At 42.6% G+C, this 106,592-nt stretch overlaps 4 protein-coding genes and 1 long non-coding RNA gene across 20 annotated transcripts; 2 read left to right on the top strand and 3 right to left on the bottom strand.

Annotated features, from left to right (window-relative positions):
* The first annotated feature begins 3,409 nt into the window (after window positions 1-3,409).
* On the top strand, window positions 3,410-10,720 carry HEBP2 (heme binding protein 2). 2 transcript variants are annotated; one of them, XM_079314258.1, is made up of 5 exons: window positions 3,410-3,913; window positions 5,690-5,774; window positions 5,873-6,008; window positions 6,118-6,283; window positions 6,820-10,720. In XM_079314258.1, exons 2-5 carry the CDS (start codon window positions 5,700-5,702, stop codon window positions 6,992-6,994), a joined length of 552 nt encoding a protein of 183 aa, XP_079170384.1. In that variant the 5' UTR covers window positions 3,410-3,913; window positions 5,690-5,699; the 3' UTR covers window positions 6,995-10,720. The 2 variants fall into 2 exon arrangements, with proteins under 2 accessions (XP_079170384.1, XP_079170383.1); XM_079314257.1 differs by having other exon boundaries at window positions 3,412-3,909.
* Window positions 7,811-13,730, bottom strand: LOC306805939. Of its 3 annotated transcripts, none has more exons than XR_013775337.1 (10): window positions 13,632-13,730; window positions 12,608-12,654; window positions 11,724-12,092; window positions 11,295-11,327; window positions 10,818-10,910; window positions 9,732-10,238; window positions 8,992-9,037; window positions 8,330-8,359; window positions 8,094-8,136; window positions 7,811-7,929 (listed from the first exon to the last, which is right to left on the bottom strand). It is a non-coding gene; the product is annotated as an uncharacterized lncRNA (long non-coding RNA). The 3 variants fall into 3 exon arrangements; XR_013775338.1 differs by having other exon boundaries at window positions 9,732-9,778; window positions 10,792-10,910; window positions 13,632-13,723; XR_013775339.1 differs by lacking the exon at window positions 13,632-13,730 and adding an exon at window positions 13,367-13,396 and having other exon boundaries at window positions 9,732-9,778; window positions 10,792-10,910; window positions 12,608-13,233.
* A 68-nt stretch (window positions 13,731-13,798) lies between these two features.
* ZBTB37 (zinc finger and BTB domain containing 37) lies at window positions 13,799-29,962 on the top strand. Of its 3 annotated transcripts, none has more exons than XM_079314248.1 (5): window positions 13,799-13,879; window positions 15,563-15,663; window positions 17,712-18,664; window positions 19,982-20,081; window positions 22,227-29,962. In XM_079314248.1, the coding sequence occupies exons 3-5, from the start codon at window positions 17,742-17,744 to the stop codon at window positions 22,713-22,715; spliced, it is 1,512 nt and encodes a 503-aa protein (XP_079170374.1). In that variant the 5' UTR covers window positions 13,799-13,879; window positions 15,563-15,663; window positions 17,712-17,741; the 3' UTR covers window positions 22,716-29,962. The 3 variants fall into 3 exon arrangements, with proteins under 3 accessions (XP_079170374.1, XP_079170376.1, XP_079170375.1); XM_079314250.1 differs by having other exon boundaries at window positions 13,802-13,879; window positions 17,715-18,664; XM_079314249.1 differs by lacking the exon at window positions 13,799-13,879 and adding an exon at window positions 13,903-14,050.
* A 5,948-nt stretch (window positions 29,963-35,910) lies between these two features.
* SERPINC1 (serpin family C member 1) lies at window positions 35,911-44,006 on the bottom strand. Of its 2 annotated transcripts, XM_079314251.1 has the most exons (8): window positions 43,821-44,006; window positions 43,273-43,450; window positions 39,812-40,190; window positions 37,923-38,138; window positions 37,478-37,615; window positions 37,001-37,394; window positions 36,624-36,688; window positions 35,911-36,429 (listed from the first exon to the last, which is right to left on the bottom strand). In XM_079314251.1, the coding sequence occupies exons 3-8, from the start codon at window positions 40,184-40,186 to the stop codon at window positions 36,256-36,258; spliced, it is 1,362 nt and encodes a 453-aa protein (XP_079170377.1). In that variant the 5' UTR covers window positions 40,187-40,190; window positions 43,273-43,450; window positions 43,821-44,006; the 3' UTR covers window positions 35,911-36,255. The 2 variants fall into 2 exon arrangements, with proteins under 2 accessions (XP_079170377.1, XP_079170378.1); XM_079314252.1 differs by lacking the exons at window positions 43,273-43,450; window positions 43,821-44,006 and adding an exon at window positions 42,622-43,022.
* Window positions 44,007-49,893: 5,887 nt separating this feature from the next.
* On the bottom strand, window positions 49,894-105,147 carry RC3H1 (ring finger and CCCH-type domains 1). Of its 10 annotated transcripts, none has more exons than XM_079314246.1 (20): window positions 104,930-105,147; window positions 83,798-84,163; window positions 76,575-76,695; window positions 75,466-75,705; window positions 74,158-74,333; window positions 73,133-73,333; window positions 71,863-71,995; window positions 70,211-70,329; window positions 68,631-68,743; window positions 65,792-66,073; window positions 65,267-65,484; window positions 63,633-64,009; window positions 62,517-62,648; window positions 61,781-61,933; window positions 59,431-59,641; window positions 58,054-58,144; window positions 57,804-57,939; window positions 55,715-55,858; window positions 55,010-55,125; window positions 49,894-54,050 (listed from the first exon to the last, which is right to left on the bottom strand). In XM_079314246.1, the coding sequence occupies exons 2-20, from the start codon at window positions 84,026-84,028 to the stop codon at window positions 53,897-53,899; spliced, it is 3,348 nt and encodes a 1,115-aa protein (XP_079170372.1). In that variant the 5' UTR covers window positions 84,029-84,163; window positions 104,930-105,147; the 3' UTR covers window positions 49,894-53,896. The 10 variants fall into 10 exon arrangements, with proteins under 10 accessions (XP_079170372.1, XP_079170373.1, XP_079170368.1 ...); XM_079314247.1 differs by having other exon boundaries at window positions 49,894-54,047; XM_079314242.1 differs by having other exon boundaries at window positions 55,715-55,885; window positions 61,781-61,951; window positions 71,863-71,989; window positions 104,930-105,139.
* Between the last annotated feature and the right edge of the window lie 1,445 nt (window positions 105,148-106,592).

Raw genomic sequence — 106,592 nt, 5'->3', positions numbered from 1 at the left:
GCTAAAGCAGGTAAAGAAAAAGAGGAGGAAAGGATCACTTTAAAACTCTGGCAAGGGGGATTAAAAAAGAAAATGCAGAGTCCACTGTGATTCTGCCCAGACAGCTGTTGCCTCTTCAGAGCTATGTTTGCAAATAAGGTGTATTCTGACACAGTTTAGGCTTAAGTCTCTTGTAAACAATTTTAAAAAGCAAAACCAGCTATGCAATAAATTTGTGTCAAGACTTTTTTTTCTAGCAAGTACTGTTATCTCTTTCCCTTTATGAGACACTCCTGTCTTGAAGATAAAAATTTATCTTTTTTCATGTTCTTGTTTCTGAGAAGAATCTGTTAATATTAGAATGTGGCAGAATTTGTAGGGGAAAATGAATTAATTTCCTTTCAGCACTCAGAGAGAACTGGAAGTTTCTGTGGATCTAGGTAACTTCTTTCACTGGCTAAAGCTTGCTGAGACAATTGCTTGTGGAAGTTCAGTTTTTAGCTAGATCCCAGAACACATCCATGTTAAAAACAAGCCTTATTGTAGAAATAACCAGTGAATAAAGCAATATATAAAGCTGGGATAGCTTCTCTCTGGGCTCCATGCATAGAAGACAGGAAGGTTTTGGAATGTTTTTCATGGCAGCTGGAAGCAAGGATTCATTTAGGACTAATTCCCCAAACCTGGAAGGGTTTCAGAATGTGAGCTTCAACAGAGAAATTTAGGGAAATACAAGTCAGGAGTGCTCTGGAGTGGTGTTGGATATAGGAAGCTTTTTATTTGGTCAAGAGAAGCCAGTTCCATCCATTCTCTGATGAAGTGAGCACAGAATCACTCATTCAGCAAAATTTAGGTAACACTGAGTAAGCAGGAAGATGCAGTAGTTTCACAAGTCACTTGTAACAAAGTAGCTGGAATCAGGCAAAAGCATGGATAAAGTCCACATACACATTTCCAGAAAGAAATGATTTTTGGCTGAAAGTAAACCTGATGGTAACAAATTCCCCTGCTGATGTAAAATGTGTAGGTCAGAGCATAAGGTCTAAATATCACCTCACTGCAGTTACAACACAGATTTCCCTTCCACAATTTATAAGGATAATAAGGAACCTCCTTGGAATAGTACTACCATATATTCAACTGCTTCTTTAGAAGATGGTGTTCCTGCTTCCTCATTTTCCATGCTGAGAGTGAGAATATAATATCAAATGGAGGCTTTCTTTAGAGCAAGGAGATAAGAGATTTCTTTTGGGAGACAAATTTGCAGTAAACCACAGTTCATCTAACAACACATAAGGACACTTCTGCTGCCCTGGACAGTAACTCCAGTAACATCACATGCCCAACTTCTTTGCTGTGAAGTGAGGTTTCTGCACCATAAGATGAGGGTATGTTTACAAAAGTAAAGGCCATTTATATGTGAAGAAACTCAATTCTTTTAAATTAAAATCACTGTCAAAGATTCTCTGACAGGCTTAGGCAGCAGTGCAAAACTGCCTAGAGCTTTGGGTTGAAGGCACTTTATAAAACATGTGAGTGGCCACACATCCCTGCCTGTCCCTCACACCTCCATTCTCCATATTACACTACAGACTTGCCAGCTACAAGAACGTGACTCAGAGTTATCATTAACCACACTGTAACAACACACTTTTTTCCTGGGTTCCTCCAGTCCTGACACAATTAGGTCAGTGGAAAAGATTCCTGCTTGTGCAAACAGTCTGTGCTTGCCTCTAGGGATAAAGGTAACTTACAACACAACTGCATCAATGTGACAGCAGCAGTTGTAATGCTGCCACAGAGCAGATGGAAGCAGTTTTGCTGTGGAGAACGTTGCTTAAGGTCTAGTTACAGAGAGGAAAAGTGGAAATCACAAGTGATCATATCACAGGTTTGTCCTTATCCAATCAATGCTATTATTTAAGTAACAGGTCATTACAGTGTTCCAGCACAGATGAGAACAGTAAAATTAAGGTATAAACCACAGGCTTTCGTCTGGTTGTGCCCTCATCTCTGCTCATTAAGGCAAGAGAACAGAAAAATATTGCTTTGTTAGTCATTCTAGAAAATACCAGCCAAGTCCTAGATGCATATTTATGACATTACACAGAGGTCAAAAGTCACAGAGTCTTTGAGACTTAATGCTTGCTGTATACTTGGATTTTTCTCCATTTGGAGGTACTATTTGGTGAGACTGTGTGTCAGCTTGCACCATCCACATTCTCTAAGTTTAGGAATGTATATAAACAGAATACATGTCCCCATGCCTGCCCTACTGCCTCATGCAGCTGTTGACATGTTCTCTCAATGTTTATGTGTAAAAACAAGAGTGCTGGAAAACAACCTCTTAGGAAAACACTGTGGATTGTTCTCCAGCCTGGGGGTGCTTCACCAGGAACAGTCAACTCTTTGTCAGGGACATCAGCTGGACATACACAAACTCACTGGGGGTTTGTTCTGGGCCTCTCTGTTTCAGAAACCAAATGAGAACCCACTGTGGGCTGTCTTTATCTAGTTTTTGCCCCTGTTCCAAGGTAATACTTCTCAGTGCTCACCATTGGGGTAAATTTGGGGAGCTTTGCAAAACTATTGTTGCTGATTGTTTTTCATATGGTCTTTTCCACTCTTAAGGTGTTCAAAAGCACTTCCATCCCTGGGGTGACAGGGTAAGGTGACAGCTCACCTTACACGAGCCCATGCCTTTGCATGCCTGTAGCTCCCAAGCAAAGACCAAGTGGCTTCTGCTCCTCCAAACACCCTCCTGATGTACCTGTTTGACCCAAGCACAGCACAGGTGAAACAGAGAAATATTCTACCCCATAAAACAAAAAGCACAAAGCATGCAGAGAACTGGTTACACATTTCAGGCCTCAGCCTGTTCAAATAAACTCCAGTAGCAAATGACTGTACACCACCCTCTTCTGTGGCTCTGGAGAGATTTGTGGCTTTAGAGATAAAGTCACAATTGCTATTTGGCTTGGTTTTACTTCCCTTTTCAGAACAGGAGTGTATCTCATAGCATCCTGATGAAGTTCCCAGCAAGCAAAGTGGGTTTCCTGTTAAAAGTCATTCCCAGCTATTGATGTCAAATGTCCCTGAGAGCTCAGCTGAATTTGGCTGCAAGGAATTTGCACAAACCATGACAAACGGAGAGGTATTCTCAGAATACAAACTGTGGAGTTTAATCTGCTCTATTGTGCTGGTACCAAACTATGTCTGGAGCTGCAGCTGGCTAAATGAAGAGCCCAGCTTCGCTGTGTGTATTATAAGCAGGACAGGATTTCACAATAGCTTTGTATAACCCCTTTGTGCAGATATCCAAGGGCTAAGAGGGCTGATTAACCTCAAATGCCGCTCAGAACAGCCAGCCATCAGAGAACACTGTCTGTCTTTCATAACATGCCAGCAAAAATCTCGTGAGGATGGTCTCAGCAGAGTGTGCAGCCAGATTTCTACCTACCCTTTACCCCTGTGGTAAAAAGGAAAAGCTGGCATTCTGTACAGCACCACTCTCCCGTAATCCAAGGCGGGTGAGGGGAAGAGACACATTATTGATGTGAAATCCTTTCTCCCAAAGCACAAAACCTGCCACTGACCCTGTCATAAGTGGGCACACAGCCATGGCAAACAGGAGAAGTTACACAAGGGTGCAAAACTGTTTATGGAGCCAGATCACACACTAGTCCCAGTGTTGCCTTGTGGGTAGTAGGTGGGGCTTCTGGCATTTGCGTGGGGGCTCTCCAATGAGACCCAGAGCACGACAAGGCTCCAGCCCTCGGCTTTTCATAACAGTAGCCCCCTCCAGTAGGGTTGAGGCATGGGAGGAGCTTGCCCAAACTCAAATAAACACTGACATGCAGCATCTTATGAGGATGTGCAGCCTCCACAGGACACACTGCAACAGCTAGAAGGACAAGAACAGCTGAAACTGTAAGTATGTCTACCTTCTCCACTTCCTTAATAGTACTAGTAGTTTGTGGAGTAGCACGTTCTGGCTGCACTTACTTGTGCTAGCAATGTAACCTACTGCCTATCCCTTTGGCCCATGTATTATCAGCTGCAGAAAAAAACCCCTAAACACCCTATAGAGATACTTACATGATTAGATGGACATTTCAAAGTTCAGCTTTCCTGTACATCTAAGAAAATTCAGCTGTATCTGGAGGATTCTTCTGTTTGTCTCTCCCCTCCCAAAGCATTCTTTCACATAATGAAAAAAAGTATTTCTAACATGCAGTCACTGACAGTAGTGGCTATAAAGTTACAAATTCCAGAGCTATGAGGTCTACCCAGTAGTTAAGGAAAGGTACGTTGGGAAGCAGCTGGAAGTAGCCAGGAAAGAGAAACTAGCTCTGCAGTAGCTAATACAGGTGTTAAGCAGCATCTTTGTCTTTGAAGTGGCAACACATTGTTGTAGGAAGTTTCAGTGTAATTGCTCATATTTGCTTCTAATTATATGGATTCCTGCTTTATGATGCTTTGTTGATTTGCAAACATCATGGATAAAGTCTGTTAACAGAGTACAACTGTGCAGCAGTCCCTGGTGACCATCATTTCAGTCAGGTCTGCAGGAGATGATTCCTTCAAGCTGGGAAAAGGAAGGGAACAGCACCTACCTTTACTACTGGCAGCTGTGTCCAGCTGTTTGATTCTGACCTCCAGTGACAACTAAAGGAGCTACTGGAAAAAGCTCAACATTTAAGTGGCTCCACAAACTACATGTTTTACAGACTCTAAAGGAACCCAGTACCACCAGGGTTGTGGCCTTTTTTTTTTTTTTTTCTTTTTTTGTGTGTTTCAGTAAAAACTTTTCAACCTCAGAGCCGAAGAACTCTTCGTAGCCACCTCTAGGCAGGGAACAGAAAGGGATTAATAGAATTCAACAGTAGTCCAGATATTGCAAGAAGATGGAACAGCCAAGAAATTAGTTAAGTAGTTAAGATTTTACAAAACTCACATTACTACTCAAGAAACAGATAATTAAATTGTAGTCTGAGAAGGCAACATTCTATGACCTAAGAATCCAGATAATTACTGAATGATGTAGTCTTTGCAACATGAAATGTAAAGGACATTGTAATGTAACAGAAGGCAGAGACTGTCAGAATGTGGATCATACACTACAGTCTGCCTGGTTAACAGCAGAAGTCATATATAGACAACACTAAAAATCTCAGCATTTAGCCAGATCTGGTTATTTCAACAGTGATTTTGAGTATTTTCACTTGCTTTGTTTGGGACAGCTTTTTAAAGTTTTCACCCTTTTTTCCTCCCATGCGAAGGCTGCAGAGGAAAATAGTTATTCATTCAGAAATCCAGAAAATCTATTTTATGCACAGGCTAAAGGCCTTTAAAGTCATCAGCTATCATGAGAGACTAAAGTGAAGGGCACAGTCAACACCAGATCATCCACCACACCACTTCTGCTTTTTCATCCAGGAGCAAACAGACTGAAGTCCTATCTACCTACGGATTTCCACAAAACTCCCACATGCAGAATCTCACTTTGCTTGCAGGAAATACATTGGTCATGGAGAAGCAAGGGAGTGTATCCCGAAAAAACACTTCCTCCAGTAGAGGCACTTTCTTGGTCCTGGTGCTCTGTTCCTGCAGGGCTAAATGGCTTTCAGTCTTTTTTTTAGGCCTCCCACCAGTTCAGAGACAACCATACTAATTTAAGAGATGCCAATGAACTGTGCCTTCCTTTCAGCTCTGTCAAGATGATCAAGTCCTTCAAGCAAACATTTCTGTCCCTGGACCTGCAGTCCCCTCGCTGGAGCTCAGTAGAGGCAATGGTAACTGCAACAATACTCATATGCACATTTGGAAAAAGTAGCTACTGATTTCTGTCAACACCCATCTCACGGTTACTGTGACTTTTGCTACCTTTCAGGCAAAGGACTATGAACTGCGTCAGTATGAGACAGCCAAGTGGGTCAGCACAGTGATCAGGGGAGAAACCCAGAAGGAAGCAATGCGCCAGGGCTTCTGGAAACTCTTCCACTACATCCAGGGAAAGAATGAAAAAGGTAGGACATGCTGCTTGCAATGGAAAGAATTAAAAGTAGATAACACAAATAATAATGAACAGAGGAACTGGCAGATGCAGCTTAAGACACCTGGTTTTCTTTCTTCTAGAAGCTAAGATTGATATGACTGTGCCAGTGACCTGCCTGGTAAAATCAGGCTGCACAGACTTCAAGATCTCCTTCTTTGTGCCATTTGAACACCAGGACTGCCCTCCCCAGCCCACTGACTCAGATGTGTTCATTGAGGAACGAAAGGCAGCAGCTCTCTTTGTCCGGTAAGCAAAACCAGCACAGCTGACACCAGAGGAATCCAGGTCTGCCCTAAAGAGTGGGCTACACTTTTGGAAGAGATGATAAAGTATGGATAGACCCTGCTGTTCAGAGCTTTAATTGCTAAAACCCAACCCTTAGGAAATCTAATGTTTGGGTGTCTTACCACTAAGTTAAGTGACCAATTTGTGAAACACTAATATTTTAGAAGACACGTGAAATTTGCACCGTTTCATAGCAGTGCAACCTTGAGAAACAGCTTCTGAAGACCCTTTGTTTTACAGAACATCTAAACCACTCTCCTAGCACCCCTTTTTTATTTGTAGTCCTGAACTGACATAACACACATGGCAGTTTTCACTTGGGTGCTTGCTAGTTTTAAATTGTACCTTTGAAGACAGCATAAATATCCAGGCTGCTTGACTGCTAGTTCTGCATGAGCAGCACAAGTGCTCAAACTTGCTTTGTAAGTCAACAGTTTCTGTCAGTGAAGTAAAACCCAGGGCTTGAACCAAAAGCATCTCCCTCTTATTTTAACCAGGTCCTTTGGTGGATTTGCCTCTCCAGAGAAATATGCTGAGGAAGCTGATGCCTTGGCCAGAACCCTAAGAAACAGAGGCCAACCCTTCCACGAAGACTTCTTTTATACTGCAGGCTATGACAGTCCCTTCAAGCTCTTTAACAGGCATAATGAAGTGTGGTATTTCAAAAAGTAACATGACAGGAGAATATTTAGAGGCTACTAATCAGCTCTGCATGAAAACAGACCTTATTATTGGCTTTTGTTTTAGTGCAGGAAACACAACTTGCATGTGGACACAATGCCTAAATTTATTTTCTCTAGTATGAAGTACTGTTCTAGATAAAAACACTTCAAAAATCACACCAGGTGAAGTGGGCAGGAAACAAACTTACTCCTCTTATTGTAAGGCTCTAAGCAACACCAATAACCTGAAAATAATCCTGCTGAAGCTTAGCTTTACTTCTTAAGAAGTACTATAGCACTAGCTGAAGTGTTAAGGAAAGGGAGTTCTTCATAACTGACTTTCATAAGCTTTTTGTATGACATCACCATTGAGACCAGAGAGGAATTTAAATAAATTTTTCAGAGAAGCAAGTTTCCATTAAGGAGCATTAAAAAGCCATAGTATCTTAGCAGGCCTTAGTGACTTACCAACAGCAACAGGTCACCAAGTCCAAACCATGCACTCGTTCTGAGACCTGCACCTGAACATGTAATACCAGGAGTACTGGTGGAATATTATTTTAGTAGCAAATTTACAAGTAGTAAGCTTAGCTCTCACCTTAAACACTTGAAATACTCCTTAAGTTATTTAGCTTTGTCTAAATATGGTCACCTGCAACCTGCACACCAGCAGTATTTGACATCTCAGTTAAGACACTTGCAGGACTAGCATACCTAACCTAGTTTAGCCCAGGCTCTAAATCAAGCATTTTAAATCTCAAAATAGCAGCTTGGAGGGGTTTTGCATTAATGTGTTTCAGCCAGAAAGGAGGTCACAACACCAGGTAGTTTGCAGATTTTTATTGGCTCCAATCAGCATCAGGCAAACATTACCAGTGAAGTAAAACCACATCAGCTTTTTTTAATGTTGTTCATGCAAGTCAACATTCATCAGCAATCTTCCACCTATTAAGACAGATGTAAGAACCATTATAAGGTACCAAACCAGCACAAGAAGCTTAATGGGAACATATCAGACCTTAGAATTTCATCTCTGTTCAGTGAGAGAGTTCAAGCTAAGGTTTCATCACTTGTTCCACCAAATACATTATTACAGCAGTTACACTCACCTCCTCAAATCTTCATATGCTAGTTTCAGAGTTGCCTCTTCACCTAAATCAAGATAACACAATTAGCATATGCAGCAGTACAACTGCTAAAAAGCTCCACAAGAGCTTTGTAACCTCAGACAGAAATGGAACGGAAATGGTAATATCACAGTAACTCATTTGGCAGAATCGATTTCATCAGTGGCTACAGATATTTCCAAAAGCTTTTAATAAATTTATCTGTTGTGTGGACTTACCCAGTGAGCTGCAGACAGCACAGTCCCTTCCTGAGGAACAAAGAAATACTTTCAGAATAACAGACAGAAGCACTACATGCAAGGTTTATTCATCTATGAATTTCTATTCACCAAGCTTTTACCTAGAAGGAAACTGACTTTTAGCTGGCATCTTATGAGTTCAACTTACAACAGTCAAAGAGGATACACAAGGCTTACAAACCCTGACTTAACTGGAAATATAGAATTACTAATTTTGGAAGAATCAGGGAAAGTAAAAAGCTATTACTTTGCTTTGTGATACTATCTCTCCCAACAGTGTTTTATTTCATGATTTTAAAAATACAAGTCCCATAGGTTTTCAAGATGGCTTCTATCTTTGAAAGTGTTTGTAGTGTTCCAGTTTGAAAACAAGTTTCTACAGCAATTTAAGACTTCAGCTGAATTTGTGTAGAGCCAATATAAAGATTAGTAGTAAAAACTGCTACGTGACAGTCACAGCCCAAGGTTTTTTTATTTTAATTCCAGAGTGAAGTGTTACAGTAGTGCCCACAGATCAGCCAGATACAATAAAGGGAAGACAAATCAGGTGTCTTATAGAACTAATTTTAGGCACCACTATTTAAGCATTCAGCACAAAGACAATACTTCAGGAATTATTAAACCCCATGTATTCTACTTACCTCAAACATATCCATCTTGTTTCTTTAACTCCATGCAAGCTTTACCCTGTAAAAAAAGGGAAATTGTACTAACACACTTTTGGCAGTGGTTTGAGAGTGTGAATGTGGGTACTGTTTCAGCACGAGAGTTCTCCTCAGCCTCTTTCAGAGAGATTCCCATTGCTTAGAATTCATCACAAACAGTACATGCCAAGAGTGGCTTCATGTTTTTTCTAGTTTGTTCTTTAAAGGGGGATCTGACCTTACTCCCAACCACATCCTCATTTACATCACCATAAAAGCTCTGATCTAGCCTTCAAGATAAACCCTTTACCACATAAGCATTCAAGATCAGTGCTACTGCCTGAAAAGAGCCCACTACATTTAAACAGCAGGAAGTTCAACAGCAGGTAATTGTACTGATTACTCAGCCTGAAATGTGTGGCAATCTGTTAGCACAGAGCTTTTCTTATCAAGCAGGAATTCAAGTAGTCCATAGCAGTTATGTATTTTAAATGGCCACCACTATTTCTTTTTAGTCAAAGAAAGCAGTTAATTTCGAGTTTGAGATACAAAGTACATTGAGTGAGTGAATCCTGCAGGCTGCTGGCAAATCTGTGGGGTTTTACATAGAAAAGGTAGTAAAATCTTTAAGAACCCTGCTTAATGCTGCAGCTGCAATATGAAGGCCAGGATCTTGTAACTTCCTCATCTCCTGTATCACACAGTTCTGACCAGTCACACTCATGTTAGCAACTTACTTTTGCTGGCAGCAGTACCAGGTGCATCACTTCCCAGCTCCATCAACCTGGATCAAAGCAGACCATTAGGACAGTGCAGAAACCAGTACAGACAGAAGAAATCCAAGTCAGGTGCCTGCAGTCAGATAGAGCTAATTACAGACCTCCATGATGCAAGTCAAGGCAGTCACATCTCATCACACAGGCAGCCCACACTGTCAGCCCCTGTGCAGCCCTGCTGTAGAGTTAGGCTACTATGGGCAAGAGGGCAAATACCTAGACAGCACCATCAGAACAAATTCTAGAGCTCACAGTGACAAGTTTTAATGCACACCAGCCTGTCAAGACTGGGCTCCAGCCAGCAGTCTTCATTTAAAAACATCCTCTTGTCTTGGCTGAGATGCAAGCCCCTTGTTGCCCTTTTCCCCCTAGTTGACAAGTTGCCTTAACTCATGGGCCTATGTTGAAATTCTAATACCTAGGAAGTTCAAACAAGTACTTACCTCACAATGAGAAACATTTGGAAGCCTGCAAAGAAAAATCTGCTATTAGGCAGGGTCCAGCAGAAAGCTATAGCTTTAAGAACAGTTCAAGTAAAATACTGTATCAGAGGTTCAAGTTTAATCCTCATGGGGATCAGAGACCTGATTCAACATCATTTACAGTATGCTGCAACACTCCCATCTCCTTCTGAAGGCAGGCTATAAAGCCATTTCCCAGCACTCTTCAACACTGAGATGCTCATTCCTCAACTCCAGAGCATGCTGAAATTGCACGAAGGAAAACTTGCAATTGCAGAGTTCACTGATATGAGCTTTGTGTAACCAAGTTGTGCATATTAAGGAAAATTATTCTGGACACTAAATTCAGAGTAATGTGGCATTCACAATTTAGTTGTAACAGAAAAATTCTAGAGACCATTAACACCACAACTATTTCATGCTCTTACTGTGCAGTGCAGGAAGCTAAAGGCATACCTATGGTATGAACCTTTGCCTCACACTTTTAAAGAGCAAAATAAATTTACTAGCATCTCTAAAAGCAAACTCTCACGTGCAGCACAGACAAAAGCAGCATTCACCTAAAAAATAAAAGTTTTTTAATTACCTCTAATTCGGAAGGCCTTGTCTTCACCAACAACAGTAACAGGTGAAATAGTTTCTTACACAAGAGGCATGGGGCTCCTCTGTCCACGGCAGCCTGCAATGCAACAAGACTTTTACAACCTGGAGTAGTAACACCTGATTAACTTTATTCTGCTATATTTTGTGCTTTACTTCACAACCACATTCTATTCTTAATCTTTCTACTCATCTTGCTAATTTTTTTATGTTTAACCCACTTACTAGTCTCCTGAAATATATTTTTAAAACACATTCACAGAGCAACAAAGTTTCACATTCAGCTTCCCACATGATTTGTTTGAAATAGCCTGAGCTACAGGAGGCTGCATCAGATAGGAGGCGAAAGACACTGATTTTGTTCATCACAGGTCATCTGCTGAACTATGCAGTCATCACAGCAGCCTTTCCACAGAGCAGGGATGAAATGAGTTTTTACAGATGTCAGCAATGCAGTACTTACCTTGTAACAGCTTATAGCTTAATCTCCCAGGGCCTGCAACAATAGAAAACAAAATCAGATCCCTTCAGCCTTTGTGCCCAAGCCCATAGCTCCCATTGGGAGTACACAAGAGCCAGATACATCAGATAGGGGCGAAAAACAGAAGTATTCATCAAAGGATATTCTGCTGAACTATGCCATCATCATTGTATCTGTTTAGAATCACTGTACCAAGCAACCACCTCTTGTGACTGCTTTGAAAAGTACATTTTTCCCAAAATAAAAGAAACATTTAAAAGTTTGACTACTAGCAAATGTAAGTTGTTTCTGGTCTTGATGGATATTAATCATAAAACACATCCCATCCTTCTTACTGGAGTGTTGTATTAACAGTTTCATGGAAGAAACCACAAAGCTGACTGCACTGTATGTGAAGTACATATTTCTTACCTTCTTAGGTGATGTTCCTTCTGCATACATCTGAAGTGCAGGATTCAAATCCTAGAAGTAAAGAAACTTGTAAACAGTATATTCAGTAGTCAAAGCATCAAGGGGAATTTAAAGTTGCTGTGCCTCAGAAAACTGTTATGGTGGTATAAGTGCTCATCACTCTCTTGGTCAAGAGTAGCAAATAAGTGTCATCACTGTGGCACCAGAAGGGTAGCTTTGCTCAAGGAATTAAGCTGTTTCTCTGATGATATCATCAGAGCAGAAGACGCTGTCTAAACAAATGCTAAGCACCAGTTTATATTTAATTTTCAAGAATTTTTTTTTACCTCAAGAAGAAGTAGCTTTAAGTCTCCACAGTTGACAGGAAATCTGGAAGAGATAAAAATGTTGAAGATGTTTGCAAAATTAGGGAGCTTCTCTGTAAATCACATTAGAAAGCCTCAGCATTTAGTTTTCAGAAATCACTTCTGACCACTACTCTTATACTGAAACCATCACAGGCTTTGAGATTTACTATTCAACATTAACCCCCATAGTTACCCATTCTATACAACATACTCCAGGCAGTTTTCCCAAAACATTCTTTACTGCTGTGAAAAAAGCAGCAGTAAGGGAGGAAAACAGGAATCTGAGGGTACTCTCTCAGTCTGGTTTAATATGAGCAGTATTTCATAAACAGGAGCCTCATAAACATTCTCCAGGACAAATAAACAGGTGACTTTTCCCAGCAGAGAAGGGAGGCCTGCCCAAGACACTTTCAGGCAAAGCCTGAATTACAATTGCTGATACTGTAACTCCTTGTTACAACAATACCCCAGTCTAGCTGCTATACACAAATCCAACATTTAGTAATTTTAACTCGGCATTCCACAAGCGACATTTACCTGCACTTAAGCCAGAAGAAGGAAGAGTGCAGCTGATACATGTTGAACTGAAAAACAAGAAGGCATATTAGTTTTTCTTCTTCCAAAAAGGAAGCAATGTTCACAAATATTACTCTGCAAAATTCAAGCAACATCCAAAACACTTGAGTCTTAAAATTTTCCCTGATGCAATCCAAATGTAGGCCCCTTGAAGAACTGAGGCCACAAAAAATAATTGCTATTATGTATTTTTAAGCAGGATGTGATCACTAAATTACTTTATTTTTTTTTCTACAACATCGATTCTGTGTATATCACTGGGGCAATCAGGCAGGCACGAACTCTGGCTGCTTAGAAAGGCCCAGTGGTGCTCTCAGCCATCAAAAGTATTCCATGCCCAGCTCAGATATGTTGGCATTCATCACCCTTCTCAGATGTCCCTACCAACATAGTTTTCATCATGTGCAGAGCATAAGGAAGTGAAGTGAGCCATTTCTCTTTAAACGTGCTGAGTTAGAACTTAGAAGAACCACGGCGTCCAACTCTTAGACTTGTACAGAACTATGGCCAAGAGTCACCACACGCCCCTGAGAGCGCTGCCCAAATGTTTCTGACAGCCCAGCGGCCTTGGGGCTGTGGAAACAGCTCTTAACCCTTCTACACATCCCAGCTCTGCGGGGATCCTTCACCCTGCCATTACTGCTTTCTGCACAAAGCTTCCCAGTTAGGTGCAAAGGCCCAGCGCAGCTAAAAAAATCCAAACCTACAAAAACCGGAGACCCATCACTTGCATTTACAGCGGGCCCTCGCCAAAGCACGAGCTATTACCATGTGAGGCCCCACAGGATCCCCCTCACACATCCGCAGGGCCGCCATGAGGCGGAGCCCCGGGCGGTGCAGGCCGCGGGCCAGGCCCGGCCGTGCAATCCACTTCAATCCTCCATCGCCACCTCCCATCGGCGACCGAGCCGCATCCACGCGGCCCCCAGGCCGCCCCCCGGAGCGGCGCCGCCGCACCCCGAGCGCGGAACCGCCCCCCACTCACCAGCGGGGCCGCAATAACAACACAGACCCGCAGCACCGCAGGACGCGAAAAGGCAGAGTGTCCCGCGCCCGCCTATTATATAGCGCAGGTCACGTGGTGCTGGCGTGGCCACGCCCATCGGGGGTGCGGTGCACGGGAGGGGCGGGGCGGGGGCGGCCGGTCCGCACGGCGTTTCCTTCCGGGGCGCGGCCCGCGCTGGCGCGTTTCGGTTCCGGGCCGGCGCTGCGGGCCCTTCCCACCCCCGGCAGGTGAGGCCGGGCCGGGCGGGGCGGGCGGAGCCGCGCGGGGCCCCGGGGCCGCGGGGGGGCGGGGGCGCGGCCGCCGGCCCGCGGGGCGAGGGCGGGAGGGCGGGGGCCGGGGGAGGCTGGCCCCGCCCGCCCCGCGCAGCCCCGGTGCGGGGCCGCGGCGCCGCTGTCACGGTGAGGGCGAGTGCGGGCCCCGGCGGAGGAGGGTCCGGGGCCGTGCGGCCGGAGACACCGGGCTCTGCCCGCCGGGGGCTGCGGGCGGGGCGGGCACGGGCCGGCAGCCACCGCGGCTCCTCTCAGCTCAGAGTTGTGCTGGGTTTTATAGTTGCTGGAGTCCCGCTGGAATGCGCGAGTAGCCGGATAGGTTTATTGGGGAGGAATTGTTTGCTGTGAGGGTGGTGAGGCCCTGGCACAGGCTGCGCCTGGGCCCCTGGCAGGGTCCGAGAGCAGCTTGGACGGGGCTTGCAGCAAACTGGGATAGTGGAAGGTGTCCCTGCCCACGGCTTTAAGCTCCGTTCCAACCCAAACCATTCTGGGATTCTTGGTAGCTCCCTCTGGGACCAGGGACAGGACCCGTGAAATGGCTGGAGTTGTGTCAGGGGAGGTTTAGTCTGGAGATCGGGAGCAGGTTCTGCCCCCAGAGGGTGGTCGAGCACTGCCCAGGCTCCCCAGGGAATGGGCACAGCCCCAAGGCTGCCGAGCTCCAGGAGCGTTTGGACAGTGCTCTCACACACGGGGTGGGATTGTTGGGGTGTCTGTGGAGAGCCAGGAGTTGGACTCAGTGGTCCCTGTGGCTCTTTCCAGCTCAGGATATTCTGTGATTCTGTGGAGTTGGCCAGTCACGGTAAATCTCAGCCCAAAAGTGGAGAGATTTCAGTGCAGCTTCCAGGGTGACATCCTCTGCTGGGTGGTCTGTCTCTGCTTCTTACCTGATGGATCAAGGATTCCACCCGTTCCTGGTAGTTGCCTCACAGGCTGGAAGGCATTTGCTGAGCTAAGTCTGAATCTCAGCTGGTGACACCTCAAATTGCATTAAAAATGGCAGTATCTGTGTGTGCCCTGTGCTGACTCAGTTCAGCTGCAGGTAAAGGTGGATGCAGGTGATGGACTTCCCAGAGAAGAGGGAAATCAGGATGTCATTGCCCTGTGACTGAGGTGCAGAAGCTGATGAGAGGTTTACTTGCTCAGAGGGGCAGAAATCAGTCTCTGACAGGGTAGTTTGAACCAAAAGACAGGTTCTCTCTCACCAGGTGAGCAGAGCTGTGTGTGTTATAGAGAGTAGATTGATTTTCCCTGCCTTTGGAGCAGGAGCTCACAGATAAGTTGTTGGGCTCTCTGGGGGGCAGCTGCCTTCTGACCACAGCCATACCCAGCCATGCTCAGCAGTTAAGGTCTGATAAATTTTTTGTCCCTCCTCTTTCTGCATATCCCAAGCTCAGCCTCTGCCTCCCTCTTGCCTCCCTGGGTGCTCATGGCCTTGGCAAGGGTGTTTCACCCTTGCCTTCTTTGAGAGTGTACTCTGAGACTTATTGCTTTAGGAACAGCTGTTTTGGGAAGATGGTGAGCTAATGCTGCTGCTAGATCCTCCAGCAAAACCAAGAATGACAAAGCTTGATGTTCACAACTGCACTTGGGAGAACCAATTTCCTCTCCGCTTCATTTTTTCTTTATTTTTACCTCCTAAAGGGGAAGGGGGCAGCAAGTTTTCTTGTCATTACATCAGAAGAAAAAAAAAGAAGGCAGCACCCCCATTTCCTTCCCACTGCATGTAACTCACAGCACTCCAGGTAAGATACTGTGTTTTCTATTTCCCTTTGTTCTTTACAGTTAATGTTCTGCTCCCAGTGCTGTGTTGACACAGACATGTGCACTGTGGTTCCTGAATTTTCTGGGTTTTGTTGTTTTCTCCAAAGGATAGGGAAGGACATGGAGTTGTTGGAGCAAGTCTACAGGAGGTACCAAGATGATCAGAGAGATGGAGAAGCTGTGCTGTGAGGAAAGGCTGAGAGAATTGGGGTGGTTTAGCCTGAGAAGAGAAGCTTCAGGGTGATTTAATTGTGGCCTTGCAGTGCCTGAAGGAGCTGACAGGAAAGACAGAGAGAGACTGTTTACAAGGGATAGAGTGACAGGACAAGGGGGAATGGCTTCTCTTTACACTGGATATTGGGAAGAAATTGTTACCTGTGAGGGTAGTGAGGTCCTGGCACAGGGTGCCCAGAGAAGCTGTGGCTGCCCCTGGATCCCTGTCAGTGTCCAAGCCCAGGGCAGTGCTTGGAGCAGCCTAGGCTAGTGGAAGGTGTCCCTGCCCATGGCAGAGGGTGGCACTGGATGGGCTTTAAGGTCCCTTCCAACCCAACCCATTCTGGGATTCTTTGATAGGGGAAGGAGAGAAGAAGCTCTGAGAGCTGGCACTGTTCAGCTGCACCTTGTGAAGCTTTGTGCACTCTGCTCTGACTTCCCCAGGGACACGCAGCCATCAGAAATGCCTTGGCACAACTCCTCAAGATTGACAGGCTGTCCTGCAGCTTCATGTTTAGTAACTGGGTTTGCCAAGTCTGCACAAAGCCTGCTCGGGCACATGGACATGTGCTATGCTGCAATGCTCATAAACTCCAAATAAAAAGCCCTCCAAAGGCAGACATGCTCTTCATATGCCAATCCCTTTGATTTGGAGATTCCTCAGAGTGGGCACTGTGAGCCTTGGTATTCCCAGACTGCTTGAAGTGGTTTTGACATCTGCAGGACTCTGCTCAATCCGCACTTCAGATGCTGTCCAGATTGGAAGCTCTTTATGCCATGAGTGGACTTTAACAAGCTTATTTCCTTTCCTTTTTTAAAATTTTTCTTCTTTTTCTTTTGTATGAGTTTACATCTAACTTTCATTCATTTCAAATTTTTACCATATATGGTCAGGGCTTCTTTTCAAACTTTGCCAGAATGAAATGTGATGATGTGGTGGTGCATCCCCCACCCCCCTCCCTGGCCCTGCTCTGAGCTCTCCTGATAAGCCTTGTTGGACTGGGCTGGGTGGTGAAGGGTGCCCTGACTGCACCAGCTGGGCAGTGAGGTGCTCCCTGAGCCTGCCAGGAGCTCTTGTGTGGTAGAGGTGGAGACAACTAGGAACATCTCAGCCAAGGTGGGAAACAAGGGGTGAGCCATGTGTAGCCTGGATTGCAGCCCAAGCAGAGCAGCACCATTGTGAATTGTAGCCTGAGTTGAACAATCCCATTATTATCTACTTGGGAAAGAGTCCAGGAGTTACTGACTTAGTGATCTTGGTGACGACCGACTTCGTGAAGTCTCTTGGGACCCTACAAAAGTGATCATGAGTGAGGCCCTGTGGGCTCTTCTGGATCACAGCTTCTTTTTTCATTCTCCTGTTATACATTTTCTGGCACATTTCAGAAGTGCCACAAATGATGGCTGTTTCAGGTTAAGAAGGCACTTAGGATGCCTTGAGGTCACATGCTGGCCAACTTTTCAAAAGTCTCTGGAGGATTTAGGTCCCGATGTCTCCTTCCCTGTTCCTGTTTTACAAAGAGGCTTTCCCTATTGCTTTCACTTTTCAAGATCAAGAAGGTACAAGTGGTGAGTATTTTAATCCATTATGCAATCAGGTGCCTATTTTTAATACCTGTGCCATTTTTTTAAGCTCTTTTTAAATGCAGATGTGCTTTTATTGAGGGTGGCAGAGCAAAGTGTTTTGCATGCTAAAGCTGCAGGGAATGGGGGTCTGTTGGGGACTGGTTTAGCAGAACTGTTGTGCAGGGAGATGCACAGCATGGAGGGATCAGAGATGCTCTGCTAATGATGGGCTCTTTCCCCCCTTTTCCAGCAGAGGCGTGCACCGGCAGCTGGGACAGCCATGGAGAAGAGTGGGAACATTCAGCTGGAGATCCCCAACTTCAGTAACTCAGTCCTGAGCCACCTGAACCAGCTGCGCATGCAGGGTCGGCTGTGTGACATCGTGGTCAACGTGCAGGGCCAGGCTTTCCGTGCGCACAAGGTGGTGCTGGCTGCCAGCTCCCCCTACTTCCGTGACCACATGTCCCTGAACGAGATGAGCACCGTCTCCATCTCCGTCATCAAGAACCCGTCTGTTTTCGAGCAGCTCCTCTCCTTCTGCTACACCGGCAGGATATGTCTGCAGCTGGCTGACATCATCAGCTACCTGACAGCTGCCAGTTTCTTGCAGATGCAGCACATCATAGACAAATGCACGCAGATACTCGAGGGGATTCATTTCAAAATTAACGTGGCGGAGGTGGAAGCGGAGTTGAGCCAGACCAGGACGAAGCACCAGGAGAGACCGCCCGAGTCTCACCGGGCAACGCCAAACCTGAACCGTTCCCTGAGCCCACGTCACAACGCAGCCAAGGGCAGCCGCCTGGGCCAGGTCAGCACAGTGCTGGACATCCGGGAGCTGAGCCCGCCCGAGGAGTCCACCAGCCCCCAGATCATCGAGCAGAGCTCCGACGTGGAAGGCAGGGAGCCCATCCTGCGGATCAACAGGGCAGGACAGTGGTACGTGGAGACGGGAATGGCAGAGCGCGGGGCGCAGAACGACGAGGAGGTGCGGGTGCTGGGAGGAGTGCGCATTAAGACGGAGAACCTGGAAGAGTGGCTGGGGGCAGAGCAGCAGCCCTCGGGAGAAGATGGCAGCAGCGCTGAGGAGGTGACGGCCATGGTGATCGACACCACGGGCCACGGATCGCTGGGCCAGGAGGCTTTTGCCTTAGGCTCCTCTGGAGCCAAAGCCGTCAGGCCCACCAGCAGCGAGATCGACAGGTGGGTTTTCTTAAACTGAATTATTCACCTTGGCTGTAAGAGCTTATGCAAGATTCTGACTTGGCTGGGTCAGTCACTTCAGAACATTTCCCCTTTCTATTTCCTTTGGCCATCTTAAGCATAAGAGCAAAAGGTGTTAGGAAGTATATCCAGTTTGGGTAATAATATTTTGGCTGGGTAGTGATCAGACCAGGATCTCTAGGTACAGGCTAGCTTGAGAAGTTATTTACTAGCTCTTAGAGGTTGGGATCTCAGCTGAGTTGGGATCTTTTTAAAAAAATTTTTAGTTCAGCCTCAGTAGATCCTGGGCTCAGCTTTTGGATTAATGAGGTCACATAAAATATGTGTTACATATTTCCATTACACTGGTGCCTTCTGGCTTGAAGATCTGGGGATGATTCTGGCTGAGAAACAAGCCGGATACCAGCTGTAGGTCAGTGACCACCCAGTGGTCCATGACAGCAGTGGGCCCTGGGTTTACATCTTCTGAGGCAGCTGAAATGGGAAACCCAGTGGCCTCCACTATTGTTTTGATTTATATGAGAGAGCAGAAAGCCTTTGAATGAGTGGTGAAATCTGCTGTGTTTGGATTCTCCATCCATCTACTTCCCCTCCACTCCGGCATTTGCTTTCTTGTCCTAGGCTCAGGCCAGAAAATGGATTTGATAAAGGGCAGGTCTGTTTTATTTGGGGAGGTTGTAATTCTAGGGTTTCCCTTCACATTTGCCTCTCTTCTAGCTCAATTCCATGGGGAAACAGCTACCTGGAAGCAGCAGATGTTCTGTCACGTGTTGCTTAATAAATCAATCAGTGGGAACAATCTTGAGCTGGCCCTTGGAGAGAGATGCTTTCCTACTTCCTTAGCCCTTTTTCTTGGATCAGCTAGTCTCTAGCATCTCTTTTTGCACTGCAGTCTGTATGCACTGTTTCCCACCTCTAGTCCATCTCATCCCATATGTTTCACACTGGGAATGGAGGAGGAGGGTGCTGAAGGACAGGTGTCCTCTGAGAAATGGTTTCTGTCCTGCTGTCCAGTTCCTGAATCACCTGACCCAGATTTGTTTATTCATGATAGCAGTCCCTCTCTGTTGCTGAACTGGAAGCCAAATGACTTAGTTTTATTTTTTAGGTGTTTAGTCTGAAGCCAGTATGATTTGGTTTTTCCTTTATACTTGCACTGTTCCACCCCAGTGTGTTAGCTGATGAGGATGAAGAGATGCTATACAGGTTCCTCTGTTGCTCACCCGTTGTTGTAAGAAAGGGTAGTGACCTGATGCCCATTAAAAATTCCATTTGTGCTCTTCCCCCACCCCACAGATTCAGCCCTTCTGGCAGCATGGTTGCTGTGACTGAGCGGTACAGATCAAAAAGCGAGTCTCCCGGGCGGATGGACGAGCCTAAGCAGCCCAGTTCCCAGGTAGGCAGATCAAGATGTTTGCAAGTAAAGTTGGATTGAAGGTGAAGGGGACTTTGTTGTGATGAAGTGTGTCATATTTTATATTTGCAAACAATAATGTGTGTAATACAAGGACCTTTTACTTTGGCAAAAGATCTGCTTGTTCACGGGAGAGCATGTGCTGGCCATGTACGATTTAAAACTGATTCTGGTGTTGTTTGGGATATTGGCCAGATACCTGGAAAACACAAGGAGTTTCTCTTGTTGTTTGAGGGCATAAATACCCACCCTTCTTCTGGGCAAGCCACCAACTCCTGAGGAGAAACCCCATTTGCCTGCAGAGCTGGGTCTGCCCTCAAACACTGGCAGCAAATGCCTGAGCAGAGGGAGGAGGTGTGGCTTGGCTTCTGTGGAAGACGGGAGACAACAGCTGAACCTTTCTATGCCGGTACCAAAACCATTCCCAAAAGCCCTGCAGGACTACACCAATAAACCTTTTGGGATGGACTGTCAAGGGCTGTGGAGTTTTAGAGAGGTCTCTGTCTCTTCTCCAAGTGACTGTGTTGCACAGCAGACTTTGCGTCATAAAGGAGCTCTGAATTCTCTTCTTGCTTGGCACTTTGGGGTAGGAGGGAGAGATGCACAGAAATGGGAGGGCAGTGGACTGTAGAGTGCAGCAAAGTGGGACACAGCAGTAATGCCTGTGCCTAATCATTTTGGTCTAGTTGTATTCAGTTAGTGTCACAATGCCACTGTAGTGCAGGTGTGTCAGCCAGCACAGTGCCTGACAGGTAAGGAATGTGTCAGCGTGTAAGCAAAGGACTTGCCTGGAGGTAGGCAAGGAGATACTAGGCTGCTTTGCCCTTGAGTAAGACCAGGTGAAGCTAGGGTTTGAAAATTGTAATTGCTGTCTGCTGACTTGGTTAGACACTTCCATAAAACAACAGATACCTTTTTCTTCCTGTTTTGCAAAGCTTTGTTTCGTGTCCTCAGAAGACATTGCAAAAATTTCAGGTCAAACCAACCCTCTAGGGGAAATGTGACATATTAAGCAATTTTAGCTCTGCCTACAGAAAAGCTGCTCTTATTTCTTCATTGTGAGACAGCCTCAAACACGAAACCTTAGGCTTTACACACCATGGGGAAGTATCATCAGCTTCCACTCTCCTGGCATTGTGATATCTGTTCTAACATAGACTGCCTGTGATCCCTGCCCAATGGCAGTGGTAGAGTGGAAAGGAAGAGCCAGAGCTTTGTGTATCTCCTTTAGTGCTCAGCAGCTTCCCTGTGCCTATGCAGCTGGATTCAGCAGCACCTGGCACAGGTACACTGCTGCTCATGTAGAGCCCTGGCTTGCAGAGGAGATGCCCTCCTGCTGTTAAACTGGTTGCTGCTCCACATTTGGCACCACTGGGGGAGTAAACAGTGCATCTCCAGCACAGAAGTGTTCTGGAGTCAGTGTGTTTCTGCTCAATTTGAACACTTTGGTCAGAAGGGTCTGTCCTGAGACCAGTCTTGTGGTTCAAGTTGCTCTTGGCTGTTGGTGTGCGTCACTTTCCTTGCTGTGCAAGCTGGGTCAGGCACATCCTTGCCTCCAGTGCCACGGGGCTGGGATGGGTTACACAGCCAGGCAGGCAAATGTGACTCATTATAAAATAAATTCTAAGTGACACCTGAATAAATACCTGTGTAAAATGACACCTGAAGACTTTCAGATATGATTTCTCGTTTGCTCCTTCTTTGTTTCATTGCAAGCTCATCAACTGCCTTCTTGTTTTTGACTTTTAGTAAGGAAATAGATGATACACGCAAGTGTTTTAATAAAACTGGCACACAATTTTTTTAAAAAGTAACAAGTATTGACATGTGGTCCACAACTGAATTGGTGGCCAAGTGCCCTTGTGTCAAGGGCTGTCTTTTCTTCACCAGATCCAGGGAATGGCTTGGCAGAAGGGGCCTCTGCAGTAGTGGTTTCTAATTGATTGCTCATTTGTCTTCAGCCCCAAGGCCCCATCTAAGTACTTAAATGTGTGCTTGAGGTTGCAGACATTAGAGCTGCTGATTTTGAGGTTTGGCACAGGCATTACTGGCTGGAGCTGGGCCTGATCTTCTCTGCAACTTGTTTTAGGCCGCTTGTTATTTCAATCTGTGCCATTTCCTTGGCAGGGGGAGGAATCAGCCATGCTTGGAGTGAGCGGTTACGTGGAGTATCTGCGGGAGCAGGAGGTTTCGGAGCGCTGGTTCCGGTACAACCCACGGCTCACGTGTATTTACTGCGCCAAATCCTTCAACCAGAAGGGCAGCCTGGACCGGCACATGCGGCTCCACATGGGCATCACGCCTTTCGTGTGCCGCATGTGCGGCAAGAAGTACACGCGCAAGGATCAGCTGGAGTACCACATCCGCAAGCACACCGGCAACAAGCCCTTCCACTGCCACGTCTGCGGCAAGAGCTTCCCTTTCCAGGCCATCCTCAACCAGCACTTTCGCAAGAACCACCCCGGCTGCCTGCCCCTGGAAGGGCCCCACAGCATCTCCCCTGAGACCACTGTCACATCCCGGGGGCAGGCAGAGGAGGAATCCCCTCCGCAGGAAGAGGCCGTGGCCGTGGGGGAGACGGCACAGGGATCTGTGTCCACAACGGGGCCGGATTGAAACGTGGAGTCCCAGGAGAAAGGACCGTCTTCCCGTTCCTGGCTCTAAGGAGTCAGCACCCACCCGGCAGGCTGGTACTGTAATTAGTGCAATGCCACCACCGAACAGAAAGAAGCTCCCAAGATGTTGCCAAAATAGAAAAAATTTCTCTCTTTCTCTCTCTTCCTCTCACACACCCACACACACACACCTGATAGAGTGTTAAATGTTTTTCTCCCTTATTCTTCCTCCTCTTGGAGAAAAACAGAACAACTGTGTCAATCAACTTCTTATTCAGGGATCGACAGGATTTTAAATTTTTTTACTGTTCTGTAGTGATCTGGGACAAGCAGTCATTTGTATTTCTGGACAGCTGTGGCGCAGCAGGGCGCCCGCCGGCAGTGCCGGATCCAGCCACAGAGCCATATCCACTGCTCCCGCTCGAGGGGACAGCAGGGGCAAGGGGCCATTGCCTTTCTCCCTTCCCCAGGTAGTTGCCACAACAAAAAAAGCAAAAATACTGTCCTGGTGGAGCCTGCCTTGCCCGAGCGTATTTATCCCTGTCTTATTTTTGGTGTGTTTCTTTACTTTTTTATTTAAACTGTTATTTTAGGGCTTTGGGCTTGCCCGTTCCAGTCATGCAGCCCTGGTGCCCCTTGTTAAAGTGGGCACAGCTACAAAGTGGTATTTCAGAGGTCAGCAAAGTGTGAAGGAAGTACTTCAGCAACTGAGAGTGGAATTTAACAGCTGTGAGGTTTGTATGAGACTCTGATGCATTGGGAGAAGGGCTGGAGGGGTCTTCCAGGGGAGGTTGTCTCTGCTGGTGCTGATCTGAGGAGCTCAGAGCACTCTGAGGTCCTGGTTGGAGAGCTGCCATGCTTCAGGCATTGCCAAGGATTAGGAAGAGATTTTCTGGAGTTGCTGAATCGTGGAGTTAGAGGCTGACTACCAAAGTCCTCTTTCACCCCTGCTCCCCCCTCGACACACACTTGATCTTTTAGAACAGCAATATGGGATATGGGAATACTGCAGTGCTGTTGTCACAGCCGAGCAATCGCAGGTGGTTGCTTTTAAACCTGTTTCTACAAGCTAGTTTGATAACTTTTTTATCAATGAAATGCAAAAAGAAAAGAGAACCCTTCTCTATTTCCTTATAACAGTTCAGGAGATTTAAAAGTGAATGGTTCCTAGAGCAATCACAACTCTGTCCCCTTGCATGGACTGAACATTTTTGTATTCTGAGTAGCTCTGATGTTTAGAGCAAGTTTAGCAAACCTGGAGAGACATGCCTGCGTGTGTATTGTAGGTGTTTGCACGGGCTTATGTGGTTCATAACCAGAAAAGCATGGGACAGGCAGAAAAGTGCAAATATCCTCACACCTTTCTTTAAAAAAATATGCAATATTTTAAGAGTTTTCTCTAGTTCTGATGCCAAGTTGTTCATGATGAAGGGGGGGAATGAGCGACAGGTTGTGCTTATCAGGTTTGGTGAAGGAGTTCTCTTGAGGATGTATAATGTGTATATGATAAGGAAGGGTGAAGTTCTGAACCTTAAGGTGATGGGAGGAACAAGGAGACATTGGGAAAGAAATACACTTCATCTTGCTTCAGCAAGATGAGTGGATGAGTAGTTAGAGTGGGGTCTTAGCTGGCAGGAAACTGACCAAGTGACAATAAGGCTTGAGCTGCTGTCTGACTGCAGTTTTGGGCACGTGGACACATCTCCAGCCCTTGCTTTCCCTGTCTGCAAATTGGTACTCAGGATCATTTTCCTGCCCCTTTGGAGGGAATAATTTGGAGAAGGTTGATGTATTCTTGCCTTGTTTTATAGATTTTTTTATATGTGAGGGGTCTCACTGTTCCTCCCATCTCTCTCTCAAAAAGTGATGTGGCTCTAATGTGTTTGTGTGTGGAAAGGGCTCGGTGCCAGTATCACGTGTAACAGGGATGTGATCCTACAAGAGGAACCTTTGCAGGTGTTCTGAGCTGGGCACCTGCAAAGTACCATTTCATTGACCATTTCAAACAGGAAAACTGATATTTCACCTCTGTTTTCCTTCTGTGCCTTCTTCCTCCTCTCCTGTCAAGGGCACCCATCACACAGGGAGTGATTTGGCCACTCAGACAAGCAGCTCCGTCAGGTTTCCTGGCTGAGGTCAAACATCACGGTACCAAAACAGTGAGGTTGCCAGAGAGCAGTGGCAGAGGATGAGGTGAGAGGATGGCCAAGGTAGGTTTTGTTGCAATCAAGGTGCAGGGAGGAGTGGAGATGTGCTGCTTTAGTCATAGCTTTTGAAGTTACCAAAAATGAAAAAAAAAAAAAAAGTTAAAAACTTTGAAATCCTATCCTGTTCACACTAGAGAGCATAAAAAGTTACTTTTAGTTGCTTAAAAGATTTTTAAGTGTTTTAAAATAGAAAATTTAAAAGAATACTACCAAACTATAAAAACATAAAATTATTTATATACATATATTATATAAAAATATAGTGGGAAAGTTTCCCTGCTAAGCTTGCTGTGAAGAGAAGGGTGAAGGTGCAGTAACTGCTACAAAAGCAACATTTTTCTGAGACAGATGGCAACCTTAGTGAAGAAGGGCTGACATGAAATGGTGAATGCCTTTGTTCCCATGGCATAGCTGTGAGTTTCTTGAGCAGGTTTTATTTTACTGTATCAATACTGTGAACGGAGGAGCGTCCAAACAGTACTGGATGCCAACAGTGCATCCTGATTGCTGATTCACTACTTCAAGTGGCCTGGTGAAAACCATGAAATTAGTCCTTCATACCTTACTAGGCTGAAAACAAAGCTTGTGAAAGGTTTTTATTTTTTCCTCCTTTATGTTTGCTTTTTTTTTTGGGTTTTTTTTTTTGTTGTTTTTTTTTGTTTTGTTTTGTTTTGTTTTGTTTTGTTTTGTTTTGTTCATGCAGAGGTTGCCACTGTATAAATGATCATTTCTGATTGCATGCAAAAGAGCCAATATTCTTGCCCAGGCCTCGCTGAGGTGAAGTTTATAGCTTGTAGCTAGAGTCAATATAAGGTATGGTAGTGGGAATCATTTTGATATTATTTCTGTACATTTAATGGATGTGTATGTATGTGTGGGAATCATGATGTCTAATATTTCTTGAACAGTGCTGAAACCAGTTCAGGCTTATCTGCACTAGACAGTGGAACCAGTTTGGAAGGAATTGTTATTGAACATTTCTTTCAATGGTTGACTTGCTGAGTGCAGATGAGACCAAGGTTTGAGAAAAAAGGGGTTGAAGGTCTTACACGGTATGGAAAAACCTCATGTGAATTTTCTGGCAGTGGTGTAGCTACTTTGAGGTGCTTTCCCTAACAGAATGACACTGTGTCCTGTTGCCTCTGCGTTGGTGTGGCTCTTCACGGCTGCACCGAAGCTGTGGAGAATCAGATGCCAACTTGCCAAGTGCGAATGCTTCTGTGATGGCTTGAGGCACAGCTTTGCATTCCCACGTCTGGCTGCATCTTGTTCTGCCAAAACTGTGATTTCAACTGTGATTTAAGGAGGATGTGAAGAGAACTCTCTGTTTTAATACCTCTACGTAACATTTTTGTCTGCTTTAGAGTTAGGGCTTACTAACCCATTTATTTTCTTGCCTCAGGCAACACGGAGAACACACTCTGCTTTTACAGTTTGCTTTCTTGGAGGTGGACATATTTCTTAGTTCTTTGCTGTCAAAGAGCTCACCTCCCAAATGTGAAGAGCTGTGGTTATCTCCTTAAGCCTGCAGCAAGCCCTGGTGCCAAGTGTCAGCCAAGTGACATGATGGTTGCCGCAGCTGTTCCCTGCTGCTGCCACGTTCCCTGTGAATAGCTGTGAAAATAGCAAGAATTGTGTTAATACTGTGTTGCTGCTTTGGAGAAAAGCTAAACCTCTTTGTCTCAGGAGGATGACCGATGTGAAGCTGGGAAAAAGAGAAGGATGCAATGAAAACAAATTGTGCTTTGTATTTCCAGCAGCTAGAGAGGGATGAATGAGAGGCTTTATGAAATGTGAATTTGTTACAGGAGGCTGAGAACATGCTTAGAGCTAACTTAGTAAGATCCTGGGATAGCCTGGTGAGAGCCAGAGCAGCTGGTGCAAATGGGCAGTCCCTCCTTGTCCTCTCAGTGTTATCCACCATCAGGTTCAGTCTTTGGACTTTCCTGCATCTTCTCTACAATATTCTCAAGCTGTGATCTGTGTAGTTGAACTTTAGTTTGAGTGCTGGGAAGAACAGAAAGCATGTTGTGTCTCTGCTGCTGTTTTAAACCCAGAGAGGTCAGCAGCAACTGACCCCGTTCCCATGTGACAGCTATCCAGAGCTGGAATAGCACTGGGAATGAGCTGTAGCCCTGCTGAAAAGCATTGGGGGGCTGGCTCAGCACAGAGGGCATGGAGCCAGGATTTCAGCCCTCTGTGAGCTCAAGGTTGAAAAACATGGACAGGACAGCTCTCCCTGCTTGTCCTGCTCTCATTTTGGGAGAGCTCCGTGGCTGTGTTTCCATCCCACACCTCTGCAGTAGGAATGTCACTGAACTGTGAGATGCCCATTTCAGGAAGTGATTCCAAGCAGTCTGGTTTTGGAGTAGAGTCCTTGGCACTTTTGGGTGATTCAGCCCTAACAAGGCCTTTGCAAGAGCAGAGTTGTAGCTTTTATTTCTGCTGACTTCATCTCTCCTGCAGAATCCAACATATAAATAAGAAGACAGCTGCAAAGGTGCCATTGATTTGGGTGGAAGGTGGCCTGGGAGGTAGATAGCATTGTGCATCTTGAAAACCAACAAAAACCAGCACTTAAAATTATTTACCAAACTCTCCTCTTTGATCCGTGACATGCCTGCCAATTTAGCCATGCCAGCATCCAAGTGTTTCTGCAGCTTAGTGACATCAAATGCTGTTCATGCTCTGCTGCAAATATTTTAGGGATGGGAAAAGTCCCTGCTCATGGCAGGACAGTTGGACTAGATGACCTCTAAAAGTCCCTTCCAACCCATATAAGTCAAGAAGCTATAATTCAAAGAGACTTTTTGCCAAGGTCTGGGCTCTGAGTTTTCCTGGGAGCTGAGCCTGTGGCCAGGACTGCAGTTGGAAAGTCAGGGATCCAATGCCATAGCAAAATAAGTGTGAGCATTGCTCCTGTCACAAGGTGAGAGCCACACACAGAGTTTTGATATCTGCAGTTAAAAGGCCCAAAGAAGAGCTCAGAATCCTTATTTTAATCACTGTCATTCAAAGGATTTTTTAACAAAAAATACATATATACCTGTGTATGTATATATATATGTGTATGTATGTATGCATGTATATATATATTTGTAACCAAGTAGAATTTAGAACTATGCAAACCATACTGGCTGCTTCTTGAAACTAAAGTCTACCAGAACATTTTGGAATTGAGTAGATTCGGAGTAGACTTGCTGTAGGGTTTTTGTTTTGTTTTGTTTTATAACCAATAAAATTCAGCAGACCAAAGTTTTGCTGCAGTTAGTCTTAATAGAAATTTAGGTTATTGCTAACCTGGAACCCACTTAAGTGGGTTATAAAACTATCTGAAGAGTCCTACCATCTCTAAAATATTTCCATCTGCTGAAAGGCTTTGGCTTGGCAAACATAGAAGAACACAGAGACTGGGAATTAGGAGAGATTGAATGTGATGTTTGGGCTGATGGAATCAAGGAAAGACTGGGAGCATGTTTATTTGTATGTAGGATTGAGTTGGTTTCAAGGAATCTCCCTACTTGGGCAAATGTTCATTACTGAGATGGAGGCAGTGATCAGAGCATCCCTGGGATGAACTCTGGTTTTGATGAGGTATTGGAAAGCTTCCTGCTGAATCTGATGGTACCAGATTTTAGGCTGCTGGGAGAAATTCCACATGGTTTCTGCCATTTCTTTGTGTGTCAGACCTGATCTTTGCTTTTAGGATTAACTGCAGTATATCTGTAACTTTCAGTGACCTTTGGCTTTTTATTCCTAGAACTGTAGACAATTCAGGTTTCCCATAACATTATCCTCATCCCAACTGTGAACAAGTTACTACTGCTTCTTATAATTTATTGTCTTTCTGTTCCTGAATGTCTGTGTGATCCAGCTGGTTGCCAGCACCACCTTCCAGTGCTTCATTAGCTTTTATGCACAGGGAATTGTTGCAATGGATAAGTTGACCATGCTAGTTGGAAGAGTAGAAGCCTTTGGAGAATGACTTTTCCTCTAGCTGTCATTAGGGAGTGCACACACACATACCTGTATATACATATATAGAAACAAATATAATGTGTTTCAATATAAACTCATTTAGCATTTTCTTATTTAATTTATATTTTAATCTAGTTGTAAACCAAAGTATTACAGTTTGTGATGTCTCTTGGAAATAGGAGGAACCTCTTTCAGGTGGGAATTTTGAAAGGTCTTTAGTGACAAAAACATGGATATGAGTAAGACTTAAGAATTTGTGCTGCTGGGGAGTTGCAGCCTTGAAAGGATTTGAAACTTGCTGGGTAAAGTTGGGTGGTGGGGCCTTCTGAAGGTGTTCTTTACAGTCCTTAACAGTTTTGTTGTAAAACAAGGATGTTCTGGCGAAGCTAGAAATAGAAGGGGAGAAAACAGAAAATCAGGCTGTGATCTGACACAGCTGGGAGCTGGGGAGGAAGCCACAAAACCAGCCACTGATGTATTTAGTGTCTAATTTAAAGTTTTAGGAAACGAGCATTGCTATTTAGTGATGTCTAGAAGTGGCTGGGGTTTGTTAATAACTTCTGTGGAGGTGTGTTCTGCTGTCACCAGTGGGAAGGAGTAATGGGTGCAGAGATAAGATCTTGCTGATTTTTCTGTGCCAGGGAGTAATTACCTTTCTGAGGAATTAGCAAGTTCTAAGAATAAATTCACCTCTAGCATGTCCCACAGGCTTAGCAGTGGCTCTGTTTCCTCTAGAGAGGAGGAAGACAGCTGAAATAAGAAGAGAGCTTATCTGTTTTCAGCCCTGGCTGGTGCTGGTGGCACTGGAGCCACACAGGGGGATGTGCAGAAAGGTGGAACAGCAGCAAAGCATCATTGGGAATAGGTAGTGCATGTGTCTGGCATGCCATGGATGCTGTGGGCAGGGAAATGCTGGGTTTAGAACCTGCACAGGGGCAGGAGCATGCAGGAAATGCTGCTGCCTTGTGAGACAGGTGTCCAAAGATGCCTATCCTGGCACATGACAGCTGAGCAGCACCAGGGTTTTCCTTGCTGGAGCTGTGAATAGTAAAGAAGGAAAAGGGGTCAGATTTGCTGTGAGCATTTCAAAAACTTCATTGGAAGGAACTGAAGGGTGAGAAGTGAACGGTGGAAAGGGCAGTACCAGACTTCAAAGTGCCATTTTCTGGGTTTTCTAGCAAGTGTTGAAGACTGAAGTTTGTTTTTGTTTCAGTGCTTTCTCCTTTACCTATATAATTTTTCCTATTTAAACTCCACAGCTCAGGGGAGGGTGCAGAGAAGATGGAGGAAGACCCTTCCTAGAGGCACACGGTGGCAGGAGGAGCAGCAGTAGGCAGCAGTTTATTCAAGGGAAAATCAGGTTAGGTGTGATAAGACATTTCCTCACCATGAGTACAGTCAAACAGCATTGGCTCAGGTTGTCCAGAGAGGCTGGGAAATCTCCAGCATGGGAGAGTTCAACCTCCAAGTTCCTGTTTCCATTAGACTGTGCCAAGCTGTATTTTTGTTACCTTTTATTTTTTTTTTTTTGTTTTATCATGTAAAATGGGCAGCTTTACTGGCCTTCGTAGTTCATATCAGTTAAGCTTTTGAAACAGTTCAGGTATTTTTAAATACTGCTGTGTAAGTTCCTTGTTTAATCTGACATATTCTGATTTATTATTTTACTGCAGTTACCTAAGGCAGTACTTTAAAAAATCAGTGCATTCTGTTTTTTTACAGACTTTCAACTTAGTTTTTGATAGTGTGCCTAACACCCTTCCCCTCAGATCTATGGTGAAATGGCTGCATTATTTTCATACTGCAGTGAAGTTTATTTATTTAAACCTTCCTCTTACCTTTGCAGTCAGACCCAATACCATTGGCTATGAAACTGTGAAACTAATGAGAAATGAAAGATGAAGTTGGATTGACTAATTTACTGCTGGTTATAAAATACAGAAAGTGGCAGTATAAAAAGATAAAATACAGTTGAAATTAGTTACTCAAATCACAGAACCAGAGAATGGTTTGGGTTGGAAGGGACCTTAAAGCTCATCTTATTCCAGTCCCCCTGCCATGGGCAGGGATGTCTTCTGCTAGAATTCCAATAGAAATTACTGAGTCTGGGGCAGGGGGAGGAGTCACAAAACTAGTCTTAAAGAAACAAATTTTAACTTGATGATGCAAATTAATTGATTCCCCATTTGGTCAAGTTTTAAAAGCTGTTTCTTGAGGCTTCCCTGGCTCTGCTCGTTTATCTACCTGTCTTGGGCATTGGTTTGATACGGGGGTTTGTGCCTCCAAGAGTATTTTCTGAGAGTTCACACGTCTAAAGAAACTCTCTGAATTACTGTGAAGCTTTTCTTGAATCCTTCCTTGCCTGTGCATTGGTAACTGAACAGAGCTCTTGCCTGCAAAGGCCAGTGAGAGGAGGGTGGCAGCTGTAGGTGACACTAATGAGAAGTGGACAGTGCAATTCTCAGACAGATTGGATTTTGGGAAACCCCATCCCCTCTGTGGCTGTCCCCAGCCCCAGGGTGTTCTTTCAGTCCATGTTTTCTTGCAGAGGCTGTTTACAGGCCTGCCTGGATCCCCAGCAGAGATGCAGGGCAGGAGGGTGTAGTTGGCATGCAGGCACTTTTCTGATGTGTTAGAAGATTTCCTAAACCAGGATTGTGCTGTTGGGGAAAGCATCCCAGGTGGGATTGAGAGTAGAATTTTATCATACCCTTTGCTTAAGATTAATTCCTTGGGCTCCCCTAAGGCACTGGCCTGTGCAGAAAGCTGACACAAACAGCTTCTAGGGCTGTGTTGGCATAGGGTAAGTGCTGCTGGGGAATTTTGGGAAGGGAGAGAAAAGTGTTGTTCATAAGGCATGGTTCTTTTGTGTTGGTGGGTAACATGGCTGATACTTAGGACAGGCAAGAGCAATCCTGGGTGGCAAAACAGACTTTTCTGAATAAGGTCTTTTAGAGGCTGAATGAGGAGGAGAATAACATGCAGCTGTGTGTTCTTGCAGTAACATATTCCTCACCTCGTGCCCACACTTGCAGGGAGAATTAGCGAAGGATGGGAGAACTGGATCAGATGTTAATTCGTGGAAATGGAAGCAAGGTATTCAAAGCACTGCTTTAGTCTGAAAAGGGAAGGGAATGAATGCAGTTTTCCCAAGCCTCCAGTGTGCTAAACACTAACTGAAGCTCACATGAGCTGTGGCCCCATTGTCCCCAGAGCTCCCCTTGTTTCCCTGGTGTCACCCCACCTTTCCTGCACAACACTGTGAATATGATATCTGTAGCTCTTTTTAAAACTTTGGTTTTTTACATTAAAACTGCTCAGAGCAGGAAATGCTGTCCTATTGCAGGAGCAGATGGGATGTGACCCCCAAACTGGGCAAGGATAGCTGAGTAGTGGGAGAGAAATTTTAAGAGCAACAAGGGAAGTAGCTTTGTATAGCAATTTGCTAATCAAATTTCATCTTGTAACGAACCTAACTGACAATCAATTTCTAAAATACAAAAGCCTCTTAGAGAAAGTAGTCAAGTACATCTTCACCAGAAAGATTTAACTGGGATAACTTAATAAAGAGCACAGGATTTTTTCCTTTTTTTTTTTTTCTTTTTTTTTTTTTAAGCAATCACTCCAGAAATGGAGTCGCATTAAGCAGCAGTGTATTCACAGGACAGTAACTACCTCTCTCTCTTGGAGTGCTGAGGTTACCACACTACACACTCTAGCAGCAAAGCTTTCACTTTAAAGATATTTGTTTTCCTTACCTCTGTGTTTCAGAAATGCAAGTCTGCTCTGTAAAGTGACTCTAATGAAAATGGCATCTGGCAGGAGCAACGGGAGTCCCTCGGGCTCCACAGTCCTTCTTGGCCTCCAGTTCCTTGCTGTGACCCTTTGCAGGTTGGCCATGGGGCTGTGACAGTTCAGGGGGACTTTGTCACCTCCTGTGTGCTGTGTGACAGTAAACTGTCCCCTGGGCCAGAGCTATGAGACCACATTCCTGCACTGGGAAATCAGTTAATGGTGGGGAAGGTAAAAGGAGAATCCATCTCCCTCCTGCTTCCAAGGCAGCAGGCAGCAGTTAAAAAAAAAAAAAAAAAAAGCAATAAGATAAAATACAAACACTTTTATACGTTGTTCATTAGTCAGCAGACCTGACTCTGCAAATTTATATATATATATATATATATACACACATACAGAGAGTTAATCTCTCATGTGAAAAGGTGCCATTTTTTTTCTAAACAGAGTCCCTTTCCAAACTAGAACAGCACTTTAAATAGGTTCCTCTTAAAAAAAAAAAAAAAATTAAAAAAAAAGCAAAAGCAAACCCTTTTCTGCCGCAATGCACTTTAACTCGTCCGAGGAGTACAGCTGTGGCTGGCTGGGACACAGCTGTATGGGCAGGCAGCTCCTGGGCAGCCACAGCTCGGGGGGAGCAATGCTGCCAGAGCTTGGCATGGCAGCTCTACCTCCAGCAGCCCCCCGGGCCCACACGGCCCCCACCGCTGTGCCCAGGCACTGCTGGGGCTGGTGGCTGGCAGGAGACTTCCTGATCTGTCAAGAGAAACCCACCCTTTGCCTGTCAAGAAGATTTAAACCCCGTTTTTTAACAGGTCAGAAGTTGCACCCAGTTACAACCCAGCTAAGCTGAACAGCAAAGCCAGGAGAAAGCTGTTACTGGGGTTGTGGGGTTTTTCCATAACATGAATATGGAGCCCTTGTCAGTTCTGTTTGTTTGGTTTTTTTTTTTTTTTCTTTTTTAATCCAAGTTTGTGTGTCCCACATTGATTCTGCTCTGAGCTGGTTTGCAGAGTAACCATTGGTAACAGAAATTGTGCTGTCACCTTCAACTAGTGACCTATAAATCAAACCTTTTTAGGACAGGTGTCATAACACTCAAGACTTACTTTCACAGTTAAGAGATTTCCTGCTGTACTAATTATTCTTTTTTATTATTTTATTTTATTTTTGGTTGCAGTCCTTATTTCACAAAAAAAAAGAAGTCAGTGTTGAGACTAGTCTGGAGTAGGCTGAAGCCTGCTGTAAATTGTGGATATCAGACTGTTCTTCAGTAATTTTCCAAGCTGTTTCCAAACTGGTCCTCTATAACTGCTTCCCTTTTCCAGCAGGCACTGGCAAACAGAAGCTCCATGGCCATTGTGTCCAGGGACAGCCAGCACTGCTGGAGGGGGGTGGGCAGGGGTGGCAGGGGAACCAGAGTTGGGAAAGGGGGAATAAAACCAAGGTAGAGGGGACTGTACAATTGCATTGAAAGCAGTTTAGCAAAAAGCGCTCTTGTTGGACAGCTTTAAGAACAATGTGAATGAAAACTTAGCAACTTGGGTAAGAATCTTGGAAAATTCTATAAATGTATACTTGAAATTCTGTTTGTATTAAAAAGAAAAAAAAAGCATTTTCTTCTTTCTTTTAGCACTGTGTAAAAGAACATTATGCATGTGAGTGGTATGAGAATTAAATGGTTTAATACTCAGATCCTTGTCTGTGTCTTAGAGCTGACTGGTCCTTACCCAGCGTGGATTTTCTGCCTGGTCCCAGCTGTGGGCAGCTCCACACTTCCTAAGCTGAGCAACTTGAGAGAGGTTGCACAATGCCAGGCTGCTGTTCCTGGCAACTCAGATGGCCTCTGTCTTTTTTGGATGAGTTTTGTCTTACCTCTTCAGCAGACTCAGCCCTTTCGAGTTTCCCTGGGATGAACAAGCCCTGTGCTCTTTCTGCAAGCCAAGTTTTGGATGTTTTTTCTAGCTGCCTATGGCAGGAGAAGCATTGTGGCTCAGTGCCATGCTGGGGAGACCCAGGCACTTCCTCAGCCCTCCTCTTTCACCAGTGTCCACCTCCACAGCCTGGAGCACAGCTGGAAGAGGCAGAGATTACAGGAGGTTGTCTCTCAGTGATGCTAACAGGCAGAAGATGGGATCCAGCAGGAAAAGCCACAGTGGTAACTGCCAGAGGGGGGCAGGGGAGGAAGAGCTGCTTTCTGAACTCTTAATTTCAAAATTTCAGCCCTTTTCTCCCAGGGTGGCAGCCTGTCACAGCTTCTTTCCAAGGTCCTGCTCCAGGGGAGCATGTACAAGGAGCCTCTGAAGGACACCTCACAGGTGTGTGTGGTTTGTCATAGCCCCTGGGACAATGGAGGAGGTGGCTCTCCATGTCCCAGTCACACACTGCTTGCACAGATGCTGAAACAGTCCTGCTAGGAAAAGATCAGACCCCTGATAGCTTCCAAAACTAGAGACCCAGTGATCAATATCAGTACCAGCTTTGTCCGAGTTAAGTCACTCACTGCTTGGCTGCCATGGCAATTCCTGCCAAGAGAAGTCTTTACTAAGGTGGATATTTCACTGGTCCTACAAAATCCAGAGCAAATGGCCCACTGGAGAGTGCAACTCACTGCACACACCATTTCCATCACCTCCTGAGGACAGGAACTGTGCTTTCACTGTCTGGTTTGAAACAGCTGCTGAAATGGAGAAATCTGCATCTTCAGGACAGCCCTGCCAAAGACCCTACAGCAGTACAGCCACCCTGAGAAGACAAGAGGTCTGATCACGTGTGGCCTGGCAGCAGACCAGGACACCTCAGCTCCTGCAGGAAACTTGCAGGTGAAATAATACATTTTTATCAAAGCTACGGGTACCGGTTACCTTACCTGGGCACTGTCATGGCTCATGGGCACTGTTGCTATAGTAATTTTTAGATTAAATCTTAATATTAAAACAGAGTTCCAAAGCCTTGGCTATGCAAGACTGTCACTGTGACTCTCAGTGCCTGGGCACATAGGACACACCAGAGCTGCTGGCAGGCAGGGCACAGCAGTTTGGCAGCTCTTCCACCTATGTGGAGCTGCACAAGGGTGTTCCTGGCCCAGCCAGAACAAGCCTTATGGCTGATGCTGTTCCACTCACCCTTCTGGTGTGGGGCCCCATTTGTTGTAAAAGAAGAATTTTAAAAACTCTAGGAAGTGGCTTAGTGTAAACTGTGCATTCAGAGAGCAGTCTGTTACATACAGATCTATAGGTTTTAATGAACCAAGCCATCAGAGGTACAGAGGGTTGGGCACAGGAAGGACAGCAATGCTGGACTTGGGTGCCACAAAAATAGTGGTGCCAGAGGAAATTCAGCTTTCCTTGCCACAGAGGACAGGACAGGTGAGGTGAGTTATGAGCCCCCTCACTTGCCATGGCAGGGAAGAGCAGGGACAGCCCAGCTGGATGCAGCCCCTCCCTGCAGCTGGCACCGAACAGCAAGACCAACAGCCCCAGGGGCAGCCTATGCTTTGTGGCAATACCCCACCTTCCCTTCTCCTGAGGCAGAGGAGGCAGCAGTGAGGCCCTACCAGCCCCTTTAGGAGCAAGGATCAGCTATCCTGCCCATGAAGATGATGGTGTTGAGGGCAGCTTCCCGGATGAAAAGCAGGAAGGGCCTGTTGGCATTGAAGATTTTTCTGTTCATAGGGAAGGAGCGGCCAGAGATAGTGACAGCTGTAGCAGCTGAGGCCTCACTGCCTTCTTCATTCACCTGCCAAGGAAGGAAGATGGGATTAAATCACAGGCATTATGCAGCATGGAGAGGGCTCACCCTCCTCCTCTACAGAAAGCAGGGGCCAGCCTCCCTCCAGAGCCCCAGACTGCTGAGAAGTGAACATTGTAGGTTCAGAGCTATTATTTTCCCTTTAGCAAGAGGAAGACACATTGGCACAAAACAAGGCTCACCTCCAGGAAGGCTTTGTGGAAAGCCTCAGACACATACAGGTCTGTGCGGCCCTCTGCAATGATGCCTGAAATACGAAAACACACAGGTAGAACTGTGAGTTTAGAGAGAGCTCAAGAAAGAACATTTTCCCATCCTTCATTCCTGGGATCAGGCAGAAGGCATGGCTGTCCTGAAACAAAAACATTCTCCCCCATGTGCTAAACTGCTAAACTGCCATGTCCTCAGTGCAGAGCAGGGCTGAGTGTCCATGGTGGGACTTTACCAGTCCATCACTGACTGTAGCAACATGTAAATGCTTTCATGTTCCCATTCCTCATGTGGTGCTGCTCCTACTGCCCTCACCTCCACCCTGCACGGCCCCATCTCCACATCTCACCTGGGAGTCTGGCGTTTTCTGGGCTGAAGAGATCTTCCAGCCCCATTTTCCTCAGCTTTTCCTTGACACTGAAGCTGTCCTCGACGCGGAAGCGAGGGAGGTACACGAAGAGAGACATCTCCTTCATGGAATCTATCCAGCCCTGCAGCTTCTCCGATGTCAGCTCTCGCTCCACCTCCTGCAGTGGTGTCCCAGCACTGGGCAGCACCAGCACCATGGTAATGTCATCCCCTTTGTAAGGCAGCTCCAGCACCTGGACTTTGTCCTGGGGGATGAATGCGTGGTGGAACTTGGACTCCTGGTACATAGTTGGGACTTGGCAGGTCTCACCACTGGCTTTATGAAATACATCCAGTTTTGTGTTTGGAGCTGGGAACTGCGATTTCCAATGCCCCTGAAAAGGAGAGGGGGAAAACAAACATGAGCACCATGTCTCCTCCAGGGAAGTGTGCTGCTCCCCAGTTTTGTTAGCTGTACCTTAAAATAAATGGTGTTGACCAGGACCAAGACTGTGAGATCATCAATACCACTTTCTGGGATCACTTCTGTAATGCGCCTCTCTGTCTTATTAGCCACCCACTCATTAATGATCTGCCTGGAAAGTTCTGGTTTCTCCTAAAGGAAGAGAGCAAAAAATGGTTAAGCCAAGGGTTTTAAGCACATCTTTGCACCCCTTCTGCATGATACAGGTTCACAGGATATGTGATGGGGGAGGACAATGAAGCTTAGGCATGATTAGTGGGGATGTGGCTGTGGTTAAGGTGAGCTGAAGCAAGAGAAGCTGCATCCCAGATTCCCTGCTGCTTTCACTCGTGTCCCCCACACCCAGAGCAGAGCACCTCTTGGCAAAAGACAGGGATGGACTGGGGGTGGGGGGTGGAACCAAACAAAAAAAGCAAAACCCTGAATAGTTAAAACTCACTTTGAAGTTCAAGGGCCAGAGCTTTGCTCCATAAACAATTTCACTGATGTTCTGGTAGGTCTCATTAAAGACCAAGGATTTCTCCCCGAAGAGACGGTTGGCTGATACCAGCTCTGAGGATTTGTTTGCTTTCTTGTAAAGGCGGCAGTTCAACTTGGCAAAGAAGAAATGGATCTGATCCGAGGTCTTCTCCGAAATGGTGTCAAATCGAAAGACCTGGACAACAACAGCAACAAGGAATCCATGAGGAATCTTATGCTCCTGGGCCCCAGAGGAAATGGTGGTGCAGCCTTTGCCTCAACACCAACAAATCTGCAGGCCCACAGAGCTTCCCCCTCCATGTGTGGGAGCCCAAATCTATGGAAAATCAACACATCACCAGCCCAAATCCTCCTTTGGAGAATCCAAATGGAGGATTAGACTCTGCTCAGATGTGGAGCTCTGCTCCTCTTTCCAGCACCAGTTTTCTTGCTCTCTATACCCTGCCTTTGACAGCTTCCCCTTGAAGTGCTTCTAAAATTAACACAGTGCTCATAACCCCTTAGCACACTCCAGAGATGAGCGTTGCACCCACAGGGCCTAGAAGCAGCTCTTGGGTCATACCAGGTCATGGGTGGACTCACATGTGCTAAACCTTCCTGTGACAATGCTAAAGGCTGCTCCTTCCCAGGAGGAGCTCTCATACCCTGCTGAGTACTTCTGGTACATCTCATCTATTTTTACAGGCAATGGGAATATGTGGCAATCATTTTGAGGGTAGATTTTTGCAGCACAGGGAATTTTTTATCTGTTCTCAGCTGGGAGGACAATTATAAATTGTCTACTGCTATCCAACCTCAGGGCTTTAAGGCACAAAAAATCCCACAAGATATTGCTCTTTATTAACCTCCAAGATCTTTGACACTGTTTCCTGTAAGGCAAAGCTGGTGTTAGCAGCCATTTCATAGGAAAAAGGGGGATTAGGAGGCAGGTGTAGGTGGCTCAAAGGTGTAGGCTCCCCTTCCAGTGGGAAGGGCTGCCCAGAGGGAAACACACAAGTGATGATTTTGGAGATGTGGTTATAGCTTCTCCACCCAGGCTGTTCCAGAGGTAGGATCTGTAAGGACAGCAAGAGAGGGGACAAGCAGAGCAGTTTGATTCACACCACCTCATAGCAGGGAGAAAGGCTCCTCTGAGTTGAGGTCTCCAAATGGAGAAAAAGGTAAGGGCAGCATCAAACATGGCAGGTGAGTTGTCAGGGTGTGTGGGTCTGACATTGAGAAGGATGCTGGGACAGTCAGGGAGTTAAATTAGTTACATGGAAGAGCCAGAACTCAGAATTATCTCATTCTGGGATCAGAACTATCCCCTAAATATAGGGCCAACATGTGGAGGGAGAGGCTCCCCATGTACAGGCTCTCCTGCTCTGGAAGTCAGGTGGACTGCAAGGTCTCCTTGTGTGTGAGTTTTGTCCCAAGGAAGAGAGAAAAGGAATATGAAAAAGTCCCTCTGCCCACAGGACTTCATATAATGTTTTTTTTCTGCTTTTTACATAAGGAAAAAGAAACAAACTGTTGCCGTTCCCTTCCTTCACCTTCTAAATGGGCTTCCTTTCCTCCAGACCACAACTAAGCTCTCAAACTCAGGAATGCTGGATCCAAATAGGGAGGTAGGGGAAAGAGCTGGGATCTAAACAAATCCAGAGATGGGGCTTGGAGCAACCTGCTCTAGTGGAAGGTGTCCCTGCCCATGGCACAGGGTAGAATGAGATGAGTTTTAAGGTTCTTCCAACTTGGGACTTCCTTCCCAAGGCAAGGAGCCATCCTGACCCTGAGAGTAGCCACTAGCCATGATCATCTTTCCTGTCTTTCAGACCTGCTACAGGAAAAGGCTGAGGAATCCCCACCAACCTCCATGAGCTGCTGGAGGGTGCTGCCACAGGCTCCGAGCTTGGTCATGGCGAAGGCTGTGGAAATGCTGAGGGGTGACATGAAGATGTTTTCCCCATTGTCCTTGGAGTCAGCCAGGTACTTGTAGAAGACGACGGCGAAGCGAGAGTTGGCTTTTGACAGCTCCCAGACCCGTGGGTTGGTGGACTCTGGGAGCTTGTCCTTGGCTGGCTCCTGCCCCTCACCCTCCTGCAGCTTCTTGTCAGGGTTGCGATAGATGCAGATGGGGTTCACCGGGATGTCACGGGGCTTGGCGGTGCAGATATCCTCCACGGTGTAGTGCTCAGGGGCAGCCAGCCCCCAGACACTGAGCAGACACACCACCAAGAGATGCATTGTCCTGGAAGCAGAGAGAGAGCTTAGACTCTGAGCTGCCTGTCCCTGAAGCCCTGCAGCCTGCAGGCCTGTTCCAGCCAACATCCCAGTGACAGGAGCCCCACAGTCCTCTCCAACCATCCCTTGGTCCTGGACCTGCAGGATAAACCAGGACAGACAGCTAGCAGGACAGGGCTGCCTGTGATCACACAATGCTTTCAGAAGCAATACACTAAAACCACTGTTTTCCCAGCGACCTGGGGCCCCTCTTTTTTAAGTAGCAGGTTCAGCCCTGACAAGTTTGTACCAAAATGGACGAGTTGAAATTTTGAGTCCTCCCCATTGATCAGTGAGGTGGCTACAGCATTAAGGACTCTCCAGGCTCCCCTCAGCTTTACAGCACTTTTCAGTAACTGATGTAGGAGATACTATGGCAGAGAAAAAAGGTGACAAGGAAAAGGTCTCCAAGGAAGTTGGTCCCTCCATGGACCGAGCATCTGTAATCCCCCAAAAGCATGTATGGTGTAGCTGGTGCATCACACTAACTCCTGTCCAAAGTTCATACCACCTCAATGCACACTGGTTGTCCTTAGTATCCAAAGACTGCAGGCTACTCATAATGACTGTGTTTCAGAAAAAGCAGGTCTCTGAAAATCTCCCAGCAAGAGAGAGATAATTTGTATTTTTCCCTCTGCTAAAGCACACTGAACCTCAGAATGGTTTCAGTTAAAAGGAACCTTAAATATTACCTACTTGCATCCCCTGCCACAGATGGGACACCTTCACTTGTTGCTGTTCCAAGCCCCATCCAACTTGACCTTGGACACTTCCAGAGATGGGGCAGCCACAGATTCTATGGGCATCCTGTGGCAGGGCCTCACCACCTTCACAGGGAATAATTTCCTCATAAATCCCTTCATCCCAGCTCTGTTAGAAAGGCCTCATGAGCCATCCCAGGGCTGACAGAACATGATGCACACTGTGGTTCCAAGATGCCCTTTGCATGACTGCTTTGTTGATGTACCCCATGGGAGGAACCTCAAGCACCACAGCCACGACAGTTTGGGAAACAGCCACTGGGAGGGGCTGCCTGCCCTGGCAGCCTGCCCAGGTCTTGCCTGCTACAGGGCATTTTTTCAAACATGAGTCTAAGTCAGGTAAGTCTCTGCCTGCTTCCATATACTCACTGCCATGGTTACCAAGAATTGCCTTCTGAGAAACTAAATTGTAAGCCACCTGCATTTAGCACTGGTGACCTCCATAGGTGTGATCTTCCAGGGCTGGTGGACCAGCACCCACTGGAGGAAAGAGGAAGCAGATCAAAGGCTGACTGGTATAAGAGACCTCTGGGCTCTTCCACAACCCCCTCCCTGAGCTCTTGGCCAATGGCTTCATCTGTGCTCCAGCTCCTCTGCAAAAGCAGAAACTACCTCATCTGGCACCAAGACTGTCTGGAGCATCAAGGCCATATGATAGCACAGCAAAACAGCAGAAACTCGCTCAGGCCATGGCCAGCTCTCACAGGTGGTGACACAGATTATCTCGTGAAAGGTTCAGGACAAATGCAACACCACAAAGGGTAAAAAAAATCTAAAAAGGGAGGGAAGTTAACCAATTAGAACACCAAAAAGCAACACCCAGGCCAAGAGACAGGAAAAATATTAAGACAATTGAACATACTCACGAAAGTGCTGTTCTTCCAAACCTTTCAATTCCACAGGAAAAGTCAGCCAGCAACAAGCCAGACACAGTCCAGAGTTCTGCAATCCTGGGGCCAGGAGCAGAGCCCTTCACTGCCTGCAGCAGCCCTCCCTCACCCAACACTTGGTCTGGCAGCTCCAGCAGCACCAATGCACTTGCAGCCAGCATTGAAAGGACATCCTCACCCTGTCCTGTCACTCCACACACCTCCAGGGAAAGGTATGTCCTGACCCTCTCTGTAAAGGACAAACACCTGCTTCTGCCAAGCCAGAAGCATTTTGTGGTGCTTGCCATCACACAAAGTGCTGCTAATCTAATCTCATGTTTAAAAGCCAAAGCACAAGAGTGGGGAGGGCACCTCCATCCTCACCCTGTCCTCATTGAATGAGAAAGACTCCCTGTTTTTTCTCTGCAATAAAGTCCAGACTCCATCAATTCAAGTAAGATACAGGACTTTATGCTAGTGCCTTAAATCTGCTTTACCATCCATTAAGGCTGACCCAGCCTCTGACACATCCAATGTTGTCTCTTACAGGCAAGAGTCCCTGCTGTTTCTTAGAGCAGCTCTTTGTGGTAGCAATTGGCCAAAACCCACACCTCCTCCCCCCACAGCTCCTCAACGCTCCCTTTTCCTCTGCAGCACTGACACTTACTCCTGTGTCAGCCTGGAAGGATACCAAAAGTATTCCCTCAACAGCACTGCCTGAAAGGGGTTATTGGCAAGGGGGAATGTAGAAATTAGAAAAGTTTCTTACAAGAGTGAAGCAACAAAAAGTGGAGAAAGCCAAGAAACAAGTTGCTGATTCAGCTCAAAATCAGAAGGCTCTGAGGAAGCACTGAAAAACTCTCCGATCCTTCAGTTGTTGTGCAACATGGTTGGACTCTCACCAGCACACACCACTTCCATCCCACTGTTCCATGGCTACAGGACAGGATGGTAACTGGGCTTGAAGACTCCCAGCACCCAACCTACTGAACCTACTGGGGCTACTGGTGGTGGTGGGAACGTCCCACAGCACTCACACTCTGTGCTACACAGCCCAGCTAATGCAAAATAGCTCAAACTATTTTGAGATTAATTTTGCTCTTGAGAAACTTTCCTCACTGCCTCACACCCCATAACCAGAGACCAAAGCATACCAGCAGTGCTCTCTCACAGCCAGCAATTACTCAGGGCATCCTGACTTCATTAACTGCCCCCCACACCATGACTGCTGCAGGCTGGGGATAAGCCCAGCCTGACAATTTAGAAAACCAGCTGTCATGACAACTAAGGTGGGAGGATCCTCTCTAACACAGCAAAAAGCCACTCTGGCAGCAGCTAAAATTCACAGGCTCCTACTAAGGAAAAAGAAACTGTTTCCAGGAATTAGCAATGAAAGATGAGTGAAATCTGTTTCTCTTACCTGCCCCTGTACCTCCAGCCCTTCTGTTTTTAGGAGGTAAATGCAAATTTTTGAGAGAATAGTCTTCCTTGAGCCAAAAGAAGTTTCCCCACTGAATTTCTGTGCCTAAACAGAGCTGAGATGGCAGCAGGGATGGTGGGAGGGGAGTAGGATGCTAAGGCCAAAGGCTGATGACCAGCTGCCGAAGGTTAAGCAAAGAGTAGGAAAAAAAAAGGCAATGTTTAGTTTGAAAGAGGTTTTAAAGTTCAATCTGACAAAGGAGAGTTTGACCACCTATCCCACACGAGTGCCACAGGCCCTCAGTTTCTGCTGAAAATGAACTGCTTATCCCACGATAAAAACCTCAAACCTTTCAAGAGTTTGAATAAAAATTTTATAAGCTATTTGTAGATCTAATTTTTGGATCTTATAGTAAGCAAAATGTTTCCCCCATTCCCAAGCCCTTTCACCTGTCCCCCATTTCCTCAACACACACAAGTTGGGAAAAATTGCCCCACTTCACATTCTGCAGTTTCAAATACATCCCATCTTAATTTAAACACACTCACCTAGAACAGGCTCCCCAGGGAATGGTTACAGCTCCAAGACTGCCAGAGATCCAGGAGCATTTGGACACCACTTTCAGGCACAGGGTGGGATTGTTGGAGTCTCTGTGCAGGGCTAGGAGTTGGACTGTAATCTTGGTGGGTCCCTTCCAGTCCGGGATTTTCAATGATTCTGTAACATTTCACTTGCACAGCTGGAAAGCTGAGGAGTAACAGCAGCTCCCCCAACTCCTGCCCAGATTCTCAAGGCAGAGTAGTGAGCAGGACTGAACACCATTTCTGAGCCAGGATGCAGCTGCTCTACAAATTCTGCAGCATTGCCCCCTGGATTTCAAATCCCAGGATCAGACTAGCTCAGCAGGTGCTGTAGCTGTTCTGTTCCTGGCCCCCAGTGAGAGGAACATTTTCCCTTAATGGAAAATGCAGTTGCAAACTGGTTTGGGTTAAGTAAAAGATTCTACTGTATCAGTATGGGACACAATTAATTGGGACAGAGATTGTGGAGATAAATTGAAGGGTAATGTAAAAAATGTCCTCCATGAGAACGGAAGGAGTCACATATTGTACCTTGCTACTTCAGGTGGTTGCTGGTTTAATTTTTTGAGTAACTGACATGCTCACAGATGTCAGGGTTTACGGAATGATCAGGGATGCTTCATACCCAGGCAGACACCACAGCATAGGTTTCCATTTACCCAGTGCTCAGAGGTAGTTTAAAGCAGTAAAATTAAAAGCAAACAACTATGCACATCCCACAGAGCTCCCAGGGCATTTATTCTAGGGTAGCTGAGTAAATCTATCTTTTGAATGCGGCATGTAAATGGTAATTCATGGCTGGTTTAGCTCTAAGCAACAACCCAGCACTCACACCTGAGCAGAGCCATGCCTAAGGAAGCACCCAAGATGGCCAGTGTCTTAATACAAACTGTGAAATGCTTTGTTTGTTCTAATATAGAACATAGAACCCTATAGAATATAGGGTTTTCTCCCCTAGCTGCTGCTCCCAGACCCAAAGCAAAGATCAGAGGCTCAAAACCATTACCAAAAACTGGCAGCCTGTGGTGAAGCATCATGCTTTGGTTTTAGTCTCTCCCACATGTTTAGTCCTGGAGACAGGGAGCTGGAGTTCAGTTAGGAGAAAGGAGGGACAGAAAGAACTGAACACATCTTAGCTGAAAATAAACAGTTCTTAAACATACCTGATTGGTGAGGAGGAAAATAAATTGCTTTAATTTTGTTTTGTGTTTGATGTTCACTGTTGACTCTCATGGCTACGCACACGAGAAATGACTCTTGCACTCACAGAGCAAGATGGGATCAAGGAATCTCATGAGTTAGCCTTTTCAAGATTGTTCCTATCCTGCTATCCATATCCAAAGGGGAAAAAATTCCAGCAGGTACCATCCACTTGAGCCTGGTCTGCCATACAGGTTCTCCTCATACAGAAACCCAGCGAGTTTCCCCACTCTCGATGCAGAACACCCAATTCCTTCCAGAGGGATCTGACTCTCCACAGTGCTTCAGATCTTCCTTTTTAAATCCAGCCACTGTAGGAATTCAACTCTTTTTTTCTCTTCTGAAGTGAGTCACTACATGAGGATCCTGAATCCTCAGACTAGTGGAAAAAAGGGTAAGGAAACTATCACCAACTGAAACTTAGTTTCCTGCTGGACTTCCCACTAAATAAAATTCCTTTATAGGAACAGAATGCTTTGACTCATCCAGCAATTAAGTGTGGGAGTGTGAGGGGCCTAATACTGAGCAGTGATGGGCTTCAGCCCAGCAAAACACACCTTACCTTGATCCATGGTGCCCAGGCTCAAGAATAATAAACACAATAGTAATGAACATTATGCACAAACTCAAGGGGCAGAAGGCTGTGCTTGCCCTGGAGTAGAACAGTTTTTCAGTAAAGCAGTAGCTCCATCCAGTTTCAGATTTACAGACAATTACTTGTTAAAGACCACAAAAAGGTGTGAAAGGAGAAGACTAAAAACCACAAAGCAGACTGTGGAGCAAACCTTATTTTCACTTTAAGGCCAGTTCCAAACCAGGCTCATCATGAGACAAATGTGGCTCAGTCCTTGCTCTGAAGGGTCTGGCTTGCTTTTAAAATATGCACTCTCTGAGCAATTACCAAAACTGATTATTTTGAGTATCTTTTCTTGTTCACCTCTGGTGAACAAGTGAAGGAGCCACTTTGTTTACAGGTGAAGTCAGAAGAGAGCACACCAAACCCAGGAGCCACACTGGCTTCGCTGCTATTTGGCATCTCTTATGCTCCAGCCTGGCAAAGAACACACACACCTTGAGCTGGTGAAAATCTTACTCAGATGGCCTGACAGTCTTACACCTCACACAAAATTTAGAAGAATGTACATTCATCCCAGACAGAAAACAAGAGATATTTTGAAGTGTTCTTCATTAATTTATCACTTAATATAAATGCTGACAGTAAAGCAGGTAAGACCTTGTAGACACTTTCATCTATTTACAAACCAGTGAATCACTTTTCCACCTTTTTTTGTTCAATCTGCAATTCAAAGGATCCTCAGACACCCTGTGAGAGCAAGGTGAGGCTGAGTCAGCTTTAAGACAGAGAAAATCAAGGTGAAGAGGGAAGAAATAGCATTTCAACATATGGCTTTTTCCATATAACTGCCATGCATGTACAGTAGGTTCCTTGCTCTTTCACACAAAAGTGACACCACTGGCTCTATAGGTCTGAGAATTAAATAAAGAAAACCAATACTGATTTTTCAAATCTCTGGATCTTCTTGCTTTTTGCCTCCTTCAATGCATCCTGTCCTACTTCAGCACAAAATCTAGAAGGTTTTTTCTTTCAAGTCTAAAAAATATATTGTAGGAGTAAAGACACAGGGAGTTGTATATAGAGAACTTTGTTCTACTCCTCTGGTTATGTCAGTTTTTCCAGAAGGTAGTAAAGCATCTAAACTTTCCTGGTAAAGACATAGCAATTCCCCATGTACCTCTGAACATCTCCCCCATGACTAGGTCTGTATGTACAAGACTTCATAATTCCCCCAAACTTGCAAAGAATTCAATTTATGGAATTCTCCTCATACATTCTACTTCACTCCTGTTGATAATGTTTTGATAGTTACAAACAATAAATATCTACAATATCAACCCAGAGTCAGCCACTCCCATGAAGGATTGAGAATTTTGTTTATGGAAAAGAGAAATAGGAAAGGAAGAAAACAGCAGAAGGAGAAGAAAAGCAATGAAAAACACAAGGAGAGAATGAGTATTTTGTTTAGCACTGATTCATGAGAACAATAGATGGAATTTCACTTATCTAGGATCCTAAGTAAATTTAAGAAATAGTTCATAACCTGACTCAACAAATTTCATGGTCTCCTTTATTACCTAGACTATCCTTTATTTTATTTTTTGTTAAATATACCTCTGCAGGGCACAATCACATACAATCAATACGATTGGATAATTACATGAGCTCTATCCCAAGCATATATGCACCAATGTTAAAAAGTTATTTAAAAAAACAAACCAAACAACCCAAAAAATAAAATAAATTCCACCCAAAAAGGTGATAATGACTGCAGAATGTCTCGGGGAGACTTGTAAGGAACTAACAAGATCAAAGAAAATTAGGCTTACAAAAACCACAAAAAAAATCATATATCAAGAAATCCCACAACTGGAAGTAGATGATATCAAAGAAGTGGGAGGTGTCATACAGATCCCACAGTTCTTCCTCCCTCCTCTCACACGTCTTGCTTCACCTCTTCCTCCCCATAGCAACAAATACAAGGGGGGCGGGCTTAACACAATGCTGCCAGTTAAGAGAAAATAGGGAAAAATAGCCAAGCTACAAAACAGTGGCTGACTTCAAGGAAAGATGCTCTTAGCATGGAAGCTGCTTACACAGCAAAGGCTAAAGGGGGAATGGGAACTCCTTAAAATTAGGAAAAACTCTAAAAGTGGTTAGTTTTGCCCGTATTGACCAGCTTCACTTAGAGAGGCTGCAGGTGAACAGTACCAATTGTGAGCTGTACAGCAGCCTGATGTGAACGAGATTGCTTCCTCTCAGGTTGCTTCATGCAGTTATTAAGGCTGCTGCCAGATTTATTTTTAAAAAGCTACAAATAAAGAGGTCAGTGCACACATCCAGTTGTGGGATCCATCTGATATACAATCTGGTTTGGATGCCAAAGACTTGTGAGTAGTGTCTGCCACAGAACTATTAATAAAATATTTTTAACATTACAAAGAAGCAAATAATTTCTTGAGCATCAAGTACTCCACAATATTTTCTTTTTTCTTCTGCTTACAGATACATTTACCCCATATACATTTCACATGTAATTCCATCACGTCTAATGCTTTTTATTTCCAGAGACTGCACTACCTGTTGCTTCTGTCTCTCCCAATACCATATTTTTCAAATTGAAGTGGACAATTGTGTTTTCCTAAAACTTGCAGATCTTCAAAACAGTTTTTTCCTGGCCTATGAAAACATCCAACCAGTATATCCAAGCAAAGCTGCCTTGCTGGATGAAGTGAGGCACCTAAACCTTCCCAACCACTGAAGATCTTGCAATTAGCAAGAATTCACTGGAATTGCAAAGATTGCCTGGGAAAGATCAGTTAATTACTCATGTCACTAAGCTACAGGCATCCAATTTTGATTATTATGGCCACATATTTTAAGCATCGAACGACTGTGATGTTCCTGATGCAGACAAATCCACATTGCAATGCACTCTTTATATTGGGAAATCTCAGAAAATGCTGCAGCCTCTTTGCTTGCCACACTTCCCATGGCATAATATTACACTTGCCAATAGGAAATAAAATTATAAAGAAAATAAATACTAAGTTTGTTCTCCTTTCTCTGTTAACCAAGGCTCTACTTGCATCACAAGAAGTACTTCAAAGACTGTGACAACACTAAGCAGTTACATTCTTCTTCCTACAGAAGAATAAAGGCCACATGTTAACTCTAGAAGGACACTGTGCTGGGATAACATTTCCCCAAATCCCTTTCTTATGCTGTATAACTAGAATTAACTTAACTCTAGTCTCTGCCATCCCCTGACATTCCAACAGAAAATAATGCAGTTGGTAACAGTGACTATGGAAATGAAAATTCCCAATGAAGTTTTTGACATTTTAAGAGTCTATTTGAATTGAGAGCAAATCAATTTGTGTCACATAATAATCTGTATGCTGATTCACCGCAGGTAATGACCACCCATCTCTTGGCACCATAGCTGTACACAGAAGGTGGCTTATTAGAGCTGCTTCATTTTCCTCAGAAATTCAGTTTACACTTACTCAAGCAAGGTGAGTGCTTTCCCAGTTCATAACTCCATTACCATGTAGGCAACTCAAGGACTCTTGCTCATTTTTTTTCCCCAGGGGTTATTGATTTATTGTGATACAAGAAATTAAATTGCTGACATGCTAACTTTTTTTGGGTTGTTCTTAAATCAGCAACATTGGGAGGCAGGAATGGAAGGCTGTGTTTTGGGAAGTGAATGCTGACAATATTTGAATATAAAGGTGACATCATACCCTAGCAGCACTGCTCTGTGTTCCTTCTATCTATCCTAGGACCAAAAACACTTCTCCATACAGACACAGACAAGCACAAAAACTTGCACACTGCATATGTTTGGGTATTTTCTCCCATTTTTGAGCAGAGAAAGTAGCTGGAACTCCTGCTGTGGAGCCTCCTGAACACTGGCATGGCAATTCTTGGATCATAAAAGCAGGTCTGAAAGAGCCAGTCCAGCAAAGAAACTTTATATTGGGGGGTCTTTCAGAGGATTGTCCTGTAAGTCTGCTTTGTTATAGTCCAAACATTATAAATGGCAATGGAAACGAGGATTTATGTTACTTGGACTTTTAAGAGATTTCTCTTTGAACCTAAAATCTTTAGTAATAAGTCTGTGAGAGTGAATAGCTCAAGGAAGGGGAATACCATCAGCTTTCTTGTATTATGAATAAAAAACTCACTTCTGGCTCTAATACAAAATTTGCCCCACCTTACTCAGTCCACGCTGCCAAGAGACAATATCATCACAAGTTTGGTTCTTCCACATCTAATTTAATGCAATGCTAGTGTTTCACAATTCTTTTCCATCCCAGTGGATTTAAAAGTCAGTCACATTTGTAACACAGATTTACCTTTTACTGTAACTGAAGAAATTTTCAATCAGTATTTAATTTAGAAACACTTAAAAACAAGGCTTCTCAGATTATAACATTTCTATGTTCCTTCTCCCTCTCTAAATGAGCCATTCAGACAGCTGAGAGTGCATGGAAGACTGAAAACACATCACAACACCTCAGATACATCTCAGTACATTGCAAATCGTATGACTTAATGGAATTATTTTCCACAATTCAATGCATGGGCAAGGCTTGACAATCATTAACTTCTGGAAATTGTTATTAGGATAATACAGTCAACTCACAATACTCTACACAAATGTCTGACAATCAAAATGGCTACACCAGGGGGAAAAAAACGTGTAAAGCACAAGTCTTTGGCTCTCCTTTAAAGAAAAACAGCAGTTTACCATGTTTATACAGATCCCCTGTTTGCCTACCAGTAGGGGCAATATCACATTTGTGCATCACTGAGTAATAACACCATTAGAAAAGGCAACTTCACAGAAGTTATTGGCTAAGCGAATTCATTTGAATGCTCTGTTTTGAGGCAGCAAGCTGTCACTGTTACACAATCAGGGAGGGTGGATGGGTAAGCCACAGGAGAAAAAGACACAAAAAGGGGAGAAACGGCTCAGAAAAAACTACACGGAGAAGAACTTGAGAAGAACAGGGATAAAAGTGCTGCTAGCTTGAAAGGTGCTCTGACCTAGAGAAAAAACGTCCTACTCTGAAATGGGACAGCATGCAAGAAGGGCAGAAGAAAAACTTTAAACTTCTCTTATTAAGAAAAAAGAACTAGGTCACAGGACAGACAGGTGAGACGTTGACAGAAGGAGGGAAGTAACACCACAGAACAAACAGACATCATCTATACACTGACTGAATCACTGACACACTGAAGCTTAACCTACCACTTGAAGCTTCCTATTCTGAAGGTTTGTCCATGCTGTCCATCTGGCTGAAACCCAGATATTGATGAGGGCTCACAGTTGTCTGGTGCAGCAGAAAATTTAACCTACCTACCAAAGGATGCAGCAGTGCCCTGACACCATGGTAACACTGCTTCCTCTTGCCCAATAGAAGGAACTAAACCACTTGGTAGCCAAGGACAATTTCATTGAGGTGGCCAGAATTCCTGTATGACTGGGACAATGATGGGCTACAGGAATGAGTGCAGCAAGACAGAGTCACTCCAGACATTTGTTAGCTGCAAACATCAATGCTGCCACTACATACAGAGCTATCTGTCCCTCACAGTCTCCCAATTTTTTCACAAAACCAGAACATTTTAGGTGCAGTCTCCAGAAAAAACTTAAAAGCATGCACTGCATTTTGCTGTTGGATTTGTTTAATCAACTAAACTTCTGCTAAAAAAGCAGAAAAAGGGTAAGAGGAGGAGGGGATGAAACAAAGTCAAAAATCAATACTGTTAGTAGATATTAAACAAACTATTTAACAAGCCAAACTATAATTCTGGGCAAACAGGGCATTCACCTGGACACATTGATCACAACAAGGACTTTACGCACAAAGTACAGAGAGCTGGACGAAGGGAAAAAAAAAAACCCAGTAAAGTCTTCCTTCTAATCCACAGTTCTTGGAAGCATTCATCATATGTAGGCCATCAATCTAAATAGTGCTTACTGAAGAATTCCAGGAGAAAATGTGTAGAAAAGAATAATCCCTAATCTGGTGAGGGAATTACAAAATAAAAGGTAAAGAGGTTTTGCCCCTCTAGATTTTCATCCTAGTATTACAAATGAATCTGCAGTGTCCAACCTACCATAACCACCTTTGAAAATTAATTTCACATCCACAATTACTAGTCAAAAAAAGGCACATTCCGGGCTTGTCCTCCTAGATTAGGATATTGCACTAGTTATCTTGACTAAAATGAGCTCCCTGTGCTAATAAAAACACAGCAGGAAGGAGCAAACTAATTAAAATGAAGAGGCTGACCTGAGGGTGGTGCTCTGCACCGAAGGATGCAAGGGCCCAGGGCCTGTGTCAGGTGACTTGGGAGCAGGCAGCCAGGAAAAGACCTTCATCCTCCTCATGCCCAGAGCAGAGAAGGGAGAAACAGACCTGATGGGCTGTGGTAACTGCATCACCCCAGTTCTGCTCAGCTCCAAGGGAGTGGCTGGAATGCTTGGCTTCAAGTAGGAGATACAGATCGATTGGGGCAAGGGGAGATGAAGCTGTTTCAGTGCAAAGTTGATTCTTTGCCAAAAGTTAAAGGAGGCATTAGAAAAAAGCAAGCTTCAAACTACTCCAGGCAATTAAGAGGCCAAAGTTCAACTAAGAGCAAAATAAACCCGTGTTAAGACACATGGAAAGTGTGGGGGGGTGTGGTGAAAAATGCTTTTATTTTCATTCAGTGCTTCTACCTCCCAGACATTTGATCACAACAGCTGCGCTCATGCGAAAAAATTCTTAAAACATACCCAATATATATACAGATATACTATGTATATCTGTATATATATATATTTATATATAAATTTTTATTTAAATAAAAAAGAAAGCTCGAATCCCAAGCCAATATGTGTATCAAATCCTTGACCAGCCAGGTCTGTAGGGCATAATCAAATTCAATGTGAAATAGTATATAAACGCGGTGCCTTGACTGGGCAAATTAAATAATTGCTACTCAAAAGAGTCTTGTGTTTGGACTCTCCTACTGGTAGGCAATAGTGAGACTGTATCCCCTCCCACCCCCCTTTTGTTTTATTTAACAGTATGATGAATGCAAAGCTTAGCCCAAGGTTGCTATAACCTCAGCAGGAGTTAAGGTTAAGGAAAAAAAAAAAAAAACTAAAACCCAAGAAAATTTATTAACTCTTGCTTTACCCAACCAAAGCAATGCAGTAATTTATTACATAACCAGTGCCTTCCCACTTAGTAGTCGAACTCAGAAAGAAAAAATGAGGACAGGCCAAGAAGGTAGAGAGGGAGCAGCACTTGAAAAATCACTCTCAAGAAGTCTTTGTATCCAGGATCTTACCTCGGCATACACCAAAAAAGTAAAAAAATGTGCAGCAAGAACAAAATCTCTAATTAAAAAAAAATATATCAATAGACACAGCTTCTCTGACTTATGCCTACAAAGCATCTACTTAGAGAAGTATTAGATATATCAGGCAAAATTTGCTTCTCAGTACTTCTGGCAAGATCTGTGCTGCACCTTCAGTGGTTACTTTGGTGCAGTTCTTCCCCCATGAAACGGGAATTCAGGGTGGATTCACTGCAGCCCTGACAAACTGCAGGTTGATACTCAGGTGTCAGATTCTAACATACACAAATCTTAAACAATGCCAGCCTTTAAAAAGGACCACACCTTTGCAAAGACTCTGTCACTTGTAGTGGGAGTAGTTGCATTAAGCATGAAGTTTGCTGCACATCTTTTGACACTGCAATTCACAGCTACTCTCCAACCCTCATTCCTTGTTTACCCTTAAACCATACAAGGAAGTGGCCAAATCGTTTTAGTTAGGTAATAAGGAATTATGCACTGGGTATGTAATAATACCAAAATAAAAGAAAAAACCTACTTCATTAAGATCATACAATTAATCAAACAGAGTATATATATAATATCTTTTTTTTTTTTTAAGCCCTGGGATTCAAGGCGTCCAAAGTTATTAAAATAAAGTTCATTCACAGAACAAAAACAAATTTAATTTGAATTGCTTGCAGATACTGCTAATTTTCATTTTTTTAATTAAAAAATGCGTTAATGTGAACTATGTGCAGGATTTGTTTCTAGTAGTTGTGTTTGTGCACATTGCCTCTGGACCTGCTGCTCTGCTACTGCTGCTGCTCCTGGGTTTCTCCAATCATCCCTGGAAAAAAAACACAAGATGGAAGCTGCCGACACCCCAGCAGAAGGAACTCCAGGGTGTGCTGGCCTCGCCTCATGGAGCAGATGTGGGTGTCACTCCCGCTCGCTGGGAGTCATGGCCGTCTCCTCCTCCCTCGGGCTCCTCTGACAGGCTGAGGGATGCCATATTGTTTGACAGGAGGCCAATGTTCTCTTGGGTCAAAGCTGATCCATTTGGAACATCACTGCTGAAGGGAAGTTCAGGAGAAATGGGAAGTGGGTGAAAAGAAGCAATTCTGAGATTTTTCCTTTATTTTTAAGTGGACTTCAGTGTACACATTCCATAATATTTAACTTGCACAATAATAATTTATCTTTCTTCCCCCCCACCTAGTTTTAAAGATATAAACAGTTGTTTTGATTTCATTACTTTCACAGCACCATATGGAAAAATTAGTTCCTGCCCTGGAGGTGTCAATCTGATGGTGCAGCACAGAACTCCAGAACTGGTTATAAATATATTCAGGAAATGCTCATTTTGAATAAATACTAATATTCCAAACTGCTCACATGAAGTTTTGTAAACATCCAAGTTTCTCTGTACAGTGCTGGCCTGAATACACAGAGATGCTTGTGGCTATTTGAAAATACTTGTAGAGACTTCCAGCATTTCCAGCCAATATCTTATTCTAACTGTCTATTAAAAGTGAACTGAAATCAATCTCAGCATCTACATAGGGAAAAGTCCACTACTGACAACTGAAAATGAACTGAGTTTCAAAGGGTGTGCCTTCCTAGACAACATCCACATCACATATCTTAGGAGGATGGAATAACTTTCACATTTGGGAGATTTCTTTATTTGAAACTGAAACAGCAGATAAAGGTTTAATTTGTGGTGGCTGCATAGCTCTTGCTTCTCCCTACTAATCATCCAATATTGACTAGATGGATTCCTCTCTGACAGATACTGCAAGTCTTCTGTTGTATTAATTTATACAGTCTTATTCCACTCACCTACTCCACAGCTAGAGAGCTCCTTAATTCATGCCTGCCCTATAAAAACTTGATTTGTGTTCTTTTTGCCTAGTAGTTGCTTCCTCGTCATAGCTGATGTGATGCAAGGGTATTTATTCAACAGGAGAGTGGCCCTGAAGAAGTCAGTCTCCTTCCTGCTACACAAAGACAGGTTGAAGGCCCGTATTACCTGAATGTCAGTGTAAGGTCCTCAGCTGGAACCTTGTTTTGTGGTTCTAATTGCCCATTTTCTGTCTGTTTAGTGGTGCCCAGCTTGTTTTTCATATCCAGTGAAGACTGGCTCTCCTTTAAAGACAGGACAGATGAAAAATTCTTTAAGAGTGTGTTGAAAGAATTGGAGACTTCATCCCCCAGGGACAACGAATAAGGCTTGTAAACTGCAGTCACACAGTTTAACCCACAGAAGCCGTGAGACAAAAACAAGACTTTTAGATATGCTCATCCTCTCAGGACACAGTATGTCTCAAAAGGAAGGGATGATCCTTGTAACAACAAGCAAAGCCCACAGACTGTAACAGCACACAGACTTGTGAACACTAGCCTGTACCTGCAGAAAATGTTCCCTATGTTAAAGCACTTTACAGAACTCATGGCACAGTGACCTTGGAGACAATTTGGTTTCCATCAAATTCACACCATGCTTATTTCAAATGGTGACAAATCAACAACATTTTGAAGTGGCTACATTAAACTTCTTCATAAAGAAGACTCAAGATACTCCTCAGGAGGTTCTGAAGAACAGAGATGAAGAGGAAGATGGATGACTCCAGCTGTGGGCATCCAGTAGGGAGCCTTTCTACCAGGGCGAAGCGGCTGCAGCCAGGTATGTGGCTCTCCACTGCATCTCTCTGCCTCCCACCCCCCCAGCACTCACCATGCTCAGCTCACGGGTTCTCTTCCCAATTTCCCTTTCCACCTGGTGTAGCTCCAAGCTCAGCTGTTCACTTGAGATCATCCCAGGCCACTTGGGAGGTGGGGGTGGGGGCTGTGGTTGGCCTGCCAGGGTAGTCGCCTCTCTCTGCAACAGCAGCCTGTTACTAACAGCCTAAATGCATAAAGCCAAGCACATACACAACTGAGCACACAACACACCAAGCACAGAGAGCTCCAAGACCATAATTCCAGAGTATTGCTCATTTACAAAACCAAGGCTGCCTCTCACCACACTTAACAATGTCCCAATTGAAATCACTTCCAATGCAAGTCTCAATATGTTTCAGTACACACAGACAAGTATTTTCATTTTTAAACAAGCAGTGTTAAATACCTCTTGCTGTCACATATTTGCTTGGGTTTTTTTCACATACCACTCCCTTCTCAAAACTAAGACCATGAACAAAAACACTATTCTCTTCTGAGCCCTATGTTCAACAAAACAGAACAGCAGATAAGCAAGTCTGCTCCTTTATTTAAAGCAGTAGAATTTATCTAATTCTACAGCAGAGCCAGAATTATTACTACATCATCTTGAGAGATGTAGTTGTCAGTATGTAGATCTCTACTGACCCACATTAGGAAACAGAGGAACAGAGATGGGCAAGTGACTGTGGTCATTCACAAGTTGTAAGTTACTAAAAAAAGCGGTAGCCATGTTAATCATTCTAAAAATCTGCTAATACTTGCGAATCAGTTTTTCAAGTGTGTGTTCTGTATTTAAATATACTATCTTGTACTCCACACAACCCAACATCTGGCTGGTCTTTAAGCAGAAATGCTCATGCAATGCAAAAGTAAAATTATCTAGTTCTTCATGCTCTGGCTGAATTGATTGCTGCAACCTTGCAACAGGCAAACTAGTGAAGACTTCTTGATACCCAATATCTACATGCAACTTTAAACACAAAAGATAAACTGAAAGCTGTTCTTACTCAAAACAACTGACTATTCTGCAAAATTCATATTATGGCAAAATCAACATTCGACTCTGTAGGATTTAACACTGACACAATCACAACTATGATGAGCAGGAGTAGGCCATTAACAGGTTTTGCAACTTTCCAATACTCTTGTATTATGGTAAAGGCAGACATGCAAGATTGAATACATTTTCCCCTCTCATTCCCAAACAAGAGCACAAGAACACAAGCTATGTTTCAAGTAACTATCAAATGCATACTACTGCAACTACTGCTGTGACTTAATTAAACTAATCTGCAATAACCCTGCTCTGCAACGTGTTCTTAGCTAACCACAGCTTCAGCAGAACCTGCTATCCACTACTTACAGCAATTTCTTCTAGGAAAATGTTAATAAATATCTGCTGAGGTACCTAGAACAGTTTTCTGGTAAATATTTACTGATGCTTCCTAAGAGGAAAAAAGTAACTAAAGCTTTCTAAAACTATTCACTCATTATGGCTTGACATTTCTCCTTCTGTCTCATAAAATCAAAATATTTCAGCTCATTAATTCTTTTACAAACACACACTCATCTTTTCTTACACTATAAGTACGTTTCTTCTAAGTGAGGAGCCATAAAATATTAAGCCTTAATTTTTCAAGCTAAATATATTACATATTTACTTTCTTGACTCTTGTGGTTTGTGCTATTTAGGAAGAAACAGGTACAAACAAAGACAAACACATAACAGATGAAGCTCATGGCTTTCTGTACATAAAATCAGATATTTCCAATAGCATGAAAGTCAAGAAGAACAGACTCCTACACCATAAGCTCGCCTCTGAGAAGAGTTGAACAGAAGGGGAGTGAGAAAGAGAATGACAGCAAATAAGACTGATCACAGACTGCAGATTCAAATATGGTGTTGATGTGCATGTGGAGTGCGGGGAAGTTTCTGCTGCCAAGCAGAAAGGCTGACACTTGCACCACAGCCCTGATGCATGGCATCACAGGATCAAGTGTTGTTACTGAATATGACCACAAAGGTCAGCCCATGGAAAGCTTTACCAGCATCATCTCTCTCCATGCCACCCTCCAGTGCTGCTCCCAGTGCCAGTACCAACCTCCAGTCCCCGCATTTGTGTCTGCTGGCTGATCTGATGGTCAACTTGCTGCAGCTCCATGCGCAGCTGCTGCTCTCGTTCAGCTGAGGGCAACTGCTTCCCATGACCAGCCACATCCGACATGGACAGCCTCTCCCTTTGGGATTGGAAAATAAGGCAATTTAAAAAAAAATCTTTACTCAAATGACACAGAAAATAATAGATAAAAGAAAATTTAGAAAAAGGCAAAGAAAAAAGAAAGCAATCCTACCTGTCATTGAAACGTCCCTGAGAAGGTATATTTTGATGAGGAGAATATGGAGAGCCTCCCCAGCCACCATGGGTTTCGTAAGGACTGTAGTCTAGACAGAGAAAAAGAAAGGCCAGCTCTCCAGTTATGAGAAGTTCATTTAAGAGGAAATGTTGAACACAGAAATACTCTCTGTGACCAGTTTCACATGTCTAATACATGACTATTCCTGTATGTCTAACAGTTTGTTACAACCTTCCAGAGTCTGAGACTGCAAAGGACCTCAGACAGGCAGATGAACAAAGAAAGAACAAAGCTTACAGACAGGATGACTGCAGTTTTACTACTGAAATTCCTAAAAAACTCAAGAGTTCATTGATAATTCTGACATACTTAGGTAACTACAGTTTAAAGATTTCAGGGAAGTCAGAGTTCTACTTGTAATAAAGTCTAAAAAAATACTGCCTGAAAAAGCTAGAAGTATGTCTGGGAGAATATAATAAATATTTTCTTAATGTTATTCAGTGCATCTCAAGAAAGAGAATCTTTTGGAGTAAGACAGAAAGCCACATTATACATGTGATTAGAAAATAAACATGTTGGAAATGAACTAGTCCTACTTCTTTGCTTTGCCTAATAGTAACAAGACAATGGCTGCATTAAGCTTGCAGGAGCAGCTATCCATAAAGCAGGAATAGCAGCAGTAAAGTACTTCATCAAGATGGTTTTGCATTATGCATTTGGTAAAGTGCTAAGCTTCTGGATTCTGCTGCTACTTATATCTTCATATCAGAGGGACTGGCAGAAAAAAGTAATTTCTTCCAAAGGCAACAATGGATCATAAACACACTGTGCACACACAAACGTGTAATGGAATCATTGAACATCCAGACACATAAAGACCACAGAGTCCAACTCCTGGCCTTCCATAGATAGCCCAACAATTCCATTCTGTGCCTGAGACTATTGTCCAGTACTTCTGGAGCTCAGGCAGTTTTGGGGCTGTGACCATTCCCTCTTTAGTGCCCCACCATCCTCTGAGAGAACCTTTTCCTGATACTCAACCTAACCTTCCCCTGACACAGCTCCAGCCATTTCACTGGTCACTAGAAAGAAATCAGGGCCTTCTGCATGCTCTCAGGAAGAAGCTGTAGATGCTGTGGGGTCTGCCCTCAGTCTCCTCTTATCCAGACCAAGTGATCTCAGAAAGCTGTGGCAAACTTCTGAATTCAACCTTCTCAGTATAATCTCACCTGTCGTTACTTTAACTGGTATTAACACACCACAGCTGCATTTCTAAGACAAGATACAAGTTTACAGGGCTTGTCTTTGACCTGAACAACAGTAGCAGTAAAGTAAATAGCAACAGCCAGCAAAATCCAAGAGCACAGATCATACCTGAAATGATGGATTTGGTGGCAGCCCCCTGAACCGCCATGGCCTGCATGGGCCCAGAGTTCTGGTACATGGCTTTGGAAGTACGAGAGATGGCCCCAAATCGTGACACAGTTGGTCGGTCTCCAAATGGAATGAGGTCATCGTCCCCTGTCTCGGCCGCTCGTCGCTGCATGTCCAGTCGCTGCTCACGCATGGCTTTACTGTCCACATTCTGGACAAGACAGGGAAAAGGCACTCAAAAACTCATTCACAAAGTAACAGCATCACTGCTCTTTCACAACAATTTGGCAAGTGCAGTAAGTCTCTCTCTTGTATTCTCTATTCCCTTCACTTTTCAACTAGTTGTCCTATTCTTCAGTTTCTAACTCCACTGTCAGAAGGGATATCTCCTCACCTACTTTAAGATGACCATTACCTACACCACACTGAAAAAGCTGCAAAACTAATTGTGATCAAATACAAAAGAAGAGAGCAGCATCAAAAGGAAACTGAGACAGAGAAAGTCTAATGGGAAGAGCAGAGGGAAAAAACTTCCCCCTTATATAAACTCAAAGAAGTGATCAGTGGGCATGTCTGAGGAGAATATATTCCTTCTAGAATCAAAAAGAATCTTCTCTGAAGCTCACTGTTAAGAATTTTATCACCTAACAGCCTGCAGATGACTCGAATGGAAATTTTTCAATACTGCACTTGGACATGTCTAGTATATGTTTTCAGGCATTTGTCATTAAGGAGCAGCACTGTTTGGAACATTTTGGTTTCTGAGTTTCTGACTCAAACACCTTAATGGGTCAGTATATGAACAGAGAAAGTACTCACTCTCTCCTCAAAGAGCTGAGTAAAATAGGAAAGCTATCTGTTGGCTACCAGAAAATGTAACATAGAAAGAATTGCCAAAATCAAGTTAAGATTTGCTAAAGAAGTAAAACCATAAGTACAACAAAAAGAGTAAGATAAGTCAGGCCACTACACCAAGAAAATTGTCTAAAGGCTACAACCTTCCATATAATTCAATATTAAAATAAAACTCTGCCAGCTTTCAGTGGGGATAAGGATTGCTAGAAACAGTTAACATATCTGAGGCAGGAATAAAGGGGTGAAAATGGCAATAACAACTAAGTTGGGAGCTAAACTCAAGAAATTTAATACTTGGAAACTGAAACTTTGGAAAAATCTACTTTGGAATTCTGGAAAAAAATTACATTTTAAACTCGAGGCCATAAGATGCTAGTACCAATTTTAATATACTTCTATTTATTCAGTAAAGATGCATGTCATCTTCAGAATGTGCAGCATCATGCACTCTCAGATGTGCAGTCCTTCAAAAAAGGAATCGCATAAATGATTAAAAAAACATTACTGAAGAATTAATTCAGTAGAGGACTCTGACAGTTTTTTCCTGTGAGGAGATAAAAACTGAAAAGTAGCAGAGATCACATTTTGCTTATTGGAAAATTAGCTCTGGAGCAGAAGAGTACTTTGTTTATCCTTGAAAAAGGAGGTTACTTCTCCAGAACCTTATTACTACTCTTAATTGAGGTGCAGTTTTTTTTATACAGTTTTCTAGCAGCAGGGATGAAAGCCAAGAGTTGTTTATCACTCCTGGGTGCTGCTGCCACTTGGCCAGCAATAAGCTGATTCCAAGTAATCTCAGTACTTCCCCAGGTCAAATGTGGCAGCGTGACAACTCCAGGCAACCACACCGTGTAGGACTGAGAGCAAGAGGACAGGTAAAAAGGCCAAAGCTGCAGATAAAATGCAGGTTTTTGCTCTGCTTTTTCCAGGAGAAACCCTCCTTTTTGGGTCCATTACCAATAGTGGCTTCAAGGTTTTAAGAGGAAAGCAATTCAGCAGACAGAAAAAAGATAAATTTAATTCCAATGGGGCAGAGGGGAAAAAAAGAGCCTTTTTGAGGAGAAGCTGAACCAAAAAAAAAATCCTTTAATTAATTTAATTAAGCGGTCACAACAGGTGAGCATCAGTCCACAGAAGAATGAATTCTGATTAGAAAGATGGACATGCTTAATTAACAAGCTGTCAGGACAGAATAATCTTTGCATATCAAGTAAATGCAAAGAATAATCCTTGTAAAATATTCTTGCTATCCATGGCTTCATTGCAGAGTGGTTATCCTGCATCTATATGCAGAATTTTGTACCAGCTACACAAGGGTAGCACTGTCCATAACCTTGAAAACAAAGTGCTTCACACCTGCAAATACTTTCTGTGACTTCAGTGCCCCTTTGAGCTTAAATAAAAGCACTGCCATCATCGAGGAAAGCAAATGAAAGTCCTTCCCAACCCACAGAAATACCCACTCTTCTTCTGTTTTCCCCTTATCCCTGCTTACCGCCATCTCCACACTCCTTGCTGCCACAACATCTTTGGGTTTTGCATCTTTGGTTCCAATGTAGGAGCCGATGGTGTCACAGGACCAGGGAGAGTACTGGCTGTAGTCATTTCCTTTGTATTTCCCAGCCACCTTCAGGTCTTCATCCAAGTACTGTACAAAAACAAAAATCTGGTTCTGTAAGTGAAAGGAAGAAGCGGTTTCACAGCCATCCCTGTTCATTTCAACAGTAATGAACTTGAGAAACATTACCAGGATTATTTTTTATCTGATACATCACCCTCTGGAACTGGGCCAGAGAACACACGAAGTGCTTGAAATTCTGAGCCCCTGGCTATGCTCCCAGTGCTGACTGTTCACTTGGCCAGTTTGAAGGTGGTATTTTGACACCGGTTAAGAAAATAAATCTCTATCAAGCTGTTACTTCATTCTAAATATGTCAGGAGTAAAGTCTAGTAACTGTGAAGACAATTACTTCAATTAGTAATGGATCAAAGTTAATTTTCTTGGTTGCACTGAAAGCAGAGAGCTTACAACCAGTGGTAGAACAACAGCCAGCTGAAATACTGGAGACTGTACTACAAGGGCTTCCCATCTGGCACAGAAACTGCTTTCCCCTACACTTGCCTGTGCTTTAATGCTCTGATTTCCTTGTTGTCTACACCTATCGGCACATAAACACCCAAGTGTTTTCTAAACATGCCAGAATCTCATGTTTTTATCAAAGTATGCTTACCTCCTCTGAGTGAAAAGGATGAGGCAAGGTTGGTGATGGTGCAAAAGGAGGTGGAGAAATCACCTTCCTCTCTTCCAGCTGGGCCATGATCTCTTTCCTTCGTCGGTGAAGTTCATCCAGGCTGGGATGAGGCTGAAATGAAGACAGGAAAATGTTTCAGAGCTCCTGAAGCACTAATGTACAAAATGAATAATTTTCTAAGTGTTGTTTACTTGAATAAAGTAAGGCAGCTACATACTGCAAGGGGAGCAAAACACAGAGGATAGACAGAATCATTAAAGTAACAAGTAATGATCACTTTGTTAAAGGCTACCTGTTAACTTTCATATAGGATATACATACTGGCCAGTGTTAGTTCAAGACAACCCACGAACAGGCAATTTCAACTTGGCAAAGTTCCCAGTGGGAAATGTTCAGCATGGCAACTTCCCATTACAGTCATATGGTAAATATAGAGATAGAACTCTACAGGTCACTAATCACATTTATTATTAACTTTGCAATAGAATTAAACACAAACACAGCATACTCAAACTGATAAATTATGCTACCAGTTATGATATGTTATGTTAAAACACTTCCTGTACACAGCAATAGGATTCAGAGACTTTAATCTGAACAATCTAAGTCCAACTATCCTACAGAACTCAATTCCAGCTGGTGAGTTATCAAAACAAATTTGTAAACTTACAACAGGAAGACCCTCCACTTAGCTACCTAACTAGAAAAAATTTAGAAGAGCAGAATTTATAATTCTATTATCAAGGCAAGTATGTTTAATGTGTATTATGTAGGTACAGAGTTGGTCAGTCACAGAATGTACAGGTGACTGTTCCCACACACTGAATTTGCTCTGCACTGGGGTAGGCCTGTCCAGCCTAACCTCTGCTGGAGAAGATAGAGACTTACGAGATTTCCAAAGTGAATTACAATGCTTTTCTACTTTGAGCATTGAAGCAGCCTATTTTTACATATTAACATCATTACAACCGCAGAGTCGACCAGTAACTAAATTGCCTTCCAATTTTTGATCCATTTCCTAAAGTTCAGACTTTGGTGAGGGCCACCCCCTTAGTACAAAAATACAGCTACCAAAAGACAGCGTAGAAGCCGTACCCTGTGGCACGAAGGTCTGATCTGGCCGAGGTGTGGAGCCACGGGGCAGTAAGGCTCTGTTTGCTGGTATCTGTCTCTGCTCTCGGGTACGTAGAGGGGCACGGCGGCCTGCGGGATGTCGATGGGCACGGGGCTGCCCCGCACCACGTCGTCGCGCTGGTAGGGCTGCACGGGCGGGTAGACGCGGCGGCTGTCGTAGTGCGGGGGGTAGATGGGCTGGGCCAGGGCCGGGTACCCCTGCGGCTGCGGGTACTGCGGGCTCACCACGCGCTCCGGCAGGTACGGCCCGTAGTGCTCCAGGTACGGCGCGCCCGCCTCGGCCGCTGACGGAGGAGGGCGCACGAAGCGAGACATGGACTGAGTGGGGTAGTACACTCCTGCAGCAAGGCAAAGGGGGACAAACACAACATACAGAAAGGGATTACCACAGCTGTCCACAAAAACTGACCGCAGGAAACCCTGAAGTAGCAAAAGTTGATCCCAAGCTCAAGTATAGTATAATTCCCTAAGATACCAGCTCGGTGTCAGTGTTACAGTAGCTGATGAAGAGTTAGTGGGAATGAGCTCACCGCAGATGCCCCACAAGTCTTGCCAGCACACTGAAAGGAAATAAATCACCAGAATGTCTCTGCAGATTGCTACAAATGCTTTCAGCTAGGTAAGACCTAAAACATAAACTGAAGATTGTTCTGTACATTTTCATCCATGCAATTAAATTCAATTTATCTCAACATATCCGAGTCACTGGCTGGGTAAAGGAACTTGGACCATTAGGATCTGAAGTTACTAGAGATTTGTTCTATGTCTTGAACATAAGACTTCAGAACTGTAAATCACCAAAAACTCGTAATATCACATTGCCTGGTTACCTGAAGATTTTATTATTCTATCCAGGATCTCTGGATAATTTTAAAATAAGCATGAATATGTGCATGACATAAAATTTTGTGGACAACTCAGATGTTAACTGGCACATAATGAACAAATGTAAGTAGGTTGTTTTTCTTCAAAATGCTCTGCAACTTTCTCAGAAATGGCTTCCCTCATTGCATCTTTCATTTCTGCTTTTTCTGCTCTTTACTTCCTTTGGTCTTTCATATTAACTTCACTTTATCTCATTTCTCTCTGCAACCTCACATTGCCTAAGAATCATTCTCTGTTTTCATACAGATAACCATATCTTCTCTTTTCAATTCCCTTCAATATTATCTTCCTCCATGTGCTCCTTTATAGTTAGTTTTCCCTCTTAGTTCCTTTCTTATGATGATTTCTTTTTTTGTGAACACCCTTCTCTAATTTCATCTATCTCTAGCCATCACAAACACTTTATTTACATTTTCCTCATGTCAAAGTGAATTAAGGTTTACCATACTGGATCCCTCATCCAGCCCAATTAGGAAGAACTGAAGACAGAAGGACTTGCAACACATGGATAGATACAAGTATTGCTTCCACTTGCATTGAAACCCTCAGTCAAGATATAAAATCCCACCAATTTCCATTCTGAAGTCACCATGTTAGTGTCATTCATCCATATCATTTGTAAGAAAACTCAGATTAAAGGGCTTAAAAACCAGAGTGGGAAGAAAGACTAAAATCAGTATGAGGATGAAAGAGCTTGGTGTCAATCTCACCTTGTTGGTAGGGTGCTGGCTCAAACGATGGGGCAGCCCCTCTGGGGTCTTGATAAAACATATCTGCTTGTTGTGCATTGTACAGCTGAGACCCTCGTGGTACCATCTGCAACTGCTTGGTGACAGACACTGAGGGCAGATCTGCTGGCACCCGAGCAGGCACAGGATGAGGGTTCACTGGCAAGGCAGAAATAGAGCTCTTGGGAACAGATTCCAGCCTAAAAAAGTAGAAAGATTGCACTGCTCATTAAGGCCTGGTATAGCACTCTGTACTCTAACACACAGTTGTTTGCATATACTCTACATTCTGAAGGCTTCTATCACCTTCTCCAATTAAAATATAAGCAAACAAGGAATTAATGCAGTTTAGTTTCAGCTTTTGCTTTCTACTCTACTGATCACTAAAAAAAAACCAAAAACCCATCCACGACCCCAGTTCTGTTTACTTTTTAAAGAGCTAGTTTAGTTTGCTTCTACTCCACTTTTATACACACAACAATTTGAACAAGGAAGGAAGAGCCGTACAAGTCAGGAGGGGATCCAGGGGCACTGCTGCTCAGATGGTCCATCTTCCCCGGCTTCAGGGCAGCTTCATAACCGGAGTCAGTGCCTCGAGAAATGAGTTGTGTCACTGTGCTGCCTGTTGACACAATTCCATTTGGCAGAGCAGAAGTTTTCCTATTGGGCAAGTCCACTCCCCCTTCCTCTGAGAGGATAGCTCCTGAAGGCAGGCCCACCTCATTCAGCTGGCCCAGGGAGGCACTAAGGGGTCTTCTGGGAACGAGACGCTTGTTCATTTTACGGAATCTTCAGAAAGAAAACCACATATCAAAAGTTGAAACAAAAAAAAAAAAAGTAATAGGAACTGTATTTTCAAGATTTTTCAAACATGGATTCTACTGAAAGCTTCCTTTTATTCCAGTTCCCCAAGAGGCTTATGAGAATATATCTTTGAACACAACTTCCCTGATAGTTATCTATTAATAGGAGTTTCAGTCAGAACAAGGACGGACTTTTAATGACAAGTACATCAAGAATTCACAGGTAAACTTCACACATCAAATTAACAAGTCCTACTTTCTTTACACATATGCACCTCAAGAGAAGAAAACCAAAACCAAGCGTCACATAAAATACAGTAATGCAAGATTCAGAATAAGAATCACAGACTGTTCAAGGCTGTTTTATTCAGAGAAGAAACTAATAGCAGAAAATTTAAGTGAAAAAATACGAAGTTAGAATCTTCTGCTCCATTTGTCCAATAATAAGCTAAGTGCTTACTACCATGTGATATATTTTAAAGTACAGTTCAAGATTTGTTACTATATCAATATGCAGCATACACCATTTCTGTTGTTTGATAAAGTGATTACAGAGATAAAAACCCTATGAATGCACAGCAATTCTAAAAATCTAACTGCTTCTGACTAAAGCCTGAACAAACACAGGCATTTTAACCAAAGTTCCACAGAAACCAGTAGGCCAATGGTACTGGAGAATATATTCCAGAGTTGAAGGTCCTCCACTAAATACCCTGCCCTTAGTTCAGATCCCAGAATTCAAGTGAGAGCATATTTGCAGACCTGAGCATTCTCACTGAACAGGAAGCTACTTCTTCAGCAGGGTTGAAGCCAACACTTTCATGTTATAAATAACACAGATGGGAACCCAGACTAGGAAGGTACACAAATTACTGTAGAAAAAGGTGGCAGTTATTACTCAGTCTTTAGATCATCTTTGTAGTTGCCCACATGCATTAAGAGCAACACACAGAAGTAAAAAGGGTACTGTTGGGGCTGTTTTGTTTGTCAGATGTTGTTACATGTGCAGGACACAATTAATTTTAAAAAGTTCAATGCTTGCCTATACACACAGGGTCGTTTCTTGTCAAGAGGGGAATGAGCTGCTGTCTAAGCAAGTTTAGATTACAATATGCTATCTAAAGCATTACCACACATTCCCCCATAACCTTCCTCCAAACTTAAAGCTATATAGAGAAATACAGGAGTCACACAGCAACAGCGATGCATATTATTCACACTAAGTATTTTTAAAGGGAGGAACACTAACACAACAGCTACTTAAAGGAATTAGGCAAAGCTAGAAGGTACAAGGAACAATCAGAACTCCCAAGTTCCCCAACCACCCACAGAAACTGTTGGAATCTGAAACTGAACATTCTCTCAGATCAGGACAACATGGCACGCAAGTCAGTCTGGCTACAACAGTCCTCTCCCACCTGCAAAGGTGACAAACAGTCCCTGATACATACAACTGGCTCATAGGTGTAACTAACTGCTGACCCACCACAGGTTAACAAAACCATCCCAAAGCAGCACTATCAATCTCCATTTCATTAGCATGATGACAGAAGGTAAACAACTCTTAAACTGTTTCTGCAGCACACAAGTATTGAAGTGCTATTCCTTGTTCATTTGAATAACTGTCTTTGTCATTCTAACACCACACGCTCTGCTCTTCTTTCTTCATGTTTTGTCTGTGCACTACATGCTGGCTACACAGCCATGAACTGACATTTAGGCTTTGAGTTTCAGATTAAGAAAGGAAAAAGAAACACTGCATGCCAATTCTGAGCCTTTGCAGCATTCTTCTCATTAAAAAGCACCTTTCCTTCTAATTATTTTAGCCCAAAAAGCAGGTAACAAGCTAATATACTACATAAAATACACTGCATTTATTTATTTTAGTTCCTAAATAATCCATTTTACTTAAAAAAAAAAAAATTTAAAACAACCTGCAGAACAACAGCATCTTGCTCTTGTATAACTGGTAGCCCTCCTAAATCTGTAATGGATCTAGACCATTATTTTTTAACTCTATGACAGTAGATGTAACTAATTGAAGGCACCTGCATGAAACTTTTTGACAGATGGCAGAAAGAACCGTTGCAAACAAAAAATCTTGGAAAGTTTGTTTTTAGCTCATTGAAGAGCTAGCAACACATTCCTTACATTTGGAAAACTGCCAGCAACCTACCTGAATAAATAGGGAAGATAAGAAGCACTGCCAAATAATAGCCACCGGGAATGCCACCACACAGCATGTTTAGTCACACTCAAGTAGGGAAAACAGCCCACCTCCAAAAACTTTGGATAACACTTGTGTAACATCAGACCTCCAGAGCTGCATTACTGATGAACAAAGCAAATATCCTGCTGTATAAAAGAACAAGAAGCTCCAAACCCCAAGAGGTGACTGTTACAAGTTTACCACATTACTTCTTACTAGTTTAACAGCAGGTTATACCTCCTGTCCCCTTCATTCCTAGATATGAGAAACAACTCTTACAGACAAGATAAAACAAAGACTAGACTGTGCTTTCTACTAGCAGAGGCAGACTCACTTTTCCAGCTCCTCCTGTGAGTGTGCGAAGGTGCAGCTGGCCCCCCGGGGACATCCTCCTCTCTGCTTCATGTCTCGGCACATGTATGTCTTGTACTTGCTGTGCTGAGGGGGCTGACAAGGTTAAAGAAGCCAGGTGAGATATCTGATCAAAGTGCACTTCACTGAGCTGAATGTATCTTATCAAATATCTGGTCTTATCAAAGGCCTGATGTCAGACTGTTGTTCATTCCTTTATTTAAGTATTTCTGGAATACCTGATATGAAATAAACTACTGCAGTATTTGTGTTTGGTTCTTCAACAGAACCAACAGATTCAAGAGCAGAGGTTTTGGCAACTAAGTCAACTCTCAGTTTTCTACAACACTTTTATTCAAACTCCTTACTTGAGAGCTTGACTGGAACAGAGCTGTACATTTTTTGGCCATAGTTAAGCAGACAAAACTGATACAGAATGAAAAAAATTACCAATAATCAGATATATCCTATCAATAGTTGCCACAAAGGGAAAGGTCTGTAAAAGTCAATATGCTTTCTGAGAAGCCAAAAGGTACATCTGTAAGAAATCACCTGCAAACTGCTGGGGTTTTTTGTAGGGTTTTTTCTGTTTGGTTTGGTGTTTTTTTGCTATCTACTGTAGTGAAAAGATCCAGGCAGAGTGAATATAAGCCACATAGCCTTTTACTGGCCACTGCTGCCAGGTAACTTCACCCAGAGCACAGGAGACATCCCTTTCCTACTCAGGAAGCTCTGGGATCCCTTCCAAGCAGCACAGCATTTCTACTGTTTTTCCTTTTGCTGGTGACAGTGCTCATTATTGATCCCAAGCAATGCAAAAAGGTGAAACAGCAGAAATAATTTGCTTTAGTTTTGCCTTTTATTTTTTTTTTTTTTGCAGAGAATCTTTTTACTAGTTGAGCTCCCCAAGAGGATGAATGCCAAAGTGATGGAGGAGTAGGACTGGGACAGGCAGCTCTGTATTTCAGCAGCATTTACATCAACTGAGCCACACAATAAAATGATATCAAAAGAATGTGTGATATGGTAACTGAGATAAGCTAATATACAGTTATATTGTCATTGCTGGAACCAAAAAAAATTATTTCAGGAATTTGGATTGCACCTTCATATGCAATATGCACATTCATATGCATATTTTCATAAATTTGAAGACTATTAAGCACAGGTATAAGGATGATTTCATTAACAGAGCGCCAGCTGGATGAAATATGTCACATTAAAACAAAACCAAGAAAATTCCCACAAATCATAGTAGCACTCAGTGTCCCTTCCCCACCCTCTACTCAGGAAGGTTGTTATTCATTTCCCTAAGTCTGCAGCTGGATCAGACTGTTCTCCTCCCATCCTAGTGAGCTGTGAAAATCAATTCAACAGGTTTTGGAGGTAAATATGTGTTGTTACATGATTCTTCCTGTTTCTTTTTTGATAAATGTGACAGTGATGTTTTCAATTAGCTCTTTGTCAAACCAAATCTTTCCAGGTGACATTAGTAACCCTCTTCTATAGGATACAACCAATAAAACTTAGGGGTCCATATTTCCCAAATGATTTAGCTTTTACCTGTTGTTGATCTGTCCCTTTTTTGCTGTGATTCTGGATATAATCAACTAAGCCATGAACCACAGTCCTCACAGCAACTAGTCCATTTTCCAGTTGTTCCCATGTTGGAGGTGGAGCATCTGTTGCATGGACAGCAAACACAGAATATAAAAAGAAAAATCAGAAGGATTTTCCAAAACCAGGTACAAAACCCCGCATCAGTATCACAAAACTTGATTAGCTAAGTTTATAAAAAAAGTTTCATCAGTAGATAAAAAGCATTCAGCACCTTAATTCTGGGACATTTAGCTCTTACAGAATAGAGGTAGCTATAAACTTAAGACTGAACTGCACAAAACACTGAATGAGCCAGTAAGACCATTGTTAGCATGTCAAATTATTTCCTGTTTGACATGTTAGCATGTCAAATTATTGTCAGAAGTTTCACATCTGACAAAAAACCCAGAGTAAAGGCACAGTACAAACCCTTCCCATTAAGAAAAATACCAGGTTCAAAATGCCTCTTTGCATTCAGACTCCTGGAAGTAAAATCATTCTGTACAAATACAGTCATCGCTGGCCTGATTACACAGCACAGACGTGGAACAGCAACAGAAACTAATGCCTCTCATGTGGGAAAAACATCACAACATAAATCTATGAATCAGATCACCATCTAAAACACTGAATAAATTGTTCAGTCTCAATTCTATAGGAGCACTTTTTCTTTTAAGCCAATTTACTTTTCTAGGTTTTTGAATCTGTTCCAGCAGCTGACACTCCCACTGTGTGCCTGCACACTCTGCTGCAAAGCACAGTACCTCAAAGAGCCTTTCAAGATCTTTAGAAGAATTCATTACATTATATTCCACTCACAGGGACTAAATTCTTCCAGAAGTACTTCAAACATCCTTCCCTGCTGTTCTTTAGGTAACTCAACAGCACAGAAAAAACACCATGAAGACCAGACTTGGCTACCAAAATCAAGGGAGGCTATTAGTGATGCTACTTTCCATATCTGTTTTTTGCAAACAAATGTGCAGACACAGGTTTGTCCTCAGCTTGTTCCAGTGTGAAAGATTTGGGAAGAAAGCACTGCATCTCCTTCAGCTGTGAGGTACAACTGGTCCTCATTGGAAAGGAAGTTTAACTTCTGTTTGTTTAAACAAATACAAAGTACAATTTCTCATCTCCTCCAGTTGTACTTCATATATTTTTAATATTTTGATATATAATACTGATTTTGCAAATTTTAGCAGGTATAAAATAAAACTTCAGCCACAGGACTTTATTCTGTCCCTTTCCTTCTCCCTCAGGTGGTCCATCCTTACAGCACTGCTAACTTTTTTAACAATTTCTATCTTTCTCTCCTCTGTCAACAGCTTAGGTTTTATTTCCCAGTTAAACTCTTTACAACTATCTTCCCAGACTCTTAGTTTTGCAGAATTACATATGAACAAGAAAAATACTTAATTCTGTAGGGTAACAAACCATTCTTGTCTAGACTGACTTTTACTCAGCTTCTCTCTATTCAATCAATCAAAATTCTACTTTGGAATCCAAAACTCTTAGGTTGATGTTTCCTTACACATGGTGATCAGCTTTCAATCCTTGAATGGTGTTAAGCTCATCTTGCTAAACTTAAAGATATTCATAAAAACATTCAGATTTACCTGGACTGGGATCAATATTTGCTAGGAGCTCTAGGTGAGGTCTAAGACGATTCAAGTTAGCTGGATCTCCAGTCCTCTGAAGAGCAATAGTTAATTCCTGAACACTCTGTGCAAACGAGGCTGGGGTCTGCAACTTAAAAAAATTATCATAATTAACTTTCTACAGGCATAGCAATCCTCATGGTTTCTGAAGGCTGCTCCACAGGCTCACAAGAACTGTCTCTCAAAAGTGGAGAAAAACATCTTTCACAGAAGCACATTCCAGTGAAACCTTTCTATTAAGAATGCAGTTCTTTGACATTGCACTAAATTACTCTCCTAAATAGACAAACTAAAGGCTAATATTATTTCTAGTAATAAAACCCATCTCTTTTGTGTTGCCACCCAAGAAAAAAACATGGGCCATATTAATTTAATTTAGATTTCCAAAGAGTCTAATATATCCAATCCCCAAACCAACAGGTTTGCAACCCTGCTGTAAACTGAACACAGCAAGCAGAAAACAAAGAACAAGATGGTTGAAGGGAAAGATAGCTAGCAACATTCCATTTCCTAATATCACAAAATTTCAGTATTTAAAATTGTTAATTTCACCTAGATCCTTTGGGAGATGTTAGGCAGGGCACTTCAAAAGGTAGACAAAGACAGAAATACACAATAGAAGCTACCTTGAAGCTAATCCTCCTGCACAGCAACCAAAGCAGTTGTTTCACAGCTTTCATAAACATTCACCAAGGTTCAGTTCTTACCACCTACTTTAGGCACTTAGAAAAGTGTCCCCTAATCTAAAATCCCATTTATACTATGTTGCTTCTGAACACAGAGAGATCTGTGCATTTCCAGAGTTTAGGTATTTTATGTATAAAATGTTCTTTCACCTCTCTGTGTTACTTCAGACACAGAGAATGAGGACTCTTTTTTTTCCAACTTATGGAATAACTTCCTGTCTGTAAACATGGATCATTAGCCTCTGTCATTACAGTGGCACTTATCAGCTGTTCATAAAGGTCACCCCCCAATTATTTTGGTAAACTTTGTGAGTTTCCATCTGCAGAAAGAAGTAAAGTAGCAAAAATGTCAGGATGGCAGAGGGAGCAAGATTCATTAGGTTACAAATATATATTCTAATTATTTAGACATAACAGGTTTTGAAATAACAGAAGAAATTATTAATGGGCAAGTCCACGTGGGCAGAGCTTTTATGTTACAAACACTTAAATCTACTAGAGTTGTAAACAAGATGGACTGGGCTGATTTTAGGTGGCTTTACCTTGTCAATGATACTCTGCATGTGGGATTTGTGAGACTGGTCTCCATACAGCAGCGAGGACCACTGGTCTGGCGCAATGCGCAAACCTGCTTCCATGGCTATTTGAACTATCTGCGAGTCATGCTCCCTTCTCAGAGCTTCGTAAGTACGAAATTCCTCCTTCAGTTGCATCAGGGAGGAATCCTCATCTCGCTTGGTCACCTAGGAAGGAGAAATGAGCCAAATGCAGTTAAGCAGGATAATCCCAAGATTAGGTTAAGTCCGAGGCAAGTGACATCTTCAGTCAACAGCTAAGTCCTTCTCTCAAACTAAAATCAACTATGATACTACTCAACCAACACCAGCTCCTACTAAAGTAACACACACTTCATACAGTGGAACCACTATAAAATGGATGAACACTGTTTACTTGGACTCTGACTCACATATTGGTCAAAGTGTCACACCTCCTAAGAGATTTTACAGCATCTACACCTTCAATCAAGACATTTTGTTTGCATTGCAGAACTTTGTTTGAGGGTACAATTAGCAAAACCAAAGCATTTTTCTACTCATTTAGCAAGAGTGAATGACATTTAAGTTGAAAATCTAGTAACAGATATTAAATATTGTAAAGTACATTACGCAGTTTTTCTTCATACAGCTGACACCCAAAAGTCTCCTATTTTTTTTATTCTAACCACACCAAAACTGAATTAACAGAATTAGGGATGTTATGGCTTTAAGCCACTTCTAAGAAGGTAAGCATGCTGCCTTACACCCAGGTTTTGTAATGGTGCCTCTACAAAACTGGACAGAGGCAAAACAGAACTTTACAGCTTCAAGTGACTGTTTCAGCCTACACTGCCATGACAGCTCAATGACAAAGAACTCTCTAAATTCATGTGGGACTTAATGAGCAATACTTTCTCTGACTAATCACATATATTTAGGCACTTTTAATGCTACAGGACAATGAAAACTGAAAGTGAAAACCAGTGGTTTTCATAGTATTACAAAACCTTTGAGCAGAATCTCTCTCATACCTTGAAGCACGAGGCCCTGTAAAGGAGCTGGACAACATGCCCAATGCTAGTTTTGGAAGCCTGAGGGAATCGTGGCTCCAGTCTCTGCACCACAAAGAGAACCAAGACCTTTCGTGACAGAGCAGATCCATCTTCTAAAGCCAGCAGAACCAGCTTTAAAGCCTCCTCTTGCATTGCTGAGAGTCAGGGGAAAAAGAGACAAAGGATGAGAGAAGCCCAAGGAAAATTTCTGCAGTTTCTTGTTCATCTACAATTGGGATAACTGCTAAAAAACCAAGAGACACACAAACCCACAGAGAAAAAAGAAAGTTGAGCAAGAAGGGAGGGCAAAGAGAGAAGTAACCCTTCCAGATTCTCAGACTGCTGACTTGGGAAAACAGGACTTTTACCTTTAATATTATTATCATCATTACAATTTATTATTACATATTCTATTAATATTATTATTATTACTACTACCACCAATACAACAACATCTATTTTGGATATCATCTGATAAGAAGATTCCTGTCTGTACATCTCTTGATCATTAATGTGAGTTTTTAAAGTGCATTGGCTACATCCCACATTTATCCCACAAGACAAAGCTGACAAGCTAAGGAAAAGCAAGGTTCATTTCCATGCAAAAAACCAAACAAAGTGTCCACACCAATCAACCAGGCTGATGCAGTGCCATTTTGCTACATAACCAACATCACTCTTCCCTGAAGGGGTATGAAAGTTAGTATCTCAAAATTAGTCTTTATCTGTTTCAGTTCAGAAAAACTTCACTACTTTTTAAGAAATTGGCTTTGTATTTCCAGACTCAACAAGTGAAGTCTTCATTTTCGATAATGAGATTTCAGTTTTTTTAAGCAACATTGATTTCTTTCTAGTATTTTACGTAAAGGAATTCAATTTCTAAATGCACAACTTCTTAAAAATGTGTACATGTAACTGCAACAAATCTATCCTCACAGCTGTTTCATATGTTTATTGCCCTAGAGTAGGAAAAGAAGCCATGTCAGTCACTTCCAGTAAGCTAGAAAGTTCTTCAAGAAATAGCAAGTGAGAAGCAACTGGTCATTTATCTTATGACAAGAACAGGAGAATGCTTATTCTGAATTTTACAGAAGACTTTAAAAAGCATTAAAAATACAAAAAAATCCAACAGCATCAGCCCAACAGATACATAATTAATTCTGAAGACTACTATTAAGAAACTAGGCTAATGCTTAATAAAATCACTTGGCCAATGGGACAATCGTTTATCAATGTCTCAATTCTGAATTGCTTTTGGTACAGCAATGATACTGCGATGCCACCTACCTGGCCCAAGGAACTGGCACCCTCTGGCTCTCACTGCAGCCCAGAGGTTGGAGGAGAGCTGCTGAGGGTTTTGATGCTGGAGAATGAGCTCTGTGACTGTTCTTTCACCCAGTGACCGTGCTGCACGCATGGCTCTGATCCGCCCTTCCTCCTCCACCAGCTGGCAATGGACTAATGTCACAAGTTTCCTCTGCATGGGACGACTCAGCACACTCTGAGTAGTACTGTTAAGACCCACACCTTCAAAACAAAATGAAACAGAATAATAAACTATCTCATATTCCTCTCCTTGTGCCAGCCTTCAGTGACTGTACTGGCAAGTGCAAACTTAGCTCTCCTGGTGTCCATTTTGTCAAGGGAACACTAGCCAAGGCATATCAGAAGTTTGTTTCACTTGGCAATAAAAGCAGTTTTCAGGTGGTCAGCCTCCCCACAGGCTTAACCTTGTGATTGACTGATCTGGCTTTTTTAAGAAGACAGTGAATCCTAGTGAATCCTTCCCCTTTGCTGGTAGTTGGACCCACACCCTCCCATACAGATTTCCAGTCCATCCATTGTTCATGGACTTTAGGGATCCCTTGGACATTTGCTTTGTTTTCACAACACACTGAGTTTCTTGCCTACACGTGGTATCTTCACTGTTTTGGTTTAGAGCTTTCATGAGTCCTGAACAGCTTGGGTGATGTTTCATTATGTGCCAAAACTCTGAATCACAAACATGCCAAGAGCCACCTAATTCAGGTTAAGGGAACAAGTGACTCACTAGACATACAGCTGCCATGTTGAGTTTGCTCTACAGCCAGAGCATGTTCACTGGGCCACCAATTCCCAGAGCAATACTGCACTGGTTGCAAAACTCTAAGCTTCTCAAAAAAAAAAAGGATAACCTAAAGCCCATGATGCTCAGATCCACTACTTAGGCTGACAGTCTGTCTAAATCCAGCATATGTAATATACATAAAATCCATACTCTTCAACACAGTGCAGGTTCGCTAGCTTAGAATTACATTGACCCAGCTCACATACTAATTAATAATTTGGACAGCTTGTTTTGCATCTTATTTGGTTTTTTTTTGTTTCATTTTCCAAGGAAGCAATGCAGGAACTACCTCTTGCACTGCTGAGTGGTTTGAGGTACAATGCCAATTCTTCCACACATTTCTTGCCCTCCTCATAATGCTTGGTGTCTTCAGCTCCACTGCATAACGTAATCGGCTGCTGCTCAGGAACCTGAAGAGAGATGACATGTACATCTACTATGAATATGCATAAATAAGTGGCAACCGTGCTTATAAACACTTATTACTACAGCACATTTCCTGTTTTGTTCTCCTTCTGTGATTTTTCTGTATTGCTCAGCATTTTTTCAGCTTATTTACGGAACAAATAGCATAAAAAATTCCAGTAAAAATGAAACAAAGGACAGAATTTATGCTTAACAGACTTCTTCTATTTAGTGGCTGAAATGAAGTAGAAGCAGAAAAAGCTAAAATAGTACACATTGAAACATCCCCAAAGCTGACTGGCCAAAAAGCTCAAGGGGAAAAAAAAAAAAAAACAAAACATGAGAAGAACCTTGGTCTGCCATTAAGTACAAAATTGTATCTATGGCCTCACAGCTCTAAAATCACCCAGGGATAAGAGACTGCAGCTACTTAAGATTAGTGGAAGAAATACTTAGCAGCAAATACACTAAGACACCCTTAGAACACAGTCTGACTAGACCCACTTACAAAGCAGCATACCAAGTTCTTCTATGTAGTGGATATGAACACACCTTGTGAGTATTTATCTGATGATAGAGGCCAATTACATTATTGGGGTTTTTTGTTGGCTTTTTGTCAGCTGCCATTTATTTCTTCTTCCAGACATTCACCAGAAATCAGGATTTTTCCAAGGGATTTGCACCATCACCTCCCCAAGCTATAATTTTGTTTCTACTTTTCTCTTGGTAAATTCTGAAAGTTTTCATCAAATTTGAGGGTGCAGTAGAACACTGTACTAACACTTCTCAACATCACTGTTCAGCAGTCAACCCAATATGACAGTACAGAGAATTGGAATTCCTTAGGAGACTAAGCACAAACACTTTTTGTATTTGCTGTCAAAGTGCAAACAGATCTCAGACTTCTATTTCCAAGTCAATCCCCATCCCAGTAGCAACAACAGCATGCTAATCCCACATAGCTACTTATGGGACCAATCCAGGCCTTCAATCTTAAAGCAAAAGCCTTTAATGCTTCAGTTAAATACAGATACAAACCTGCGTACCTTCATGTGTAACCCAGCCACAACAAGAGCAGCACTATGATGAGAGCACCAAATAAAAGCAGAAAATATATATAAAAATATATATACAGACATATATGTGTATGGTTGCCATCACCAATGTGAACAGCTTTAATAGAAAGCAATAGTTCAGCCATATAATCACACTTCTCCTTAGACAATAGTCTTACCATGCTAAGTCTCTCATTTGACACATAGAGCAAAATAAAAAGTTATTATCTTGCTTTACCAGCTGGTAACAAAGAAAAGTCTCAGAATGCAACGGATCAGATGCAATTAACATAGTATCATCCCAAGACTAACATAAACAAGATAGAGGCTGTGTCTGATCTAGGCTTTCATTCATACTGAAGAGAAAAATCCAAGTTCAATCAAGGTTAGCCTCAATACTTATCACTGATGGAAGTTAACTTGCAATGTTCTGTGGGGTTTTGTTTTTAATTCTGGGCCAGCATTTGTTTGGGGTATTTTGGTTTTTGGGCTTGAGGATTTTTGTGTCTGTAAGCAAGAACATTTTCAGCAAAAGGAGATTTTGCAACTCTGTATGTTAGAACAGTAAACTGTAAATTATCACAAGAGTGGATTCTCGGGATTTGGGAAACAATTATTAACTCCTGCAATATTTGCCTGCACCTTAGCAGAATATTCCACACCTCCTTTTCAAAGGCCATTTTAGCAGTCTGCTAAATGCAGTCTGCAGTCTGCTTCTGCCAGGGAAGTTACACAGCAGAACTGTCTTACTGACCAAATGACACATCTCAAGCACATGTGTCCAGACACTGCACCATCTCTGCCCTATTTACTGCAGTCATATATTTTGTACAAATTCCTCCTCGCTCCTGCCAGCATTCCATCTAGCACCACTGACACAACCCAAAACACAATGACAGCGTTGCAGCCCCCAGCAGACAAAGGGGGCTCGGAACAGACGCGGGACAGGAAGCCACGTTCAGCCCTGGATTTCGACCCTGAATTGAAGTGGGTTTAGCACACATTCAAAGCAGTGGTTTGGAATGCCAGACACAGCACAACTCCACTAGAGAGACACAAGGGCTGTCTAGCAACTAGCAGAAAGCTTCCCCCTCCCCCACAGAAAAGTTGGCAGAGAAAAAACTTCCAAGAGCTAATCAAGTTATTCAAACATTATATCTGTATATTGTTCACATTCCTTCTCTTTTGAAGGGAAGCTTCAATGTAAAAATCTAAATGCTTTGTACAGCTGCACTGTTTGCAAAATGACCCAAAAGAGATTAAACTTTTATCTGAAGCTGGAGTAAGTGCAGTACTGAAGAGTAAAACTATGTTTTTTTCTGTGGTTTTCAGGAGTGTCCAGGAGAAAAGAATTTATTTCTCATGCACACACTTCACTCATGCAGTGCACCTCACAATAAAATTTACAAGCAATTTTCCTTTTGCTGGTTTTATTATACACACTTCCAAGATTATCAAAAGAAAAATCATACAGACATAATTCATAAAAGTGACATAAATTTGAATTTTGACTTTGGCTCCATCATGGAATTGCTGAGGAACAACTGAGAAGTAATTCAACTCGAAAGCATTTTCACTTCCCCTTCCCAAAATATCCTTTTAGTAACATGCATGACCCCATGGTCACTGCTGTTTACAATGCCTCTTGGGAGCCTCAGAATAGATGCCCCACAGAGTGAGCTCATTATTTTCACCCTCATTCCATATTCCATTCTCTCAGACATCACACCCTTATGACAGCTTCCACTGCAAATATATTCACATCATGCAATCAACACCTCCCAAAGGGGATGAGAGCAGGACAGGAAAAATGATCTCAGTTGTTTAATTGCTTTAAATCTGTGATGGTTTTGCATGTTATCTGCTTTGGCAATGACTGGCACTGGAATGCTACCCATCAGCATGACTTGTGGCTGTGGGAAGAGACAGGTTATGACAGCATAAGGAAGGGGACCGGAAAAGAATGCTAAAGCATCATCTCATACCAGGCAGTGATTTTGAATTAGTGATTTAAGTGTAATTTGATGAAGAAAGTCAGCTTGAGTTGTCAGTAATTACTATTAGACATCTAATTACACAGAATGAGAACATGTTAAATAGACCAAGCCCCTTTTTGAATGGTTTGAAAACTGTTTCTAGCAATATTTCCCTCCCTCTCCCTGCAAATGAATTATTTCCTTCTTGCCAAAAGAAACCAAACAAAATCTGAAGCCTACCATCTTTAGGTCCTCAAAACTTTACATTAAAGATAACTTTTACACAGATAATTCCTCTTTTGTGGTACTCTATTTCATAAAAAGATAAAATAAATTATCAAATGTGCCTATAATAGCTCTGCACTTGCAATCTTCCCCTTTTGAAAGGTCTGTGAGTTAAGATCACCCAGTCCCTCACCATGTGCAATCTCAATGTCTAGAATCGTATTTAACATGTCCAGCAGAAGACTATGCCAAAATTAAAGCACCACAGGCATTTCTGCCACTCTACATCACCTGTTTGGCATGTGCATGCTGCTGTTTTATGGGTTAAAAAAACATGAGGGAAGAGCTTAGGTGACAGATGCATGATTAAGTACCTCCAGAACACTAGCCAGGTGAACACTTAAGATAGTTACATATAGTGAGTAATATATGGATGCCTGAATAGCTAAAATTCAAAACCTTATTCTCACAAAAACAAACTTAAGAGATTCCTTTACCCAGGAAGTCTAAGAAGCAAGGTATCCTATGAATGCCTTGCTGATTTATGTCCAAGGCCATTGTGTCTTCCTTCACAGGTACTCAGCTATGTCCAACTTTCCCAGGAATAATAATTTTCATCTTCCCCTTATGCCTCCCTTTCCTTCCCTCATTTTATGTAGCAAAACTTATTTGGACATGGTCTGAACTACCTAACCAGAGTGGCTGTGGATATCCCATCCCTGCAAGGCCAGGCTGGATAGGGCTTGGAGCAACCTGGTCTAGTGGAAGGTGTCCCTGTCCAAGGCACAAGGCTGGAATGAGATGGCTCTTAAGGTCCCTCCCAACCCAAGCCATTCTATGATTCTATGCACTGCCTTCCAGAACAGCCCCTACACAGCGTTGATGTGTACCATGCTACAGTGGAGCAGGTAGAAATCTGAATCTGCAACAGCTGATTTACACACCAAGGGTGACTATAACCTGGGCAATGGGTTTCATTTCAGAAAGGGGGGGGGGGGGAGAGGGCAAACTGATAAAGACTCTAATTCAAGTAAGAAATCAACTCTTTTTACCGTGAGTGACAAAATCTATCCAGAGAGAGAATGCTACTGTCAGAAATATGTTACTGCTTTCCTGGGTGACTGTGTGACAAATTCACAATGTTTTCCCCAGAAGTAAGAGTCCTGCTTACTTCACTTGCTGTATTTGTGCAAAAGCCAAAGTGACTTGCCCTGGAATCCTGTCACTGCTGCCAGTCACAGCAGAATGGATTTGTTTCTTTAAACTGCCTGGTCTCCTCCTCCACCTCCAGCAAAAAAGCACTTAACAAGTATAAATGTGTGAATTCCTCAGAAGTCACTCCAAAGGGAAAAGAACAAACTGTTCTTCCCACTCACAGATAAAAGCTTTAGTTGGGCTTTACTGTGTTTCCTTCCAAAATGAAACCTGCTTTTTTTTTAATTTAGCATTTACAAATAAAGTATTACAAGTCTCTGTGGTCTCAAGGTGTATGTAGAGAAGTTTGTTGGAGATTAAGGGACGCTAATGACACATACACGCTACTAAAACTAAACCCAGAAGTGAAAAAACAAGTGGAATTGGCTTCAACTGAAGTTGACACTACTCATGCTTTGAAAGCTGGATTTCTGCTCACAGACCATTTTTGTTGAAACAGCAGAAGAGTGCACTCTCTTAGTGGGACAGTTCAAAATTACTAGTTTGTCTGAAGTATCTTTTTTAAAATTTGTCCTTAAGCAAGCCTTTTTCTGTAAAAAGATTTTTTTTTAAATGATCTTAGTCTATTAGAAAAAAAGCAATTGTTTCCCTGTCCTCCACAGAAAAGTAGTTGTATTTATTTTCTAGTAGTCCAGTGTCTGGTAAGCACTGCAACAGCTGTGAGGACGGGAAAGCAAAGAGAAAGGAGACGAGTTATACTGAACACTGATTTCATTCACAAGTTCACTTGAAATTGGGAGCTAGCAGGGAAGGTGGTTCAAACTTCTCTTAAGGGGAAAGTTTGTCAGTAATAAACACACAGCTAGGATCCACGGTTATTGTTACAAGTAACAGAATGCTAGAAGTAGCAAAAAGCAGAAACTAGTAGCAAAGAAGGGGGTGGGAATAATGTATCTTTTGGTGGCATTCGCAGCTTTATTGTCAGGATGAAACAAGGTCCTGTGAATCTTATTCACACAAAACTTTCAGACAAAAAGGGAGAACAAAATCATGTCATTAGTGCAAAGTCAGAACCTAAAGCTCAGAGCACTCTCAAGACAAACACTATACTATAATATCTTTATTCAATCTCACACATATGGATAAGAAAACTCTGGCTGGCTAACTAGTAAAACTAGAAAAAATTCTCAGTTACCTATACAGAGCAGAGTGGGTTTCCATCTCATTACAGAGAAACATTTTTCTATAAAAATTTAAATTCTGGCAGAGTTCAAGTTGAAGCCATCATACAGCTTCTCAAATGTACACAGAACAACCAAAAAATGTAAGGGGAAGACATTTATCACATGTGGATATTCAGATGCAACTGGAAACACTCAATACACTGCAGAGAAGAAGGAGGAACATATAGGAGAGAATTACAACTTTTTTTAATGACAGCACCCATAGATTTCATAGTGCTTGGAAGCTCTTCAAAGATGGCAGCATATCTCAGGAATGGCAGTGCACAATCTTACTGCTTCCTCCTGCAGAGCAGGATGAGTCACTCAGCACAGCCAGAAACACCATTTGATTTTGAGCTTCTTAAATAACCTCTATGCCATACACCATAAAAGAAAAAACAACAAATTAGCTTGTTACTTGATAAACTAAGAAGTGGTAAAAGCACACTTGGACCTGTAGGTCGCACTACCTAATAAAAAGCAACGTAAGAGCACTGCTCTTTCCTCCACACCTTTTACAGCTCTTCCACAATTCTTTCCTTTTCCCCAAACTATGGACCTCATTGATGTTTCTGCTGCATTTAATTTCACTTATCCCAGACACCAAAGCAGTACAAAATAAAACAGTAACCTCTTTATGGTAACTGCATCCCATCTACATTTCCATTCTTCACCCAGAAGTTAGATACTTCTAAGTTAGCGTAGGGGAATTATTCCTCCTCTCCTAAGACCACAATCCTGTCCACAAGCCTTGGAAGGTGTGGATCACAGGGACTACCTGAGACCTAACATTGATTACCTTTTGCCAACTTAAGTCTGCTGCAACTGAGCAGGGTGATCCTGCTTTCCACACATCCTTGCCCTTTCTTAGGGCTGTTGTCAGCACCAGTGCCACTCATCAGCATCATACCACCACTTCAACTGACCTCACCAGTACCAATTCCAGCAAAAAAGGGAGTCTCAAGTAGGCTTTCCCCCCTCCCCAATACAGATTTAAAGTAATATGTCATCTCAGGAAGTTGTATTTCCATTGCACAGCTTCAAATAATGCTGTATAAAGGTTGCTACCAGAGAGATGTGTCCCACATCCTTTACACTCTCCTCCAGCTTTTGAGACAGAGTGAATACAGTCAAGAACATAATCCAGCACAGAAAATGTCTTCCCACACAAAAAATCTCACTAATCCAGCTCAAGCATGGCTAGGTAAGAGTCAAGAAAGAAGGAAGGAAACACAACAAACCTATTCTGGTGACAGCCCACCGAATTAGATGTAACAAAGTCATGGTGACCAGCAGAATGAATTGTTAAGAGGCACCTTTACTACTTCTTGTAGGCGTCTACAGAAAAGGTAGATACCTTCTCTTCACATCATTAAGACACTATCATACTCTTTCTTATTCCTGACTTGTCCTTCTAAATGAAGGAAAATACCAAACCAGATTAAAAAAAAACAAAAAAAAAAGCACAGATACCTGAGCACCCACAAGTTGCAGCAAGGCTGAGTTCACAGGAAGGAGTTCAATGTCTGTGTTGATAGTGGTCTGGTCAAAGGGACATGCCTTACGGTGGAGCTTGTTGAGGCACATCTTGCAGACAGTGTGGCCACAACCCAAGCTGATGGGCTTCCGGATGGTTTCGTCGAAAGTCTGTGTGCAAATCGGGCAGGAGAGAAAATCCGTCCATTGTGGAGCTTGTACAGGCATTGCTTCAGGAGTTAATTGACGAGACAAAAATCTAAAGCACAGATTCCACTGGAATCAAAATCTTGCAAAAAAGTCTGTTTGGTTTTAAATATTTTCTGTAAGTACAGACAGTCTGCACATAGTGTGAAACATAACCTAGAAGAAAAGAGAAACACAAAGTTAGCATTCTGCAGTAGAACAGGCACATGAACTCCTTTGTGCTAGGGAAGTACCACTCATTGAGCTGTAGCTGAACTAGGAGTGCAGTTCTGACATTAAAACACAGGACTGAGTCACGACTTGCTTTAATTCAAGCTTGTCTCTGGCTCTGGAAATGGCAGTGTAAACCACTTCTGCTGTTATACAGCTTAAAATAAATCAAGGAAGATAACTATCACATTGAAGTTATAAGACTAACTAGCTTTTAGTTTTTATAATCTCTCTATAAATGAGCAAATTGACAGCAACAAAATCTGAATAAAGAAGATAATTCCACTTTGGTACAGTATCTACTGTACAAAATAATTCAATATATAAATAATTTTGCTTAGACAAGGCTTCATCCAAAGTCTCTATCACAAGTCACCTTTCTTCAGAGTCCCGTGGGCTCTGGATTGGCACACAGTGAGTCCAGGAACAAGGGAGCTGCCCAAGGCTCAAGGTGGACCTGGATAAATGGCTCAGGGTCAGACACTGCAATACAGCTCTCACACAGCACTCAGTGACATCATGTGCTGCTACTACAGCACCTTCACACAACCTGATCCATACTGAGCTGTATGGTACCACATGGACCCACCCAGACACATCTCAGTTACCCTGAGAATCTGCATGCACTCCTGCTGGAATGCAGCACCCTTAACTTGCCCTCTGTCTGACATCCAAGCACCTCCATCCTTCAGAAGACAGACAACCACTTCCAGTAGTCATTTATGACTGGATGACTGACAACTGATCCTAAACTCCTGCTTTTATAACCCCAGTTTATATAATTCACTGCCTGCTTAGAGATTATATTGATAGAGAAAGCAACATCTTTATTGAAAACCACACTGAAACTACAACAGAAGAGAAGCTCAGAGGTCTTTACTATTGGCACATTCAAATCAAAATACTAAGAAGATCAAATGTTATTCATTATAAGGGGAAGGAAGAGGATATCCCTTTTGAGACAGGGAAAAAGCAGAACTCATATGAGGAGAAATGTAGAAGAGTAGATGGATCACATGATATGAAAAAATCATAATAAAAAAAATTCTGATGTCTGGATTACCTTCACCAGCGGATTAGAAAAAAAACAAAAAGAAAGTGCAAGTCACTAACTCACAAGCAATTTTTCTAAATCAAGCAGCAAAATGACAACAAAAACCCCACCCAAACCACCCATACATGTATTACTTTCTCTTTCCTACACACCATTGGCTTCAGTTTCAAACCAAGGATTGCACACTTGCTTGCCAGTATCTGTACTGACAGAAAGTTCTTCCATAAGCAAAATAGCAACTTTTTATCACATCTCAAGCTTAAAAAAACATTAACAATTAAAATCTAAATTTTAAAGGTAAAGAAAGAAGCTGTATATCAGGACCTGTGCAATGCAGAGTCAAAGGATTTTAAAACAGAAAAGAAAATCTAAAGCTAAAATAAAGATTGAAAAGCCTCTGCCACTTCTTTCAGGAAAAAAAAGGCTTCTTTTTCTCAGAATTTAGTGCAATGTCGTTCACAGTTAGCATTATTTTGCCAAGGTAAACAATGAAGTGTTACTAGTTAAGCTTTTAGCTGAGTTTCATCAAACACCCAACCTTAGCTCTAAAGCTAATGAAAAGAAGTTGTACATGATGATCCCTCTGAGTCACTTCCAACTCAGGATGTTTTATGATTCTAGGGAAAAAATAATTTTTTCGCCCTTCAAAAGGCAACATACAATGGCATACAGCTTCTGGTTGCCAGCCAGTAAGGAGTCAATAAAAAAAATCAGAATTACCCAGGCAGGGTGGTACAAGGAAGAGGCACCACACGTGGCTAACCCTGCCACCACCATTGCACAATGACAGGATGTCAAGGTTGTTCAGGGTTCCTCCTTCCAAAATACCTCTTTAATGGCAAAGCAGCTGGTTTTTTCCATCTTATCTGCATAGAGTCAAATCATTCCCATTACTTATGTATCACCACAATCCAAAGTAAATCTGCTATATTTTCAGGTTGAAGTATTCTAAGAAGTATTCATTCACTGAGAGATAATATCCAAAAATATGCAGCAAATTTATTTCCAAGACTTCCCTGGCTACCTGCCCTCTTATAAACTGAGTAAACTTTGGTAACAAGCATTCAAGCTAGAATTACTCTTTGTAAACCAAATGTGCAATAGAAATTACCCAGAAACTCCATAGAAATCCTTCTGCAAAGAGCAGTACACAGCTTGGTAAATTTACTGTATGTATAGTGTGCTATGAAATATCCTTTGGGGATCAAAATTTCAGAGCTGAATCATAATTCTTCCTTTTGTCCACACTGCTATTAGAGTATCTAGCAACAATTACTCAGACTCCTCTGCAATTCAAAAACAAACTAAACAGTCTATTTAAAACAAATTATTAGCCAAGCATTCAGGAAAATAAGTTTGTCATTAACTGAGAAGACTTAAAACCAGAAGCTAACACAAAAATGTTCCATCAAGTCTAGAAAGCAGATGTGAACATTGAGACACCACTATCCCAAGCTGTGAACTGGAAGAGAAGTTTAATGCAACTTTAACATTAGTTAACTAATAAAAAAAAAACCACCTGTACCTATGGCAAAATGAAATAGGTCATATTTATTTACAAATTCAACAGTTGAAAGAGAAGTTTTGGGAGTCTGGAGATGGAGGGACTAATTAGTGGCATCCATGATCCCATGTCAAGATAGGTCTCAACGGGCTGGGGAACAAGGGAAGCAAAGCTTATACATAAGCACAGCTCCCAGAGACTCTACAGGGTCTGAGATGGTGCCCTGGTGCCTAAATGCCAAAAGAAGGCCACTGACAATTGAACATACAGCTGAGAAATCTCAGAAAGTCACCTATTCAGCACAGTCTAGCTGCAGAAACAGATGGCTAACTGGTGTGATGCAGCCAAGCTGCTCCCCATGGAAAAGAATAGCTGTTGAAACAACAACCCTGTGCTACTATTGAATCTTCACAGCAGATCAGCACAACACTGGAAATTCCTCTGATCCCACGCAAGTGGGAATGGCATCACAGGGACTGAGGATTCCCAAGCCACATGCATCAAACCAAGTACTGCTGCTGGTGCCATAGCTTTCCACATATCTGGTCCTATTTTCACACCAGATCTTCAAACTTCCAACATGGGAGCCGAGCCAGGCGCTGAGATACAATGTAGAGATGTGAAGTTGCAGAAGATATCTATGCCTTGTATCAAGGTTTGTGACTCACTATGACCTTGGAAACAAATGGAAAAAACCAGTCTCTAACTTCAAAGAGCTACTTTAAAACAGGAGACATTACAAACAGCAATAAAACAGTGGAAGTAAGACAGTTTCACTATCACTGTCTGCTATTGGAACCATCATCACTACAGAAAGAGAAAACTTCTTTAAACACGTACAGTAGGAAAAGTATATTCCCTTTTACAGTACAATGCTTTTTTAAAAAAAATGTTTCTCTTTAGCATCATACCAGAGTAAGCAAAACAAAGAATGCAAAAATTCATCAAAGACATAACTATTTCCATAGCCCTCCTCCCCATAACATTACATTTTTAACCCACCCTCAATTCACTAAGTATTTCACACTCAATAGCTTCTTACGTTGTAAAATGTATATCCATACACACTGCTTTGTGCATGATTGAAGAAAATAGATATATCAAAACTCAAGAAAGCAAAAAACTAAAAAGACATATCCACAGTACATAAACTAGAAGACAAAAAGGTGTAATTAAAAATTAAGATGCCCTAAGACACAGGCCTTGGATCCTACACTGAAGCCAGAGTGACTTTGTTATTTCTGAGTTTGAAAATATAAAATACCTGCATGCAAGTCTCATCCTCCTGTTTAGTCCTACATAAGCTGTTTTACCCACATCTAGAACCACCTGGAAAAATTTATCCTCTCTTCTGGGCCTCCCAGCCCCCCAAAAAATCCTTGAAATTCCATCCTTCAACCCAGACTGGAAATGTCACGCTGTAATCAGATCGGTGACCTGTCTCCTCTGGGACCCTGCCAGTGCTTCAGTTTATGATTATTCCATAAACCACTGGAACAACCACTCAATCCTTACTCTGCTGGACTACAATGCAGAGGCTGACACAGCCTCGCATCCAAGCTGTCCTATGTCTGTGGCAACCAGAGTCTTCCACTTGTCCTTTGCAGATTCAGCTCCTGGCAAAAAGATGTTTGCAAAATGCAGAACAGTCTGTACCAACATCCACTGGCATCAAGTTTCACACAGAATGGCACACAGGAAAACTCCTCTGCTTTCAGTTTGAATTAAGCACATTCTCCGAGGGAGTCCTTCAGTGCAGGTCCCAAGCACACCCCAAATTCTCTCACAAACATGTTATTTGGACCCAGCATGCTCTCACATGGATGCATCACATGCTGTTTCATCACTACCGAGCTGGCACTGCTCTCTCCCAGCAGCAGTCCACACTAAGTCATGTCACAGTTTAAGGAGATGACTCAGCATACCTAAGAGGCACCCTCGGCTCAGCTCCTGCCAATTCAGTAGATACAGCTCTTAACAGCATTACTCACTCCTAAAATTCAGTAGATATAGCTCTTAAGAGCACTGCTCACTCCTGAGTTTTCTGTATCCACACAGGATTTCATTACCCAAACAGAATCATCACCTTGTTAACCAAAATTCAGTTAAGCTGAAGCAGTTTCATTTTTGCTGAGTCTTACTCCTAGCTAAAGCACGCGGAGCTTCCTGTTGCAGTTACCAGTGAACACAAGTAAAGCCTATTTAGTGCTAAGCTTAAAGCTGCAGCAGCTCCTCAGAGCCAAAACAAACTCAGGCTTGCCAACTGAACTGCTCACGCAGATACACCTCTTGAGTAATCATTATTTATTCTAATAAAGAAAACACAATTTCATTAATTCTTTTAAAGACTCTTATTCCTTGATAATAACTTGCACTATTTTGAGTACAAGGTACTTTTTCAGAGAAAAAGTAACCAGGCACACTTCTCTCTTCTGGTTCTGTGGTACATTAACTACTTCAAAACCTCTCTGACACTTTGAGATTAAAAATAAATCAACAACCTAAATTAAATTAACAGACAACAGTAAAGCAATTCCTAAATCATAAGGATTACAAGATACTCATAGTACAATTCTAGCCAGCAGCTGAACCACCTCCATTCTTGTCTAGTGCCAAACAAACTTTTGCCAACACTTCACAAAACTTAGTTTGTTTTCTACTGTAGTGTGCTCATTGTAATGAACAGTATTTCTGAGGGCACTTAAGTAGCTTTCTTCTTTTCCCTGAGTAAATACTTTAAAAATTCCTGAATTTAATTTTAGGGAAAAACTGACTTGACAACCTATAGAAAGCCCTAATCAGCCAAAAGTAATGTGGTTTTTTACAAGCACCCAGTACTGCCAACTTCACAGTTCACAGAAAAGGATAAATCACTCTAGCAATGTTTTCCATATCCAGTTCCACAGAAAAACCTCTGAAAATTTTTAAAGGGAGAGGGAAAGGCCATACCTGGTCAGAGAAGAGTAGGTAGAAGAAAAAAGCTTCTTACCTCTGCCTGAGAAGCTCCATGAACAACACATACCATAAGCCCAGAAGAGTATATCTGACAGATTCAGGGTTTTTTTTTCCCCTTCCTGTTTGCTCTCTCAAACTTCTCAGTAAACTCTCCACTGGCAGCTAGTGCCTGACTTCCCCATTCCTGCTCCACGCATGCGTGTTGCCAGCACACACCCAACACCACTGAACACTGCCCACAGCACAGAGCCCCAACAAAGAAATCCCCACCCAACTCCAAAACCTGCAAGTCTGTACATAATGCATAGTCCCACCCTTCCTTCAAAGCTTTACTTGGCTTTAGTAGCAGTATAATAAACCTCTTAAAAAAAAAAAAAAAAGCAAAGATAAAATAATGAACATCATCAAAACTGTGTCCCAAAGTACTGAAACTCAGTTAAATCAGATTCAAGACCTACTTTCTTTTCTCCTCAGTAATTTTTGACTGCAAAAACAAAGAGGAGAAATTTATGTAATTTCAGGCAAAAGTCACTTACTCAGTAGTCAGTGAAGTACCTTAGAAAAATGAGGCCAGTTAAGGACAAGATGTTATTCTTTGTTTGAAGCTCCCTGCCTAGTAATAACACAAGAAAAACGAGAAACCAAACAATCAACATCACAACTCCACCAGAGTCCCTCCCCAACAGACACTCTGAAAGCAATTGACAATGATTTAAGCTTCCCAACATCCTGTGGGGCAAGACCTCATGTCTTCCTACAGAAAACTGTTGAATTAAGTTATTTATATGGTGTTTAACAGGAAAAACATGGAATGAAACCCAATATATCATTTTTGAAACGTGATGTATCATTTTCTTGACCTCTAGTCTCACCTAAGCACTATTAGGGTCATGAACAATAAAAGACAACACATGTAGACAAAAGTTAAGTGTTGTTGCTCACGCCTTTAGAAATATAAAACCTGCTTGTGAACAAAATCATAAATTTTCAAGCAAGATATCCATGTATCTCCCAGCTTCATACTTTCTGGTTGATATTATACATTCCCTTACAGCTTATTTAAAAGAGGAAGTGACAATTTTTAATAGCAAATGGTTTTATGATCTACCACCAAGAAATTTTTTTCTACCAACAGATGATAAAGCCTAGGCAGTTAATAGCAGACAACAGCTCTACAACATTCCTTTCACTTCAAATTACGAGTTCTTGCATTTGTCAATGAAAACTCTAACAGTAACACAACAATTAAACCAGTATTTAAAAAATCAAGGGAAAAACCAAACAGATTAAGAGAAGAAAGGCAGAAGGCACTTTAAAAATCCACAGCAGTTTTCAGGACAGGGACTTGGGTTCAACTGGTCAAATCATCAAGAGCTCTCAACCCTGCTGTCAAGGAGGCAAGCTAATAATTTGCTTTTCCCAGAGAAGACACACGTTTGAAAAAAGCCAGGACAAAGATAAAGAGGACAAGCTTGTAGAAGCCTTCAGATTCAAGGGTACAGACTGATATTACCTTTCAGTGTCAGCTAGGGAAGTCACTACTCTTTCTTTCTTTCTTTCTCATTCCTTCCTAAAATATTCCAGCTGGACTGATTACATAGCTGTCCCAGCTGAGTTTTAAACATAGATCTTTATTAATAAACACAGGTAGGCAGAAATGTGGGAGGACAGCAATTACACAACCAATACCTCATTTTAACTAAAACAAGGCAACAAATCAGCCACACAGCTCGTCTAAAGTAACTCCAAGTAGTAGACTTTATGAAGAGAAAGCAATTGAAGTGAGTAGTGTTCTGGATCACCAAGACCAGTATAGTTCTTTTCCATGCAAGAATAATCTACATTTACCTGAAAACTACTATTACAGGCATCTGGCAGATGAAAATTAAAATTAAGTTACAGAAAGAAGAGAGTAAGATCTTGATGTCACTGCAATGCCATTATCCTGCCTTAGTCATGAATCATTGAGAAGACCCAGCACAACTCAATGAAAAATAAAGCATTAAGAAAAGCAATCTAACAAAGAGGTATAACATACTGTTTGCCACCCACTCTTCAGAAGCAGCTTTTCTCCCCACTTAATTCAACAGCTCTAATTCTGCTTTCATGGCAGTAACACTACAGCTACAGTAACATTACAACTGCAGTGTCAAACAGTGAGACAGAAGGGCAGACTTATAGACTGGCTGGAGATATTGGTCAAACACAGTTCAAAAAAGCCCTCTAAGCTATAATAAAACATTTAATAATTATCTCCCACCCCCTCCCACCCAGTAAACTTATGTAAGAATACTACCTCCAAAACGAAAAGACTGAAAGACTTAAAAAAAACAAACCAAGTAAAAACCTAGGTTTTCCTCATTTCTCTCCGTGACCAGTCAAGTCTAGCTACTAAGAGAATACTTAAACACTAATCAAACAAGTGCCCTTGTGGCCAAGAAGGCAAATGGTATTCTGGGATGCACTAGGAAGAGCACTGCCAGCTCTTTCTGAGCAGATCAAACTCGATCATGGTCAGAAATGGATGCTCAGAAAGTTCTACCTGAACATGATGAACAACTTCTGTGCAGTGACTGAGCACTGGAACAGAGACTAGAGAGGGTGTGGAGTGTCTCTCACTGGGGATATTCCAGACCTGTCTGGACACAATCCTGTGCCACGTGCTCTGGGATAACCCTGCTGGAGCAGGGAAGTGGGACCCGATGATCCACTGTGGCCCCTTCCAAACTGATCTACTCTGATCCTCTGAAAATACACAAGCTGTAAACAAAGTGCAAATCACAGCCAATACCTACAAGCATGAGATTTAACACAGCAACAGCAGAATGTAATCTCTCAGAATAAACTGTGTTATCCACTGTAGCCTTGTGAGGACACAAGTATCCAGACTCACATTTGCATTCTGCAACCAAGCAAGACAGATACTGAAACTACCTCTTTAGCATTCCCAGTACATTTTCAAGGATAGGCTTAGAGCAGGGCAAGTTTAAATTGCTTCACAGAAAGTACTATCCATGTCCATGTTTCATCTCTGTTAAGGACCTAAGCCTTTCCAAATCAAATTCCCTTCCTTATCACATTCACTTCTAAAAGGTTCCAAAAGATGTTCCAGAGCTGTTAAATGGTTAAGAAGTCCTGGAAACAAGGGAAAAACTGTGGGAAGCACAGAAGAAGAAACTTCAAGGCAGACACTTTTAGCATCAGTAAACTTGTCAAGTTTCTAGGTGCAGTTTCATAAGCAGTTTATTTGGGCACAACCAGGGCAACACAGGCTTTTTATGTATTTCTTCATTAATGGAAGCCATCTTGAACTTTTTTTATTGAGCTTTTAACTAGCTACCTAAATGCTATTCAGCAATCCTAACAATAAGGATGACTACACTAGCAGGCTGGAATGATGAGAGTAGGTGAAATAGAATAAGGAATATGAACAATAATTTGTGGAAATCCACACCAAAATTAACTAATTTCAAAAACAATGCTAGATTTAAGCAATGTTTAATGGTGCAAGTTATGTAAATACAGTCAAAGCCATCCTTTCAGCTCCCTGCACTTAACAGCAATGAGCAAAGTACTGTCCAGAGAATGCTCCAGCAGTCTGTAACTCCCATTGCCCTCCAACCCCTAGAACCTAGTTGCAAATAAGGAAGCAATTGTAAATGCTACAAAAATAGCTTACAGGGCCCAAACCAGATAAACTTCTTTGCTGAGTCCAGTAATAGCTTCACTTGCAATAATAGCAGAAGTATTACTCATCTGTCAAAACTACATTCTTTATCTTATTCTACCTGTTTTCATGACAGAGACTGCAATTGTGTATTAATAACACAACCTAATCTACACTACAGGTCTGGAGTCACCCAAGGTCAAGGGGCAGCTGTGGCAGAAACAGCAATGAGCCTGGAGAACTTCAGCTCTCTTGTTAATAATTGCATAAATAAAAAATTAGCTAGTCATCACATTACACAAGATTTTTTCCATACCTCCAACAAATTTGATGTAAAAATCCAAACACTATTCAGCACTGATAAACCTGCTCAAGACCTTTAGACCGTGTTAAATTACCATTCACACAGGGCTTAAAGTCTTTAAGTAGCAGCAGGAGAGGTCACACAACTGTTGCTGAAAAGCAGGTTAATTCAGGTACATCTGACTCAGAATGTAATTGAGCCTCACTTACTTTAAATGATACTGTCAGCCGGTGATTCAATTTGTAGCACTGCTAAAAAAAGCAGCTCCAGAGGCCAAGAATAGCCTGGGGCAAGGTACTCCTTTTGAATTAGACTTTTCATGCAACCTTCAATTACATGAAAAAAATCCCATCCTTAAATATTTTGCAGCCTTGGTGTCAGTCTCACCTTCTATATTCATAAAAATAGAATCTTTTCTTTACAGCTTGACAACATCACTAAAAGTTGTGTTATTTTAACACAATCTGGCTTTTAGTGGGCGCAGAGGAAGCCACAGAGGCTGCTTCTGAAAGAGAAGCTCCTCGAAATTTCTACGATGTCCAGCAGAGTCAATCCCTAAAGGCCGTGACGATGGACATACTGGCCGGCCCACCACGCCTGTGATGAAAAAGAAAACAGGGAACTCAATTCCTCTTCCTTCTGCCTCTCCGGGGGGTGGTGAGGGGGGACACCGGGCCCCTTCCCGGCGCCACGAGCAGCCACGCAGCCGAACCCGTGCGGCCGGGAGGGGCCATCCCAGCGTCGGCCGCTGCCATTTCGGCACGGCTCGCAATGAGCTGTACTTGCTCAGCCGCTTTCAGGCATCACGCTGCGAGCAGAAGGGCAGAGGCGGCGGCAGCAGCTCTTCTCCTCCTTTGCCCCTCACGAAGGAGGCGCTGAGCGGAGCCGCAGCCGGCGCGGTCAGGCGGGGCCAGCGGGACCACGTGACCGGCAGCCGGGGCACGGCGAGCAATTCCCGAAGCGCTCCCCGCACGGAATCAACAGAGTGCTGCGAACTCTGCAAAAACTCCTCAGCTGACACAACTTGAGAACAAACGGATCCACACCACAGACACCATCTCTCCCGAGTCAGAAAAAAGCACAAGGTAAATACGTGACAACAACATGGCGACACTAAGGTCGGTGAAAAAGCGGGAGAGGGAGGAGGAGATGCTCCAGGCATCGGAGCTGACATTCTTCTGCAAGCCGTGGTGGACTATAATACAGCAAACTGTCTCCCTGTCATTCATGAAGTGCGTGGGGAGACGCAGAATTCACCCACCGTCCGTGGAAATAAAGGTGCTCACGCGGGAGCGCGTGTGGATGCTGAAAAGAGTGAGTAACCCAGTGAAAAACCTGAGCAGACACTGAGAAGAGGACTCTTGCTTTTATACTAGAGCAGCTCATCCTTACAAAAAACTACACCCCACGAACTAAATGGCCCACAAAAAGCACTTGTGGAAAGACTGCTTTGCCCGTGGGAGGGACTCACGTTGCAGCAGGTTGGGCAGGACTGCTACTCGTGAAAATCAGAACTACATTTGCAAAGTTCACAGGGAACTGTCTCTTGTGGGAAGGGCCCCCCACGCATAACAGAAGAAAGTCCTTTCCCTAAACGAACTGAAGAAAACACTTTTAGAAGTGACAAACCGACTACAAACCCCATGTTTTGTGTCCTTGCACTGTCAATGAAGGGAAAAGAAGGGCTGTGGCAGGGGGAAGGCGTTCTAAAGTTCTACTTTAGTTCTCATCCTCTTTTAATTCTGTTAATAAATTTTCATTATACCTTTTAATTTCTGAGCCTGTTTTGCCCTTAAGAGTGTTTTCTCCTAATCCTTATCTCAACCCCATGAGCCTTTTAGGTGTCCTTTCCCCTTCCTCTGCTCAACCATAGCAGAGGAGAGTAAATGAATAGTTTTCTGGGGTTTTTTTTTTTATGGGTACCTGGCTTATAATCAGTGCCAAACCCATGACAAAAGTACCCATAGTTTCAGTGAGTGGAAACAAAAGGCTCAAGCCTCAAGGTTTCCATTAAACACCTACTCTTCTACTCTTAAACCAGTAACAAACATTTCAAGCTTAACCACAAAAATGAAAGTTGTTGCCTTACATTTCTTTTTTTAATAGAGCAAACAACATAAGATAGTAAAAGAGAAGAAAATCCAACCCCCAACATCTCATTGATCCTCCTATCAGTAATGGAGAAGACATACATTTATTTATTTTTTGCAGGAGCCTGAATTCAACTGGGAAATAGAATATCCTACATCCTCTTATAAAGAGGCTTTGAATTATAAGCCTAGTTATAGAAATTTAAAGTTATATAACTTGAAAATCATTCAATCAAGAAGGCAAAATACAATAATTTAGGGAATAATCTAATAAAATCCAGTGCCAACTTGATGCATTTTGCTGTGTATGATTTGTAAAGAGTTCTCCTCAAAACAGGGAATGTTGTCTTTTAAAAGAAAGTCCTCTTACTTACTACTTACTTTGCATGAAACTTATTCTAAATGGAGCAGTCCACAAAGAAGAATTTTTCTCATTCCCAGTCTTCAAAGATACATTCATCTCTAAAACATATTATAACTATATTATTGCAGTATCAGCAACCAGAAAGATGTAAAATATAAAATACATAGGACACAATCTCACAAACTATTGCTGGAGTTGTGTTACTAAAAAGTACACAGATCTCCACAGCATGCTGAACCAGCTTTTTAACAGCAAAGGGCAAACTTGCACTAATGAACTTTATTCACAGAAATTCAGACTTCACCCAAGGAAAACTAAGATACTGGACTGGATAAGGCCTATCTAGTCTAGTATCTTAAAGATAAGAGTGAAATATTTTCAGAAATAAAATAACAGTAGCTGCAAAATCAAGCAACTCTGTACTTCATTTGGGTGATTTAATTTCAATTAACAATCTCCTTGAAGAAGTGACAGCTCACCACAAGCTTTTAATTAGGCATTGTCCAGGACTGCTATGAGACTCCAAGTGTTTGAGCATTCACACACCCTGACTGCAGTGCTACCTCTTCCAGACCTTGACAGTACATCTGAGCCGTGTTTTAGTCATGGTGCACATGGACTATTGAGAAAGATCCCTTCATTTTTCAAATTTCCTACTTTTAAGGGTCTTAAAAATAGAACTCAGCTGCCCATTGCACCACTGTACCTGCAGACCAAGCCATGACAAATGACAAGCCAGCCATGTACAGCCAATATTTGCATGATTTGATAATTGAAATTTCCTCTGACTGGTGTCACGTAAGTCTGGTTAAACAGCAGGTATCCAAATACATGATAAGGTATAGTAAAGGAAAACTAGGCACTGAAACTCCCTTATCACCCATGCAGTCCCTCTTACACATTCCTGTATTCAGCCACTGTTTTTTTTTGGAATAAATGCAATGACAGTACTCTAAAACCCAATGACAAACAACTCAAAAGAGAAAATTCTGAAAATGGGTAAGCCAAAGGCAGCTGTAATAGCACTAGCTCTCATAACTGCACTGGGAATTATTCAGCATGAAAAATGTTACAAGAACATTTTTATGTATTAAAATGTATTTATTAGCATACTTGAGTCACTGAATTTCCATAGGCTTACTGTCCATTTTTAATCTGTAATGGCAACTCACATAGCAGCTTGTCAAATCAACATCACTGTCTATTCCCACTTCTCAAAAGCTACACCAAGTTTCTGAAATTACACTAATGAATTATCAGATATGCTTGAAGGAAAGGATTGCTGTCACTAACTTCCCCTTCCTGAAGGCTCCCAATTACTGTCACATGAACTAATAAATAAGCAAAGGCCTTTTCCCCACCCCCTCTCCTGGGGAAGAACAAGTCACATTTTTATCAGGTGAATACCTGTATTAGTCACAGGAAGACACTGTAGAATGTTGTTCCTTTTTTTTTTTTTTTTTTTTTTTCAATCGAGATTTTAGCTAAAATATACCTGTGACTGAATACCTGGTGAGTAACCTTGACTCCACACCCCTTTCCTCTCCTCTAGTGCCTAATGCAATAGCCACACCATCACATCCTCAAATACCAATAGCAAGGATTTCTGTGGAAGCCTTTCTTCCTGGTATGTCCTGAAACAACCTACATCATGACCAAGCTTCAATTTGACAGAGTTCAAGTTCCATTCTCAACCAGACTAGTGAATCTAAAAAGTCACATAAAAACTGTAGTGAGCATACAATTCTCAGAAACACACCCACAGACATCCCCACCCAGCTCTTGAGTGCTATTTTGTTAGAAACATTTGACAGAAAAGTTCCACTGGGAAAGGAGTGACCAGAAAAAGCTTACTACAGATCTCTGTTTGCTGAAATCATGTAAATCCTCAGATTTAAAGAAAATCAGGAGAGAAATATTACACTTCTATGAACTACAGTGCAGACATTGACACTTAGGTTATTCTGCCATAACTGATGAATTTCCATTACTCCTGGTGAAGGAATGAATGCTAAAAGAAAAAAAAAAGAAAAAAAAAAAAAAAAAAAAAAAAAAAAAAAAGCCTGAAAGCTACTTGCCAGTGTTGATACTATCTTATTAGTCTGATTTTTATTTTTTTCCTTTCTGTAAATGCTACAGAGATGAGAAATAACATTATGCATTTAGGACAGATTAAATTTTGCTACATTCTCCCCCACTAAGAATATATTCTGCAAAAATCACACTGCTCAGAGGGAAGATAAGTCTAGAAACAGAGAAAAGGGGTAAATTTAGTATAACTTTAAGGAATATATTTTGATTTGCAACCAACTGGGCTGTGCCTTTTTGCTTCCTGGCTAAGGTGTTTGAAAACTTTGTGCACAGCCTTTCACTTTATTATTTTTAATAAAAATAAGAAGCATCTTGCACTCCAACAGAACCTTTATGCCTACAGGCAGGTCACCAGTAAAATGCTAAGCAGTATCACTGAAGGGAAAACTGAAATGCTCAGTTTCCCAATGCATTTTAGCACAAGTTAGAACCAGGCTATTCCACATACCTCCACTCTCACACTGTTATCAACAGGGAACTTCTTATAAAAAAACATGGGATGGGATGATTTAGAAGGTTTCCAAACACAGCCAACCCTTACTCTGAGCACTGAAATTATTCACGTGTCCCTGAAGACTCTTAACACAAATACATCCTTGTAATGGAATCAAATGTTCAGGAGACAAAACCAGATGGAATCAAAGCAAGATATCTTCAAACCAAGAAATGGATTTGTATAAACTACAAAACAGTAGATAAGCAGCATTAAAAGGCAGAACAGAAGAGATATATTCAGCTAGCATGATTTAACACAGCACAAGTACAGGAAACTAGCAATCCACATACAGGTTAGCAAGTCCAGAAAACAATCCTACTGGCTCACATCTCTTCAGCAGGATCTGACAATAGCTGGCAACAAACCAGTTACATTTTAAACAGTCTGGTCTACTCCAAGCAACCAAAGGTTAAGCAATTCTCACTTTCCTGAATAACATTTTCTTTCCACTGTTATGATTCACTTGCAAAGAAGTTACAGTGTCAAGGCTTCTATCCATAAGGCCTGGTTTAAACAACCAAGATGAAAATTAAAATGGACTATAGGTTTTTGCAGCACTAAGGCCTCCTTTTTAATTAATTCTACAGGAGGCCTTCTGACACAATTAAATGGCAGAATGACTCATAAAACAGGAAGGACAGCCTGAGTCGTTACCTTTGCTTTAACTAACCCAGTCCACCTCATCAGGCCAGTTTAGCCTAACTTATTTTTATCTTTCTCCATCTCTCCCTTTCAAATTCACAACAAAGTGGTCACAGTGCTCCCTAACTTCTCATCAGTTGCAGAAGAAGCATTGATGTTCAGACAGTCCTCAGTAAAGTCTAAGAACAAATAGTACCACGGGTTGTTCCATATCCAAACCACCCATCCTGCAACTCTGAACAATAAAGCAATGAAACTAAAAGGCAATAAACCACCTCTGTTAACTGCATTAGCTGGCTAAATTGATGAGTGGCTTGGCTCAGAACAAGGAAAACTAAGTCAACAGTAAGAGTTTTATTTCAATCACTTTTGAAGGACATTTATATCACACACAGTCACTGTAGTAAGACATGGAGAAGTTACTAACTCAAACACAATTGCTACAAAAAGTGAAGAGTGCCAAGTTATTATGAGCAATGTTTACTCTAAAAACAAAGCACTGAGAAAGTTCAATGCTACGAAATACTGGTAGTGTTCCACAGAACTTGGTTTATTAACAAGGAGGTAATTAAGACCATCCTCCCTGGCATGAATTTCAATTCATTCACTGTGTAATACCTTCCCTGAACCCTATTTCTTTTGCCCTAAAGATAGCACCTAATTCTGAGTTGGGGACCAACAGTGTCTGACACAATTAATCAAAAACATTTAGCTGCAAGTCTCTGAAAACCTCCAATGCACAGCAAATAGGTGAGATTCCTGCTACTCTAGTAGATGTCTCCCTAGTATATAGTAAGGAAGTTAAAAGTTGTAGCTGAAAACCCTTCCAAGTTGCTTATCATTTGAACTAAAGTAATTGCTCAAAATGAGTTCAGGAGAAAGTGCTGAGAAGACCTTTAGGTCCAGGCTAGAAGCATTCCTGCTCCATCAGCTGATCAACCAGCAATTTTAAAAACAACTATATCTCAATTTTCAAAGCTTATCCTGACAGGATCTAATACACACGGAAGCATCCTGAAAAATAATTATGTTTGGAATGTTCAGATTTTAATTTAAGATCAACAGCCTGCTTTGAAGGAGTATTTAATTAGACAATTTTAAAAACACCTATTAAACTGGAAGAGTAGAGAGATGAGACCAACCAGACTTTCCAAGTTAAAACAAAAAACAAACTAAATGAAATAAGGAACCACCTGCAAGATCTCATTTCCCCAGCCTACCACATTTCAGCCATTTCAGCTACACCAAACACTCTGTTTCTTCAGTTGTCTTGTGGCTGAAGCAGTCCTGTCTCAGATCAATACAACATGCACACCACAAACACCAGAAATTCAGAAATTGAAAATAAATACTTTTAAAAACGGTTCTGCAAGCGATCTGTAGTGTGAGTCTATTCAGCAAGAGCAAGAACATGTCCTTATGGTGGTTTTAGTGACCCTGGCTGGAAGGCATAACTGTCAATAAATCCTCCAGCTTCTGTAATACTGAATTCCAGACTCACCACAGTATTCCCTGACACAAACACTCTCTTCTGTGTCCCTGGCATCAAATTACATGGCAACTGTGTCACAATCTATGTGAAGCAAGTGAAAGATACATTTCTCCAGCAACACTTCCACTACTTTTCAGTTTATCTGAGGATCTTCCATCTCTTATATAGTGGAATGGGAAAAAAATAATCCTTTTGTGCAACAAAACAATCCTCTTCCCTTGTCTCCCCTCCCCTCCTCATATCTCCTTCTCACACAAAGAATTTTGTCCACATTCCTAAAAAATTCTTCATTCTAACAAGGTGGCTTATACTGTAAGCATCTATCTACTTTGTACAATCAGGTGATAAAGAGATCTTATTCTCCATGTGGTGTTTAGATTTCCTGAAGTAACTTTTATTTTTTTTTTTCCCTGGGGGAAAAAAACCCAACCTAGCATGTGGGGCAGAAATTTTCATGTCTGCACAGGATGTCCAGACCCTTTTGTATATGGATATACATGCTGATGTATATGGTAAGTCATCTCTACCTGCTGAAAGTTTCTCTTAGATGCCCTGCAGCTGCCTTCCTTCTCTCACCTATCAGAAAGTAATCTCAGTGTGAGGCCAGGACATCCATCACACTTCCTAACACAGAGCAGTGCACAACACACATTTACAGCAAATGATTTAGAATTCTTACTATTTCTATCACCAAAATCCCTTTCTTCTTCAGCTGACAGCACCAAATATGCTGCTACCACGCAGTAGCAGGAAAGCTGTTTTCTCAAGCACTCTAACCAGAAATTATTTTTATATCAGAAAAATCTATTTATAATAAGGCCATTAGGACTCATGCACCTTCTTGCCCATTAACACACTTCCACAAATAAAAAACCTCATTAGGAAACCAGTTAGCCCTTGGAAATTTAATACAATTTCAATTTTAACTGTACTAGCAATGAAGAAAATTAGACTGATGCAAAAGGTAATTATCAAGAGATACACTTCTTCAGTAAGACAAGTGGTCAGACTCAGTGATGGAAACTGCACCTAATTCCGGGCATGCTGTGGAATCTCTGCATAGAAAGGAAAGTAATACAACGTAAGTAAACATTTGTGGCTTTCTTTCTCAGTAAGCAGAGTGCCTAAACTTCAGACTACATTACTGTAACAGAGCCTACATGGAATCTTGAAGGTCATACTGAAATTTCAGTTGGTGCAGTGTGTTTATATAATAATCTTTCATAACAGGAGCATATTATATCTTTATTCCTGTATGATAATGGTTCCACCTTCGTTACCTAGTACAGTTCAACACATTACTTTCAAAATGCTAATTTCCCTATGGTTTATTTATCATGTACTTTGAGTCAGATTTGTTTTTCTGGCCCACCAGCCAATGTTACTTGGGATGCTTCAGAAAACAACCACTTGATTTACTGGTGTGGGAAAAACCACCACAAAACCACACAGACCCACACAGACTTTCATCTGCAGAATTATTCAGTGAATCCACAGGAGGAGAATTTTAAACAATGAGTAGGCTTTGCAAAAAACTACAAAGTTTTATAAAGATCATCTGCTTAAGAGATATCTTCTAGAGCTTCTTAATCACTATTCTGAGATTATGGGTAAGTTTGGGAACCTACATGCAGATGAGTTCTTTCCTTCTAGTTCAGCTTTACATGTCATACCATTGGAAAGCTACATACGACTCCACAAGTTTTTCCAAATGGCTCAAACTTTTTTTTCCCCAGGTATCCAGCATGTAAACTATAATTCTTGGTGCAGAATTTAAAAAAAAAAAGGTAAATGTCCTTCGTATCACTACATATTACAGACTGGGAAAGGTCAATTTTCTAAGTATCACAAAACACCCTTTCACAGCATTGGTTAGTTAAGAGACAGAGACTCTAATTAAATGAGATGTCAGTTTTTTGCCATCATTACCAAAGGTAGCCAACATCAGTGTCACCCAAGACTTCTGAATCATATACACAGTAATTAAAGCATTATTTTGATATACACACTCACTGAATCTCAACTTCTGTGATGCTTAATCCAACCAGATTGATAACAGCTCCACCCAGGTTGCTGGTGAATCACTGGCAACATATCAGAAGTTTCCAAAAGCATTCCTTCTTATTTCTCTTCATCTGCTTTAACATAAGCACTTTTATATAATACATGTCTCAAGATGCCCCTAAATTAAACACTGTGATATTAATGTCTGCATTTCCAGATTCATACATTCACCGGAACATTAGTTTTTTTAATTATCAGCATACAGCAATCCCATCAGAAATTTCTAAAATATTTCACTTAAAACTAAGCTAGTTTGGATACAAAGCTGACAAAAAAAACCTCACAAAAACAAACAACAAACCACAAGAAACCATACAAGTTACTTCCTACTTATGTTGATGAAGGTTCCTGCTGCTCTTAAGTGACTGACAAACTCAAGTCTCTGGCTGTCAAAACAGACTGCTCTGATGGTACCTGCCTTTCTAGATTTCCTACAAGCAGCCTGTCAGGCTGTCTGCTTTGACAGACCCTTTTCTAGGACAGAAAGGCAAAGCTATATCACTGGGAAAGGAAAAGGTGCCTGATAACATCTTCTTCTATATATGTTAGTGGGAACCATAATTTCATTATCAGTATTGTGTATTAATGCACTGAAAAAAGCCATGGTGCTCCTGGTGAAGCTTAAAAACTGGCAAAAATGTACAAACTGCTTCTGAACACAGGCTATTTATACAGCCATGAAGTCCCATATTAGCTTCACTGACTTCAAATGCAGTAATACAGACATTTATAGCTGACAAAATTAACCACCTCCACATTCTCATAAGCCTGAAAGAAGTAAGAAAAGGTAAGTTTAGGAATACATTATCTTCTGCCTCATAGTATTCCTGTGTCATTTCACAATTCCACAGCCAAATAATGTGAATAGAGTATAAATGCTGAATTTAACAACTGCATTTATCTTCCAGCGGAGTCATTAAATGACAGCATTGCTACACCAGTTACAATGATTAAAGCAGCTCGGCCACAACCCAGGTTACTTTGAACCTTTTAATTATTTTTGCAATTTTTTCTTTTTTTCCCCCCCACTTCAGCCATTTTCAATATGGCAAAATCACACAGAAAGCCATAGTTTCTGCTGGGGGAACAAATGATTTGTCAGTCGTACTTGACTAAAATTTATAAAAATTAAAAATACACTCTGGACAAAAAAGCATGCAGAGGTAAAAAAAAAAAAAAATTCTTAGTTCCTAGGAAAAAAACAAACCAAAACCTGCATCAGTTCCCTGCTTCAAAACAAGACAGACCGCACAAAGGCTTTTGAGGACAAAACCTGACACCAGGACATTCCCAACCATAAAAGCAAATTAAATCCCAGCTATATCAACACCGCACCCCCGGCATGAAACCCTACCCACTCTCTGGGTGTAATCCAACAGCCAAAACAATGCCAGGGTGGAAAAACTAGTGCAAGGCAGAGAGATCCTGTGCGGTTTCACCATGGTTTGCCCCCATGCAGAGGGAGCCGCGGCCACCTCGCTGTTCCCTCAGGCGCGACAGACAAAAGAGCCACAACCCAGGGCGGAGAGGTGTCCCGGGGACTGCTAGGGCTCTGTCATTATTTCCCCTCCGTCTCTGTTGTTCAACGCGACATAGGGATGAGTTTTCTCACGCAGAGGCAGGCAGAGCCCCTGGAAAAACAACAGCAGGCAAAGGGGACGCACAAAAGCCGCCTGTCCCTCGGCCGCCGCAGCCTGAGGCGATGCCGCCTCTCCCCACCCCCAGCCGGACCCGGTCCCACTCCGCCTCCCCCCGTCGGGCACAGCGACCCGCGGTCCCTCCCCGCCTGCCCGAGGCGTTCGGAAATCGAGCCCCGCAGGAGCCTAAGGCCTGGCGAAGCACAAAGTCACACAATTATTAGAAGTAGAAAGCACCTCTGGAGATCATCTCGTCCCAGCGCCCGTCCCTCCGCCTCCTTCCTCGGCAAGGCGGGCAGAGCTCTCCCGCCCTATTGTTCCCCGCACCCCGCGGCGGACGCAGCGCACTCACCACGCGGGCCGGGCTTCCTACAGCGCCCACGGGCCCCCTCAGCTCCGGCACACCGGGGCTGCCACAGCGCCCTGCTGCTGCTCCTCCAGTAGTACACGCGGGCCCCGGGGCAGCGCCGCCATCGCCCGCCGCCGCCCCGCTGCCACTCCGGCAGCGGCCATCTTGTGCGTCGACTGCTTCTCTCACCGCCCACCTAGCTCCCTCCCCACCGCCCTCCCTCTCCGCACCACCCGCCCCTTCCTGCGCCCGCCTTCCCCCGCAGCCGGGACGGGGAGAAATAGCCGAGTCACGGCCTGGAGCCCGTGAGGGCCGGGTGGGGAAGGTATCTGCCGTTTCGGGAGGGTGGCTTGCGCTCCGTCAGGGACAGTCTCCAGTGTCAGATGCCTTCCTCCATTCAGGTGGGGGTCTTCTCCTCACCTCCTCTTGTCATAGTTAGCGGGCTCGGGGGTGGAGGTTGATGCTTTTCACATAACGAGTGGCTCCTGGAGAGCGCTCTGTGTCTCCGGAGCTTCCTGAGGGCCCCCGCCCGCCATTTTCTGTCCCTCAGCAGCCTCTGTTGGCGGATCCTGCGGTTGCCTCATGCCATCACACCTTATTGCTTCGGGCCGGTTACTTTTCTTAATTCAGGGAAAAATAACACAAATTAAGTTTCCTCTTACGTGACCGTGCAGGGCTAAGCTTTCGGGGTTTTGCCTTCCAGTCCTACGTGAAGGCGTAGAGATGGGCTTGGTGCTGGAGAAGGTCCCCCTTAGCTTTCTTTGTGTGCTGCAGGACATAAATCATCCTCAGCTTTAACCAACACCTCAGGTTAGATGTTTGGGAACCCTCCAAGCTTTCCTGTGTCACAGTCAGAACTAGTTGGCATACAGAAGAAATTTTAAAACGCAATTATAGAATGACTTGTAGTCACTTGACTTGTAACATTTACTAAGCGCGTACTGACTGACAGTGATAAATTGTTACACGAGCTAATTATTTAGCATCAGGACATTTCCTAGTAACATCCACTTGATGCCTGTTTATGAGAACATGAATATGGTGTTAAATACTAAGGAAGTCATATTTAAGTTAAAGACCAAAAAGTAGTATCCAGTGGTCCCATTTTATTGCCCATATATTTTATCATGTCTATGCCCAGCTAGAGGCCCTGTGGGATCAATCTTGCTGTGATGCCATTGTGCAGGAAATCACTGCATTTCTATTTTACTTTCATAACACTGTGAGGAGCACCCAGTATATTGTCAGTCCAACATCTGAAGTGCAGCGTTGCATGACCTGGAAATACAATTTAAATAGGACAACCAACATCAAGTCAGAAGCAGCCATACTCGAGAGAGCAGCCTGCAAAAGGGGGCTGGATTGTGACATGCAGACAGAAGATGGAAATTCCTACACACGGGGAAAAACTTCATAGGACAAAGTTACTCTTCAGCTCCTATTTCTGATTCTTGTACTGACCACAGACAGATTTTCATTATCTTTACAAGAAATGTGGTGGTAATAAACAAAAGTGTTATTTCTATCTGTTTTCCTAAAGAAATAACCTCTATTATTTCAGCTTTTCCATCAAAACAATCTTTATGTTTATCAAGGATCAGTGCTTAAATAAAATAGTATAAAGAAAAGCTATTCATTTCTGAAAACAGAGTTTTCTAGCCACAGT

The sequence above is a fragment of the Erithacus rubecula genome (genome assembly GCF_903797595.1).
Source record: "Erithacus rubecula genome assembly, chromosome: 10".
Taxonomy (NCBI): domain Eukaryota; kingdom Metazoa; phylum Chordata; class Aves; order Passeriformes; family Muscicapidae; genus Erithacus; species Erithacus rubecula.
Note: the sequence above shows the minus strand (reverse complement) of the source record. Positions and strands in the feature narration are given on the sequence as shown.

Excerpts from the sequence above, each read along its gene's own strand:
- HEBP2 (XM_079314258.1), top strand. The coding sequence starts at position 5,700 with ATGATCAAGTCCTTCAAGCAAACATTTCTGTCCCTGGACCTGCAGTCC. Across the intron at positions 5,775-5,872 it reads GGAGCTCAGTAGAGGCAATG|GCAAAGGACTATGAACTGCG; the intron begins GTAACTGCAACA and ends GCTACCTTTCAG. Across the intron at positions 6,284-6,819 it reads GCAGCAGCTCTCTTTGTCCG|GTCCTTTGGTGGATTTGCCT; the intron begins GTAAGCAAAACC and ends TATTTTAACCAG.
- ZBTB37 (XM_079314248.1), top strand. The coding sequence starts at position 17,742 with ATGGAGAAGAGTGGGAACATTCAGCTGGAGATCCCCAACTTCAGTAAC. Across the intron at positions 18,665-19,981 it reads ACCAGCAGCGAGATCGACAG|ATTCAGCCCTTCTGGCAGCA; the intron begins GTGGGTTTTCTT and ends CCCACCCCACAG. Across the intron at positions 20,082-22,226 it reads CTAAGCAGCCCAGTTCCCAG|GGGGAGGAATCAGCCATGCT; the intron begins GTAGGCAGATCA and ends TTTCCTTGGCAG.
- SERPINC1 (XM_079314251.1), bottom strand. The coding sequence starts at position 40,186 with ATGCATCTCTTGGTGGTGTGTCTGCTCAGTGTCTGGGGGCTGGCTGCC. Across the intron at positions 37,395-37,477 it reads TCAACACCATTTATTTTAAG|GGGCATTGGAAATCGCAGTT; the intron begins GTACAGCTAACA and ends TCTCCTTTTCAG. Across the intron at positions 36,430-36,623 it reads TCCACAAAGCCTTCCTGGAG|GTGAATGAAGAAGGCAGTGA; the intron begins GTGAGCCTTGTT and ends CTTCCTTGGCAG.
- RC3H1 (XM_079314238.1), bottom strand. The coding sequence starts at position 84,028 with ATGCCTGTACAAGCTCCACAATGGACGGATTTTCTCTCCTGCCCGATT. Across the intron at positions 65,485-65,791 it reads CCTGGATCCCCTCCTGACTT|GCTGGAATCTGTTCCCAAGA; the intron begins GTACGGCTCTTC and ends CTACTTTTTTAG. Across the intron at positions 54,051-55,009 it reads GACCTTACACTGACATTCAG|CAGTGATGTTCCAAATGGAT; the intron begins GTAATACGGGCC and ends ACTTCCCTTCAG.